Raw genomic sequence first — 138,115 nt, 5'->3', positions numbered from 1 at the left:
TTAAAAAACCCTTATTCATTAAAAGCATCATTCTCTTGCAAACTGGTCCTAAGCACCCTTATTTTGAAATACATATCACTAAATTCTGTGAGCTTGAGGACCAAACCAGATGTGCACAAGGCAAAGTGACTGCAGATTGTAGTTTCCTGATTTGGACATACTGATCCAGACTGCTCCTCTGCAACGTCATTAGAACTTTAAAGAGGAAAAGATGGGTCCTTATTTATTTGTTTGTGGTAAGGGAATGGTTTCAGTTAGTGAAACTTTTCCCAGTGCCCCTCTGATCTGAATGAGGGCCAGTCACACTTGCAACTTGCTTTCCATGAAGAACAGAGATCCATAATCTGTTGTATTCATTTTGGTCCTGAGTCCCAAGAGGTTGCATTTCTAACTTGGTGGAAAGGATGCTCAATTCAAAGAACTAATGTCAAACTATATACAATTTGCAAAACAGGAAAAAAGTTATTAGGATCCTCCTTGTTAAGTTTGGAGGCTAATTAGTAGCTTTAGGCAATTTCTCTGAAGATTAGGGAAGGATTTCAATAGCCTCTTTGATGTGGGTAATTCTGCCCGAGAAAGGTGTAAGTGTTTGAATTATTCTCACTAACAGAGCTAAGCTTTAGAGGTGCTCTAAACTGTGGAGGAACAAAAGTTAGATAATGCTTTTCCTTTCCCCAGTCACCCATTCTCTGCACAGGTTAGATACTGCATTTTCAATGCACTTGTTTTCACTGAAGTCAGCACGCTGACCCTTTTTAAATTGTCATTTTTTTAAATGGTCACATTTATGCATGTGATCTGATACTGCACTGAGTTTTTCTGCATATGATTATGCATTTGCAAGACTTACGATGGCAAATCCTTAAGTGGGGGAGCACTTCCTCCATTATGTTAGACACTAATTGCCAGGCCATGGTCAGCTGCAATGTCACCTAACTGCTATTCTGTCACATGTTGCTGGCAGGGCCTCATGGGAATTGTAGTTCACAGACATGGAGACCTCAACAAGAACATAGCCTTTGCAATGCCAACATTACAACCTTTTCCCCTCAGAGGTAAGCTGTTCCTCATAGAGAGTGGATTGAAACGCACTTGATGGAATTAATACATTAATTTATGTGGGTGTAATGTTGTGATAGAAGAGCCTCTTGTGGCGCAGAGTGTTAACGCAGCAGACATGCAGTCTGAAGCTCTGCCCATGAATCTGGGAGTTCAATCCCAGCAGCTGGCTCAAGGTTGACTCAGCCTTCCATCCTTCTGAGGTCAGTAAAATGAGTACCCAGCTCGCTGGAGGATAAACAGTAATGACTGGGGAAGGCACTGGCAAACCACCCCGTATTGAGTCTGCCATGAAAACGCTAGAGGGTGTCACCCCAAGGGTCAGACATGACCCGGTGCTTGCACAGGGGATACCTTTACCTTTTACCTTTAATGTTGTGATAGCAGAGGTAGGCGAGTCTGTGATGAACAAAGGGTGCCTCAAGCTTCCATTGGTGAACAAAGGACTAGGGGCTGTCTGTTCCCCCATCAGTGTACAGTGGCACCAGGGAGGAGACCAAAACACACTAAAGTTTCTGTATGCAAAAACAGGCATCTTCAGCACCATCGTAAAAGAAAAGTCATAAAGCTAGTTTCAAATACTGTGCTGAAAAGACACAGTCACCACTATGAGTGGGAAGAATGATGCATATCCAAAAATACTATGGTGGGTTTTCCAAGATTTTTTGGATGTTTCCTGCGATGCATAATAGCCCCTTCTCTCTCTCTCTCTCTCTCTCTCTCTCTCTCTCTCTCTCTCTCTCTCTCTCTCTCTCTGTAGGCCAGAAGAACTCAGCTAGGGGAAACGGTTTTCATTCATATCTTTAATTACAAAAAACATTTCTTAAAGCAGCCCCTGAAGGAAATTCTAAAATAGAATTCCTTCCCATTTCACACCAACAAATAAATCAACAGTCTCTCTTTGGGGGGGCGGGCGGTATTGATGCGGCTGCAAGTTTACCAATTGCCCATGCTTCATTACCTTTCGCACCTTAGGCCAAAATTCTGTTTAGTAGAAATCAAACATAAATGATAATGACATGGATTACATTAGCATACAGGCAAAACAAAAACAAAACTAACCTTACAGCAAGTATATGCCTATTATTAAAAAGGGGACAACACTGATGTTTTTATTTATTAAAATGAGGGGACAGTTAGGAAATGTGAAGAAAGGGTATGTATGGTCAGCCTTTCAAAAGGGTATGTATGGTCAGCCTGCCTAAAGGGAACTGATCTTTGTACCTGGGAGATGAACTGTGATTCCTCTAGATCTCCTGATTGGTAACCCTGGAAAGAGAGAAGAAAGAAGGAAAAGGGAAGAGGCTATGGAGACTTTCAGGAAAGGAAAAGAAGCGATATTGGGGGAAGAAAATGAAATGCCTCCCACAAGTCCTTGTAGGTTCTCACTTAGGCCCATTATGTACGGCCATCGAAACAGTGATTTCAAGTTGCATGGAAAACATGGAGGAGGAAGACGCGAAGCACACCGGTTATGCACGGGACGGGGCGCAATGGTGGCAAAACCCAGAGTAACCGATTATGCACGCGGCGATCCCAGCACCGCTTCTGGTTGCACCCTGGTTACCCGGAAGCTGCGCTTTCTTCCGCGTTTCGCTAACACCGAAGCTGCGACCGGTTGCAGCCGGCACCGTGCATTATCGGTGATTTTAGTCGCCGCCATTCCACCCCGAATGTGCGTTATTCCCCCCGTGCATAATAGGTCTTATGCATGCATTTATCTGTATGTATAAATATATATATATATCAACATGTATATCAATATATATATCTATATATCTCTCACAATGAAAAGATTTGGCTTCTAACTGGACTTCATTGATTAAATACTGCTATGAAAAAGTGAGCTTTTAGAATTAAAGAATTTTTTATGGCTCTTGTGGATCCAGACTCCATATATAATTATCATTAACAGGCCTGCTGGAAGACAGCATTGTTTCCATAACTCAGTTCAGCTAACGTGATACAGAGCCTGATCTTCGGCAGATGGGAAAATGTAGCTTGCCTATTTCTACATTATTATTTATTTAAAAGGGTAGCTGAGCACATAGAGTGGCTAATCAGCCATTCATTCCCAGTGACATTTTAAGGACGCCCAAAGAGGCAACAATTTCTGTTAGCTAACATTTTTGCTTCATTAGCCTTTCGCCATAGCAAGCAACTAATACACCCACCAGTTTTTCCTCCCACTAATGTGATTAGCAGCAAACTCGTATGTACAAAAAACAGAACAAAGCTGCCTAAAAAAAAAAGGAAATGATTCAGCTTAGTCAGACTTAGCCCTTTCCCTACAGCAAATGCAGTCTGCCATTCACCCCATAAAATTAGTTATTATTATTACTTGTAAACAGTTCTACCCTGCCCTTCATTAAAAAAAAAAGTTCCTGTCATAGCAGCTGACATTGGAGGTAAAAATAATTAAAATCATAATAGTAAAAACATTTTAAAAGAAAACTATGCATACACAAATAAAACATTAAGAGAAGCTTGACTTACAAAATAATAAAAACAGCTGACCAAAAGCAGGCATCATAAGAGGAGAAAGAAAAAACAATTACCAAATAGTTAGTAAGGATAAATGTTTATTTAATACTGGGAGTGCATTAATTTATGTCCCAGGTAAGCAGTAGTCACAGGGAGAGCTAGGTAAAGTAAGGTCCTATACTGCAATCCACTTGCAACTCCCACTCCAACTTCATGGAACAATAGTAAAAAAGGCGATGGGAATTGGCATTGCATCAATACCACAACATCACTCCTGCTGCAACATCACGTCCTGCTGACATCATTGAGTTGGCAGAGTTTAATTTTGCAAAGAGCATAGTACTAGCCTGCTTAAAGGAATAAAAGTTTTATTAAAAAGAAAAACTATATAGAAAGAGAGAGGAGAGAGACCTAACTCACTGTTCTGTTATTCATTCATTCGATCTGTTGTGGAGGCAAGCAAGGAGGAACTATGCTCAAAGGAGCAGAGTCAATCCAAAGAGTCAATCAGGACATAGGAGGAAACTATTTCAAAAAATATCAGCAAGTTCCTAATCTAACTATGCTAAATACACATCTCCTCCGATGCCCCCTGTAAGACATTCTTCATATGTTTTTGAATCGTGCACACTACAGATCTTGCATATTCCAACAACTGCACCAAGGCAACACTCTATAACTCATCTGAAACTCCATGGTACAGTAGTCCCATAGCAGCATTTAAGGGAGCTTGATGGACAGCAGTGGAAGGGGAAAAAAGGGGGGGAAGTGCCTTCCATTAATGGAAAAATTAAAACTGGATCCAATACTTAAACTTAGATGCCCAAATAAGAGGCCAGGTACATATCTGTCTCTCTTTAAAATCATTCACAGTCACACCTAAATATAAATACTGGATTAATAAGTGGGCTAAACTGCCTTTGGATAGTTATGAACCTTTAGAACAATCTTCTTAAACAAATAGCTAAAGCCTAACAACATTTTTTCTCTTCAAGAGCACAAAGAAACTGAATAGAAAAGTTTCCCATTTGCATTAGAGAGCCAGTTTGGTGTAGTGGTTAGGAGTATTGACTTCTAATCTGGCATGCCAGGTTCCATTCTGCACTCCCCCATATGCAGCCAGCTGGGTGACCTTGGGCTCGCCATGGCACTGATAAAGCTGTTCTGACCGGGCAGTGATATCAGGGCTCTCTCAGCTTCACCTACCCCACAGGGTGTCTGTTGTGAGAAGAGGAATGGGAAGGCGACTGTAAACCGCTTTGAGCCTCCTTTGGGTAGGGAAAAGCGGCATATAAGAACCAACTCTTCTTCTTCTTTAAAAGTATAGGGATAGTTAAAAGGGAAGCATCTAAATTGGTTAATTAATAAAATCACAAATCACATGTAATCACAGATAAGGGAAAATGTGAATGAACCAAGCTTCTTGCCAGGATCATGATTACAAGCATTTTTGTACTGAGGATCACAGGTAAAAGTGTATGAATGCGGGTCACACACATTAATCCAAGGAGATAGATTCTGGGGGAGAGCAGTAGAACAAAGTTTGAGTCCAGAATAAGGTGACCAGATATCTGGCCCTGCAATGTGGCCGTCCCCCCCTCCCTCTTCCTCCCCCCCTCCCCCCGACCTTTAGAAGGGTGGCGGCGGAGCGGTGGCGGTGAAGGCGGCGGGGGGGCCCTCCCTCCTCCCTCTTCCCTCTTCCTCCCTCTCCCCGACCCTTAGAAGGGTGGTGGCAGTGCAGTGGTGGCGGTGGGGGGCAGCCAGACACATTCCACCCCCCAGGCTGTTTCACAGATATATAGATTTGATATGTCTGGGTGTGAAGATGATCACTGCATGGCAATTAGATCATTCATAGATCTGTTCAATAGGGCTTACTCCCTCAAAAGCAACCCTGCAAACTTAAAGGAATATCCATGTGCGGAAATAAAATTCCTTGGAATGCCTGATCCTAGGAACAAACAACAAGTGCGGGATGTTGTCCTTGGTTTGAGCCCTTTAAACGAGCAATCCTAACCTGGTCTATTCAGAATCCTGCTCAAGTCCTTTACAGGGAGCAAAGAAGGGCTCTGTCTATCAAAATACTGAAACCAGTCTTCTGATACATATAAAGTAGAATAATCACTTCAGAAACTAGGAAAATACATTATGTGGAAAAATCCTGTAAACCTGTGAAAGCAGCTTGCCAGATCTGCAGGTGAGTTTTGATCAACTGTAGAGAAATTTCCAGCAATAAGAATATAACAGCTCTTATTCCATTGGAGCAAACTGCAGCTCTCGTTCCTTTAAAAAATGCATTTTTATCTATATCCAGTGGCCACACCAACTCTATTCCTGCAAGAGCACAAGGTACAGAAAACTGTGGGATCAGATGCGTAAGGCACTCCTCGGCTTACACTAAAGTGGCTCTCACCCCATAGCCTCCCCACTAAAGTGGCTCTCACCGCATAGTGAAGGAGAGGGGCCTGTGACGCTTACTGGAATGACATGGCATACAGATCAAATTCTTTCTTCTGAACTTTCTGTCAGAATTCATGCTTGTTATGGATCATATGTACAAGAATCCATTTAAGAAACATCTCTTGTGCCAAAAGAATGATTACATGATTGTTCTCTGGAAACAGGGAAGCCATATGTCAAAAGTGGGGAGGGGGGAATTTCTTTTCCCTTTAAGAAAGTCAAACTCGGAAAGTTATTTTTTAAAATGTTACTGCTTTACTTGGATATTTGCCCTGTTCTCCATTCTCCCTTGGATGCCCATAGCTCTAAGGAACTGGGCTCTAGACCAGTGGTCCCCAACCAGCAGGCCGCAGCCCGGCACCGGGCCGCGAAGGCCTTGGCGCCGGGCCGAAGCTCCTTCTTCCCTCCCCCCCGAAGCGAGAAGCTCGCCAGGCCGCGAACAAATCGGCTGCCAAAGCGGCAGATTAGCTCGCGGCCCGGTAAGCTTCTTGTTTCGGGAGGGGAGGGAAGAGAAGCTTGCCGAGCCGCAAGCTAATCGGCCACTTTAGCGGCGAATTTGCTGGCGGCCCAGAGGGGCCGGGAGGGGGAGCCGCGGCCACCGGCATGGTGGTGGTGCAAACACGCATGCGCGGACTGCCACGCACGCGTGTTTGCGCCCCTACTGGGCACAAACGCACATGCGCGGCAGTCCGCGCATGGGCGTTTGCACTGGGGCTGCCGCGCGTGCGCGGGGCCCCAGGCCGCCCTCTCCCCCCACTCCACCGCAGTGGTCCGCAGCGGCCATAAAAGCTTAGCCACAAGACTATTGGTGTGCAGCAAAAGACCTCAACAATTTTAAAGTTTCCAGTCACAGAGGAAGCCAAGATTTCTCCAGTCAGCGTTTCTGCTGTAATGACATTTCCTTTCCAAACAACTCTTGCAGGTAAACACTCCTCTCAGGGCCTGGATACAACAACCTTCTTTTCTATTAGAAAAAAGGTAAGTTACAGAAAAAATATGTAACTATTTGAAGGTATAAACGTTTATCAAAGACATTCACACTTTTTAAACAGTCGACTAGTGACTGCATTTAACAGGATATTTAACAGTATTTCCTCTCACAGAAATCATATATTTATATCAAGAAAATACAAGTCAGAATGGAAAAAGGGTCTCTTTATCTTTTAAAAAAGCCACTATAGTGCCTCTAGAAGAGAATTTTAGTGAGATGTGGGGACAATTATCTCCTTGATACAGATCACTTCAATACTGCCTGTATAACCATCTACAACATTCCATTTTCTTTGGGAAGACTTTAGGCAATTCCGCACATCTGCCAATGTTGCTGGATGTCCGCAGCAGCTTGAACAGCTACAATTTGTAGTGGAATTTTAACATTTCACACAGTGCAGTTTATAGTGCAATATTCATGCACCCATAGCACTTTTTTTGGTAATGCATATGTTTCCAGTCTTGCAGGAATTGCAAACAAGGCGCTCTGAATTTGTGGCACTTCTGCCTGCCTCTGCCCATCAGTCAAAATGAAGAGCCAATGAAACGGCTCTTTCATGGCTCCGAAATGCCCCTTTATTTTATTTTTTAAAAATCCAAAAAAAAAAAAAAAAACATGGCAATGAATATGTGTTAATTCATTTCTTCTGTGCTACACGTGGAACTGTATTTCGTGGTAATTCCCCCCCACCCAATGGCTTTTTACACAAGGCTAAACCAGGGGTAGGTATTTAAATTTTGAAAGTTGAAAGTATAAAGTTAAATACCTTTGGCCGAATGAAAATCATGCTCATTTGTTCATTGCTTTATATGGTTTGTGTGGAGGGCGGGGAGGCATTCCTGTCTCCCGGAAGCTTGGGGATGGAAGTGGAGGAGGGACCTTCTTTCTAACGCTATTTTGAGAATGCATATGTCTTTTGCTGATGTATTGCAGGTTGTTCTTAGAAAAGCGCTTTTTTAAGGGGGAATCCAGTTTTTACCATTCTCCTCAAAGCGCTATAAAAAAGTGAATGTTGCAGGAGTGTTGCTGGAGTGCTGCGGTTTGTGTACGATGTCGTGCATGTCAAAAATGTAGCATTTACAAAGTGTTATAATACAGCTACATTTAAGTTTTGCGGAATGAACCTTTATTTAAATTTACTCACAAATTGTGTTTTGTTGCTAAGGGAATATGAATTCAGAACGAGGGAAAATTATAAGGGTGCTTTTCTCAAACAGAAGACAATGCATAGACTTCACATTGGGGATCTCTGATTTAGTAGCTGGCCACTGTTGTTTTTTGGCAGGGCTTCTGTACCTTTAACAGCTGCACAGCCAGCAGAAATTCAGCAGCTGAACCTATTCCAGGCATAAGGATATCAAAGAAGTTGGCAACCACCTCTATTTAACATACTTAATCTAATTCTTAATGTATCCCTGCAAAAATGCCTGATACTTTAAGTCAGAGAGCTACTAGCTCAGCATTTCATAGAGATCAGATCCTTCAGATGCTTCATCCAGATTTGCCACCATCTTCCCCCATTTAAAAAGCTCAACCTGGATGTTAGGTTGAACATTGCCATTTAGTTACTTGCAAACTTTGGTCTAAAAATTCTGGCAGTCCTTCCAGATCCCTTCATTCTTTTAAGAAATTCACTCACATGAATGGACAGTTATACACATACTTTATTCACAAAACATCTGTAATCGCAGAAAACCTCTCCATTTCCTTCTTAATTCTTGCATGAACACATGTGACACCACCTGTATTCCCCCAATATTGTTACCTTTTCACAACAAACTTCCTTCATTCTAGTACGTCCAATGTACCCAAGAACCATTCTTGAGCTTCATTATGATGGGAATGAGGGAACTGATAATGAGTAATGCCGCTCTGCATGTAGAGGGCACAGAGATGCCTTTTCTCCATCATGGTGCTTCTCCAGAGTGTGGGTTCTCACCGGCTCTAAGCAAGCAACGTAAGGAAAAATATTTGCCTTGTAAATGATGACACTGTCATATCTGGACAATCCCTGTCAACAAACAGAAAAAGTGCCTCTGAATTAATACCACCCAAACCCAGTTTGTATCATATAAAAACAAATTACATGACTGTCTTCTTCTATGGGAACTCAAAGTGACCAGACCCCTGCTGGAATTTGTCATCAGAGATGTTATCTATTTTATTTCTGAAATGACATAAATAAATGATATAATGATACTAACACATGCAAATGAGGTCAGGCACACCTGACCCCTCAGGCACAACCCCCCTACTCCTCATGCTTGTGATTTTGGAGTAGATGGTGCCTGGAAATAATCCTTGGAAATAAGATGAGCACATCCAGAGGAATGAAAGAAGTTGTGTTCTCCTTCTGAAAACCATTTTTCCAAAATGTCAAATTAACAAGCCATCAGCTAGGTAGCAATGCTGAATGAACTGGTACATGGCCAGAATGCACAACAGTACATGTCAGAATTTTTTTTTTTTTTTGCTGATGGCTCAATACTAAGAAACTAAGCTGACGAGAAAACACTGAGAAAAATAATTCCTCCAATATGTCAATAATTGCATCAAACATTTAAAGTAATTGTTAGCCTATCTATAATAGTCTGACAGCCACCAAAGGCTTGGATATAAACACTAATCAAATTAGCATTTATCTATTTGTGCCTGCAAATTTAACTTTAACCCTCAGTGCAAAACACCCATGTGCACAGCCATCACATTTAATGGCATTTCACACTTTACTGAACAAACTCATCAGCAACAGAAGGTTTGGCTTTTAGAAAACTGCCTGTACACTAATTTGTTTATAGTGTATTGTGCATCTGACAAAAAATCATAAAAGCATAAGTAGATGGTCATATCCCTTTTCTGTAAAATCTTAGTGAATTTTACATTTTATCATGTTGCAATTTCTTCCTTGATAAACTTTGATCTATTGGTTGCAAATTCTTCCTGCAAGGAGAGCAGGGAATACACAGCAGAAATACAAATATCCGGGGTAATCTCAGATAATTACTTGTTCTATGGATGACTTTAGTGCTTGAATTTTTGTTTTCCCTTAGGCCAACCCAAGTTATTACATGGTCTTTGTCTTGATGGAACAATGCTTATTTACAGAAGCAGGAGACAGGGTTGCCAGCTCTAGGCTGGGAAATACATGGAGATTTGGGGGATAGAGCATGAGGAGGGCAGAGTTTGGAGAGGGGAGGGACTTCAGTAGAATATAATTGCATAGAGTCCATCTTCCAGAGCAGCCATTTTCTCTAGGTGACCTGATCTAAATTGCCCAGATATCAGTTGTAATCCCAGGAAATCTTCATCTACCACCTGAGAGCTGGCAGTGCTAGCAGGAAATTCCCCAAGGGTTTATGGGTCGGTGAATGAAAACAACTGTATATGACCAAAGGCTGTTAAAATGAGAACAGTAAATGAGAACAACTATCAGTGCTGTGATGAGCCCAAGCTCACCCATTGGCTGTATGTAGAGGAGCTGGGAGTCAAACCCGGCTCGCTAGCTTAGAAGCCACCTCTCTTAACCACTACAACCAAGCTGGCTTTTAAAGCAAAAACTTTAAAGCAAAAATTTGCTTAGCTGCTGGTACATACAAAGACATCATAAGTTCCTGTTGCTTTATAGCCTTGTCAGAAGGCAGAAAGCTGCAATGGGGCAGAGGGAAAACACGGGAGGGGTCTCCCCATGAGGAGGACTGCAAATGTGATATTTACCATCCCCTATTTGCCAGCAGGAAGCCATTCACATTTTACCCCTCTGTCCAGAAATGGCAGTAAAGAACTCTGGTGTGGAACTGCTTGAGCAGTTTAAAACAAGTAGAAAACCTGGATCTGATAATTATTTGTTTGTCAGCAGTAGTATCTGCTTTGAATCTCCATGAGTTTCAGGGCCATCCAGAGTGAAACCCTGGGAGTTGACTGATATCTGGTAGTGACAACAAATCCTATGATAACCAGCAAACCAGGGGTTTCTGCAACTGGGTAAAGCACAGCTTTGATAGATGGACTAGATAGAAAATTCTTCAACTTTTCTCCCAAAAACTATCTTCTTAGTCTTAGAGTAGTTGATACATAACAATTATCTTTTATAGAAATTGCTAAACCTATGCAACATACTCATGCAGCTGACTAGAGTAAGAGACCATGTCATCAGCATACAGGAGAACGGATATTTATTTTTTACCAAGTCAGAATGGGTAATTTGTGACTAACCATTAGGGTGGATCCTTGGAGGAATTTCCACTAATGGAAGGAAAGTCATTATAGCAGATTCATCCTTCATGCTGCTTCTGGGGGTCCCTTGTTCTTCAGAAGCCGAATTCTGTGTTGGTAGGCAATCCTGCACCAGTGCAGGGGACGAGCAATGAAAACAGCAAGTAAGAATGGGGCTTCAGGACACCACCCCCATTTTCCTCCCCCATGCTTGTTCCTGAAAAGTGATTTTTCTTGCTTGCATAGAAGCAGCCTCTGATTAGCCATGCATACAAATTTGAAACCGTAACCAAAGGGATTGTTATTTATTTTAGAGTCCTCTCTTGGGTTGAAATTCCGTCTGCACTGCACAGTCACAGGCCTCATGCAATAGCGACAGGCCTCATCTGCTACTTGTACATCATACAGCAGATAGACAGAAGTTATATCAAGGGACTCATTCCAAGAAATCTCATCAGAAATTAAAGGTCATGTAACCAGCAAGGACTATTGTGTTCATTAAAACTGCAGCTATATTTATTCCTGCTGCTCTGCCACAGCATTAGGTCTTTATTTTACAATTTTATTTAAGGTTACAGATGATGTATTTACACAGACAGAGGCTACAACACCAAACAGCTAGAGAGGGAATAATAGGAAACAGCATCTGTTGCCAGAGATGTTCTGAAATGTTTAATGTTGCCAAATATACAGCAGAACAAACTAGCTAGCTCTGATCTGGATAACCCAGGCAAGCCCAATCCTATCAGATCTCAGACACTAAGCAGGGCTGACCCTGGCCAGTATGTGGATGGGAGACCTCCAAGAATCTGGGGGATAGGAGTCATGATGTGGAGCCAGGAAAGGGCAAACCCACCTCCAAACGTCACTTGCCTGACTGCCAGACAATCCTCGGATTTTCTGGCTATATTACACAAACCATAAGATAGATCATACAGACTAGCATGTTTTCCTTTTAAATTTGTCTTTCCTGTTTACCAACTAGATTCAAGTCTAGTAAAAATATCTGTGGCTAAGCCAGGCTTTCTCAACCAAGATTTCATAAAACCCTAAGGTTTCTTGACAGCCCTGGAAATGTTTCTCGCACAGGTGGGAGTTAATTATTTTTTTTATATTTTTAAGTTTGTTAAACATTTATCAGGTGACTGCCCTCCCTAAATGGCCAGTGATGGGCCTAGAGGGGTGGGAAAGGGAGGGTCCCTGGCTGGGCGCATGCACAGCTATGCTTCCCAACTATATTCTGCATGATTGCACCACACCTGGGGTTACTTGGAGCCTGAAGAATGTTTCAGGGGTTTCTCAATGATTAAAAATTTGAGAAAGTCTAGGCATGCTATGGCTGGCTACAGTCTGCAGTCAGAATTGTCCAAAGTATGGAAATCTGAGGTGTGTTTTTTTATGAAACTAAGAAGCTATATTAATGTTTTTTCTCATAGCTTTCTTGTATAACAAATATGTGGCTTAGTTCCCACTAATGCATTTTTGCATAAATGCATAAAGTGTTCTTTAAAAGTCTTTAAATATGCACGTGAATCCGAATTGTTTTCCTCATTTTAGATCATTTAAATTTTCAATACTGAAATATTTATTTATAACCTTCAAATAAGTATGGGAATTGTATCCTGAGAAGCTAATAGATAGTGTATATTACTTCTTTTGTCACTCTCTGGATAAAACATGTGATGCATTCTCATTTAAAAAATTGTCTCAAATTTAGGAACATGGGAAACTCTCTTATTTATACACAAGTCTTGATGAATATCTCAGTCTGAAGGTTTCCAAGACTGCTGCCATTTTGAATATTACCCGTGATGACATGCTTATTTGTGGTCCATCCTATTTTAGGTGTTGGTATACCCCTAGTGTCCCTATAGAATAAAGCAAATTTGAAAGTACTATGTTTTCATTGGATATCAGATAAAAAAGCTACTGATTTCATTTTAACCAACCATTCTTTATGTGTTGGACCAAGGTCATTACAGTTCAATGAAACAATATGCTGAAGGATCAGAAAAACAGATCATGAGTATTATACAAGATTTCTGTCCCACTTAAGTGCAGAATCTTCCTCTGGTAGAACAAAGGTTCTTCCAACAAGAACCAATGTGGTGCAGTGGTTAAAGCGTGGAAGACTCTCATCTGGAGAACCATGTTTTTGATTCTCCATTCCTCCACATGCAGCCAACTGGGCTCGTCACAGTCTTCTCAGAGCTCTGTAGGCCCCACCTACCTCACAGAGTGTCTATTGTGGAGAGAGGAACAAAGTTGTTTATAAGCTGCTTTGGGACTCCTTCGGGAAGTGAAAAGCAGGGTGTAAAAACCAACTTCTTCTTCTGGAGGAAAACAGTTACCAGTTTCCACCAAAGGAAAGCTCTTCATTTAGTTCATCAGTGTATATCCCACAAATGAATAATGAGTATATCCCAAACCAAATCTCACAAAGATTAATGGAAAACAGGATTCTGTGCTGGCAAATTTTTAAGAACGTAAACAGGCTCAAAGCACCAAGCTGCTTAAAAGAGTAAAATCATTTTATTAAAAGGAGAAACAAACTTTGTATAGAAAAAGGAGAGGGAGGTCTAACTGTTCTGTCCTGCATTCATTCAGTCTGTTCTGCAAGCAAGCATGGAGGAAGTGTGCTCAAAAGAGAAGGAAGTCTCTGATGAGACAATCAAGACATAGGAGGAGACTATTTGAAAAATATCAGGAATTTCCAGGCCTAATTATGCTAAATACAAATTTCCTCCAATGCCCCCATATGACATTCTTCATATGGAGAATCATAGAATGTTGGAAGGGACGTCATCTAGTCCAACCCCTGCACAATTCAGGAAATTTACAACTACCTGCCCATCCACAATTTCATGCCCAGATGATGGTCCTCCCAAGAAAATCAGAATCCCTGCCCAGACTGGCCTGGGGGAAATTTGCCTCCCAACCCCAAAGTGGTAATCACCATTTCCCTGGGCATGCAAGGAAAGGCCACAAGAGCCAAGCACAGACTCAGTGCTTTCTGCCCACCCACACGCAAACTGCCTATGTTTACAGTCACATTCACAATCCGCTTAAATTGACAGAAGTTTTGAATCAGTCACACTATAGATCTTGGATATCCTAACATTCTGAATTAGCAAGTCCTTGGTATCTGCAATATGCCTTTGAATCTTTGAATCTTGAATGAAAGTCTGAAATCTGGGGAGGTTTCTTAGCTTTCAAGATTAAATATACATGTGAACTTGAAGGATAGAATGGAGAGGGAAGCTGCTCTGCAGGGAATGAGAAATGTCTAGAGATGTTAGTTTTAACACTTAACTTCTCACTTCTTTAATAACAGTGGGAGGAACAACTGAATTTCACAACCAACCAGCCACATTTGCTAATGACCAGCTCCTGTTGTGTGGAGCTTGTTCTTCTTGTTTGTCACTTAAAACTTGTTATATTGTATTAGCCTAATGTTGCTGAACACTAACTCAATAGTGATTTTTAAAATTGATATCCTGAATTTGTTTATTATATTTCCTGCTATTAGAAGAATTAACCTTTGGTTGATGCATTCAGCAATCCAAACTAAATGCTATTGAAGAAAAACATTGTCAGTGCTATTTTGTGATGGAAAATGTCTTTATGCCATAGCTAAATTACAGAGCTACTGTTACTGGGCAATATGTGATTTCCTGTGTAGGAGATCCTGTCTTTTACTTTATAAAGTAATTAATGATGGATATACTGAAATGACTGGGGAAGGCACTGGCAAACCACCCCATATTGAGTCTGCTATGAAAACGCTAGAGGGTGTCACCCCAAAGGTCAGAAATGACCCGGTGCTTGCACAGAGGATACCTTTACCTTTACACTGAAATGCATTTAGCATGCACATAAGTAATATACCACTTCTAGCTAAACTTTTTCCTCAGAACTTCTACTTATGGCAGCACTGGAAGAATTAAGCAGAATGGAAAGGGTGTCCTTCAGGGTTCATTGGAGGAGATGCATAGTTAGCATAGTTAGGATAGAATTTTCCACATGATTTTAAGATTATCTTCCTCAGTGTCCTGATTGGCTCAAAGAAGACTTCCTGCTTTTTGAAGTCTTTGAAGGGAGGAGTGTACTTCCTCCCTGCCTGTCTTCAGAACAGTTGAACTATAGAAGAATGACTGCAGACAATATTTAGTTAGTTAGGTCTCTTCTCTCCTCTTTCTATTCATAATTCCTAATAAAGCTATTTTATTTTTAGGTGACCTGGTGCATAGCTACTTCACATATTTAAACTTTGACAACAAAGAGTGTTTGAAAGAAGTAAGAACAGGGCCGGTTTATCCGTGTAGTACTTGTAGCATGTACTACGGGTCCCACGCTTCCAGGGCTGCCATGCTCTGCCTTCTCCCCCCATGGATCAGGGCCATAGCTCTCCCTCCCTTTCCCCTCTCTAAGGACATTTGGAGTGGCACCCCTTTCCACTGTGGGGGGTCCTTCTACCCCACAGTCTGGCTGCTCCTGCCACAATTGTACTCTGCTAGGACCCTGCGAATCCTTAAACTGACTCTGGTGCTACAGACCCCATGAAACCTTGAACCACTCCTGAATATGAACTCTCACCAGGTATGGGCTAATATATAGAACATGACCCACATTCAGATCACTACTAAGCTTTGCCCTAGGGCAAATCACTGTTCTTTCATACTAACTGGCCTCACAGATCAATGGAAATAAACATGAAATATAAGCAATGTGGTGGTAATCCAATATCACTTACTTGGGAATAAGTACTATTTGAATCTAGGGAAGTTTACCTGCAGGTAACTATGCAGAGGAGATCAGGGAAGTTTATACAATGTAGAAATTATAGATAAAAGTTTTCATATAAACCCCTACATTCACAAGATGAAAGCGGTAAACAAAATGTAATTGGATTCTAAGTGCTAGCTATAGGCCTTTTATCTGATAGGTATGGATACTCACAACTGGACAATGCCTTTCTTCTTCATGGTTGCTAGGATTTGAAGGAGAGACAAGAATTCTCCAGGTTGGAACATGGCAGTAAATCTACAAGCAGGAGCATTTAGGAAACTGTTATTCCCTTTGAGAGTTAATCGTATCTTCCAATTAGGCCTCTCACTTTCAAGTTTAAGTCTGACTCCCTCCCAGCTCTCTTGAGATACAGCATAATGATAGTCTTCTCTCTATACCAATCCCAGAAGACTGCAGGGACTGAGAAAGGGTATTCAAAGGGCATCCTGGTCTCTCCTGGTTTGGTGTCTGGTTTCCTTATGTCACTCTCTCCCTCCCAGCTCTCTTCTGATATGGCTTAATGATGGTTTCTTTTGATGCCTCATTGCAGGAGACCACAATGAGTGGCTGATTTTTCATTCAGTCTCTCTTGGTTAGTGCTTGTTTGGATGTTCACATTTTCTCAAGACTAGCAGTGCCATCCAGAGAACATTTTCCTGGGAGTAAGCTTGATTTCATAAACTTCAGCAGGATTATGAGCAGACATGTTTAAGCTTGCTGTCTAGAAACATGAAAAACAGATGTCCAGTCTCTTTAGTAGAGACTCAACATATGGAAATGAAGTTTTTCATGGCATTGACATAAATAACATCACTCGGTAAATAATATCCCATTAAACCTCCATTAAAAGAGCAGGACATCTTCTTTTCCAACAATCAGCAACCCTATTTCTTCAAACAGAAGTGGCTGCTTTTTTATTTTCCTTCCCACCCCCACCCCCCACAGCTGCCTGTGACTCTGGAACAGGCATTGTTGGAAGAAGGGGGGACCATCAACAGACAAAAAACCAGGAAGCTTTGTGGTCTGCAGAGAGGAAAAGTGGGAGAGATAGGAGGTAAAGAGTAGTAGGATATAGGTAATAGTAGTAGGCTATGACACAGTGTGTGTGCTTCTTAAGAATATCAGCTAAAAATTATGTTACAACAAAGTAACAATGAGTAAACAGCTAGTATAATTCACAAATCTGGGTGCTTCTCTGATTTCCACATGCTGTGATTCTGTGTATTTGAAATTCATTTAGATTTAAAATAACCAATGAATCTCTTATATAAAGAATTAAGGACAATTATGAACTTTATTATATTTTGCCTCATTTGGGTGATTCTAAAAAATAATAGTGGTTTCCAACTCATAATAATAGTGGTTTCCTGGCTAAATACAACATACTAGCTATGTAAGGAACCAATAAGCAATATATATTTAAACAGATTTTCTCTCCAATTTTGTTCTGAGCAGTTCTTCTGAAATGCTTTTTCCCTCTTGGGAATGGATTTTCCAGGGCTTTATCTTGGAAGAGTTCTTTGCATATTTTTAACTATTCCCTTGACTACCAGCTGATACTATACTCACCTTTTACTGTGATGGGGATTTGTTGATTATTTTCTTCTAGGCAGAATCATCATCAGATTGGGTGGGAGAGTAACAGTTGGTAGGACAATCTTGATCAGCACCAGCCATCCAAAGTACAGGATTAATTCCTCTATCAAGTCTTGTGAGGCTTGTTCTTTTTATTCAATCATCCCTTACATAAAAACGTATTCAGAGTATGCTTGCACTCCACAGGAGGGGTTGTGTACTGAACACACTTTTGTGCTTGTTTTTTTTAATTGATATTTATTTTTTAGAAGAACAGATATCGTAATTAGAGCAGAGAACAAGATAACTGAGGAGGCTAGAGCAAGTTCCATAGGACACAAATACAGAAGGTAACAAAACTGCAAATAAATACAGAATAACAGTGTCTTTGCATAGATCAAAACTGAACACCATGTGGCACCAGCGTATTGTGTGAATTGGCACACAGCATACACACAGATCCACATGTTAGACCCAAAGGTTGCAGCTGAAAAAATATATCCAAAAATTTCAAAAGGGGAACTTTAGAAGCAGATGTTAGCAAGAACAGCAACTAGCTATTTTTCCCCAGTCAAGCCATGCTGTAGAGTGAGTGAGTGAGTGAGTGAGTGAGTGAGTGAGTGAGTGAGTGAGTGAGTGTGTGTGTGTGTTTTAAAGGGGAAGGCTGAGTTATATGATCTGTCTTGGCATGCCATATCCTGTCATCCCAGACTGGGAGGCACCCTTGTTGCTCCCCATTTGCAGGCCAATGACATTCTGTCCTTGACGAAGTTGCTCCTCTGAAAATCCTCTCCGGTTCTTTTGTGCTTTCCTGTAAAGATGGGTTGTACAGGTAACACATACATAATTACTTATCGTTTTTGTGCATTGCTTTGAGTGCTTAGGTAAGTTGTGCAAGCAACTACAATGATATAAAAATTAAATAAAGAAAAGGACCTCTTTTAGGCACAAAAAATTGCTGACCATTTACATATTATGTACTTCCTCACCCTGACCATCTTGTTCAAATATGGGGAAAGTAGGCTGTTATATAATTGCATAAGTACTGCGCTCTAGCTTGAGCATTTATAGTTCTGTAGTCATGGTTATTTCTACTGTACCCAAACGTAAGGGCGAAGAACTTCACAGACATTAGAATAACATTCTGATCTCTTTCAGGAATAGTTCCCACCCATCCTAGAGATCAGAATACCAGATCTCTTTGGAATGCTATTGTGGATACATTAGACAGACCCACAAAATAGGTAGTCAAATCAATAGAAAGCATTTTTAGTGGCCAAAGTCTTAAGTAATTGGCTACCATCCAGCAAAACACTTAAGTGGCTGCCCAAATGATCTGCTAGATTAAGACAAGAATGTACAAGACTGAACACCATTGTTCTAGAAACTGATCTTTTACAACAATCATAAAGTAACCAGCACAGTCAAGAATTCTTCAGGAAAAAAATAGAGCTATATTCAATTTATTCTGGGGTTGGTATTCTTTACTGGCATTGCATTCCAGTCAGGTAACGAAGTGTCCCATTGTGGAAAGACTCCACTTTGAAAATCACCTCATACAAGAACTGTTGGATATAAGGCTTCTTTGAAGAACCCTAGATGGGTGTAAATAGCTTGCTGGATTTTGCCTAGGAAAATGATTTCTTTTACCTGCCATCATTGGAATTTCTACTCATGTCTATAGACCGAAAAGCCTGCATTCTGCATCTCTTCACATTTTCAATCAATGTGAATAGAGAGAATATTTCCTTAGGTTTCAAAATTTGTAGTCCCTGTAAAGAGATGGCTCTGAATCCAAAGGATTATAGCATAAGTCATCAGATGGTAGTGACTGTTGCTTTATTTTGAGCCAAAGGCACAAGCCTGAGGGTACCATTTACTTTTCAATTTCTAGATTTCCCCCCATCCTTTGAAAAACTTTGCTTTGTCACTTGGTTCCTGATCCTCTTTGAAATCATAGTTTCCCCTGTAGTATATTTATATACATTTGTTCTTCTTATCGAACTTTAAGTCTGTTGTATGATTGATTTTAATCTGTACTTTTATACTTTTTTAGTGGACAGTCCATGACCACAAATAAAACTGATGAGATCATAGTGGAATATGGGACAAAGCAGGCAAGATTTCCAGCACACTTTCCTTAATAAACAGTGGCCACAATAGCCTGCTGCTTTCCTGAATGGCAAAAAGAAAAAAGGTGCAAGGAAGGTAAATTTGGAACCAATGCATGATGTTATGTACTCTGTCACATCCTTTCTTCTAATTCCTTGTTTTCCCCTCAAAAGAAACTGCTATTATTATGTGAAAACTATATTATTATTATTATTATTATTATTATTATTATTATTATTATTATTATTATTATTAGATTTAGATTTAGATTTAGATTTAGATTTAGATTTAGATTTAGATTTAGATTTAATTTAGATTTATAACCCGCCGCTCCCCTGAGGCTCGCGGCAGGTGACAACATGTAAAACCCCCATAAAACCCCTAATACATAAAAACACCTAAAACAATCCCCAATTCCCCAACCCACCCCACCCGATGGTGGCGGAACTATCTGGAAACCAGGAGTCACTGCTGATGTAGAAGGGGGGGGCGATCTAAAAAGGGGAGGCACCAACTTCAGCCATAAGCCTGGCGGAAGAGCTCCATTTTGCAGACCCTGCGGAAGGATGGCAAATCCCGCAGGGCCCACAGCTTCTCCGGGAGCTCATTCAACCAGGCGGGGGCCAGGACCGAAAAGGCCCTTGCCCTGGTCAAGGCCAGACGTGCTTCCTGGGGGCTAGGAACCACCAGTAAATTAGTCCCCACCGAGCGTAACGCCCGGCAGGGGGCATAAGGCGCCAGGCAGTCCCTCAAGTATGTGGGTCCCAGACTGTGGAGGGCCTTAAAGGTTAAAACCAAAACCTTGAACCTGATCTGGCTAGCAATCGGTAGCCAATGCAGCTGCCTCAGCACAGGATGGACATGGGCTTAGAAAGGCCCTTTAAAACAAGGCTAGGAAACATTCATGCCCACATCTGTAAAAAACTTCACTCATATTAATAGATTCAGTTGGGTAGCTGGGTTGGTCTGAAGCAGCAGAACAAAGTATGAGTCCAATGGCACCTACCTTTAAGACCAGCAAAGTTTTATTCAAGGCATAAGCTTGATCTTAAGTGTGCCACTGGACTCAAATTTTGTTTCACTCATATTAAAACATTTAAAGAATAAAATCACAAAGCTTCCCATTGCCTTGAATTTCATTTTCACATGAAATACAGAATACGTAATTCTATATGCTCTATGTAGCTAGCTAAGTTGTTTTGAGTCATAATCATTCTCTGCCAGCTCAGGCAACTGACTTATGCTTCTCACTCGGTATGATAAAGGAACACATTAGTTGGTATTAAGAGCCTAGTCACAAAGGCATTCAGCACTGAGGAAAAAATCAGAGTGATAGTAGGCATGCCAACCTTTCACTGGCAAATGAAGGCAGGTATGAAGGGCAGGGCTTATTTTATGTATTTACTTATTTTTAAATGTATACCCTGCCCTTCTCCAGAGGCTCAGGACAGCTTACAGAACATTTAAATACATCAATGAGGAACTTCGATGGTTGCTGAACTGAGGAAAGTCATATGAGCTCGTAGAGAATTTGTTTTCCGGGTGGACTTTCAAACAGAGAAGCCAGCATCTCAATGTTATTTCTAGGCTTCAACCGTAGGCCTGGCAGAACTAGAGATGCCAATCCCACAATGGGATATGGGGGTCTCCTAGAATTACAGGTCCACACTAAATAGATCAGTTCCCCTGAAGAAAAGGACTGCTTTGGAGACTGGACTCCCTAGCATTATACAACACTGAGGCCCCTCCCTGTCCCAAATCCTACCCACTCCCAGCTCTATCCCAAAAGTCTCCAGATATTTCCTAACCCAGAGATGGCAACCCTAGTGGAACTGCTCCATTTTATAGGCCTCCTGTAGAACTGGTTAAGGTCCCACAGGGAACTGGTTAAGGTCAACTTAATCACATTGGGGTCACTTTGGGTCTCTGAACAAGTTCTAGCAGCTAGATCTTGATGGTCTTTTTTGGGGGGGGGGTACTAGAAGAGACTGCCCCATAGTTATGAGGGTGCTAGACCATTTAGGGCTTTAAAGGATAACGCCAAAATCTTGAACCTTATCCAGTCTCCAATATGGAGCCAGTGCAGGTGCTTTCTGGACCATCTGGAGTTTCCAGAGAAACTTCAATGGCAGTCCTGTATAGAGTGAGTTATCTAGTCTCAGGGGAATGTGATTTCTGGTGATGTTCAGAAATTCCCCCAATCACTATGGACTTTGTAACAGAGATTAGAGGAATTCCTAGAGTAACATGGATAATGTGACCACTTCTGGATGGATGGTCAAGGGATTGGTTTGTGATTTCTCCCCATTTTAATCTTTAAAATATCTAAGAACAAACCTTTAATTCTGGTTTAAATAGAGCAACTAGGGTGTAAACTGCACGTAACTTTTATTCCAACCCCAGGTCGATTCAGTCCCTGCCCTCTACACAGAATGCGATTTCCGTATTGATTTGGGGCAATTTAAATTTTCCTTCTGCAGGAAGAAGGATTGATCCGGAGTGACCCTACCTGTATTGTGCAATATCTTAGAGTGCTTTTAATGCTCAATATATTTTTAAATCACATTGTTTTGAAGCTGGGATCTCCTCCGTGGTAGAGAACCCATGATTGGCCACAGATGGTCATGTGACAAACTTGCCTTAAAGGAGAAGCCCCTAATTTCTCTCAACTTCTGTTGGTCTTGGATATTTTTCTGCCTTCTTCGATCCTCTCCCCCCCCCTTCAAGAAAACAAAGAAAGAGTCTCCATTTGCCCCCCCCCTCTTCTGAGCCTCCCTAACCACGTGCAGAACACTTTCCTGTTTCAATGGGGAGGGGGAGAGGAAGACCCGAGTTCAAATCGATCTGAATTCAACAGGATTGACAATGGAATAAACAAAGTAAGTGCAGATTGCCTAGGATGCCAAGAAAATATTTGAAAGTATTCCTGAAAAAATGCCCTAAATCCACATGTCCCATAAGGTTGAAAATGGGTTTCTTGAAAATAACACCTTTAACATGTATCTTAAAATTATTATCATGGTAATACCATCCTTACCTGTGAAACCAGGATGGATCCCCTCTATAACATCCATCATCCCTTGTGACAGCCTCACTGCCCAAAGCCAATAAAGTTCTTTGCACAGCTGCCATATCTTTTCCTACAAAAGCAGAAAAACACATTAATGTATTTGAAATCATTCAGTTATATATTCAGCAGAACCATGGATACCAATTTCATCTCAGAACTAATTACTTCATTGTTTTCTTTGTCTTGAGGTACATTTTTCAACTCCACTTGGCAAAATGCTCCATTGTTTACATGGAGTCACATAGTGCTCTTGAAGCTGGCAAAGTGGACAGTGATAGGGCATTTGGGAAACAGCCATTTGCCACCTCTCCTTGCTCATGGCTCTGTTACAGCCATACTTATTTTGTTGTAAATGGTATATTCTGTTGTGAGGACCTGGGGCCTTAGCTCAGAATCTGAGCTAGCATACCCTACAGCACCCTGGGATTTCTTGACAGCCAGGGCAACAATCTCAAAATCAAAATACTCTGTTAATACAATCCCAATTAGAACTATGCTTATCTTCAATGGGTGAAAGCTTACCCTGTAAAAGTACTAGAGAAATGCTAAATATTATTGTTAAATGTAATTCTTATTTATCTGCTTGGGGTCCTTATGGATGCCCTGGCCTTCTCCCGAATATTGACAAAACCATCACCTTTCAGGTCATGCTATCTAATATATGAATTTTCCCAATACTGGGTAAATTGGGCCCAGAGCTGCTCGTCAAGGTCACAGGCAAAGATAATTGTTACCTGCCCTCTTGTTACCTACCTCTTGTATAGCAGACAGCACAGCACAACCATCTCTGACAGTTGAAAATGGCTAGCAATGCTGTTAGATTCATTCTAATCTACAAACTCAAATTTCCTGATCAAATGAAGATAAAGCAGTATATGAAACAACCTCCACTTCTGTTTATATTAAAAATACCATTTCATAAGTGTGATGATTTTAAACAAAAATCATTGAAACATTTCCTCCATGCAGCAGCTATTGATCAACGTTTCTTGTTTCCCTGATGACTACTGATTCATTTCCTGCCTCAACTAATCCATGAGGGCAAAGCAGAAATTGTTTTTGTGAGGACACAGAGGCTGTTTCCTACCTCCTGAGGCACTGCCTTTGGCTACAGGTCTCTCACTTCTCCTTGCCCATCATAATTTCATATCTACCAAAGTGACTACCTTGTACAAGTCATTTTAGATAAGTGAGCAGACAAGCCCACAGGCTGACAGTATATAAATTAAAACACAAACTAGACAGGAAGAGTGAAGAAAATGCTAAACTGAACTGTAGGCAGAGATGAGAAATAGAAAATAATCTCAAATAAGGAAGAAAGCTTGCATTGGCTATAAGAAATTGGTTTTGTTGTTTTGTTTTCGGGTGAGGTACAAGAATTTATCCTGACTCAAGCACACATCTTAGACAGCTGTTGCACACATCCTTTCCCTCAACATGGAGATTAACTCCATGTGAGAAAAATGTCATGCGTGAAGTAGGCCTTAATGCGGCTACTTTTCTGGAAGATGTTCATAACTATTTAGTAAACGGCATTTGAAACAATTCACCATGCAGTGGATTAGAATGATTATGTAATTTGACCCTACATGGTGGTGAAGGGAGAGGAAAGGCCCGCGGAGGAAATCAAATTAAGGATGAAGTGAGAGGCAGTATTATCTGGCTGATTATCCAAATGAAAATGAAAGATGCAAACAGACCTGAATTCAAAAAAACAAACAAGAAGGAATGCCAGAATGTTTAGTCTTCCTTCAGTTCAGCATTTCATCATACCCATAAACCTGCCTTATACTAAGTCAAACTACTAGTCTATCAAAAGGCAGCATTGTCGGCTCTGTTTGGCAGCAGATTTCCAAACTCTGAAGCAGAGGCCTTTCACATCACTCACTACCTAATCCTTTCGACTGCAGACGCTGGGGACTGAATCTTGTGAAGCAGATGCTCTTTCTTCAGTCCCTCTTCCACGGTGCCATAGCTCCACAGAGAAGCCAGTCCCCAGGTGCGATCTGGGATTCTCCAGGGATTTCCCAACCCAGAGCTGGCAACCCTACACTCAACCCAAATGGTTGACATGCATAAGAATCTGTATTTGGCCATCCTTATGTTTTCTTTAACATTGAAAAGCAGTCACTAGGAGGGAGGCTAGTTTACATGGGGTCAGGAAGCTGACATCACTTACTCAATAGAAGTAGCATCTTCTGGGTAGTGGCTTCTTAGAGCTTACAGCAGTTAGTTGTGTCTATCTTTTCTAATTGTTCCAAGAAGTAAGTCTACCAGTGAAAAATAGAGTTACCAACTTTGGGTTGGAGATCTGGGGGTGAAGCCTGAGGAGGGTGAGGTTTGAGGAGGGGAGGGAAGTTAGCAGGGTATAATGCCATAGAGACCACCCTCAAAAGCAACCATTTTATCAAGAGGAACTGATCTTGGTCACCTCAAGATCAAATTAAATAGTGAGAGATCTCCAGATAGTGAAAAGCTACATGTGAGGGAGGGTTTAACTGCCTTAAAGTAGTGGCATGACTTTAAGCCAAGTCTATTTTGGAGGCGCTTTTTAATGTTTAACAGGTTGAGATATTTGATCAGAGTACTCCCACATAATTTCTTTTCCGACAGCTAAACTGCTGTTAAAGAATGATCCCTAAACTAGTATAGAATAAGGCCACATACAAGTTCTATGTGTTACTATTAACTGCCAAGCTAAATGTGGCAGGGGGGTATATATTTATTACATGGCTTTCCTTTCCTTTCCTTTCCTTTCCTTTCTTTTCTTTTTTTTTTTACAGAAAATGGAGCATACAGGGCCTATTCTGCAAACAACAGATAATGCACTTTCAATGCACGTTCATAGATTTTCCTGTTCTGCACAGGAAAATCCAGCTGCCAAAGCACATTGGAAGTGCATTATCCTATGTGTACGGAATGGGCCCAAGTGAGAGAAATAAATTCTTTCTTCAGTCCCTCCTTAGTTGCTTGCACTCTCTTGCATTAGGCATTTCTTAATACTCAAACTTCACTCACAGTGGTGGAGACAGGCTGGGAGAAAAATGCTTCAAATAAAAACATTAATGCGATGTTAAGTAGAGTTACACCCAAGTTCATTGAAGTCAATGGGCATACAAGGGTTAACTCTGCTTATGTTTCCACTGAGAGTAAAGAGAGTAAAGAGAAATTGCACTGAGTTCAATTTAGGCTTGTGGACACTGGCAGATAGGGTTGTCAGTTCTGAGTTTGGAAAAATCTGGAAACTTTGGGGGTGGAGCCTGCAGAGAGCAGGGCTTGGGAAGGGGAGTGACTTCAATGGGGTATAATGCTATATAGTCTGCCTTCTAAGAGGCTATTTTTTCCAGGGGAACAGATCTCTGTTCCCTAGGGATGAGCGTAAATCTGGGGGCTCCCCAGGTTCCACCTGGAGGCTGGCATCCCTACTGGCAGACGGTTAGAAAAAAATGTTTTCTAAAAACACAAAATGTTATATAGGTGTTGGAATTAATACACAGATGGAAGCCACTATTTGAAAAGGGCCACCTGTTCTTAAATTGACATAACATTTTGGTTCCCACTTTGGAAATGGTGGACAAAATAATGGAGCCCACCCAGAGAACTGTGTAAATAAGCAGGTCATATTGACCATATTTCCAGTTGGTATGTTGTACAATAGCTGGAGTTTAGACCTGCTGAATCCACCCAGCAGCTGCAGGGCAGCTTGCATATCGCCTCAGTTCATTTGTTGTATAAGTGTAGGAGGAATAATTGGCAACAGAAGCATGACACAGGTGGGTCTCTACCCAAAGCAAAGCATCAGTTGTGACAGCAAACAGTAACATAAAGCAGTGTAGAAACAACATGAGCACAAACCTCAGACCTCTTGTTAAAACCCAAGGTGGGCCAAGGCTATATCCCCACTCCAACAAGGAAATCCTGTAACCAACAAACTATGATGCAGGCCCCAAAGCTGGAATAAGGCCAAGAAGAGTTGACTCTAAACCCAGAAGAAATGTAAACATTGGAGCGTGGATTCCCCCTTTTACTTCTCTAATTATGGGTGGAAACTGGCCCCACTTGAGCATAGGCAAAGTTTTAGCCTTGGAAGTCAGCTTTTTATATTACCACATTTTGGGTTTTATGCCAAAACGACTATTTTTGCTATAGCAGCCATCTTCTTGATTTTTGTGTATTCCTGCCAGAGTGATTTAATTTAATCATGACTTAGCACAAAAGATTCCATTAACTACTGGGGGGAAAAGAAATACCTCAGAGAAGATAACAAATCACTTAGAAAAACATGGTAGAGAGTCAACGCAAACAAGAGAGACAGATAATGCCATTAGGGATTTTTCCCCCTGAGAGAAATGCACGATTAACACTCATCTGTGTAGCATAAGACAAAGAATGCAACTGCCACATCATTGACAGCTCATGTATACAAAGAAATGTACCTTCCCATAAATCCACCGTCTGGAAAATATCTGTTGTTCTTACTCCATAAATTTCTGCAGCTTTCAAGAACTGAGAAATTTGCTCCATTTGTTTGAAAGCCATCTTTGATTCTGAGATCTTGGGAATGGGTTCTTTCCCCCTTGGATGTAAACTGTTTATTAACTTGCACAGCAGCTGGGACATTGAAGACCGAAGGAGAATTGAAAGGGGAAAACAATCAATTAGTTCCAGTTGACAGAACACCCAATGTATATGTTCTTTAATTTATGCTAAATGGGCACTCTGATGCCACTAGGAGCAGAACATTTTTAATTAAAATAATTTAAAAACTCCAGAAATGTATACCACTGACAACAATTCCAGTAAGTACGTTAAAAACTCCCAGCTCATATCCACAGCTGGACAAACCATGTCTGGATGTACTTGAGCGTACAAAATCAAATCATTTGCTAAAGATTACATAACAATTGACAGTTGCATGGGAGAGCAAAAATTAGCCTGAGCCCAATTTAAGTAAAACCAATAGGTTTGCTGTTAGTAAACACAATAATTTTTTGTGTAAATCTTGGTATCTTTGTATTTAGTTGGCAAATAGATTAGCTATCATTTAACACCTTTATAACAGTTATCTCCAAAACTGGATCTGAACTATGCTACACATACATTTTTCTAACCTTTTCTTTATTACTTTTTTCTTTTTAGACATATTGCATTAATTGGTTTCTAAAGAAGATAAGCCTAGTATTAAAGAGCTTGTTTTTTAAAAAAAGAATCTGCCCTAATTGTCAGAGAAATGGTAATCTGTAGTTCCCATATTACATAATCATCCATCCCTCTGTCTCTGCAAGCATATGTTCAGCACTCTTGTGAAGACCTCCAGATCATGGCAATCATAGCGTGAAATGTTTTAATTGTTATCTGCCTGGAGTCCCCATAAGAGAAACAAGATTACAAAACAGAATCACTGAATTTATAATAATACAGCACAATGTGAGTTTATATCCTATTTCTAAAAACATTATTTACAGTGCAATCTGAATAGGGTTCCCCATTCTAAATCAATTAAAATGAATGGGCTTAGAATGGTGTAGCTCTTTTTAAAGATTGCACTGTTAATTTCCAAGCACCAAGCACTTATTTCCAGGCACTGTTAGGAGCACAGTACCTGAGGTAATCGATTAGCTTCACCCAGTGCAAATAAAGTCAGGAAAAGTTAAGGATCATGTATTATTGCATGCAATGATTTGAAGCAATTGTAACAGACTGTTACTTACTGTTCCATCCATTAGCCATTTCTGAAAATGTTGCCTTCCAGGAGGGGGCTGCTCTATATTTTCACCACACTGTACAATAATCCAGTCTACTAACCGACTTTCCAGTTCTGGGTCATATTTCTGTTCAATCTTCTCCTGGACTTCTCGGCTTAAGCCATAGCTTGGTCCCCTGTTGGCCATCTCTAGAAAGAAAAAAAACCATTTGGTTTAATTTGCAAGGAGCAGGTTATGCAGCATCAGTTCAGAACACTCTGGAAAAGATTGTAAAGGTGCCCTCCCCATGTCAAAAATGTAAAAAAAAAATTCAGATTGTTTCTAATGTGATATTAAATATTCTTAAGATTATATATAAAATCCAGAGGTTGCAAGTAATATTCTTTCAGTTGCTAGGAGGAGACATAAGCATTTCAGGTAAACATTCTTCTGGCAAAATCCAGAAGTATAATTTGGGGGAGGGGGGCTTAAAAAACCAAAAAAGAGAGAAAAACCTATACAGGAGAACGTGAGCAATCCTTTCAATGACGCAGTGAGCTTCTCTCAGCAGTGATCTAGGTCTGGAGACGCAGGGACCATCGAAGCAAGAGATGTTGGTTAAAATTTAAGACAAGATCGAAGCTGCTGCTCTTGGTACTGCTGCTGTAGAAGCATCGTGATTTGAAGGAGGGTGTATTGATTTGATTTTCCTCACAGATGAGGAGGGTCAAAGCAGGGGCGTTGCTAAGAGCTATTAAAGAGGCCCTCCTACTCTGTCACAGCCGGCAAGGGAGTCCTATTCATCTCGCTCTGCTGCAGCCTGCTCCTCTGCACACGCTTCCATTGCTGTCAATTCTGGACTTCCAGGCTGTGCTTCTGTGCTGATGCTGCAGCCGTTGTCATAGCGCCCAAGAAGATGGCAGTTTAAAACACTCTCAGGATGAAAAGCTGTGGTCTGTTTTTCTCTAAATTCAAGAAAGTGTGTGTCTGTGTGTGGTTAACCTGAATCTGGGCAAACTGTAAGCAATGCTGTTTCAAGGGCTTTGCAAACTGTTTTGAAATGAGATGATGAGAATTTTAATAGAATGGAAATACAGATTTTTTTAAAGAAACTTCATGAGGATTGAATAGGATTTCTTCCACCAAATTTCCAAGCACTAGACCAGAATGAGAGTGCCAAATGGCTTATTTCAAATTCTTAGTAGAGGCCTCAGTTGCTGAAGTGAGCAAAACATCTAAATCATTATTGACTGCATTTGTACACAATTTTTCTCCCCAGGGGGGACCCAGAGCAACTTAGATCATTCTCCCTTTGTCTATTTTATCCTTCTGACAACTCTTGAGAGCTAGGTTCAGCCGACTGGGTGGGTGGCTGGGTGGCCCAAGCTCACTTAGCTAGCTTTAATGGCAGAATGGGGATTTGAACCTGGTTCTCCCAGATCCTAGCCTGATACACCAACCACTATACTACACTGCCTTGGGACAGGAGGGAGGCCACTTTTTAAGTGAACTTTCTCTCTCCATGGAGAATTACATAGGGCTCTCCTTTGCCGCTGGCTGCATTAATGGCACATCCTGGGGCAGACAAAGGACTTTTCATTACAAGTTCTATCAAACACAGATATCGAGCATGAGGGAGCCCTACTTTTAAAATGTAATTAAACATTCCCTGCCTGCACTCTGAAATGGTATGGTCCAAGAGCATAGTCCTCACACAAACATGGTGATCCTGTTTCCTTTCCCCAGAGGAATGCTCCCCAGTGACAAAGCCAAAAGCCCAGCCACAAAAATGTTCATACAATTTTCTGCACTAAGTAGCATTGAAATGCTTTTCACATCAAATATCTTTAGCTTTGTACAACCAAACCTAATCACTGCAGATTCCCTTGTCTGCCAAATTCTGGAGTCACAAATAACAGAACTTATATAATTCCCAGCATCCTCTGGATACATAAAATATTCAATAGGTAACCTCATTTGACTGCAAGCTCTAGGTATTACACACTGATATCTTTTTTTTAAGGCTAAAATACTTTGTTCTATAATCCAGCTTTCCCAGAACTCATCCCATTGTATACAGATGCAGCTAGATAAATGAAGTACCTGAACAAGCCCATTTATTCACAGCCTTAAACATGTTGTATGTAAGGGAGAGTACTGCACATTTGTGTCATTCTTGAATATGCATACCAAAAACAAAACAGAATTTTAATTTGTAGTGTTTTGTTTATTGGATGCTATAGTACTGAAACAGAAGAGTATTAGATCCCTGTCAATACTAGTAGGATCTTTTTCAAACTGCAGATACTAGGGATTGAAATGGTGATTTCCTGTACACAAAGCAGATGTTCCACGGATGAGCCAGATATGTTGTATGTTGTAAATCAAAAATATTAACATATATTTTCCGGTGCTGATTTAGAAATACACCTAAACCCCACCAACAGGTACCATTTGAGTTAAAGTTAAAGGTATCCCCTGTGCAAGCACCGAGTCATGTCTGACCCTTGGGGTGACGCTCTCCAGCGTTTTCATGGCAGACTCAGTACAGGGTGGCCTTGCCAGTACCTTCCCCAATCATTACCGTTTTAACCCCCAGCAGCAAGCTGGGTACTCATTTTACCGACCTCGGAAGGATGGACGGCTGAGTCAACCTTGAGCCGGCTGCTGGGATTGATCGCCCAGCCTTATGGACAGCTTTCAGACAACATTTCAGCTGCTTAACACTCTGCGCCACAAGAGGCTCTTGAGTTAAAGGTAAAGGTAAAGGTATCTCCTGTGCAAGCACCGAGTTATGTCTGACCCTTGGGGTGACGCTTTCCAGCATTTTCATGGTAGACTTTGAGTTAGATGTATACTGTTCTTTAAAAAATCAAATCTAATATTTCTATTAATGAAGGTGTATGGATAAGGATAAAAGAGAGAATGAACTAGTATAGAATTATCATACAGGGAGTGTAAGGAAGGACATCGATCGGGGGCAGCCCAACCAGGAAGGCCAGTTCATAGGGAACCAAAAGTAAAAGGATTCAGATGCCTTTATACTAACGCCCGAAGCATGGGCAATAAGAAGAAAGAGCTGGAACTTCTCATGCTGATGGAAAGGTATGATCTACTAGGCAACACAAAAACTTGGTGGAATGATTCTCATGACTGGAATGTAATAGTGGATGGATATGAACTGTTCAGAAAAAAACAGAATAGATCGAAGAGGTGGAGGAGTAGCACTGTATATGAGGAAAGGGCTTACCTGTCAGGAAATTCTAGTGAAGGAGAATATATCTACAGTGGAAAGCATGTCCTGGATGTCCTGGAGGACTGGAAGAGAACAAACGTTATTCCAATCTTCAAAGGATGACCCGGGAAACGACAGACCAGTGAGTCTGACCTCTGTTGTGGGTAAGATAATGGAGAAGATATTAAAGGCAGCAATCTGCAAACATCTGGAGGACAATTTGGTGATCCAAGGAAGTCAGCATGGATTTGTCTCCAACAGGTCCAACCTGGTTTCTTTTTTTGACCGAGTAACAGGTTTGCTGGATCATGGAAATTCGGTTGATGTCGTTTACTTGGATTTTAGTAAAGCTTTTGATAAGGTTCCCCATGATGTTCTGGTGGATAAATTGAAGGACTGCAATCTGGATTTTCAGATAGTTAGGTGGATAGGGAATTGGTTAGAGAACCACACTCAAAGAGTTGTTGTCAATGGTGTTTCATCAGACCGGAGGGAGGTGAGTAGTGGGGTACCTCAAGACAAGACAAGACGTCATAGTCCCATTGTATACGGCACTGGTCAGACCACACCTGGAGTACTGTGTGCAATTCTGGAGGCCTCACTTCAAGAAGGACGTGGATAAAATTGAAGGGGTACAGAGGAGAGCGACGAGGATGATCTGGGGCCAAGGGACCAAGCCCTATAAAGATAGGTTGAGGGACTTGGGAATGTTCAGCCTGGAGAAAAGGAGGTTGAGAGGGGACATGATAGCCCTCTTTAAGTATTTGAAAGGTTGTCACTTGGAGGAGGGCAGGATGCTGTTTCCGTTGGCTGCAGAGAAAAGGACGCGCAGTAATGGGTTTAAACTACAAGTACAACGATATAGGCTAGATATCAGGAAAAAATTTTCACAGTCAGAGTAATTCAGCAGTGGAATAGGCTGCCTAAGGAAGTGGTGAGCTCCCCCTCACTGGCAGTCTTCAAACAAAGGTTGGATACACACTTTTCTTGGATGCTTCAGGATGCTTTGGGCTGATCCTGCATTGAGCAGGGGGTTGGACTACATGGCCTGTATGGCCCCTTCCAACTCTATGATTCTGTGATTCTATGATTCTGAGATGACTATTCTTTCTACATCTGTGAATCCATAATAGTATTGCCAGTCTTCAAGTTTGGTTTCTGTCAGGGAGAGAGTCAGAGCCTTTCCCTGGGCAGTTTTGGCATTTGAGGAAAGACACATTGGGGTAAGCCCCGTGTGATTTACTTCATGAACTGCTCCATGAAAAAGTTCCATATAAATTATGGCTAAATGCTGTGTAATAGATTATGCGAAAGATGAGCCGATGGATATTATGAAATATCTATTGCAGCTCAGTCAACCATCAGCCACTTCACTGTTTGTATCCAGCGCTTATTTCAGCCTTGACCGTTGAGACTATTTTATTTCCCATTTATTTCCTTCTGTAGGAGGAAACTAATGAAGAGTTTAGCACTGTAAACCTAATAAAGCCCACCACAGGCTAGAGGCATTCAAATTAATTGAAAACCTGAAAATCCAAACAGCTCTGTCTTAGTTACAAAGAAGTTGCAATGCAAAAGACACAGCTGTCCACCTTTATTAGTACTTAGATTTGGAAAAGGTTTTTTTTTAAATCAAGTATTCTATTGAACCAAATCCGTATTTCATAAAACAAATTGCAAGGTGCAGACTTGCAGATCAGGCAACTGGACTGGACATATGCAAGAGAAACATTATCCCTCCCTAGATAATTATGTTTTTTCATCACTGAAATAGAGGAGGCTGGAGGCACAAAACATCCTTTCCCTTGGATTCTGTTGTCCAAAGAAACTGCATCATCTGGCTTCATACTAAATTTGAGACCGTAATAATGAAGTTTATAGAGCACTTCAAGTCCTTCATATGTATTACTTTAAAACATACTGGTAAAGCAGGGTTTTTTATCCCTGTAGAATCATAGAGTTGGAAGGTACCTCCAGGGTCATCTAGTACAACCCCCTGCACAAAACAGGAACTCACAACTACCTGCCGACTCACAGTGACTCCAATTTCATGTCCAAATGACTCCCTATGCCAAAAGTCTCCAGAATCCAGCCTGGCCTGGAGGAAATTCACCATCCCAGCCTGGCCTGGAGGAAATTCACCAGCAATTAGCAATTCCCTGGGTATTAAGGAAGGGCCACAAGAGACAAACACTGGCACATCCCTTCCTGCCCACCCACTAACAATCTATTCATAAAATCAGCATTTCTATCAGATGACTATCTAGCCTCTGCTTAAAAACTTCCAAAGAAGGAGAACTCACCACCTCCTGAGGAAGCCTGTTCCACTCTGGAACTGCTCTGCCAGGAACTTCTTCCGGATACTTAGCCAAAAATTCTTTTGAATTAAATTAAACTCATTTGTTCTGGTCCAATCCTTTGGGGCAACAGAAAACTACTCTGTTCCATCTTCTGTATGACAGCCCTTCAAGTACTTGAAGATATACTTAATCATCTTATCTCCAGCCTAACCAGACCAAGCTCCCTCAACCTTTCCTCATACGACTTGGTCTCCAAGCCCCTCACCATCTTTGTAGCTCTTTTCTGGACATGCTCCGGTTTCTCTACATCTTCAGTTGTGGAGCCCAAAACTGAACAATGCACGCCAGGTGAGGTCTAACCAGAGCAAAGTGGTAACATCACCATACATAATCTAGACACTATTTTTCTTTTAATGCAGCCCAAAATCCTGTTTACCTTTTTAGCTACTGAGTCACACTGCTGACTCATGTTCAGTGTCTGGTGTACTAAGAACTCCAGATCCTTTTCACGTGTGCTACTGTCAAGACAAGTCTCATCAATCCCGTACATCTGATTTTTCCTAACTAAATCCAGAACTTTACATTTTTGACTATTAAAATTCATTTTATTCATTTGAGCCCAGTCTTCTAGCCTGTCAAGATCATCCTGTACCCTGATTCTGTCTTCTGATGTGTTTGCTTCCTCTCCCAGTTTAGTATCATCTGCAAATGTAATAAGCACCCCCTCTATTCCTTCATCCAAATAATTTAATTTATGAATATGTTGAATAACACAGGACCCAGGACAGATCCCTGAGGCACTCCACTCGTCACTCCTCTCCAAGATGATGAACCATTTAGTTGCCTGCCTCCAATCTTCTGGCACTTCACCTATTCTCCATGAATTGTCAAAAATTATGCACAGATGCTCAGAAATTACATTTGAAAGTTCTTTTAGTACTCTTGGATGCAATTCATCTGGCCCAGATTTGGTTTCATTTAAAGAAACTAGGTGTTTATGGACTACCCCTACATTGATCCTAGGCCACAACTCTCATCCCTCATCACATGAAATGTATTAGTCTTCAACACTGGTCCCCAATCTGGGGGGTTACAAAGCCACGCTGACAAAGAGAGGAACCTCAGAGAGGAACAATGAAATTGCAGGTCTGCTTAGCCCAATAGTGAGAAAAGGCAGCAGAGTTGACACACTCACTGTATCATTCCTGTTTATTCCCTCAGCAAGGATGAGTCTTCCACCCAAGCAGAGTGGTAATAGGATCAGTCCTTAATATGTAACAGAAGACCATGTACCATATTGCCTCCCAGATTCATAGAATTGGTAGATAGAGCCAAGCTAGGCACCTAGGAATGATCTCTGTCACTCTTTCAGCCTGCCCGGCCTACCTTATGGTCATAAAATGGTGCAAGATAGAAAGGAGAGGGAAGAACCACTATTGGAAGATGAAATGAAAACCCCGTATCCAATAGTGGACAAGTGTGGGGCAGAGGGAAAAACAAGTTCTAGATTCTTGCAGGTTTCAGTTAGGTAGTTACATAGTTACTCTAGAAGTGGGTCCTGCAAAATATAGTAAGCTTAGAAACAAGTCCACCCAAGTCTCCAATAAGATTTTTTTGTTTTTTCACGCTCCTCTGCAAAAGATATGAAGTACTGATTCTGCTCGTGATTTCATTTAGTAACAGCTGAACATTCTTAACTGTCACCAATGGGTTTAACCTCCTTTTGAAGCCACCCAAGCTGTTTGCCACCAGTGCATTATGTTGCAGAGAATTTCCTTAGTTTAATTATTTAATTATACATCGTACAGATTACTTCTTCTTAGTATGGAATTTTACCACCAGCAACTTCATTGTGCAACTCTGCAATCTAGGATTATGAAAAAGAAAACAATCTGTTTCTCAAAACTCCACATTATTTTAGAAGCAATTCAACAGTGCCCCCCCAAGTCATCTTTTTCTAACATTAAAAAGCAATGAGGTCACTGCTTTCTAAAATGATGTTGTACAGTTGTCATTTTTCTGCAGATTGATGAACTTTTACATTTTTACATTTGGATAGTGCTAGAATAACTGCATAGTAATACATACATACTTTGGAACCTTTTTAATGAGTACAGAATATTTAACATGGTTACATAAGAAAAAACGTGATGTGTTATCTTTGCTTTATGTTCAAATCATTACTATTTCAAGGCATTCTTATTTCTTTCAGAACACAGGCCATGACTCTGCAAATACCTGTAATACTTTTAAAACTTTATTACCACAACTGGTACATCTCAGAAAGCATCTCAATTGTACAAACAAGTTAGGAAGGAGAAATGAGAAAAAGTACAAAGCTAGCTTTAGCCCTCAAACTCCTAAGCATAATTTAGTTCAAGGAGCCTCATTTCATATGTTCCTTTTCTGTATAGATACAATACAATGTGATCATCCAGTGGAAGACAGTATGACTAAAACAAAGGGTACGGATGGACAAGAAATATATTTGTCCCAATACATTCCTTGGTATCCATGTTATAGTCTATTACTGTACAGAAAACAGATCACAAATTCTGCCAAGAACACTGGAGCCGCATTAACACAAGGTATTTATCAAGGTGTTTTTGTAATACAAACATGAGTTCTGGCTTCAAGAACGTAACAATCTGGCAGGTCTTCCTAGGAAAGGGGCAGAATTCTTTTTTCATGCAACAACAGGAACAAGACTTATTATTGCTTCTGGCTGGAAGCAACAAGAGCCACACATGGATGCATGGTGTGAAAAACTTAAGAGAACTAGCAGTGATGGCCAAACAGACTTGGTTAATCAAAGACTGCCAGAAGAATTCCAAAAACATTGGGACAAGTATTTAAAATGTCTGTGAAATGTCTATTCTAAAACTTGCTGTAACATCTGTAATACTGTTAAAATTTAAAAAAATAAAGATTGTAACAGTCTGCTTTTAAGAGGACAGCACATATCTATGCTTATGTCATACTTGTAATAGCAAGCTTGTTAAATAGTAAATGCTGAGAATCGATAAGGTATTTCACTAGACTCCAAGTGCTGAAGAGTCTCTGAGGGAACAACACTTTTCTGCACTCACAGCTGATGGTATTAATCATAATAAAAATACATCCTCAAGTTGCATAGTAACATGGCCCATAATTCTGAATTTTTACATAAGCAATCTTGCATTTCACACAGGGGTAAGAATAATATGTCCTCTGAAAAAATTCCTTTGTTCAGAAAAGAGAACAGCAGCCCCTCCAAAAAAGGAGGCTTTAGGTCAGTAGCTCCGAAGTATAGCGGAATAAGCCACACAACTGTGAATCTTTAGTTTCATGATCTATCTAATATCATTCCTACAGGAGAATTAGACACAGGATTTCGCTTTAAGCTTATAACATATTGTACATTAGCAACATATTCCTTAACATTTTTGGTTAAAACATCCTATTCCATATAGGTACTATCTCCTCACCCAAACATGCCTATATCCTAAGAAAAAGTGGAAAAACTGACTAGCCTTAAAGTGCCATGCTGTCGCTGTTTCTGCAAGACTTAATGCAAAAGAAAATGCTCTAGGAACCATGGTAAACCTAAAGTAGTATCACTTAGCTGGCTAGCAATTCCAGAAGATATGTTTTCCCTAAATGGTGTCTGCTCATTGGAAACCCTAGGGGACTCAGTTCCTCTAAATATCTGTGAAATGGCCATCTGGGCCGCGCTGTCCGGGACACAGGAACTGGCTGTCTGTTTGGCACTTCCGATCAAGCAGCTGAAGCTGGGTGCATCTGGATTAGGCCACCTCCTCAAGCCGCGTGCAAGCCGCTCGCCCAGCCTTGCCACCAGAAGCTTCCTGGCTGGTGAGGAGGGTGCATCCACGGCTCGCAGGTTCCAGAGACCGCGCATGCCAGCCTGGAGGGGGGGGGACTTTTCCTGGCTTCTTCCCCTGTGAAGGCCTCTTGACAGGTTGATGACGCGGCGAGAGGCCTTCACGGGGTGAGTGGCTGCTCCCATGCACACTGTCCCGGGGGGGGGACTTTCCCTGGCCGCTTGATCTGCTAAGGCCTCTCGACGCGTCACAAGCATGGCGAGAGGCTTTCACGGGGCGAGCGGCTGCTCCCGAGCATGCTTGCCCAGGGGCGCAGGGACGCCTTTTCCAGACCCTTCCAGGACCCATTTTTAAAACGGACTTTCCTACTAGTGTACAAATAAAATATTTACAATCACAAGATGGCTGAACTGGGCAAACCTGCAGAACTTTAAGTATTCTCTAGCACAGTGGTCCCCAACCTGCGGGCCGCGGCTCGGTGCCGGGCCGTGAAGGCCATGGTGCCGGGCCGCGGCTCCCTCTCGCCGCCCCCCCGCAGTAAAAAACTTCCCGGGCCGCAAGCTTGAGGCCCGGGAAGCTTCTTACTGCGGGAGGGCGGGGAGAGGGAATCAGGGCCGGGCCGCGCATCGTGCGGGCGCGGCCCGCGGCCCGATGCGCGGGTGCGGCCCGCGGGCGCGGCGCGATGCATGGGCACAGCCCGCAGGTGCGGCCCGATGCACGGGCGCGGCCCGCCGGCTCGGCCAGTCCGTGCGGGCGCGGCCCGATGCCCTGTCGGTCCCCAGCCTCGGAATGGTTGGGGACCACTGCTCTAGCAAACAAACAAGGAAAGGTTTATTAAAAATATCAATATTATGTACTAATACCTACAGACAAGCAAAACATGCTCATGATCTCGTTGTACCCTCTATTTAACTCCCTTTATACCCTCTGTATAATTCCCATGCACACACTATTTGGAAATAACTCACAAGGACCGGATTTCATGTAATGTATTTAGGCTTCAGGTAAGCAAATTCCTTCCTTCGTGCATAGATGCATATTAAGCAATTGGCTTGTATGTGATTTTACTGTGGTGAAGGATGCGTTAGAAAATTACAAGAAACAGTTCCAGAAACCTACAACTTTGTTGTAAGTAGAACAGAAGTAATTCAAATTAATTTTAAATATGAAAAATGTTTATTTTCCCCATTCATTTTCCCCCAACATGAAGCCGTATTTGTATGAACCAAAAATAGTATGCAAGTCTGTGCAGGCAGATTTCTTCTAAGTTGCATTTTACAGCTCAAGTGGAAGAACATTAGAATGCATATTTATTTTAAGGTTTAAAAAGGATAAAAAATCCACAATATATTATAAGAAAGTGGAAATTGTTGGCACAAATATATCCAGGTACAAAAGTTAGGAAATAGGTATCGGAAAAAAGATGATTTGGTTGTGGTAGAAAGGATTTAGACAGCAAGCAGCATTTTCTTCACATTTTCTGCCATTTGTGCAAATGTCATATTAAAATACAGCTTTACCAAGGAAATGGTGATGACCAAACAACCCTAAAGCTCTGAGTCCTTCCAGATGACCAGTCACAGTTTGAAAATCTCCCCCAGCTGAGCCACAGCTAAATGCAAACCTCTTCTGTTATTGCCTGTTCTACAATTCATGTTAGTGTGGTCAGCTTGTCAATTAAGTCTTCAACAGTGTACACAAGAAGTTTGATATCATCTTGTTCTTTCATTCGATGTTGTCCAGCTTTGCGGAGAATAATATCCACATCTGTGCTGACCACCCGATCAGCAATTTTCAAGGAAATCTGCCATGGAACATTTTCATCTTTTATGCCATGGAGAAGTCGCACAGGACACTTTATGGGAAGAGGAGTACCCAACACACAGTGATTTTCTGCCTCCTGAATGACCTCATATGGTATACTGTAAAAGCCTTCTTCATTGTGCTTGGTTGGCAATTTCCATTCACCTTTTTCTTCTATTTCTTTCTTCACCTATGAAATTAACCATATGTGACAGACTCCATTAAAGAGGCCTAAAAAACATTTTAATCCAACTCAGCCCAAGGCAAGTTTACACACATCTGCACATCACTGTAATGCCCTTAAGGACTGACTTGCATCACTCTAATGTGCCATCAGGAGGAGCTAACAACTGAATTAAACCACACATTTCAGTTTAAGGCAAATTCCTAGACTACTAGCCATTCCAACCAGGCAGTAAAGCTCTTCATCAACTTCAAGTAACAATGCCAAATGCAGAGCATGAAGCAAAAATCAGGGGCTTAAAATCAATACTGTGAGTAGATTACATTTAAATAGCATAACATGCATCTGCCCTGTAGGAGGGGCCAACACATGGCTAATATTTTGACACTGTTCTGGTCACAAGGTTGTATGAATAATAGTTTGAACTGTGTGTCCACTGTGAACGTTCTAGGTCTTTCTTCTCTTCAGTGGGGCAAGCTCCTCCCAAACTGGTTAGCTCACACCCCCACTTGCTTCAAGCAGGGCTATGCAAATTAGTATGTCTCTCCAGGAGTGACTGTCCCTTCCAGGCACTGAATAGCTCCCCAGTACAACAAGTATGGTATAACTTTAATCACCTTAGTAACAGTAAACTAAATTGTAACCATGTTTTCAACATCCACTGCATAAACATCAATTGATGAATAAAACCTGCCATAATACACAGAAAAATAATGCAGTGGGATAACTGGAGGACTTCGCTCCACTGAAGAGAAGAAACCTTCAGGTAAAGTCCAATGTTTTGTCTCCTTCAGTGGGGGAAGTATTCCAAAACTGATTATATAACCAAGCTAAATACAGGGTAGTCAAACAAACGACCCCTGCACTATGTTCATCCCAGCTCTTGCTGGAGAATTCATCTCCCAAAAGCAATCTCAATGGAATTCTGCTGAACTATTATGAAATGTTTAACCAATAAAAGGAAACCAGGTTGCTGCTGTACCCATGTCCTTGGTAGGTTTCTTGTTTCCTGTAGGCACTAGTGCTCTAGTAAGATGGGCTACAACCATTATAGACTGTCTCAAACACAAGTACCATATGCTTTATTTGGTACAAATAACATATGTGATAGTTTAAATGTTTTGTCATTGTTAAGTATCTATGGAGAACCCTCCAAAACAACCAACATAATCCATTCCCTCTCTCTGCTGTGAAGGAATTGGGGTAACCCCCCCCCCAACCATTGGTTAAATTGCAAAATAGTCTTTTACCTTTGGAGTAACGTAAGTATCCATGGTAACTACTACTATAACTTTGTTGAAAGTGCAGAGTTCCTTATATACTGATAAAGTCCCTAATTCTCAGACCCTCCTAATCAGAATCATGCCCATGACAGATATCTTAATTCCAACTAAAACAAGGACTTAAGGGGAATGGTTTTACTAAGGCCAACAGCCTCCTGGAAAAAAACTATATTTAGGAACCATATACTGCACTTTGATTGCTTGAAGCTTTATACCTTTGACGTATTTCCAAATGAACTTGTCACAAGATAACTTGTTTGTGCCAAAACTCCTCCCATGTAATATCAACATCAACAATTTTTGCCCCCAGGAATGCAGGTCAAAAATGGATCTGTAGCTCAGCAAATTCCTGGTCAAATAGCATCCCTGTTTCTAACACTGTGAGCTGAATTGGGTCCAAATCCCTGTGCCAAAAAAGGTGCCTGACCAACACTTAGCTTAGTTTGTTGGTGGAAAAAATTACAGGGGTCCTGATGCAAAGTGTTTGATCCATCAGCAGCCTTGCCCTCATATCTAGACATGAACCTCTTCAATGTCCAGCTCAAGCCATATATAGGTCTTCCAGTGATCCTTACAATTTCATTGATCCCTATAATAAAGGCCATCCCTCAACATATCAACCTGATGAGATCGCTGACATTTAGCTAGTGTTTGAATAGAAGTTAAAAAGCCAAAGTTAGATTCAGCAAACAGGATTTAATGTAAAACATTTTTTCTTTGCAAAAGTCTGCAACATAGGAAAGCTCTCTGTCGTGTTACTTTGCAGAAATGATATCCTCCTTAGGGCACAGCAACTTCACAATACAACACAGATAGGACTGACCAAAAGACAGTGTTTCTACTTACTTCTATGGGAAGTTGTTGAAAAGTTGCTACAAGATTGTCTGCAGCTGCAGCTATTCCAACCAGAGCAGCCACCTTTTCCGGCCGGACAATTGCTGCATGAAGCATCAGCCATCCACCCAAACTGGAACCAACTAAAATCTTAAACCAACCAACTAGCATTAGTGTTTTTGCATTACAGAAAGACAATGTAGGGATTCATGTGGTGTGTTCATCATAAACATGGAGATTAAGCAGCATGAGGACTGACTGAGAATATGAATGCGAATTAATTCTGGAAATAAGAGTTTTAATCAGTCTAATCTCAAGAGAAAACCAGAGGCTTATTATTGCCTTTTTGTAGTATTACCAATTCACATTGTTGCTAGACAATTTATATTCTTGAACTCCTACTTATATTATTCATCTTCTGCTTCCAAACTATGATCTCAAGGTAGCCTTCCCCCACCTGCCATTTTACACCATTGCCTAATGAACATTTACATACTACATAATCATACCAGCTGTCTTTCCTGCTAAATATTCTTCAGGTCAATATAAATTTTGCTTTTTCAGAGAAACATCCAGTGTGGTAGGGCTGTAGTAAAACTAGAACTGCTCTGGAAGACACTTTGCGATGCAACAAGGGCTGTGCTTTATGGCACTGTTTATTGTATGCATTGTATGACCCAGTTTTTGTATTTCTTTCAGCATAGGTTATACTATTCCTGATGTATTCCTAAATTTTGCAATCCACCTTACGTTTCAGCTAGAGTCTATAAAGTATATAAATAAATAAATACCCAACCATTTTGACTCACAATAAAGTATTGCAACAACTGTTTTAAAAATAATCTTCACAACCTGTGGTCCATCTGTGAGTTCATCTAGTACCGAAAGAACATCCTTCCGCCACTTTCCCACTGTTGATTCTTTAACACTGCCTTCTGAACTTCCACAACCCGTGTAATCAAACCTATGAAGTCAAGTAAAAATATTAATTTATGTAAATATGCAGATTTCTTTGAGTCTCAAGGATCCCCAACAAAATTAACGGCGATATAATAAGAATTGGTACTTGGTAGGCAAATGATAATTGAGACAGCAAATGTCTTTTTTCTGTGTCCTATCTCCGGTGCCATCAGCAATTCTTGCAACACCATACCAATTTAGTACAGGAAATACAAAAGTACATAAAAGCAGACTGCACAGTCCCATGTTTTATGTGGAAAATGCCAAGCAATCTGAATCTATGCACATTCCATTTTCCCTATTCAAATATTACGCTTCTGCATAAACAACCAGTGACATCTGAGGTGAGGAAGGTATACCAGCTCGATGGGAAGATTTACTCCCTCTCTCAGTCTATAAAAGCTAGACTTCTTCAAGGGACCCACCTGCCTGGGAAATTAAACACTGCTTTTAATGTCATAGCCACAGGAACAAAGTCCAAATCATTTTTTTTCAATTTTTTTCATGCTGAAATGGTACTCGGCTGCTTTTTCCTTTAGCCTCTGACCAAAAGCAGCTGACAGATGACTAAACTCCTAGTAGAAGTTATGGCTGGCCAGATGGGTGCCTAACAATACCTGAGGAAGACACTGACCGTTTACGCACTGGAGGTTTCATGCCGGGCTGCAAAGCTGGAGTTTTAATCATGGTAGGTTTGACCCAGTGCACCCCTTTTCCCCCCATCTGTGCTCCTGCATATCTGGGGCAGTGAAATTCCCAGTGCATAAACGGTCACTGCCTAACAACCTCTACAGGCATGAATGTAGAATAAAGTGGTACCAGGATCCAAACTAGCCTATACCTTACCAGAATCACCTTGACATACTACAGTCTTGGTTCAACAGCACAAGGGTTCATATTTTCAGACTTCTGCATGCTGAGGTCAGGAGGAGCTACGCAATTAAAAGCAAGCTTTTTCCCCCTCTCTGACCTAAAAGCCTCTTATTTCCCTCAGGTTCTCCTTTCTTAAATGGGCAGTCTTTTTAGCTATATGCAGAACAAAAGACCCCCAATAGAGTACCATATTTACTCAACAGGAAGACAACCATGAATGTTCAGATGACCACACCCTAAAAATGCTATGCAAAAAAAGTTTATTACTGGACATAACTGTGATTTTGTATGCAAATTTAGGATAACTAACATATGTATCTTTTAACAAATGAAATCAACACTATTGATTTTAGAGTCAGCATAAGTCAATCTACTACATGAAATACATTTTTTCAGCAAAGAAGGGATGGCAGAATATGGACAGCGATCCTTCTTACCCAACACAAAAGCGTCTCAAATGTCTTCTGTCATCCATGATGTTTTGAAGTATATTTCATTTCAAAACAGTTCAACCAATTTTGTGTTACTGAGACTCTTTAATGTGGATCCTCATTTTGACCCAATTTATCCAGTCTTGTTCCTTATCACAAGGAGGACTGAATTATTAGGAAGAATCAGTCATTTGCAACAGTAACTTCATAGGTATGATTAACCTCTCAAGACATACCTTACAAAAGCATGACCAATAGACTTGCAGAAATCTTCCAGTGCCAGTGCCTTCTGACCATTCATATTTGAATAAAGCCCTGGGAGGAAGACAACACCAGGATTCTTGCCTTTCAGCTTACGATAAGCTAGTTTTGGACGATCTGGCCAGCTAAGGAAACTCACTGCTGATTTGTGTCTGCAACCTAAACAGAAAGCATATCCTTTGTAAAAGCTATCTTGCTTAATACCCCAAATATTTGCTTCAGTGTCACAATACTTGGCTTTATTTGCCCTAGGTGCAACTCTGGTGATGGAAATATGTTTGCTGATTTGCTTAGTCCCTTTTCCAAATTATACAAATTCAACTATTAGAACAAGATTCTTTGCTTCTTTTTAATTAAATTCATTTATACCCCACTGGTGTCCCCAAATGTCAACTCAAAAAGGGTTTCAACAGTATGTTTGCTAACTTTTTATTCTAACAACCCTGAGGCAGATTAGACCAAGACTGTGCATCTGGCCCAAGGTCATTCATCAACCTTCCATGGCAGTGAGGGGATTTGAACCTGGGATTCCCAAATCCTAGTCTAATACTCTATCCCTACACTATGCTGGGTCTCACCTTGTTGATACTTCATATTTTGGCAGGGTGTTTTTTGGAGGGGGACAACTATTTTACTTGAAAGATATTACCAAGATCTTGTCTGATAGCATGTAACATTCAGAACATCTTAAAGAGAGTTTAATCTCGCCATTCTGAATTTTCTCTGGGCTCAGCATTCCAGAATACATAACTAAAATAATATTTAGAGGAAAGCAGCCTGTATTCTTGACCCCACTGTTCTACTTTTCATTTTGAGACAGTTTTCTTAACTTGCAGTGCTCAAATATGTGGAAAAATGAAAAGAGCAAATGCACTTTAGCCACAATATTTAAATATTATTCTCTCAGCAAAAGGCATTTTTCCTATTGTGGCCATTTTTTTTTACCCCAAATGCTTCAGTGTAATAGCTCAAAAGCCCTACAGATAAGACAAGAAAGTGAAGCACCCCAAGGCACTATGAGATTGCCAGCATAATTAGAACTCATTTTTTTAAAGCAAGCAACTCTGAAAAGGAAAAAGCTGAAGCCACAGGAAACCCTTCAAAAGTAATGCCAAAATTGCTATACAGCAGCTCTAATGTCAGACACATCCTTTTACTTAGACTATAATAGGATCAGGCATGGTTTGAATTGCTGCTACATTTTTCATATTCATGTGTACATTTTTCATATTTGCATGTAAATAGGCCCCCACCTACCACATGGCTACCATCTATCACTGACTGCAGAAAACTCGAGATACAACACTGCTGGTGCTGATTATTTTTAACTAGAAATTATTACTGTTGTTTTTAACTGTTTTAATCTAATTAAAAAAGTTTATGTATATGCATAGATCATATTGTACATCACACAGAACTGGTCTACTGAGATAGGCAGTATAAATTTTGTACTCATATGTAGTGCACACTAACATTATGTATAGATTCAAATAGGCAGCCATGTTTGAAGTAGCACAATAAAATCAGAGTCCAGTAGTACCTTTAAGACCAACAAAGATTTATTCAGGGTATGAGGTTTCGAGTGCAAGCTGAGGAAGAGTGCTCATGCCCTGAATATATCTTTGTTGGCCTTAAAGGTGCTACTGGACTCTGATTTTATAACATTATGCATGTGATACATTTATATGCTAAGAAGCTGTGTCTCCCAGACCCTTCTTGCATCCGAGAAAGAAGTCATTTGCTTGTAATGTCTGCAGCCCTGCTGATGTTACTGGCAAACCGCTGAGATTGCTCCCTTCCCCTTCCCCACTGCAGCCTCCCAACCAACATGACTATTACTCTATGTGGGTCCCACATCTCCAAGGAATAAGTTTACCTGGCGTAAATTTGTTTTGTGGTTTTCTTTCTGTAATAAATCGTGTGTAGATATGGGAAAGTGCAATAACAAACAGCCCTGTGAAACCATAAAGGCTGACAGATTTATTTAAGTGCTGTCAGCAACGTAGAAAGGCGCTTGAGCTGAAGACTGCACTGGCATGAAAGGCTGGGCCATCTCATGCAATGGTCAGTGTATTATGAAGCATTTGCTATTATGTGAGCTGCTCAATTGTAGAGAATTCATGTATTCATAAACTGATACTCTCAGGTCTCATAAAATGCAATGAATTATTAAGCAAACACACACAAACATCTCTTTAGTTCCATATCCAACTTTCTTATAGAATAACACAACAATTTTTCTTTTTCTTTCTAAATGCGGCGCCTTCATCTCTTACAGCTTTCTCTTGGGCCAGGTGGGCTCAGGCCCCGGGGAATAACGCGGCCCCGGAGCGGCTTCACGTCGGCCGTACCTACCTAACCAGTGAGGGAAACCTATGGCTGGGTCCCGGGTGAGGTGGTTGCCCCGCCACAGCATCCTCCTCACGGCTCTCCCCGCCGCCGCCATGTCTCTCCAGGGTGGGTGTGGCATTCAGCGCCACAACACACCCCAACCCTTCGTTGGCGCCGCAAGGAAGGGCGCATGCGTAATAGGAAAGAGAGGCGCAGCGACGACAGAGGCTCGCTCGAATATCTCACGGAGTTCGAACACCCCCCCTCCTCCTCCCCCTTTGGCGATGCCCAATCAGAATTCCGGTGACATTTAAAGCCGTCAGTGTCACGTGAGCATAATATGTATCTCCAGCCGAGCAATCAATGCCTCGACTACAATGCCTCGCAGGGGGGCCATTTCAAGCAGGGGCGCATGGGGATTGTAGTCCGTGGAGATCTGTAGAGCTACAGTTTGGCCACCCCTTGGATTTTGATCTGGAAGTCGCAGTAAAGGCTGTGAAGCCGTGAGAGTGTAACCTCTTTTAGCTCTGTGGTGCTGAAAGACAAAGCTATGTCGGGAAATGTTATTAGACTGGAGGTTGCCTAGGGTTTCCTAGTAGAGGGCATGATGGCCATTGGCTCATAGGAAACGATGGACACTGCCGTTACAATAATGGAAAAAAAATCTCTAGAAGCAAAGGCTGCAAATGCTTCCTGCTTGTGTTTGGTGGGGAGAAGGAAGAAGCTGACCAATAGTACAAGGAAGAGTTTTGAGTGACACCTTAGGGATCTAAGTCCTCAGGTGGGACCTGGGGATCCTCTGGAATTATAACATCTCCAGGCAACAGCGATCAGTTTGCCTGGATAAAATGGCTGCTTTGGAGGGAGGGCTCCATAGCACTGTACTCCACTGAAGTCTCCCTGCTCTAAATTCCACTAATTCCTGTCTCCACCTCCAAAGTGTTCAGGTATTTCCCAGCCCAGAGTTGGCAACCCTGTTTCTAAAGTTTTTAGGAGGTACTGTAGGGCTGTTTCATTCCCCAGAATTTTTAGTGGGCTGTATGTTACAAGCATATTGAATGGGTATTATTTGGGGTTTTAGTGCCTTTCCGTTCATTTTAAACTTGTCCTTGTTAAGCTGCTTTGAATCACAAAGGAGAGATGGGGTATAAATGTTTTTAAATAAATATCAAGTTTTTAAAATACAGCAGGTTGGATTTTAGGAAGGGGTGAATAAGAGACACCGAAAACCATGCAATTTGTGTTTAGCTAAAAGTATTAATGTTGTGCATTTTTGTGGAAATGACAGAGCTACCAACTACAGAAGCAAAACACTAAAATATACATATGATGATTCTCATCAGTAAGAAGCCCCAAAGCAGCCCAAACTAACATTGCTACATAAAACAGCATCGTTTGTAATGTCAAATGTCCCTGAAGTTCATTCCTTGAAACCATTTTCACAGTCATGCTGTTTTCTTAGTAAATGTATAACTTATTTCTGATCTGCTTGACTTCTTATCATGCAGATAACTCTACAGACAGGAGAGACTGATAATCCAGGGTTCTGGTTTCTGCTAATAAGCTCAAAGTTGCTGCATCTTAGTTAGGCTCATATACAAGTACTCTTGCTGCATCTGGACTGAGGTCCAGGCTACTTGTAGACAAATATAGGCAACTGTAGTTCATAGTACCATAAAAGTGAAAGGAGCTATGTCGACTAGCGATCCCCAACCTGTGGGCAGCGGACCACATGTGGTCCGCCGACTAATTGGAGGTGGGCTGCGAAGGACGCCTTCTCCCCCCCCCCCCCCCGGCCTTTTACTTCATCCCCCCCCCCCCCCCGGCCCTTTACAACACACTTCTGGTGTCATTGTCTCCCATCACTCCCAGATGGGACTATCTCATTGCAGAGAAACAAGCCCAGGGTTCCCATTGATTTGTCATTGTCATGAGTTAAAATTTCCATGAAAAGAAAATGTTCATTATGTTCATTGTTGTGGTATGTCTGTATCTTATTTTGAAGGGATGTTTAAACATTACCATAGCGATCAGAGAGCGTTAGGGCAGTGGTTGAGAGTAGAGGAGTAAACTACCCCCCCCCCACCGGGCCTCAGTAAAATTGTCAAGCGTTGAGTGGTCCCCGGTGATAAAAAGGTTGGGGGCCACTAATGTAGACCATTTAGTCTAACCCCCCTGCTCTATGCAGGATCAGCCTGAATAGTCCATTACTCTTCAAGAGAAAACCCACAGAGGAATAGGGAAATTTGGTAAGAAATGCAGAAAGCAGGGAATTCATTCTCCAAGTCCTTTATCGCTTACATTCTCTTAATGTAACTATGCAATCCTATGAACACTGTCAGGCCCAAGTAGTAATAATGGATCATATGAACACTAATTACTTTTAAGGCCCCTCAAAGAGCTCTACGCTGCTCCACCACCACTAAGTGGCTAATGATCCCTGGCCCTAAAGAAGCCCACCTGGCCTCAATGGGGGCCAGAGCATTCTCTGTCCTGGTCCCCACCTGGAGGAATGAGCTCCCAGAAGAGATCAGGGCCCTGACAGAGCTAAAACAGTTCTGCAGGGACTGCAAAAGGGAGCTCTCCCGCCAGGCATTTGGTTGAGACCAGGCGTAATCAACAACATCTGCAGGGCCCCTGCTCCCTCCTTCCCAGAAATCCATCAATGTGTTCTACCCCTGTATCTGTTTGCACTGTTGTAACTACCATTGTTACAATTATCAGTGCTAATACTATTAATGTTATAGTTATCTGTTATGAAAACTAAGTTCCTTGTGTTGTTTTCTACATTTTATATAAACCACCCTGAGCCTCCGGGGAGGGCAGTATATAAAAATAATACATACATACATACAATAAGATCTAAAAGAAACATTGTTCGAAAATAAAGATATTTTTGAACATTTATTTAAATGTTATTACAACATGCAAGACACAATTATTTTTTTTACAAAATTTGTAAAATTATATAGAGAAGAAAAATCACAATATCTGATAGAAATTTTATAAATCAATGCAATTTGTTTCTGGAATTTATCTTCAAAACACTGAAAATACTGTTAATCAGATCTGCTTTTAAGAATACAAGTTAGGCCTTGTGGTAGCAGTTCCTGCCCTCCTTGTGTTAGTATTCACAATCCTTTTCTGTCTGGGGTATATATATAGTAATTCCTCACGCTATTTACTCCAAAGTCTCAATGAAATGAAGGGAATGTTTCCCTAAGCAATAATAAAGCACTATTCTCTTGGATGTAAATTTCAGCACTATTTACCTTCAAGTAAATGTGTTTAGGTTTGTGGCATTTTAGCTGCTGTAATCATATTACTTGGATATACCATATCTTACACAATTAATTGCTTCATGCAGGATATATTTTTAAATGACAACAATTTCACCGTGTTTTATATATATATTATTCATAATTTGCTAAAACAAGTAACAGTTTTAACTGATTGCATTGAAAACATGGCACTTGAAGTCAAATTACTAAAAAAGAGCATCAAACACATACTTGAAGTTCAGAATTCAACCAATCCTTTCAAGACTGAATGTGTATTTTTAAATAGAAAAGATCTCTACAAGTACATCATTGTAGTCCCTTGACTTTATGGAAATTATAGATTTAAGATTGTCCTGGGCTCATGCTAGAAAACCACTATAGCTGATCCCCTGGGTCAAAGTCAACCATTGGTCACATAATTTCAGTACTAATATGTTTTATGCCTCAGACTTGGCTCCAGGGAAATTGTTTTTTAAGTTCATATATTTCTTTGAGCAGAAAGCTTTTTTATGAACACGTATGGAAAATGCATTTATTTTCATTGAAGATATATATGATATAAATGCAGGTGGCAACAGGGGACAATGTTAGATAGTGGCCCCGAGGATAGAATCAAGAGTGAAAAATAGCAAAGACTGGGAGCCAGCAGCAATTATTTAGTTTACAACACAGAATAAGCCTACATATCTAACATTCCGGCATTTGTCAGATGGCCATAGGAAGGTGAAGGCACTAAAAAGTCAGTGTGCTGTAATTGATGACTTGTCATTTCTGCACCCACAGAAATAATCCCAATTTGTGTCAGGTAACTCTGGAAGAGTATGTAAGGATACCTAACATTTCTCATGGCCCTTGTGTGGAAAGCTTGAATTTGTAAATATTCTTATTGGATTACGGGGAATTATTCTCTGACCACAACTACAAATATTACACAAAATGTATTTTGTGGCACTGTCAGTATATAGGAATGGTGAAATTGCCAAAATTTAAAACACAATTGTGGCTTTGAAAATGGCAATTTGCCAATTTTAACTTGGATATTTCAGAATTTGTTAGAGATGTGAAGCAAATGGGAGGTAAAGGTAAAGGTATCCCCTGTGCAAGCACCGAGTCATGTCTGACCCTTGGGGTGACGCCCTCTAGCGTTTTCATGGCAGACTCAATATGGGGTGGTTTGCCAGTGCCTTCCCCAGTCATGACCGTTTACCCCCCAGCAAGCTGGGTACTCATTTTACCAACCTCGGAAGGATGGAAGGCTGAGTCAACCTTGAGCCGGCTGCTGGGATTGAAGTCCCAGCCTTATGGGCAAAGCTTTCAGACGGCTGCCTTACCACTCTGCGCCACAAGAGGCCCTTAAAGCAAATGGGAGACCTGTGCGTATATGACTGTTCATTTTGATAGTGTTCTTCAAACTCCTTAAAATGAAGAAATTACTACATTTTGTGTGTTTACATTTGAAATTAGCATCCTACTTGCAGTATTTGTCCAGAGCTTTCAAAAGAACAGTTTTCAATACTTGTTAACAGTTATGAACAGTTTTATACATTTCTATTACATAAATCTAAGTTTCATTATACACTGTGAATCTTTGGATCTGTAATGAACCAAGACAAAAATTTCATGCACTCTAGTTAAAAAATTTGTTACACTACACCTGTAAGTAAAATAGATTTATAATTGTACAGCAACTCAGTACAATAAAAACAGGCATTGTCACCTTTGCTTTCCATTTCTTATTGGCACACAGTATCATTTTTTAAACTATAAAGTTTACTTTTATCAGATAAATCCTGCATGACAGAATTGGTAAGAAATTACCATACAATCTGTATGCCAGGCACATGATGATCTGATCATTCATTCAAGAGATCTATAGTGTTTTAAGCATCTTTTCTTCTGCTAAACAGTGAATAACAAATTAAGAATTAATGCTTTCAAACACAGCATATGTTTTATTTTGGAAAATAAAGGGAATGACTTGGGGGTTCTTGTTATTATATGTGGGCTTTGTCAAATGTGATTAAATATGGCTCTTCTTTTCCAGATGTGAAGCTATTATTGCATTATGCCCTGTCAATGAACCTTTACACAATTTTACTATAACATGAAGTGAGTGTAGCCTTCTGCTCCTGTAACTATTACATCCATCCATATCCGCATAGCTTCTGGTGTTGGAGCCACCATGTAATATATTCTGTCATGTGTTTTAACACTGAAAGTCAACAATGGATTAGGACTCTGAAAAAAAAAGAGAACATGAAACCAATAGTCTGAATATGAATTATCTAGAAATAAGTTGCAGTCTCATGACTATTGCAACAATTCCTACTATATGTGCCAAAACTTGAATCTGTCAAAACATCTACACAATTATGAAACAGATCTGGCTGTCCTTTAGGGAAACAACAGGCATGCACGTTTCTTTTGCATTACAATCTGTGTGTTGAATTAGTTATTATTGCCTTACAAGACGTTAAATACATTTCTGAAACAGCATTTTGCTCCACTTTTTAAAAATTCTGTAATGTTTGTATATTTTCATTTCCCACTTTGGATGGAGATATTAATCTGTCTCACCCACCCCATCTCAAGATGGCATGGATAATACCATATAAATATTACTGAACAAGAAATCAGTAGCACTATAAAATTTGTTGTAGGGCATGACCTTTAATGAGTAATTGCTCACTTCGTCACATCAGAAGAGGTAAACAGTGACTCACGAAAGCTCATACCATACCACAATTTCTTTTTAGTCTTTAAGGTGCTACTGGATCCTTCCTCTTTTGCTACCCATCTTGAAATATTACTGAACATTTAAAAAGTAATTTCTCATAAGCTCAGATCTGCTTTCTCTCTGTATCAGGAGCACTGTTACATTTGTACAACTGTTTCAACCTTTCCTCCCCCCCAAAAATCACTCTTTTTTTAACTACCTAAACCAGGCTTTTGTATCTCAGTGGCTTGTCATGAAATATATGCTGACAAGAAATAATGAGAAGCAGCAACAATTAAATTCAAGCATTTGTATTATCTAGCTCTTTTATCTCTCCCAAGGAGGTTCCTATTTTCTTTATTTCTGTCCTAGTATTGTTTTATTCAGTATGTCTTCCTTTTGTTTTTTAATGGGCATTCTGACCTGAAAGAACCTGTATATTAATAATGATTTCTAGGGCTATCATCTAGCCTTATTTGGTATGACCTCCATTTAATCATTTATTTATTTACTTCATTTATTTATAGTCTGCCTTTCTTGCTGAAACTCAAGGTAAATTACTGAGTGTAAAACTATTAAAAAAACAAGCCATGAGTACTGGATGAACAAGTCTGGATTTATTGCTGAAGCTGTTTACCTTGTAAGCATTCTTTAGATGATCATAATAGACTTCTTCAATGGCTTGGAAATAAATTACCCCTTTTAATTTAGTTTCATGTTTGTCTGCAATAAGAGAAAAGAACTGAGATGAAAATACACACACGAATTAAAGGATAGGTTTAAACAATGCATTTATCCTGCAATAATCAAACAGCAAATAAAATGCATATTTACGTACACATTTATTATTATTACGTACAGATTTTTATACAACGCACTCATTCCATGTGTGAATGCATACTAGCAGCAAAAGTGAAAATCAGTATTTTATATTGGAATTTCTGAAGAGACATAAAGGCTACGACTCCAAACTACACTCTTTCTTATATCCCAGTATTTAGGTTGTTCCTCAGGCCAATTGTAATGTTGGTGTTTTCTGTGGTCTTTAGTTAAGGGCCATGATAGCCATCTGAAATGGCTGACCCTACATCAAAGAAAAGGAGGCTGATTCTACATCTAATCTCAATAGAAGGAGGATGGTGGAGAATTGGTGTACAGAATGGGAACAACAAATGAAAATTTTAAAAATGCATGTTTTTTTTTTTAATCACAGGGCTATTTAAAATGCCCACGGCTGCAGATGAGGAAGTTAATGTCTCCCCCAATCATTCTTCTCTGGTCTGTTTCCTTTCTGGAACTGGTTATCTGACTGTATTGCAATACAGGAAATAGTGGAAATTTGCCCTCCATGTAAGAATTGTCTAAATTGCAGAATCTGATTCTAACCCTAGTCATTTTTCTGGAAATGAAATAGCACTGGACTCAGTGAGAAGTTATTATGAGCAAGCATGTTTAGGATTAGGCTGGATTTGCTAACTAGTCATTTATCCCTGTATGCCTCACAGGGATCATAACCACTACAATGCAAGTTATGACTTCAGAAGCATCAGGCCAAGGAAACAAATTTCAAAATGCAGAGCCCATAGAATTTAATAGAGAAGCCCCCAAGGACTCCATATTAGACAGAAGATACAACCTACCTGCATAGTAAGAAAATGTTCTCTTGTTTCTGTCAAAGACAAACCATCGCTTTTTCCATGTTTTAATTTTCCCACCCATCTTAATAAGAAATCCTCGGCAGGTCTTCTCAGTAAGTGAAACATGATAACAAGTCTCTATGTTGTGACCAGCTGTCTCAATATGGCCTCGTAGATCAAAATCTTCTTTTCTGACTGGCAAATAACGAGTCAAAGGGCGAGACTAATAAGAAAAACAAGCTGTGTTATATTGGTTGGTTTGTCTGAATACAAAAATAATATAAAATACATTCATAATATTTAAAATCTGAAGCAATGTTTTTTATGCTGCTTAAGATAATATTTCCAAGACCATCATAAAACTTGTCATGATGATTTCACCATCCCTCCCAGGATTTCCCTTTATTTTATTCTCAGCTGAGCAGCCCCTTCCTTCTTCTTTGTTTTTATTTATTACATTTAATTTATATACTTCCCATCCTTGCAAGAGCTCTGGCTGTCTCATACAGTCGTTTGAATGTATAACTGATAAATGCTGACCCAGACCAGGAACTGAGGAGAGAGGCTTAAATCCTTCTTTTATGCATAATAGCACACAACAGGCTGATGGTAAATCAAAACTGACAAACTTTTATTTCACTTTGAAGAAAGATGGTCAGGTAGGAATCATGTTTAGGCAACAGGAATGAGGTGACTTTGTATAAAAAGTAATACCAGATAATTTGTCACAAATAAGTAACTATATCTGTTAACTATCAACCTTCAGCTCCTAACTGACATTCCCAACAGAAGAGGACCATTTGGATTCTCTGTCACTCAAGGTTCTCAGATCAAGTCACAGGTTACCCATTTACTGCTAACATTTGTATATAACCTAACCACCGAATAAACATACACTCCTAATTGTAAACACAAGAAATTGCCTAACACTTAATCAGATCATTGGTCCATCAGGGACAGTATTGTCTAATCAGACTAGTAGTGGCTCTCCAGTCTCAGTCTTTCATGTCACCAACTATCTGTTCTTTTTAACTGGAGCTGCTAGGAATTGATCCTGGGACCTTGGTACTGGTGCTGCTGGGCTCCTCCCTAAGGCCCATTATGCACAGTCCATAAGGCCCGCACTGGTGGCAGCAGCGCTTCGGTTAAAATCACCAAGAACGCATGCTGCCGCCGTGAGTGCGGACACCTCCCGGCCCAGGGCTCTGGAGGACCTGTGTTAAGCGAACGCGGGATCTTCCGGAGCTTCCCGGGTAAGCCGGGGCTGCGGCGGCCCGGCGCTGTGCATAATCGGCAGCACCGGGCTTGTCGGGCCGCCCAGACTCGACCTGCAATGTCCCTTAAGGGACACCGCTCGCCCCTGCGGGCTCTATGGTAGCACAGAGCTGGCAGGGGCAACCCCCCTGCCCCCCCGGCCCTTCCCCAACTCCCCCGCCCGCGCTACTGCACTTACCTCAGCCGGGCCTCCTAGCCCCGGCGTAAAGTGCGAGTGCTACACTGGGGCAACCCAGCATGCCCCGCTCCCGCACGTTCACGGGAAACAGCGGGGCATTGTGCCTCACCGCAACGGCACGGTGCCAGCGCGCGAAATCTGGTGCCGTGCATAAAGGGCCATAGTAACATCTTGGCAAATGATGTACAAAGCACAGAGATGCTCATATATGGAACAGTACAGTATCAATAACAAGATTACTTACTTGTGACCTTTGCTTCTCACGTATCTTGACTTCTTTTTCAATTAGTTTTTGTCGCTGGCTGGTTTCTTCTTGCAACCTTTTCTCTAGTTGCTCTCTGCGACGTTTTTCTTCTTCTAATGCTCTTTTCTTAGCTTCCATTTCTCGTTCCTAAAAGCCATATCATGCAAGTAATTATAAAATGAACTTTGGGCTAATTTTAAAATTCCAATACACTTAAAAATCAGTGCCTTACAAACTCACTCATCATCGTTGCAGACTGATCTTAAAAACCTGCACTGTCTGATGTCTCTGTATATTCTATTTTTGTATTAATGTTTTACTGCTGCACCTTTAGAATAATGCTAACAAAGCTCAGAAATAATGTAATGGTACTCCAGTCAATACTTATGTGGTACTGCTGCTGTTCTCTTATATGTATCATGGATATATTTAAAAGGGATTAGAAATGGTATTGGGATTAGAAGTGGTATTGTAATTGTATTACAAGCATCAACAATGAAGCTTTTTCATGGACTATTGCATTTGGGAGGGGGGTTACTAGGGTTTGTGGCAACACATTATTTCATTTTCAGTGACATCACAACATTGCATGATGCTGGGCTCTAGTCCTAAAAGATTTATTTAGACAAAAAAGTAAGCAGTCATTTTGGTTCTTAGCAAAATTGCAAGCCAAAAGCCTTAGAAATGGCTCAACCTATATATATATATATATATATATATTTGCAAATAGTAGCTATTAATATTTTAGAATTACCCTTGATTCAAGCAATCGTGTTTTTTCAGCATGAGCTTGTTTCAGAAGTCTTTCCATTTCTTCTATTCTTGCAACATTTGAAGTACTGGCACTGTAAGAAAAATATTTATTTTAGTAAGCAGTTCAACAGAAAATACAATGTTCACAGCCTTTTAAGACTGACAATTTAGGATGTAAAAGAAGGATACACGCTAGTCCCCTTAATGTTCACGGGTGAGAAATGGTCTTGTTTCCCAAAGGAGAGAGGGAGTATCTGCCCATCCAGTCCCATGCAGGAAGTGCCTGAGATAGGTGGACAGACAGGTGGAGGCTGGGCTGGGTGATGGTAGACTGGTAGGGTGCATTCCTTGTCACAGTGAACACTTCTTCTCCACATCTCCAGCTTGTACCCTCCTCTCTCTTTGAACTGCAGTGGCCCTGCCAAGGGGAGGATGGGCATCAGGGGAGGGGAAAACACCCTCAAGCCATCAGGCCACTGGAACAGTTTCTGGTGATCTCAATAGCTAATCCTGCATGTTTAGGTAGCTACACACCAATAAAGACAGCAAAACTCTGCCTGCACAGTTTACTGAAACCATATATGACGCCCATATGTACATGTGCTCGACAAGTAATTGTTTAACACTACCAGTAATTATTAAACATACACTATGGTGCAATACAAAGCAGAGTCCCACTCTGCTTAGAACTGCACTGAAAAGCTTATTTTATAAACAGAATAAGCCTAACATTAAAAGGTAATAAAATTAATAATTTTGTACATTGAATATTTTAAAAGCAGCACTAGCATCTTGTATTTCTAACTAAGTTTACTGCAGTTATTGAATATTGCCACAATGTACCTGGAAACGTTATCAGGGGAGCAGGCAGATATACTGGTTTCCATGCTGTCAGAGCTGTCTAAGCTTAGCGTATCAAAGGCATGGTCCTTGTAACTATGATCAGGATAATGGAACGTGTTTAGATACACATTCGACTCTGAGGCAGTTCTGTTGTAGAACTCTGGACATTTCTGGCTTTCATCTTCACATATAAGCTGGTGGTTATATCCTAGAAAGAGAAACAGATGTTGGTTTGTCTTTTTCTTTTGTATTTCCAATCGTCTGGAATGAAAATGGGTCAGAAACAGTGTAACCATTTCCTAGTAAGAATTGGGATAATGACAGATGATTGGAATTTCAAGTATCTTCACGAATTTTTGATTCATATATTCTTATGTCACTTAAGTAGCTCATTGTCTGCCTTGATCTCTTTCTGTAAAATGGGATTTTGCATGCAATATCCTAACTGACGGTTTTAATTCATGGATGTAAGCATGAGAGTTATACAAGTCAAGTTTGGTATTTTTTCTTTTCTTTTTTGCTTCCTTCACTATTGAACGTGAAAAAGTCCCAGGAACATGCAATTGCACAGCACCTAACCACAGAATCTCATCTCTATAATCCAGAATCTCCAATTCTTCAACCACTTTGCTGGTGCAACTAAATGTGGCCATTTTCTCCTGACAAGAACTGAAGACTACATTTATATGATTTTCAAACAACAGATGGGGCAAAAAACACTAGCTACTGTTCAGGAGTATGGCAAAAAAGAAATTTGTGAAATCATTTTAAAATAAATTTATTTTGAATGGTATAGTACTTGAATATCCTGCATATGGGGAAGTGACCCAGCAGCAAGGCGATTAAGTGGAAGAAAGCTTGCCAGTGCCTCTTGCAGGCTGGCATTATTAAGGAAAAGCAGCAGAAGATTCTCGGCTTCTAAAGTGTGTTTGCTTACAAATTACTTAAAAGGACTCTGCAGGTTTTGTTCTTACCACAGCCGACTATTGTGTGAAATATGATTGTTTGCAGTAAATGGGCTTTCCATTCAAAATCTGATTTGCTTTTGCCTGACCAGGAAAGCCATATGAAATACGGATTAAAAACACCTACAAAAATGAAAGTAAGATTGTCATGAAAGATTCTAATGGAAATGTTTTCTTGCTGATAGTTCAGTGGATTGCTTTTCTCCTGATTTGTGTTGTATTAAATAAAATATCTCTTATCTTTAAAAAGAGAGAAAAGCTTCCCACCTTTTACCTAGCCATGGCAGACTAACTTCAGGAAGTTTATGGTTATTATAGATAGATGTTCTGTGCTATAATAATCCCATTGTATCCTACATTTTTATCATGCCTGCAGCAGATTTGTTGGGGGAAAAGTGGATATCTCTTACATATTTTGCCTCACCTATCGTACAAATTTTGGTAGCGTGTATTGTATGCTCCTATCAGAAACAGATTGCAAACACTGATTATTCCTCCTCTACTGACCAGATGTGTATTCAATATACTGTCCAAAAAGTTATTATAATTCAGATGATTGTTTTATTTATCTAGTTTCTGGTTCACATAGTTTGATACAAAGCATTTTGATAAGACAAACTAGAACATAAAAAATACAGAAACTTTATGGAAAATATCAAGTTGAAAGGGGTGAAAGTTACCTTTGATACTTGCACTTTTGGAATGACTAATAGCTCCTTTTTTAAAGGATTTGTTTTGTAAGAGAAAAGAAAAAAAATACTGTAAATGTAGCCTTTTGCATATGTGAAATACAAATGCAAGAAGAAAGCACTTTTTATGTATGCTATACTTTCTGGTTGTCATTCAGTTCTCCCCTTAACATGCAATCAGAATTAATTTACCATAGGACATCTTAGGGAATTAAAAAAAACCCAAGCAGTAAAAAAGAAACACTGCACACTTCCACCTACTAGTTATGAGTAAAGTGGGAGAAAATCAGAGTCAAATTATTCAGGGCAGAAAACAGATTTAACTATCTTGCAAACTACAGATTTTCATGTACAAAATGCAGAACTTCCTCACTCATGTATTTTCATGCACAAATATCACTTAATTCTCATGCACATTATTAATTATACTTCATATTGTTATACTATAGCAGGGGTAGTCAAACTGCGGCCCTCCAGATGTCCGTGGACTACAATTCCCAGGCGCCCCTGCCAGCATTTGCTGGCAGGGGCTCCTGGGAATTGTAGTCCACGGACATCTGGAGGGCCGCAGTTTGACTACCCCTGTACTATAGGTTGCATAGAAAGGGGGAAATGACTGATGGGTACAAAGATTGAGTGGAGTGAAAAAATGCAGTGCTGCTGCTTTTATTATGGGGGACAGTTCATTTTAGGAGGATCTAGGAGGATGATAAAGAAGTAGGGATTTGGGGTACTGACATGCCTTTGAAAGCTTACAAGAAGGAATGGACATGAACCGGAAAATTTCAGTTTGGTTCGGGGTGCTCCATTTCGCTTCTGCCCTCTTAGAAGTGAAGGAAAGCAAAATGGAGGGTTGAAATGGCTTGCAGTCCTTTCAGGCTGATATAGCAGGGCACATGTGCCTCACAACTGTTAGGCCAAAAGGGCTGCAAGCCATTTCAGAGAAGAAGAGCTGGGGGTTTTATATCCTGCTTTTCACTATGCAAAGAAGTGTCAAAGCAGCTTACAAAAACCTTTTCCCGTGAGGTCGGTAGGGATGAGAGCTCTAGAAGTACTCTTCTGTAAGAGCACTAAGAGAACAGTAAATATTCAAAGATCACCCAGCTGGCTTCATTCTCTAGGTTAGAGTCCACCACACTTAACCACTACACCATGCTGGCTCACCATGCGGGAAGAGGGAGAAGCGATCCAGCATAATGAAAAGGCGTCTCAAAGTGACTTACAACCACCTTCCCTTTCATCTCCCCAAAGCAGACACCCTGTATGGTAGGTGAGGCTGAGACAGTCCTGATATTACTCCTCGGTCAGAACAGCTTTATCAGTGCTGTGATGAGCCCAAGGTCACACAGGTGGAGTAATGGGTAATTAAACCCAGTTTGCCAGATTAGAAGCCACCACTCTTAACCACTACACTAAGTTGATTGGCTCATGGGTCCTGCTGTCAGGTCAAAGGGAAGGAAGCAATCTGGTGCACTGAAACTGATTGCAGCCCTTTTGGCCTGACAGCAGGGCAGACACACCCATCTCTTGTCAAACTAAAATGGCAACTAGTCAAACCTGTAAACTAGACAGAGATCCATGAAATGTTTGTGGGAGGCACTTCCATTGAACCTTGGTTTGGGAGGTCTGAACCACGATATTTTGTGGGAAAATTTGGTTTGTGCCTTTGTTCGTGCCCATCCCTACTTATAAGTCTCTCTCATTAACTCTAGTGCTTGGAATTCTGAAGTTTTCTGGACAGCATTGTTTCATTTAAACCTCATTAACAGCAAAAACAAAAAACAAACAGAAAAACAAGGTAAGGTAAAAGCAGAGGTTTGGTTTCTGCAGCACAGCCTCATACTTTATTTGTCAGTTTAGGCAAGTAAGTTTTTATCTACTATTTCCCAACTGTGACCAGCCAATTACAAGCAGGGCATTTACTTTGGCCTCTTTTCCACAGTTCTGCTCTTGATGGAAAAACAATCATAAAAACAATTTAATGTATTAAACTGAATTTGGCGCTAACATCCTGTCTAAGAGAGAAGATACTTAATTTCTAAGAGTATTCTACTACATTAGGAGGAATTGTGGTGGAACCAACCCAGACTTTTATGGGATGGATAATAATGTTTTTTGTGTATTCTGCTCAGTTTACCATTAAACCATACAGCCATGCAAACCCACATATAATATAGAAACAAATATAATTAAATCATTTTTAGGGGTAAACAGAAAGCTATTACCAGAAGCAAGCAAAAATTAAAACACTGAATTAAAGCAGAAAAATCAGCACTAAAATTTCCCCCGCATTGCAATCTGATAACATGGAACAATACTGAAATCAAAACTATGTTTTAAATACAATTTCAGGGTGTGTGTGTGGATTTGAAGGAACACAGTCAAGTATATTTTATATTTAAAATATCTTTTTTGTCTTCTTAAAAATAACAGCAGCCATATTTTCTCTGTAACACAAGTATCACTTGGATTGGAGTTACATGGAAGACTGTCTAAATCTCTTGGTATGTTAATATCAGTTAATTACATTTTACTACAAGTGTCCCTACAACAGTAACAGCTTGTGAGGCAGGGGAAAGCAAGAGAAATCCCAGAACAAGCCACTGAATGTTACGGAAGAGGAGGGGGAAGATGGATATTGGGAGGTGGCGAAAACAGCTTGAGCGGGTTGCACAGCCACTCAATGTCTAGTGGAATCCAGTGCCAGCAAGTGATGCTGTTATTCCCATGCTTACACAGGATTCCACCAGCCACTTAAAAGCTGAGCACCTGCACAGTGCTGCAACAGGGACCACAGCAGCTCTGTTCCCTCCTCTTCCTGCCTCTTCCTCTCTGTTCCCTCCTCTTCCTGTCTTTCCTTTTTTGTCACCAGTGCTCAGTAGTGGGCCTGGAATACTCCTGACAAGCCACACTTCTGCACGTAGAAAGCACGGAGAGTGTGCCCAGCGAAAATATTTGTTATAGTGTGTTAACACTGCTACTTCTATACATGTGACTGTCTCGGCCTTTTAACTTTGTCCACTCCCAACAGATGCAGGCATGCAAAGAATACATACATCTCTTGGTAGGCTGGGTGACCCAGAATCTCCTTCAGGTGATTAAGCAAGGTGGGTTTGTATATTGGATTACTCTTATTTCTCTATCAGGTTGCTGATGCACCCCAAAGAATTAGCACAATTATGAAGCCATTTTATCATGAATTAGAGAGTTTGGTCGATCTACGTGACTGGCAGTGCCTATCCAGAGACTCAGGCAGAACAAGGTCTTTCCTAGCACCTGCTACCTGAGGTTTGGAACTTCCTGAATGCTGTGCATGTGTTCTGCTGTTGCAAGCCTTTCCCCACTAAAATGGGCCCATGTGACCAGAATGGACCACTTTGTTGCAGACTTATAATTTTTGTAGGCTTATTTTCAAGGCTGCACTTTCAGATATCTGGACTCTGCTCCTTCTATTCTCACAGGAGACAAGTGCAAAGGGGGAGGGGGTTCAGTGAAAACAAATGTATGAAGTCAAGTGCCTTCCACCACTAGAGGAATTTGGTGGTAAAACTGGATGTTTGTCGCTGCTGATTATTATCAATCAGCAGCAACGAGCATTATCCGAACCAGTGTGCTTTCTCACACACCAAATAACACACTTTCAGTCTACTTTGCAACTGGATATTACTGTGTGAAATTGCAAAACGGACTTGCAAGTGGTCACTGACGTGGATTGAAATTGCATTATTTAGCATGTGTGAAAGCAGCCAGAAGTTTTACAATATGGAAAGATGTTTAAAATTTCAACACATTTTCACTCTAAACTTGATGGTGTTCCTTTTGCCAGTGATGTCTGCCACAGCAAACATATACATTCACACAAAGAATGTTTCTCATACCTTTTTTGCCTTTTCCTGATATTAAAAAGACAAAAACAGTTTTGTTTTGTTTTTAAAGAAATTCTTTACACTGTAAGCACTTAGAAAGGGGATACACCCTTTCTAAAATAAATAGTTTAGACTCTACAAAATATATTGAAGACAGGCTACAGTTAAGTAAATCATTTTCCATTTTTACTCAAGAGACCTATGTGTTAATATTTCACAACAAATATTATAAAAATTAATAATAAAATTAATTCCATTAAAATGTTTGGCTGAAACACTGTACCTTTATATTTATAAATTACTAAGAGAAACCAATGCCCAAGTCCCAATTCTAGTGATTAACATCAAGTTGCATTTGTCCAATCATGTTTTATTGTATACTAAAATATATAATATATGAAGATAGTTGTTGAAGGGCCTTACCTTTATGCATCCTCCTTGACTCAGACTCTTTGGTCAAACAATGGGGAAGAACACTTCCACAACTGTTACTTTGCCCAAGTGGCAAGTGACCCTGTATAAAAATAATGCAAATATTGTTCATTAAATGTTATTCAAATAATAGAATCATACAGTTGGAAATATCTTCAAGGTCATCTAGTCCAATGCACATCTACCTGCCTACCCACAGTGACCCAAATTTCATGCCCAAGTGATCCATCCATCAAAAATCTCCAGAATTCAGCCAGGCCTGGAAGAAATTCACCTATCATCCCACAGCGGCAACCAGCAATTCTTTGGGTATGCAGGGTAGGGTCACAAGAGACCAGCACTGGCACATCCCTTCCTGCCCACCCACTCACAATCTGACCAAGTTCACAGAATCAGCAGTTCTGACAGATGGCTATCCAGACCCTGCTTTAAAACTTCCAAAGAAGGAGAACTCAGCGCCTCCCGAGGAAGCCTGTTCCACTGAGGAACCGCTCCAACTATCAGGAATCATTAACACTTTCATGAGTGGCCCATGCTTCCTGCTCTACATGCTTTGCAACACCTGAAGTGGTGCTGCTGTATCTCCTGGCTTCTGGTTGTAAAACTTGCAAGCTGTTTCTGAAACTGGTAGATTCATTTCAGGCTTCAGTTGTGGACATTGCAGAGAAGCACAGGAAGCTGAAGCCATTCCCATGTTCTGCCTTCCCCCATTTAGCGACATCTGAAGCTGCTCAAAAATATTTACAGAGTGGGACATTCCACAAAAGTACAGAAGGAACGCTATCAGTACCAGTAACTAGGAGGGAATCTAGTAGCTTTATGTTTAAAAGGGCAGCAGGAGCTTTGGTGGTATACCTTTGGTAATTAATTTCAATGGTTGGGACTAGTGTGAAGACAGCATTCCTAAAAGTTTGTTTTCCCCCTATCCCTGATGTATTTTGGCTGATTATAGTTATTCATGAAGAGGGGGAAGCACCCTTCAGAAATATTCACTTCTTCAGTATGGTGTCACATTTTCCCTGGTTGAGACTTTGTATCAGCAACAGATTCCAAGACTGAATCCAGGACACATTCCACTGAAATATATGGGAGTTGTGTAGTGAATTAAACAGAGGATTATGCATCACTGTCTGTAGTAGAAATAATATTTAAAATTACATTACCCCAAGAGTGAGAAGAAAGGGAAAATAAAATCATTCAAACTGAGAGTGCCAACAGGGCGTAATGCGGCACTAAAATTTGTATAGGAAAGCCAGACTCAATCCCTGATGAGGTATAGAACTCCTGAACTTAATGTGGCCTATCAGCTTCTCTCATCCTAACTGGCATTATAGGAACTCAGAAGAGTCAAAATTAGTTTTGTAGGTAGCAAGCCAGACTAATTTTTCCCCCTTGATTTCTTGATGTGTCTGCTAACAAAGGGAAGGCTGTTATAAATCTCGACTTTTGCTTCACTTTTGGTAGATAATGGCAAATTCTGCAGCTAAGCTAGGCACGTCTTGCCAAGTAAGGTTCTGCTTCAGCAACTGTGCAGAATATTGTAAGCAATCTTTGAAACATGACTGCAAGCAATTCAGTAGGGATTGCTTAGTGCATTAGAATGGTAAAAGATCACATTCCCTGGTGCTACAATTGCACTCCCACTGTGTTGAACATGGCATCATGGGAGTCTTTGGAGGATGGTCCCAGGAGTTTTTAGAAGATAGGGATAGAAGACCAGGATAATGCCATGTAATCAAAGATGCTATACACTGTATCTTGTCTGAAGCCTGTTGCCTAGTTCAGCTTTCCTTAAGAAGTTAACAAGAATAACCTAATAACAAAATGGAGTCACTGAGACTACATGTAGTCATACCATTGGCTCAACATGGTGACATAAAAACAAGTGAAAGTGATTCCTGTCCTGCCTTTGATGTGCTTCATTCTGATGCAATGAACATTTTAATGCCATAACTAAACAACTGACTTATGTCATCCTGCTGCTTACCTTAACACTTCGTCCAAGAGTAGAACTGCTGAAATGGGGTGATACAGAGGAAGCAGTTTTCTTGCGAGGCAAAGTGTCACTCATGTACATGGCTTCTTTGTGCTGCTTCTTTCTCTCTTCCAGATTTCGGAATTGCTTGAAATGCAATGAATTAAATCTTGTCAAATTTAAGTTTTTCTAAACCAACAGATTAAAAACCACAGCATAACTGTAAGGGAACTTGTATACTGAAGAAGAAGAAGAAGAAGAATTGGTTCTTATATGCCGCTTTTCTCAACCTGAAGGAGGCTCAAAGCGGCTTACAGTCACCTTCCCTTTCCTTTCCCCACACACACATACACACATACAAATCACTGTGCAGTTCTACAAATCCTGAATGCTGTATTTTAGCCCAAGAAGGGCGGGGAGCAGGTAAATATTGATATTTGTAACCTTTACTTTGCACAGACACTGCAGTGTGTGAGTGGTGAGGAGAGTTTAAAATTATTTTCACAATTTCCTGATTTTACACAAAGTACATGAAAAATGGTAATACTAATTTTTAATTTCTGTTATTGTTATTATTATATTTATTTCCCACCACTTCCGAAGCCAGCTCATGGCGGGTTGCAATGTCCAATAAAACCCATTAACACCCCCCCCCATTAAAAGACATAAAATCAGGAACATGGAATAGCAGGATAATTCCATAAATAAATTTAAGGAGAAAAGGTTTTGAATAGAATAGCTCTTGGTTCATATCATGAAATATCCCAGTTTATTATTTCTACATATAACCAAAGAAACGGCAAAGTTTCCACAATGACAAAAGAGATTTCCAAATGAGAAAAGAATTGAAAAGCAGTTTTTACACAATGGTTTGAACAAACAAACAAACAAATGGCAGTGATATTGGCATTGTATTAATGATAGGTTTTGTTGTTAAATGAAAGGAGAATTATTTATAAAATCAACACATTTCCATAAAATGAGTTTAATTATATCTGCGTGGGAAAGCAAATGTGAGTACAAATGCATGCTGGGATGTTTATGTTCCACTAGTTCAGTATTGTATCTGGCTTTTGTAATATTGTTTGAGGCCTGCACTTAGTTCTTGTTAGTATCTTAGCTCATACAGAATATTAAGGGGCAGGAGGATAGCTATGGAGAATCGACTGAAGGTATGTTTAAACCTAACACATCTTTGATACTTCTATTATTTTAAAGTTATACATCACACCTAATGTGCTTTAATAGTATTTTTTTTTGCAAATGTATAGTTTTTCAAGCCATTCTAGATTGTTGTTTGAAATGTTTCTCTATTAATATCTGTTACTAGGCTTAAATATTTAGATAAATGCATACATACTTCAGAAAATATTCAACTGATATTCACAAACAAGGAATAAATTTCAAAAACATTGTCTCTCACATGCCAAGTTCTACATAGAAATCTCTAGATTCCCATGAGTAGATCTGCTGCAGGGACCTAATTTTTAATTTGAATCAGGAACATGGAACAGGGAGCGTAGAGTGGTGTTGCATCCTTAAGGCATTTTCCTGAGCTAAAATAATTCTGGTGGCCATAATTTACCTGACTTTGGGGTGACCATGAACATCATATGCAGCTCCCAAATGGAACAATTGCCCACTCCCCATGGAACCATTCAGCTAGAGATGGTGAGATAAACATTCTGATCCAGGTAGGAACATAGTGTGTAGGGAAAGCAAGTTTCTGTATACATATTCCTAACAAGGTAGGAAGCATCGTGTGGTTTCTCTTTGTGATCTAGTATTTGATCTAGCACATGCAAAACTCCTTTAAAATGACAGAATTCTACAGTAATTTGGAGAAAGACAGCAAGGGACTGTCTCCCTTTCTCACTAAATAGCTAACTGGGTAGGATGAAATCCTGAATGTTCTGCACACACTCCATAGGAATGAGTAGAAAAGTCCATGCAAACATAATCTCATTGCCACTGAGGCTGCCTGTCTACAAGCATGTTACCTGTGGTTGCCTTCGGTGTTTCTTAGCAGGAAGAGGTGGTGGTGTGTCAGGTAAAGGACAAGGTTCTACATTTGGAGCCCTGACCTCAGACCAGTGGACTGGTGAAAGTTGTGCAAGAGAGCGAGGAGAAAGGGAATGAGGAAAGACAAATCCAGGACAGAGAGACGATCTTAGCTTTATAGGAAAGAGAGAAATTATATTAAGAGTTTTCTATATGGAATGACACACAAACTGCATTTTCTCTCTTCCAGATTTCGGAATTGCTTGAAATGCAATGAATTAAATCTTGTCAAATTTAAGTTTTTCTAAACCAACAGATTAAAAACCACAGCATAACTGTAAGGGAACTTGTATACTGAAGAAGAAGAAGAAGAGTTGGTTCTTATATGCCGCTTTTCTCTACCCGAAGGCGGCTCAAAGCAGCTTACATGAAGGTGTAAAGCCCCGATTTGGGCTTGTGATATTCTCATGGGGGACAGAGGCAACAACAACTACACATACACCAGTTTCAATGATGAAATGAACACCACACATGTTCACAAAGCTACAGGTCTCTGAGTATAATCCTAAGAAAACTTGCCAAGAAATAAGCTCCATTGAATAGACCTGGTCAGGATTACTTTCTCTGTCTTACGTTTGTGACTGAGGCATTTGGATAAAAATAAAACACCCCATGTTTGTCTTTTTTGGCTGCTGTACTGTTTGTAGCAGCACATTGTTCCTAGCCATATGTTTATTTAAGTACATACCATCCTTCCATTCACACTCTTGGGTGTGGCAACAAGGGAGAAAAAGGTGATATGGCCAAAGAACCATTAAGAAATACTTTTGTATATAAATCATGCATAATGATTTGGAAATATCTGATGAAGTGTGCATGCACAAGAAAGCTTATCCCTTGAATAAAACTTCGTTGGCTTTAAAGGTGCCAGTGGACTCAAACACTGTTTCTTTGGAAATCATGTCAGAATTTATTCTACAGATCAAACCTTATGCATTTGATTCAAACTCATCCCATATAAAACAATCTGGTTATGCCCTCAGAAGGACACATTATTTTTAACTAGACTTCTCCTTGAGGGCTTTATTACCAATCTTTGTTGCCATCACAGTGGTGAGACACTAATAAAAGAAATGGCTTGTGCCACATTTTCTCTCAATGTAGTATTTTTCTGAACTTCCAGTCACTCCATGAAAAGAAAGGAAAGCTTGAATTGGGTGGTAAAAGGCAGACTACATGTTACAATCCTGTGGCAAGAATAAAAAGGAGTGGCTGTTCATATGTCCAAGACTTCTACCAGCTGAAATTTTGCTCTGGAATGGACTCTCAAGCATACATGTCATTTGGCTGTCCAACCAAAAATGAAGTTTTGCAGCTATCCTACATACACTGAAGGAACACAAAATTAAAAGCACAAAGTACACAAATGTGAAATGTCTCTCAAACAAACCTCTTTGTTTTGTGGCTGGCTCGCCAGGCCAGCTGTGGAAGGTTCAGTGGGAACAGCATCAGCAGCAGTGGGGGGTTGAATGGAAGGGGGTCTATTCGTGGAATTGCCATACGGCTCATTAATGTCATTTACACTCATATAACCCTAAAAGGAGGAATTCAGAAGTTAAACATGTAAAAGAGGCAAAAGCTTTGGCATGCAAGAGTATTAAGTACCCAATGTGTGGTGAAGGGTTAGTTCAGAGTGATACAGCCAATTGTTCATTAAGCTATCAGGTCACCAGAACTACAAAACATTTGAGGAGTGAATTAAGACATTCTAATTATTACCACATATATAATCAGGTTATTAGATTTGAAGTGGCTTTCTATAGCAAGACACTGTCGTTATAATTGAAGGGGCTGAGTCCAAGTACCCAAAGAATGGATATTTCCTACTTTCCTCTTCCCACTGTAGTCCCTGATGCTGCCCCAAAAGCAGCTTGGCTCAGTAACGGTGTGTGGTGTGATTTGGAAAGTGCAGTGAGAAGGGGAAATCAACAATTAATGCAGGGGGAAGTAAAATTGTCCTGATTTAGGAAACTTAATTATTATTTTCTAGAATTCTTTAATAATTGAGTGTTTGTTGATTAAGGTTATAAGACCAAAGGCAATTTTCAGTTTACAATGTGCAATCTTAGGACTATAAGCAATTGCGGCAGCAGTAGAAGCAGAGAGACTTTAGGCAAAGGCAAGCATCAGAAAGATACACTGGAAGTGTGTGTGTGTTTCAGTTCTAATTGAGAGAAACTTCAATTAGAACCTCAACAACAATTCTAGGAACATTGATTACAACAATGTGCTTTATACAGGGCTGCCACTGAAAAAAACATTCAGGAGCTTCAACTGGTTCAGAATGCTGATAGCTAGAGAGGGTCGTAAGGACCATAGGCCTCTAGTCTTTGCTCATCTTCAATGGCTCCCAATTTGTTTATGAGTCCAATTCAAGGTACTGATGTTGATCATTAAAGCCTTTTGTGGTCTGGGGGCAGCATACATAAGGGCCATCCACCTCATTGATTGCAGTCTACCTTATTCATTGCAGTCATCTTTTGAGACTCTGCTTCAGTGCCTCCACCTTCTGGGGTTAGGAGGGTGATAATCCAAGACAAGGCCTTTTTTGGTTATAGTACCAAGAACTGCTTCCTTAGAGATATTGATGTTTCCCCTTTCATCACGGTCTTCCACCAGTGGGTGGAGACTTTTTTCGGTTTATCTGGTCATTTTATGTTGTGTTTTTATACTTTTCTGTTTTTTGCTGTTAGTTGCTTTGATAGCCATGACAGGGCTGAAAGGCAGGATATCCTTTACTAGCTTATACAGGTGCAGTTTTGGGACATAATGCCACTACAGGAAGATATGCTTATAGGCATGCTAGCAGGGATAAAATGCATACAAAAACACAGAAAGTGATGGATAGTTATGTCAAATCTTGCGAAAGTCTTGCTAAGATAAATTGGCAAAATTCCACATTGTTAACAGCTAGCTCTTTTACAACTACAGAAGACATTGTCATATATTTTCCTGAGAATTATAAACTACATCATTATAAATCACCATTGAACATTATAAATCACCATTGAACATAAAGAACACATCAGTAACAAGTTATTTCATTCCCTTTTCCCAATTTTCTTTTTTTTTACCTCTTTTAAACTGCTTGGACTTACAGGAAATCCCTTTCCTCCTGAAACTGATGAATATTTCTTCTCTAGATTGCAAAGGTTTTCTTTTTCCTGTTGGGATACATATTTTGAAAGTAACTAGTACAAAGATTTAAACTTAGAAAATCACACACAGACCAATTATGCACAGCGGCAGCTACTCCGCGCTGCTGCTGTGCCGTTGTGGTGGGGCAAAAAGCCCTGCTGTCCCCCGTGTATACCTAGGGGCAGAGCTCCGCCAGCTGTTCCGGCGCAATGGCCCCGTGCAGGCAACGCTGGGCTGGAAGCGCCGGGAGCGTAGGTAAATGGCAGCAGTGGCTGGGGGAAAAATTGGGGGCAGGGGGGCTCCTACTGCAGGATGGTGTGGAGCAGCATGCTGTGCTCTCACCATGGCGGGGACGGAGGGTCGCCTTTGTCGGCTCCGCGGATCTGGCAGAGGCGAGAGGCGTCCCTGCTGTAGGTTGGGGGAGGAACCAGGCCAAAAGCCGGACCAAAAGTCCGACTCCTCCAATTATGCACAGGGCTCGGGCAGCTTGGCCCTCGCCTGTGCCGCCAGGAGTCCTGAGACTCCATAAGAACCCACATTTCATTAATGCGTATCTTCCAAGGGCCTGGGCTGGGACACGGCCACGCAGACGGCTGCAACGTCCATTATCGGGGATTTCCCCCAAAGCCCTGCCACCACCAGCATGGGTGTTCCGGCCCATGCATAATGGATCACAGTCAGGCTTTGTCTGCACATTCCTTGTAAATTTGTGGAATTCATTTTCCCATGTAAGCTGCTCTAGTTTTGTTGTATGGTGCTCACATCATTGTCTTTCTGTATTGCTTTTTCCCAAGACGAGATCACAACCTAAACTAAAGTTATCTTTCCAGAGGAACTGCACATTTTGTGCAATATGTTTGTTTGCTGTATGTTTGCTGGAATTACACTAGCATTTTCTGAAGCCACACATATAGTGTGGATGATTCCTGTATACTGTTGGCAAGCTGGATTCACACAGAGTTGTCAGGTGGGTCAGATTCCCCAAACATGTCTGCATGGGAAATGTATGTGCATACATTTGTATGCATGCATGTGCATGCATATATGTTATCCACACTTTATGTGTCTGCTATGGAAAATTCTGATGTGAGGTCACCCAGTACAAATTGGAAGACTGGGCTATTCTTACTATTATATACCTGTTAGAATCATAGAGTTGGAAGGGACATCCAGGGTTATCTAGTCCAACCTCCTGCAGAATGCAGGAACTCACAACTACCTGCCCACCCATAGTGACCTTACTTCCAATTTTTCTCCCAATTCCAGCTATAAAGATTCCATATATACATATACATCAAAAGCTACTTGGCACATAACTAAAATAAATATCTCAGTAACCTAATTGTGATGAAAGCCAGAGTAAATTAGATAAATATAATTTATAGATACATATTTTCAAGTCAGAGAAAATATCCATTGTTTATCATAGAACCCTGAATAAAAAGAAATATACTACCTACAGGTCAGAAACAAATGGAATATTTGAGGCACAAGAGCAGGGAAATGTAAATAGATAATAAATGTTTACAATTTGGGTTTGCTATGCAAGTGTTTACACTACAACTGACAATTAAGCTTAGTAAACCTGTAAAATGCCATTATTTGAAGTAAAGAACACCTCAACAAGATAAAGTCCCCAAGACTTCTCTAAAGGGGCCATTGCCACTGCGGGGAAGGAACACCGACAAGGGCCTGGCTAGTGGGAGAGAACTCCCAGCCCTGGCATTCACTGGGCAGCGTGTACACTGGCATGGCAACAGGGGGCATGGCCAAACCAGGCATCTGTTAAACAGATGGCCTCTTTTCCCCTTACACAACTGACTGGATTATTTTTTGAGAGGATCAGGAAAATGCTTACCCTTTGAAGCATCATCAATAGGTTATTTTTCTCTTTGACAAAATGATCTTGTTCCCGTTGGGCTTGCTGGACAATATGATTGGCTTGCTTTTTGAGAGCAGAAATTTTCTCCTGTGATAAAGTTAGCATAAATACTTTGGGATGAACTTCAGAAAAAAAATATATAAGCAGCACAAATGCCAATCTGGAGGGCTCTTGTGTGGAAGAGATCTGTACCAGCAACACTTAGTTTAGTTCTGATATGATCTTACTACGTTTTGTTCTAGACATAAATTATCCCACCGGGGAATATTTACAGTTTTGTGAGGCATTAACTTTTACGCTAAGGAAACTAGAAGTGAACATAATAATTGTAATGAAGTGTGGGTTGTCCAAACTACAAAGCTACATGATGCTAGTGTATCTTATCAAGGAAGAACATCAGGTAATGATGGCACATTTCCTTGCTGAGGGTAAAGTGAACCCAAATAGAAAACTACCTCAAACCCCTCCTTTTTCTGAAGTGTTACAAAATTATCAATTCAGAAGATGTGTTAGAGGGGAAAAATCAAAACTACGTAATATATTTTACTAGAATACAGTAATAATACATACAACAAACAGCTAAAGCATTAATGTTTCCATGAGATTTTTTTTTCAAGGAAGGTCAATATGCCTGCTGGATCCCATATATTGTGGAAGGCAGTAATCTTATAGCATCTAGGACTTGAGACACTAGAATTAACTTGTTCTAGCTTATGTTTGTGAACCAGTTGTGTAACATTGTTAGTAGCCAGATACCCCTCACTCTTCCGGGACAGCCCTTTCAGAACACCTTCACATGCTGTCTGGCAAAAAATGGACATTGGAATTAGATGACAACTGCATCTAAATACAAAAGGTACATGGTCTGCTTCCAAGCAGCCATTAACGGATGCCAGCCTGATACCAGATTTCCAGGCCTTTCCTGAATTCTTTAAGTTAATTAGTGAGATTACGTGTATTGATAAATGGCTAGCTTCTCTTCCCACCTAAAATAGGTATACATATATTTGGAATAACAGGACTTCCAGTAAGGCGCTACTAATCCCATCAACTCTTAATTGCTCACACTAGCAGAACTCAATTAGGTATGACTATCAACACTTTAATCTAGGGCAGTAATCTAGGGCAGTGGTCCCCAACCCGCGGCCCGGTGCCGGGCCACGAAGGCCTTGGCGCCGGGCCGCGGCTCCCTCTCCCCGCCCCCCCCTGCAGTAAAAAACTTCCCAGGCCGCAAGCTTGCGGGAGAGGGAATCAGGGCCACACCCAGCTCAGTGGCGGTGGCGGGTGTAGTGCTTGCGCGCCCGGCTGAAGAGGGTGACCTGCGGGTGCACATCGATGTGCATGCTCCACTTCTTGGCTGGCGAGATGGCCTGCGCGAAGTACGAGAGGCGGTTCTCGGTGCCGCCAAAGCGCCGGTGCGCCTCGGACTGCAGCGACCAGCGGCCGTCGTTGTGCGTCACGATGGCGAAGCGGCAGTCGGCGCCGGGCACCTCGGCCTTGTAGCGCACGTGGCCGTCCTTGTCGGCCGCCAGGTAGCAGCCCAGGTGGCTCCTGAGGAAGACCACGCTCGAGTCGTCGCCGTCCTGCTCCAGCGTCCAGATCTGCTTCTTCTTCAGGCTCGGCGCTGACGCATTGAACTTGAAGCCAAACACCTCAGACGTCAGGAACTTCTTGCCACAGCTGATCAGGCTGAATTGGATCTGGAGGGGCCGGGAGGGGGAGCCGCAGCCGCCGGTATGGCGGCGGCGCAAACGCGTGTGCGCAGACTGCCGCGCATGCGCGTTTGCGCTGGGGCTGCCGCCCCCGGGCCGCCCTCTCCCCCCATGCCGGAGCAGCGGTTCACGGCAGCCAAAAGGTTGCGGACCGCTGATCTAGGGGTCAGCAAGTTGCATTAATATCTCTGCCTTTACCCCACTAGAGTAATCATGGTTATTGTTTGGTTCCCAAGAAACTGTCTGGGTATTATCTACACTCCAAAGAGACCCATTGCATGATTCCTAGTTTCTTTATTATACACAGAAATCCCATCAAGTATATTGTTCTTGTCCTGTAAATCATAACCAAAGGATATAATTTTTCTATACCCCAACCTTTTCATCACCGGGGACTGGTCAATGCTTGACCATTTTACTGAGACCCGGGGGAGGTAGTCTTTTACCGAGGGACATCGCTGCCGCCTGAGCTCCTGCTCCACTTGCTTCCCTGCTGGCGCCCCTGACTTCCTGCCGCCTGCTGGGGGGCACTGCCAGCAGCAGCTGCGCAGTGCCACGCTGAGGGGGAGCCCCAGCCATGGTGGTCACTGGGGAGCACCAAAGATGAGCTGGTGGCAGAGTGGCAGGGCAGCCCCCGAGGCAGCAGCCGGGGAGGAGGACAAGGAGGAGCCGCAGCCCGGTGCCAACTGATCCATGGATTGGTACTGATCCCCGGACCGGGGGTTGGGGACCACTGCTTTTGAACACGCAGAACCTGTGTGTGTGCGTGACCCATCTGTGTGGGTCTGCATCTCGGTCATTTTGCTGCTGTCTCCTTGGCCATCTCCATATCGTAATTGGTAATTATAGCTTCCCTATTACTGCCTCTCTTCATTCATGTTCAACCTTGCTTTACTTAGTCTAAATTCTTGTGTGTGTGTGTGTGTGTTCCATTTGTTCTGGTGTGTAAGTCCACTTCCATTTATTTCAGACTGGTTCATTCTGAGAGTTAACCGTGGTATACTCTGGTGGAGATCCGCTGTTACCCTTCTTACTAGCCAAATTCCCCATTCCAATATCTAATTTGGGTAAAAAGCATGAATTAGACTCTTTCCCATATAAAATGGAAAGTGACTTGGCTAGTGATCCCTTCCTGGATTGATCCAGGATAAAAAAAAAAAAAAAAACAGAACTTCATTCTCTCCTGATCTTGTCTTGAACTAAAATCAATCCACAAAATAATATAATGTGCTGTGTAATACTAAGAAGAGTAACACCCTTCTAAGCCTAATGATGCCGGTGGGTTTAGAAGGGTGCACATCTGTTTAGGATTATATCATGGGCCAGTGGATTAAATTCTCTTACCTTTCTATTGACGATGCTACGTTGATATTCAGCTACTTCACGCAGCAGCTGCTGTGTTAGATTCTCTTTCTCCTCATCTAGCCTGCTTTCATGTTCTAGCTGCTGAAACTCCAGATCTTCAAAGTGTTTGCTTTCTACGTCCAACAGATCAGCATCCTTTAATGACAAAACATCACTATAGTAAACAAATGACAAACGTACTAATTTACAAGTTGGTGTCCTTGGCAGCCCGTATTAGAAATACTCCAACACAGTTAAGTGCTGAGGTTGGGAAAAACTAAAGCAAAGCAGGCAGGAAAAGGTTCACCAAACTTGATATTTACTGTGTTCTCCCTAATGATAACCTAAAAGTACAATTTAAATAGACAATTTATTAAACAAGATACAATTTAAATAAGCTAACAGAACAAAAGGTATGCCAAAGGATATCCTGGACTGGGCTGGCACCTCCAAGGCTTCCTCTACCTCTGCTTTACAGTCTCTAAGGCATTTGCCCTGGGCCTCTTCTTGTAAGGAACAGCAGCAAGATGGATAAAAGGAAACTGGTTGGTGATATCCTGGAATTTAGACTACAGCTGATGTTGCACAATGTAGGACAGGAGTAGTCTTGAAGTCTCTAGGTCCCATTATTTGCTCATATGAAGGGATGACAAGGAGGGGGGGGGGAGAGAAGGAGATTACAGCCTGCCTCCAAAGACACGTCCTCCAAACTATTCCTTTGTAATGGGAATGAAGGACAAGCTTAGCTGTCCATGCTCTGACTTACTCCTTATTTGTACCAGAGTAGAAATAGTAGGTAGAGAGCTACTTGGACAATTCACCACTGCTATCAGTGTTTATTCATTGACTGGCTTCTCACACAAACATGAAAACATGTCCAGAATCAAAACTGTGTATTCCCATATGTACAGAGAACAACCAATCCTTTGCAATGGAGATGAGATTGATCTATAAAGGAATTCAGAAGTGCTGGTGCAGAAAGGGTGAAAGGAAAAGGACATCTGTCTTCTGTGGATCAAAATGTTATTGTGCTACTTTCTAACTAGAAATTATTCATTTAGTTGCCTTATGTCCTAAAGCCTGAGGTCAGACTTTTTATTGTCCAACTGGTCTCGGAATTCCCTTTCATTGTAAAAAAAAAAAAAAGGAGGAGGAAGACCTACTGGAAGTTAAAAGAAGGAGTGGAGGAAGGGCAGACGGAAAATGGCTATTTTATCCTTTCATGCACGGCAACTGTTTTTATATAAATGTTCATAATTAATCTGAAGGAAAAGGTAAAAAGACCTGTATTTTTTCCCCTGCGAGAGGCAAAACACCTGGGGGCATGATTTCAAGGGAGAAAATTGGCTCATGGGGGAAGAATTTAGTCTGTCTTTCTCTTTGTGTTTCAGTCCCTGACACCCAAATGGGGAAAATATGCAGAACTGTGTTAAAATAGAATATTTATGTTACTTTCTATTTATTATGTTACTTTCTGTTCATTGTGATTTCTGTATGCCCAACCACTGTTCTGCTTTCCAACACTCACACTGTACAATTTTACCTTACATAAAAGCAGAAATCTCACACTAGTTAACACTGAATAAGTTTATGTACTATGTTTAGTGTTTGTAAATATGCAGCATGACAGAGTAACGAGGTTAGATGAGGCAAATCCAGATTTGCCACAGACCTTCCCAGAGCCTCCCTCTCTCAGCTCAACCTGTTCTTTCTCCTGGCTTCACAGTCTATCAAGAGAAAGCTGACTTATTTTTGGGTCCCGGCCCACCATATGAGAGACACTACTTTAAGGAGAACAAATGTTTGCATCTCTTTAAGTATTCAATCTATTCTCACCCCAATTATCCCAAATACCAATCTACAAGAAACAACAGACATAAACAATGATCACAGAATCTGTCATCTGTGGGATGAGGCATGGATTATACTAGCTCTTTACATGTTTATTAGTGTGAAATTGTATGAAAAGCAAGTCCGCTCCACACAAGTTTTTTTTAGATATGTCATACCACATTTAATCTTTCATCATGTAACCAATGTAAAGCCACAGAAGGCTGTAAAAAGTTAAAATATTTCATTAGTAATGAAAACACTATTCAAATACTGAAATGGGTAAGAAACCACTTATTTTTGGGGGAAAGGCATTTCGTTGGCATATATAAAATCAAGATAATGCTTTGTCATTCTATCATTCTGCAACAGAGAAATTAATGCTTTTTAAGTGCAACCACTTACTGAAGGAACAGTTATTGGAGGGTAAAGAATTTTCTACTTCTTCTACAGCAGGACAGCCTAAAGCCCAACTCAACATCACATTTACAGAAAGCTCTACTAGCCAGAAGCCAAGAGGTGTTAAGCATTAGATAGTTGACAGCTTTCAAAGTATGTGCCACAAACCAATTCATAATCTAGTTCTTTGCATTCTGTATTTTTGTCACCGTGCAGCACTCTGATTAGCAATATACAAAAACAATATGTAAAAATTTCAAAGCTATGGGCTGGTTATGAAGAAGTCCTTTGCACACTTGTAGTTGATCATGTTTCATGTAACTAAAAAAATCCAAACCAAACGGAACAAAAAAGAATCCATGCTACTGACCCTGTTGAGTTGCTGTTGCAATTGTTCCCTCATGGACTCAGGGCAATTATCAAGCTGGGTCTTCTGCTCGGAGTAAAGCTCCTGAAGCTTTTCTAGTTTTTCCCTTTCAGCATCAAGCTTTATTTTTTCCTGGAGTTTCAACCAGAAAAATAAAGAACAGAATTACCTTCAAACCCAAGCAGTTGTTAGTGATCCTGATGGTGCCATAAAGCAGAGCAAAGGAAAAGGGGAGTCAGGGAGTGGGTCTGGATCAGGACTGAAAAATGGTAGAGGGTTGCAGTTAATTTGAAATAATCCGCATGTTAGTACATCACCTGTCAGGTACTGAATTATGTTGGGGGGGATGAAGGGCAAACAATTCCCTTATACCATAGAATTTTTATTCTGCAATTCTACGAGTTAAATCAGGTTTTAAAGATGGTTTCAGAAGACTGGGGACCAAATGATCATTGCTTAGGTTCCTTGCAGGGGTGATGTTCCTGAGTCAAACCACATAGCTGAAGGTTACAGGTAACATATAGTATGTCTTAAGGCGCTAACACGTGGTTTCAGATAATGTATATTATGGCATTCTTTTCTTTTTATTTGTTTCTCTTTGGTTCTCATTCTTTCAAAATTATTTCTTCAGCCATTAGGTTATTTTTTATATCCTTACATCATTATTTGCCATCTTGCTCCCTAATAGGGACCCAAAGCAGCTTGTATCATTCCTCTCTCTTCCGTTTTATCTTCATAACAACCCTTGAAGGTAGGCGAGGCTCAGAGAGAGTGTGACTGCCCAGGGTGTCACCCAGCAGGGATTTAAACCAGAACCTAGTCCTTGCAATCTAATCCTTTACAATGGGAAAGCTGGCAGTGATAATTTTCAAATGAAAGAAGGGCAACTCAAGAGCATAATAGACCTCATTGGGCTGTACAGTGGTGACATGGGTAGACATGGCATATGCCACACACCTCCAGTAGAATTCACTAAGTTCTATTAATTATTTAATAGGCTCACAGCTTTGATCAGAAGAAATTTAAATTATGAGTTTGTCAGAATTCTGTTTTTTGAAAATGATTATACTGTCCTTGATTGCTTTTAAGAATAACTGGATGATCCTATTCTTTGCTTTGTTTATATGATGGTATATTAGCTACTTGGAAGACAAAGTAGTGGTAAATTAGTTTTAAAATGATGGAAGAAATGGTAAATGATAAGTTTTTATGAAGTAAACTAAATGGTATATTATCCAGCACAGTACAGAAGTAGACAGTGTAGAAACACAAGTGTGATGGTAAGTCACAGAGGAACATTTTTATAAACAGTGAAAGGAAGGACTGCATAAGCATAGCGCAGGAAAGTAATTGGTTTGGAGCAGGAAATTCTGTTGCAGTAATCCAGCATGCTGAATAAATAGAATTGGTTTAATTCACTCTGAAAGGAAGTCTATTCTAATATCTAGGATAACCCTGGAACTCAGATATACAATCTCAATAAAGCATAGTTATATATTTTATAGCCAAAGCAAAATAGACTGAATATATGCTTTAGCCAATTACTGTTTCTCACAAACATATTACCTCAAGACTCTTTCAAAACAAAATGCTTGTATACACAAATCTGCAGAAGCAGCAAATTAAGTTTAGTTAAATATATGCTAAATTATCTCTTCAAAAAAACAGATGGCATAGCCTATTTTGAAACCAGCATTGTACAAACAAGGTAACTGTACAGTCAGTCACACTGATGGAAAAGGATAATATCTGCCAACTCCCTGCCACTAATGTCAGCAGGAGACAAAGAATGTATAAAAACTGCATAGGCTCAAAGCTATATATGCACATCAGCTTGATGTGGATGTGATTCCCCTATCTATGTATACATTACCTGCACATGGGTATGTTGTATGTACAGGGATTAAGTCTCAGTTTTTAAGAAAACATTTCCCACAGAAGAACTGTGGAAATTGAGACCCTTTAAAAATCTACAATATGATGTCTGACTTCAATACCCAATATTTCATCATACAAAATGATATACAAACGTGAAAGAACTTCAGATATACTGGATCTGAGGGGGGGGGGGGTTTAAGCCAATTGTCAAAAAAATATATAGTTCTTCCTGTCCTTCTAAAAAATCACCTTAACATCCACTGGTGCCAAATATTTTCTACTTCATTAACCCATTAATTAATACATTAATTCATTAATTCATTCATATTCTGCCGTTCCCAGCACAGCTGACTCATAGTGGATCACAACAACCATATAAAAACAACAATCTAAAAACATACAACATACATTTCTACAACCATGCTAAAATCATAATATAAAACAGTAACAATTAATAATAAAACTCTATCCTGATGTTCCATCTCAGTATATCTGGGTGGCATAGGGTATTCTGGGTATCCTGACAAACAATGACCCTTTGGACAGCTATGCAAAAGTATAATGTACCACATCCATCCTGACAAGAACAAAGGAAGATCAACCTGGCCTCAACAGGATGTAAATTCCTGTTAACTGACCTCCTTTGTTCTGACATTATCAAACAAAACTTCCTTTACTACTTTCCCCCTCCATTTCTTTCCCCTCATCTGTATTTTAGACTATTTTCTGTTCTTTATGGCATCCATCAACAGTATTGTGCATTCTGTTTAACTGCTGTAAGCTGATTTGGGAAGCAACTTATTGCTAAAAACTGTTTAAAAAAAATCAAAACCAATGTTTCCATTCACTTTTAGTTGAAATGTTGACTAGTGTGCCATAAATTCTGTGCTTTATATGAACTTATTCAGTTTTATAGGACATCAGATTCTTGCTAGACTTTACTTCTTCATCCATTCCCTGAACTTAACACATCATACACATCAAGCTGCCTCATACTGAATCAAATAATTAGTGCATTAGAGTCAGTCTTTTCCATTTCAGACTGGCAGCAGCTTTCCAGAGTCTCATGATCTTTCACATCACCTCCTTCTTGATTGTGGCAGGGACTGAAGCTGGGACCTTTTGCATGCCAAGCAGATGGTCTACTAATGAACCACAGGAATCTAGCTAACAACTACAGCACTGTTTTCTCTCATCATTCACCTAGAAAGTAACAGTTCCTATTACCCATGGCCTGCAGCAGAATAACAAGATTTGAGTCCAGGAGTACCTTGCATCCCAACAAAGTACTCAGGGTATAAGCTTTCAAGAATCAAAACTCCCATCACACAGGATTCTTATCTCACCAAAGGTGCCAATTTTTTGCCCCCAATGTATCCCCTTTGCTCAAATCAAGTTGTTTACAATATGCATCACACTTTGCATTCTTTACAACACCCCTCCTATCTTCTGATCAGGTAAAAAGACTCTGAGATCTCCATTCCTACTTGTGTCTAATAAAGGGAACTTTGACTCTTGAAAGCTTACACCCTTAAAAACTTGTTGGTTTCCAAGATGCTCCTGGACTCAAATCTTAATATTAAATAATGACAGCTGTGTAATCCTAGTGTATTACACTTGTGGAAAGAAATCCTATTCCCCAAACATGATGAAGAAGAGTTGGTTTTCATACCATTTCACTATCCGAAGGAGTCTCAAAGTGGCTTACAATCTCTACACAGTTTCCAATAGCTTACAACAGATGCCCTGTGAGTAGGTGGGGCTAAAAGAGCTCTGAGAGGAACTGTGCCTATCCAACCTAGCTGGCTGCATGAGGAGGAGAAGTGGAGAATAAAATCTGGTTCCCTAGATTAGAAGCCACCACTCTTAACCACTATACCAAACTGATCATTTCTATACTTACTTCTTGCCACTACAATGAATGTGGACTAATGAAGCATCAAGTTACTGTGCATGTGAAGGGATTTTGTAAAGAAGCCTCTGTTTTGTTTGTCTCCATTGTAATTCTCAATACCAGTTACTTCCAATTATGGCAATCAGGGCAATGAGGAAATGAAGATATTCCAAGTAGCTTTTTGATCCAGTGAATTCCAAGCTCAAAGTCTCCCCCACCCCCACCCCCAAAAAAATCCTGTGATGGTAAAGCATTTCTGTAGGACAGTGTTTACCATTTACTAAAAAAAAAACATTATTATATGGCATGAGGGTATGGGCATTATCTACTACATTCTCACATCTGTTGTAATAGTGCTGGCCATGCTGTTGTTACTGGCTGGGAACGTTGGTTTGACTGGGGCAGCTAAAATAAACAACTAACCATACAAGCCATGGCAGTTCTAAATCCTGCCTCTGACTCTAAAAACTACTGTAGGTACACTAATACTTTTCTGGACTCTTAGAACTTCTGTGTCAAACACATTTTTTGGCCAGGGTAACATGGCAGCTATAGAGGAAAACAAACATGGTTTAGTAGTCCCTCATGTTTAAGTACAAGGCTGTCATTGAACTCATCTTACAAGGGAAGCCATTAATTTGGAAGACTAACAGCTGCATGCTAGGAATGGAAAAGGGAATCTGACACCAAGTGGAAGAGCCACTTCCTTTTTTTCCCCACTGTCTTAATAAGCAAATGCATTCTTTTTGTTGTGTAAAAATCAGAATTTCTGAGGGGAACATGCTCAAAAATAGCACGAAATAACAGAAACATGTAATTTGAAGCCCAGCCATTAAAATAATTTATTTTTGCTCAATTTTCTCACTCACAATAGTGTTTAGATATATTGATCTAGTTCCAAAGAACTACAAGCATAATGTAAACAGCTGCTAGTACTTTTCTACACAGGTACACACAATTGTCCCCAAAAATTCACATAACACAGGTAAGATTTACAGGGATCCTTATAAACCTGTAAGTACAAGAAGTAAAAACAACAACAACAACAATTCTTGCCAACTTACATTATCTGAATTTAAATTTCTTTTCCATGCAAAGCACTAGCACAATATATAAAATAACTCATCCCAGAACAAAAGCCATCTTCTGCATGTGGAAAATGTCTCCGTATCCATCTCATTTTGCTTATACTAAAATAAGGATAAAACTCACAGAACTATGGAGAACAAAGAAGTACAGGTGAAAAACAGTAAAGTTGAATAACTGACGGCTGGCTGTGCTGACTGTGTCCTTCCTTGCTCCAGTAACTAATTAAGACAAAGAATATTACATCTAGTTTCATGAGGGCTCACATTCTGCCATTGCCAACCGTGCTCATCAAACAAATGTGAAACGTCTCTCAAACAAACCGTGCTCATCAAACATATTAAATTAGATCTTTTGATATTACTTTGCCAATTATTTAAATTTAACACCAGGCAAAATCTTATCTGATTCCCTGCTCACATCTTCTTAGGCAGTCACTGAGGTGTACAAAGCTGCCATTAAGCTCATCTCACTCACCCAATGCCTCAAGCTAATATCTGGAGTATCTTTGACACAATTTACATATTCTGTTATCTGAAAGATAAGGATAAAAGAAGCTGCAGCGGATCATCTATAAGCAACCAACATTGAAAACTGTAAAATGAAGGGGGGGGGAAGTCCCAAACCACTGAACAAGTATTTGTGACACTAGCTGGGAATCATTTTTTTCCATTTAGCAGCTAGGAAATTGTGTGTTGCTTATACATGCGCAGTTTGTTGGGTATCACAGAACAGCCAATCCCAGTCTGACTACATACCCTTTGATGCCTGGAACGAACCCACAAACTTAGCCAAGAATCCAGCTGGGAACTGGCCCAGATCAAGCTTCTGCTTCTCAGTGCTGCTGCCACCATTCTCCATTTCTTCCCCCTGTTCACAACAGGGCTTTTCCCACCCAGGTGAACATGCATGACAGAGGTTTCAGCTCACTGTTTTCCTTTCCAATTGATCTTTGTTGGTGGGAAGATCTGGGCAGCACAGATAGGAGATAGGCAGCAAGAGAAGTCTGACATGGAAGCTGCAGAGATCCTGTGGCAGGGGAAAGCTAAGAACCACAACCCATCCTGAATACACTTTCCTTCCTTTCTGGCAGCTGTGGCCGTGTCGAATATCAGTGCTAAGAGTCTCTGATGGATTCCCAGCTGCGGTCGAAGGCTCTGAATCCAATCTATTCCTCATACATGCACATACAAAGTATTGCAAGGAACTTCATCCCAGGGGAAATTCCACTGAAAACACCTGTTTTCTTCTGGTCACATTTAACATCAAAGCTTTTTTTCCACTGGGAAAATTGTCTGATAGCACCATCTGAAGCTGCACTATAGAAAAGAGCATTCTCTATATCTACAGGATAAACAAATTATATCATTCCAAAGGGCCAAATAGAAATTGAAGTAACTTTTACAAAGGTCAGTCTCTTCTGAACTCCAAATGATTTTAAGAAATTAAAGAAATTATTAAATGTACCAAGGAACTGAGTTTATACGGTTAAGCAATACATAAAATCACCTTCCTTAGTAAAACTATTAAACCACCTGAAATTCCAACTAGTTTTGAGCATACCTGACTCTTCTAGATAAATGATTCTAACAACTAATCAAAAAATTAAAATAAAGCAAAATAGTAAAAAGGCTTAAAAGAAAAAACCTGGAGCAAATATTGAAAGATTAGAAGAAGTTGGTTCTTATATGCCACTTTTCTCTACCTGAAGGAGTTTCAAAGCAGTTTAAAATTGCCTTCCCTTTCCTCTCCCCACAACAGTAAGGTGACCAGATTTTAACATTGGTAAAGTGGGACACCACTGGCCGGTGGGGTTCTTGATTAAAAATTTGATCTATATAGAGCAATAAAAAGTTTCATAGAACGCATAGAACACAAAAAAGTATTGTAATATATATTTTTAATTTTCAACATAAGTACAATTTGCCAGGTACCCCCAGATGTCCCTCCAAAAGTGGGACAATCTGGTGACCTTACACAACAGACACCCGGTGAGGCTGAGAGAGCCCTGATATTACTTTTCGGTCCGAACAGCTTTATCAGTGCTGTGGCGAGCCCAAGGTCACCCAGCTGGCTGCATGTGGGTTTCCTTCCTCAGGCTCTCTATACTATTCTTTATCCCTACTTCCTACTCAAATCCATTTGCACCCCACTGATCATTCTCTTCACATATGACTTATTGGCAAATGGTGCAGAATATGCAGGCTAGTATAAGACCCATTATGCACGGGGGTTTTAGCGCACATTCAGGGTGGAATGGCGGCGACTAAAATCACGGATAACGCACGGAGCCGGCTGCAACCGGCTGCAGCTTCGGTGCATGTCGCCGAAAAAGCCGCGTCAGTGAAACGCGGAAGAAAGCGCAGCTTCCGGGTGAGCGGGGCGCAACCAGAAGCGGCGCCCGGATCGGCGCGTGCATAATCGGTTACTCTGGGTTTTGCCGCCGTCGCGCCCCGCCCCGTGTATAACCGGTATGCGTCGCGTCTTCCCCCTCCACGTTTTCCATGTGACCCGAAATCGCCGTTTCGGCGGCCGTGCATAATGGGCCTAAATGGAGTTCTTTTAATGTTGCCGTTTTACTAATTGTGAATGCGGCTTGTGACTACTGTTGAATTACACAAATAAACTGGATTTGTTATTTGCATGATGGTTAGTATTAATTAATTGAGTTAAATAATGTTCACCTCATGTTGTAGTAAACCAGTATGGGAAGTAATCATATCATGCTTAACATCTTTAGAGATTATGAATAAAATTACAAGTAATATGAAAATTCTCCCTTTAGTCTATTTTAAGCACCCAGATGGTAAATCATAGATCTCCCTTTTATGATACTTTAAAAAAGAATTTCGCAAGCTCCTGAAACAGATGCCCCTAAACTGATCAGATAAACTTGTGCAAGACTTTGCAAGACTTCCTGTCCAACAGGTGCCCAGATCAACAATTAATTCCAGCACTTAACTCTTTCCATAAACATCAAGCTATCACCACCCCAAACAGAAGTGTCATCATTTACACTATACTTCTGTGAATGAAGTTGGTTTTATCTTTCATAAGTTGTATGGAGATATTATTTCACTATTTGCAAAAATCCATTCACTTGTAGACATTACAGCTGTCAAGAAGCAAACAGTAATGCCTGAAAATGGAATGTGACTGTGGAAATGATATGGCATGTGATTTTACACTGCGAGCCAACATTTAAATGAGTAAAAAAGGATATCTGGCAAATATTCAGGTGCAAACAGTACAACTTCTCCAAACCATTAATGAATTACTATTGATAGCTCTGAATTAATTTATCCAACAGCACTTTCCACTGTCTCAAGGGGGGAGAGAGGTGTCCTTAAATGCTTTTTAATACTGACACTAATTTAACTTTAAATAAATCAGCATTACAAAAAAATCTTTGATATGACAAATTAGTCTTTTATCTTTAGATTGTCATCATCAACCATCAACCAATATTATTAAACATGAGCTTTCTGCATTTATCAAATGTTCTAGCATTATAAAGACATCCTTATCCATGGTTCCTCTATATATTTGTGAAATAGCCTGGGGGGTGGAATGAGTCCGGCTGTCCAAGTTGGAATAGGAAAAATCAGGGTGCAGCCAGCAATGCTTGCTGCACCCTGATTGGCCCTGCCCTTACAGCTCCCACCCTCCCTCCCTGGATGCTAGAGACAGAGACACACAAAGCCTTGCCAGACTGAACACAGGTCCTCATTCCCTCATATCACTCCTGCTGCGAGGAAGGCAGAGAGAGAGAGAGAGCCGCCCCAAGCTGCTGACAGAGACACAGAGAGAGCCATCCCTGCTTCGACAGAGGGAGAGAGAGACAGAGAGAGCTGCCCCAAACTGCACACCAGCCCTCCTACAAAACCAGTCCCAATTACTTGCTATGCTTCCTGCTGTGAGGCACACCTCAGCGAGAAGGGGAGAGAGACAGAGAGAGATCTGCACTTCCCAGTGTCCCCTGGGTCTTAGCGCCTATTGCATTCCTGCTTGCAATGAGCTTTCTTGTTAGTTTTTAAATAAAAGACAAATTTGGAAACTTTGCAGAATAGGAAACCTGAAAGCTTAAAAAAAATTACAAGTCAAACCTTAGCTGCCTAGACTGAACACTATGATCATTTTGAAGCATTTTTGGCTAGATGACACTAACTAATCCTCTTTAGGTTTTGTATTTTTTTAAATCACAAGCAGTTTGAAGAGTGGACAAAGTGTGACAGAAAAATGGAAGTAGAGCCACTTCTTTCTCTGCCTGCAGTTTCTCTGTCCCCCAGTTGCCCAAATCCCTTTCCTACACAGCTGCTGGCATTTGTGCCTAATGTGGATGGTTCCAATGGGGCAGGAGTGGCTTGGGTGCACAAGAATGTGGGGAAGAAGAAAATGACAAACAGTTACATAATCTTGAGATTCCAAGATCTGGGCAGCATCCTAAAACTGAAGTGTCTTCATATTTGACAAAGTCATTCACAAGACTACTGTGTAAAATTCCAGCTATGATACCATGTATTTAATTTTCTGCTTGAACTGTATTCTCTGCAATAGGAAATCAAAATTATGTTTAGAGAAAGTATATATTATATAGTTATAAATGCTATGTAAATGATAAGTGAAATTACTCATCCAAGATGAATATGTTGCAGGTTATACCATGTCATAAACTAGTAAAATAGGGGGAAATTACTGTCAGCATAGCATTAATGTGCAAAATCTCCCAGACCCTAATCCCTGTAAATACTATTCCTTAAAAAAATCAGTTTCTTCAAAAAACAAATTTCAATTTAAAAATACATTAGTGTGTTACAAATCTTGATTTCTGTGAACTGTAGGGAGGAGTCAGTAAATTAGAAGACAAGATTATTAGTAAATTAGAAGACAAGATTATTTTAAATTAAAGCATTGCATCCCCAGAGTATTATTTTTTAAGTAATTGATGTAACTCCAATTCTATGCAAAAAGTGTAGACATGTCATTATTTACCTTGGTCTTCTCACCAATAACATTTCTCTCGAGTTCTGCTATCTTCCTGTTTAAATGATCCAGTATTTCCTTTTCCTTGAGAAGTTCAGCTGATTCAGATTTCTGCTCCCCATCCAATAAGGCACATTCCATATCCATCTAAGAACACAAAGTATTCTTAGCTTCAGTTCTGCTCACAAAGAAATTCTGCAGCATAATTTTGGAAGCTTTATTCATGCATGATGGTTTTTTTTTAAAACCCACTGATGCAAGCTGTATTTGAAAGTTCTTGAAATCTTTTTATACAGATATGTGAAATGAAACCTGAGAAATACAGAACATTGAAGTCAGTCCAAAACTGAGTATTTCCCTAAGTCTTTCCAGTTCTCAAGTCCTTCCTTGGAATTCTGTAACTTGTGATTAATTTCTGTATTGGACACATTTGGAACAGCCCCCCTCCCTGCTTAACATTAGTAATTATACTCAATAGAACAGTGGTCCCCAACCTTTTTATCACCAGGGACCGGTCAATGCTTGACAATTTTACTGAGGCCCGGGAGGGGGTAGTCTTTTGATGAGGGACGCTGCCGCTGCCTGAGCCCCTGCTCAGCTTGCTTTCCTACCACCGCCCCTGACTGCCCGCTGGGGGGTGCTGCCAGCAGCAGCTGCACAGTGCCACGCTGAGGGGGAGCCCCAGCCATGCGACCACCAGAGAGCACCAAAGGTGAGCTGGCAGCAGAGTGGCAGGGCAGCCCCCGAGGCAGCAGCTGGGGAGAAGTGCGAGGAGGAGCAACAGCCTGGTACCGACTGATCCACAGACCGGTCCCGGTCCCCGGACCGGGGGTTGGGGACCACTGCAATAGAAGACCAAAATCATGCATGCATAATAGAAAGTTTGAAATGCAGTTCTCAATTAATGTTCCTACATCTATTGGTAAAAGCACTTACATAACTTTTTGCTTTTCACACATGCACAACAAGCAGAGGTAAGGGCTGGAGTGGGGGACTGGCTTGAGCGGCGCAAATGACCCCGGAAGTTTGTAGCTTAGTGTTGCAAATGCCTGATCTGGTGGTGCCTTCCAGGAGGGGCCTGGACATCTTCTGGAATGACAACAGATCTCCAAACTACACAGTTCTCTTAGAAGAAACTGTCCATCTAGTATGACTGATTTGCAGCACAACAGCACTGCCAGCTATAAATGAACAGACTATCATATGCTACATGAAAGGGAACTTGTGATCAGGGATGGCTTCCCAGTTAACTAGCATGCTCTGTGGTCTGAGGGACCTGCTCAGCAAACACTGATGAAACCAGACTGGCTTTCCCCTATTGGTGGGATACCCCCCTTGGGGCCAAATGCCACTCTTGCTAAGGATTCTGCACCTCCATTTCCCTTCAGGCCTTCTGTGGGGAAACCTCTTAACAGCAACTGCCTGAAGCAAGGAACATGGTTCTCTGCCTGTCAATTTTTCTATCTGTCTGGGTCATGCTGAGGGGCAGCCTGAGCAATGCAGAAGTGTCTGTGGGCTACTTACAATCTTGCTGCAGCTGGGCATGCAGCTGGAGGAAAGATGCAGTCAAGCCTTGCGTGTCTCTTCTCTCTCCCCGACCCCCCCCCCCCCCGCAGGCTCCCACCAGCCCTCATTGCCACAGCTTCTTTCCTTATAAACATCCCCACCCAGAGGTTACCAACCCCAGGGTTGGAGATATTTCTTGAGAGCTGGAGGTGGGGCCTCAAAAGGGCACAATGCCTCTATTTACCATTACAGCAATGCCAGAGTAGAGCAAGCCTGGATTTCAAACTATAACACCTTCTCTCAACAGGGTAACTAAATAGGTATAAATACTCCCAAAGCATTGTTTATACAAGCATATTAAATTATCCCATTTTCATTATCAGATCTGAATGAAGTATAAGTACACAATTGTACCATCTTACAGCATTCATTCAAATATCAGCTCCAAGGCTGTTACATGACAACCCAATCAAATATCAGCTCCAAATAGCTACAAATAACTATGTATGCTATTTGATACATAGTAGTTACTACTTGGGATGTGGACAGAGCTTTCAATTTTTCCTCAAGGGCACATACATTTTTGTCAGATTTGAATCTTCTGTCTGAAATGGATGCCTCCTAAGTGACCTATGAACTAATCACATGGTCTCAAATCTACCTCACAAGGTTGTTGGGGAGAATGATGTAAGTTGCTTTGCATTTTCAATGGGAAGAAAGGTAGTCCATAAACAAAGTACATATGTAAGTAACTAAATAAGTCTGCTGTTCATAGAAAACAAATCCAAAAATTCCACTGAGCTAGGTCAGCCTTCAGCAGCTGTCTGGATCTTGGTGCAGTGCCAAGAATTTTCCAAAAGCAAGTGCTAGAAGAATTTTTCCTAGGATACAGAAATATCCATGGAAATTGGTTAGCAGACATAAAAATCATAATTTGTCTCCGTAAGAAATGCATACTAGACATGTTTTGTTATATCAGAAGAAATGCAAATACATTACAGAAATTAGTAAAAATAAATATGTAGCATAAATATGTAGCATATGTAACATTGATTCTGACATTTCATCAAAAAGTCCAATCATTTTCACAGAAAACTAATCCTTGAACGTGTTTCAATGAAAGCAAATCAGTTTTCAGAGATTACAGCCACAATCAGAAGTCAAAATAATCCACTGTTAGTTTAAACAGTGGTTTGTGTAACAGACTTTAACTGGTTGATTTACCCGTAACAAATACCAATTTTCAGGTAAATTATTATTTGTCTTTCTCTTGCATCCCCTACCCCCAGCATCTCACAATTGGGACCAGTATAATTGGGACCAGTAATAAGCCATTTAGAAACTAGTTCAAAATCTTTGCTTGGTGTTATCCAGACCACTTCCCCATGAGGGACTTGGCGGCAATCACCACTTTTTTGGGTGTGGGGCGGCTATTTCCCATTTCCAGACAGAATTGGGCCTAGTCCTGGGTGGTCCCAGGCCTAGCCCAACTCAGGCCCTCAGTTGGCCTGCAGCAAGGGAATGTGAAGAAATCTTTTTGCCACGGATCCAACTATGTGTATGTTGGGGCAGGGCTGTGTATAAGGGGGGAAAATCAGGGCATTGCTCCAACCTTCCCCCCAGCACCACTTCCATCATCCTCCCTTGCAACCTCCCCTACCCTTTTATTTTTTAAAAACATGTGGAGCTGTGGTTTGAAGCTCAGATAAGAGTGGGGAAGTCAGGCATCTCAGGTGTCTGGCTTCCCCAATGCCTTCTCAGCTCTGTACTACCTTGGAGCAGCTGCAAAACCTGTGGGAAAATTTAATTTCCTGTTGGGGGCAAATGGGGGAGCGAGCCCAAGGCTCCCCATGCATTTGTGTGAAAAATCAGGACAACTAGCCCCAGACCAAAAATCAGGCATAATGGCTCCCATGCAGTAGACGTCCTAGAAAAACATATTCTGCATTTATTTCTTCCCCTCAAGAGTTAATGGGAGTAACTGGTTCTATCTTGCAGATGTTCATAATTTGGCTCAATAACCTACAGAGTCCTTTTCATGCTCAAGGTCAAAGTATGGGGAGGGTTAATGGGTTCTAAGTAAGAATTTGTGAGCATGGATGGAATTGGGGTGAGATAATCTTCTAGAACAGTGGTCCCCAACCCGTGGGCCGCGGCTCCTTCTTCCCTCCCCCCGAAGCGAGAAGCTCGCCAGGCCGCGAGCAAATCGGCCGCCAAAGCGGCCGATTAGCTCGCGGCCCGGCAAGCTTCTCGCTTCCGGAGGGGAGGGAAGAGAAGCTTGCTGAGCCGCAAGCTAATTGGCCGCTTTAGCTTTAGCGGCCGATTTACTTGCAGCCCGGAGTGGCCGGGAGGGGAAGCATGCGCGTTTGCGCTGGGGCTGCCGTGCGTGCGCGGGCCCCCAGGCCACCCTCTTCCCCCACTACGCCGCAGCGGTCCGCGGCAAGCGGAAGCTTGCGGACCGCTGTTCTAGAAGGTTCTGGCCCGAATGTAGGCTGATTGGTTCTTTATCAGCTGAACCAAGAGGGCCAGAAACTATAACTGGCCTAGGAATTGGGGAGTTCAACCAACCAGCTTGGATTTGGTGGTTCCCAAGCAGTGGTCCCCAACCCCCGGTCTGGAGACCGAGACCGGTCCCAGTCCGTGGATCAGTTGGTACCGGGCCGCAGCTCCTCCCTGGCTGCTGGCTTAGGGGCTGCCCTGCCACTCTGCCACCGGCTCACCTTTGGTGCTCTCCAGCGGCCGCCATGGCAGGGGCTCCCCCTCGGCGTGGCACTGTGCGGCTGCTGCTGGCAGCGCCCCCAGTGGGTGGCAGGAAGTCAGGGGCACTGGCAGGAAAGCAAGCAGAGCAGGGGCTCAGGTGGCAGCGACGTCTCTTGGCAAAAGACTACCCCCCCCCCAGGCCTCACTAAAATTGCCAAGCATTGATCGGTCCCCGGTGATAAAAAGGTTGGGGACCACTGATCTAAAGCAATCTTTCCTTGGTTAGGTAGTTAAGCTAGCGTTTTCTGAACCTGACTAATTTTAGAGATTTGTGTTGCCTATTAATAAGCTGATATTCTTTGATTTATTTAAATAACTACATATATTTTTATAAGACTTAGTTTCTTGTACACACTTGCCCTGTCTTGGATTCCTTGACAGGAAGTTACATGACAACACAATCAGATACACACAATGAGGGTTTATTTTTCTATTGCTGCCACTCAGAGTTGTGGCAAGCAACAGGAGGAGAAGCAGGATGTTGACCACCCCTACCAGGGGCCTGGTAGTCCTAGAGCTGTCTGACGAGTGTACAATAAACTAAGAAGACAATTTCTTATCTTGCCTTGTTGTAGTACACAAAATACTCTTGTCTTTGATAAGTTTCTCTATATAACTGTCCTTTAGTCTCCATAAACGTCTTAATTATATATGCACTTTCATGTAGCAAACCAGATTTATTAATGAGATAAAATAATATTAAAACAGCAAACTATGTTGCTATACCTCTCTAGAGGATTCATCCATTTGATCATTTAAATCTTTGATCTTTTGTTCAAGTTCTTCCAAGTTATTCAGTATCATAATGCGCTGTTCTTCCATCTGATTAAGCTCCAGTGCTCGTTGTTCATCATTTATGCATTCTGTTGTCTACAATAAAATCAATATTATGTTATTTTTAATACAGTGTTCAAATTGTGTACTCCTTATTTTTATTTTTATTGAATATTAACTAGAAGATGCTAAAATAAAATTTTGCTTATATAAGTGGGGTTTTAGCAATGTCAACAATCATGTTGTAAAGGTTTTTAACTCCCCTATTAATATTGCTTTGACAAACAGTTCAAGAATGCTTCAACTTTCTTGCCCCTTGTCTTCCATAACTGTTTAGTTATTGGGCAATATTTGCAAGATAAAAAATAAACTAGCATCAGGGGTGCTTTCACGCAGCAACCTTTTCCTGCATTAAACAGTCTGAAACTCTCTTTAGGATTACACTGCAAGTCATGAAACTGATTTTTCTTTTCATGGGGACCCTAATTGTATTTAGAGGTTAAGTTACTTGCATAATATCGCTGCATCTGAAAATTAAACCCAGGCCCTGGATTCCATTTCCAGTTCTTCACTTTATTATTTCTCTACTCTCAGATTAAGCAATGCTATTTTGTATATGGAATCTTAGAATTTTAGAAGAAATTTTATTTTTTGTAGGTAATTGATTACTATTCTAACAGATGACCCAGTCTAACAAATTGTTTTCTTTATTAGCTCTAGTAATCCTAGCAGGAAAGCCTGCTTTTCATTGGTATCCTACTTGGGTAACACTGACACTGAGTCTTAAATTTCATCTTCCTAAAGGAGGATTATAAACAGGAACTCTAAGTTATGGGCCGTAAAGGATGATCACAAGGATATCCTACAGGCTTCAGTCCTTGAATTCCTTACTCTATAGAGGTGCCAGCAAAGAGAAATGGGTTACTCTTTATTAAAACATATTGGGCTCTAAGCATTTTAGAAGAGAAAAATCAGAGAACATCAGACTATTATTTCTTACAAGACCCAGAATTAAATTGTAGAACTTATAAAATTCTTAACCTGTAAATCATAACCATTGGCTATATAAATAAAAGTACTGAGCCCTCCTGGGTGGAGTGCCTGTCCAGGCTAATTGGCCCGGCCCCACTACTGCCCGCTCCCACTAGCCCTGGCCAGATGCGCTCTGGCGGACTTGCCACCACTGTGTTCCTGGCCACCGCACAAACAGCCCGCTGGAGGGCTGGTGACTGCAGGAGGGGTGAGGGCTGGCTGCACTCTGCCCTGGGCTGGGAAGCCCTTCTGCGGCCTTGCAGAGGACCAACGCTGAGTATACCCAGGAGGGCTGTCTGCTACCGCCTCTCCCAGGACTGCCAGCCATGAAAAGCATAACAGAGGAATGATTCACTTGATATCATTCAATGTAATTTTGAAAGTGTATTAGAAGAAATAAGTTGCATTATGCCTTGAGCAAGGGAGAAATACAAAATCACTTTCACATAATACAAGCAGATAGTGAAGAGTAATTTTTGCATTTCTGCTTAATGAAGTACTGGAAATCTTCTGTTGGATCCAACCCATGATCATTATGTTATTTACTTAAAAGTATCTATCTATGAACATGCTTATAGCTCATTCAAGGACTGGCTATCACACTTAAGAACGGAAAACACCAAAGAGGAACAGGGCAAGCAGCACTTACTTTCTATGTAAGTAAGATAACAGGGAGGAGAACATGAATTGTTCCTTCATCTGCCTTGCATCTTCCTCTCATTACAGGGGAAGTATCCCTGACCTAGACAGCCTATACATGTCTGATCTCATCAGATCTCAGAAGCTAAGCGGGGGCAGCCATAGAGAACTCCAAAGAACACCAGGGTCATAATGTGGAGGTAGGTAATGGCAAACCATCTCCAAATGTCTCTTGCATGGCTGCCAGACAATCCTAGAGTCTACTGGCTACACCACACATATGCCATACAATAAATAAATACAGGGCAGGACAGAGGGAATTTCCCCCCAGTTTTTTTCAGAGAATAAGGATGCAGAAACTTTGGAGACACCAGGTAAGAGCAAAATGCTTGCACGGGTATCTGTTCAAGTACTCTGGTCAGTTCCAACCATAGTCTCGAACAAAATATGGAGGAGTGTGATAGGAGCAAGGGTTACAAATGGCCTTAAAAGGTAACCAGCAATTACTTTAAAGGTAGTTTAACTCAATTTAGAAAACGAGAGTTCAATTAAATAGAAAAATTAAATATAAACACACATTATTTTGAAGTCAAATTTATTCATAATCTATTTAAAAAAAATGTCTGCCTTCACCTGTAAAACTAAGCTGAGAACATTATGGCCAATACGTTAATTTAAAATGCTAAAATTCAGAGTTTGGAATAATTTCACTTGTGGATGAACAGACTAATCAGAGAACCCCATAGGTATGACACAATTTCAGGGAATTACTTTCCTCCTCTATACATAATAACTAGGAGAGTGCAAGTGATCAAATTCAAAATTATTGTCAACCTTCCATGAACCAAATGGCTTCACTGAGGAAAAAGCTGGCCATGGTGTCTCCTCCTCCCCACCTTAATTTTTGGCTATTGTCCTCATGATAGGGAAAATTTTGTTCTTCCTATCTGGCATTTCAGATGGGGCTGAGGGCCATCTAGATCCTGGACACCTCCATAGTGTTAAAGCCAAGATAAAGCCTAGTTCCCACCTGTCTTGTCCAGAGCCTGCACTACATGAAATTGAACTTCATTCTGATTATTATTTAGTAGTGACAGCTGGAAAGCTCATCTGTTTGCAGCCAATCACAGATGGCTGGCTTTGGAACCTCCCTCTCTACAGGAATTGAGGGAAGAGGAAATGGTGCAACTGAGCACTTTTCTGAAATGTGTCTACAAAACTGATACCTAAGAAAAAAAACACAGCTATACACTAGCAATCTGAATTGAATATTTTAACTATATCCTTTAAGATTTACGATCTTGTTATTCCCTGTAGAATATTTTGCTATTACCTTTGGCATGATGCTTAAATATGAAGATTCACTGACATTCTTCAGGAAGGCACAAGGTGGTAATGGTGAAGATGTCCTGATTTCATTTAAATGTGTATTTGTTCGGATTCCTCTAGAGGAAAGGAACCCCATAACTTCTGAGAAATCAGAATCATCAGCTGGCACTTGCAAATGGTTTCTGATTCTTGTTTCTGGAGTCATCTGTGAATCTTCAAATACAGAATCTTCATCAGAAAACTGAAGCTTTTCAAGTTCTTTATTAATTTTTTGAACATCAGCAACTGTTGTTACAGCTACAGAGTCACTGTCCGGTTTGGAATATTCCGCACACAGGTTAAGAATGGTCTCCAATCGTTGCCGTTCCTAATGTTGAGACAAGGGATGAAAAATTATAAAATTGAAGGGCAGAGTGCATACAGAAGTCAACAGTGATACCAGAAAAGAGGTATGCACAGGATCTGATGATAAACATACTAAAACTAGTGCACTAATAATAAATAGAATGTACAACATAACTTAATTAAAAATGTGCAAGATAGAAAAGGTGTACATAGTGTCATATGATATAAACAGATTGATACTTGGATTCCAAATTATTTTCTGATACAAATATGAATATTAAAATGCCACATATGTTTTTAATGTGGCCTGAAACTTTATAGAATGCAGTATATGTGAAACCATTAAACTATATTATTAAGGTTTAAAATCAAGAATGTGCCCAATTTACTGAGTTGTTGTACAGAAGATACCAGCTACATGAAGCATTGTCAGCCACTGTAAGCTCACCATTTTTGTTAAGAACACTAACACATAACATAAATAAAATCTGAAATGTAAAATATGTATTATTTAGGATTCTACAGGTCATCTTAATAATAGAATCCTATACAAAACCTGGATAATTCCACTAAGGCCAAGTGAATATAAATGTATATTTCTCTGGCCTTACATTTTCAAATATGAATACCTACTCTGAACTTGAGCAATATACATAACTGCAACACTGAAACCAAGACTGAATTACAACACTTTATGATGGAAGAAACAAACAAACAAAAGGCTTTATGCACCTTCAAATATCGTATGCATTACCTTTCAAAGGTGGGACCAAAATAAAGCATATTACATCTTTATCTTTTTTATTAAAAAGCAGCTAGAATGAATACATCCTGTGCTAACTTGTTTAACTGAAAGTAAGAAATAGCTGTACCTGTCAGCTGCCTGTTATAGTTTCCCTCCAACACAGTATTCATCATGGCAATCACCACAGCTCTATTCCTCAGCAAATCCCAAATTAAAAAGTAAACATATGAAAAAAAACATGGAACTATTGCACAGCTTTGCTCAGATGTAAGGCCCAATGTGACTTAGTCCCTAAGAAACGCATAGACCAAAAGATCCAATTTCAGTAGAAACAGCCCTGGATATTTAGGAAAGTTCTAGAAAGAATACGAACACTTTATTCTGCTGTGGGCCGGGGAAGGGCCTTTCAGTATGAACAAACTAATTATGCTATGTGTTCATGAAAAATATGCCCAAATGTACTTAGTAAGAGTTTGGTTCTCCCAACGTAAAAATCATTAGCATTATCACCAGATCTGAACCTTCTGCCTGTTTGTCATAAATGTTAATCTAGTTAAACTGCATCTGTGGTACCACCAGTCACAGTACATTCTTCAAAAAACTATCTCCTAACCTAACTTTACCACCCTTCTCTTTGGTCTCCCCACAAATTAGGCAGGACAGTAAACTACAGAGACAGCAGGACAATGAAACAGTTGCACCTCAGGACTCCTTTGATCCCTCCAAGCACATTCTCCACAAGCCTCCAGCTCCCTCTTCATGGGGTTAGCCTGGATTTCCTTTCTTCCTCTTAAGCCTTTATCCTTTGTGCAGGACACCCATTTCTGAAAACACCACCTGACTGCTGGCCAGGAACTCCACCGTCTATCCATCTGTTGCCGCTGCAACAAAGCCCTTTGCTGGCACTTTTGCTACCTTCACTAGAATATCCACGACTGGCACAAACAATGCTAGATTGCTCAGCCCACCCCCACAGCCAGCAACAGGATGTGTTCCGTTTCGGCATCTCTCCTCACCCACTCTTTGGAACACTCAGGACATATCAAATTGTAGCTCACACAACTACAGTTTACCTTCGAGCCCAGCTCCAGACCAGGACTGGAAGTCCCATTTATTTAAAAGCTCTGATAACAAAGTCTACAATACATACCAGCCTATTGTGCCCGAAGTTTTAAAGATGATCAACATCATTAGAAAATCTTGAGGAGGTCAGTGTTTTAAGAATTCATTTCCATCCATTCATGTGGAGGAAGCATTCTAAACATAACTGCAGACTATTTACATCCAAAATGCTAGTATACTAATTTAAGACAAATGTATGATCTTTAATTTGAGACTGGCAAATGTGAACACATAAAGAATCACAAGTTCTTAAACGTCCATATGTTCAAAAATGTCTCTGTGTCTAACAACAAATATAACTGCCTTTGCTATAGTGTTCCTGCACTAGTAATAGGAGAATATGTTGCCTCATTTCTATTTCAATATGCGCACCACGGCATTAGGGAGCTTATGCACAGGAAGTTCTGCCGGCTGCTATTTTGTGCTGTCTCTTTTCATCATTCTTCTGGCAGCCAGCTAGTCCCAGTTTCACTGCACCTGCATTCCTTAGTTCAGCCCATAAATTTAAACACTGCTTTGTAAGTTAGGAAAATACTGCAGAAACTGCAAGCAGGATCTGAGATATTTTCTGGGAATAGTAGTGCACGCAAAATCAAAACCTAACTTTTAATTTTTGTATCCATATGTATTCAAATATAAATCAGGTCAAATTATGGAACAGTTTGCATGGGGATTTAGATAGGTAAGTGTTTACTGTTACTACCAGCGACCAGTATAGTTAAGCAACAAATGATTTACAAAATGGATAAAAATAAAAAAGAAACATACATTTTCAAAAAGTTAAAGCCTGAGTGGGTGTTAAGTGCTGAGTGGCACTTAAGCCATGAGACCAGCTCTTCCTCCAACTCCTCACTAGAAATATTAAGTAGAACAGGTCTTTCCATCAGCCCCAATCAAAAGCGTGATGAAAGAGCTCAGTTTTGGAGGCCCTACAGAACTGTGCTAGCTCTGGCACAGCCCAGATGCGCTCTGGGAGTTCATTCCACCAGGTTTTTCACTATATACAGGCCTTTTCCTTAAAATATGCTCCAGCTCTGGTGCTCAGAAGATGTTCCCTACCAAGTCATCATTTTTTCTTTCATTGCATATTCTACCAGCTGTCCTTTCTTTAGCCCATTATGCATGGGGGGAATAATGAACATTCGGGGTGGAATGGCGGCGACTAAAATCACCAATAACGCATGGTGCCGGCTGCAACCGGCCGCAGCTTCGGTGCATGCTGCTGAAAAAGCCGCATTAGCGAAACGCGGAAGAAAGCGCAGCTTGCGGGTGACCGGGGTGCAACCAGAAGCGGCACTGGGATCGCCGCGTGCATAATCGGTTACTCTGGGTTTTGCTGCCGTCACGCCCCATCCCGTGCATAACCGGTGTGCTTCGCGTTTTCCATGTGACCCAAAATCGCCGTTTTGGCGGCCATGCATAATGGGCCTTACTGGTGCCACCCAATGATCTCCAAATCCAGTTATGTTGTCCAGAGGATCCCCAAGTTTTCCTTTTCTTGTGCAACATGTGAGTGGCACAATGGCCTATTATGCACGGCCACTGAAACGGAAGCATGGAGAACGAGGAGGAGGAAGAAGCGAAGCAAACCGATTATGCACAGGACGGAACGGAAAACCCAGAGTATCCGATTATGCACGTGAATACTCTGGAGCCACTTCTGGTTGCACCCTGGTCCCGGGAAGCTCCACTTTCTTCCGCATCTCGCTAATGTGGCTTTTTCAGCGGCATACATTGACTCTGCACCCGGTTGCTGCCTGCAGCGTGCATAATTGGTGATTTTAGCCGCCGCCATTCCACCCCGAATGCAGACTTTCCACCCCGTGCATAATGGGCCAATGGGAGATTTGGTGTTTTTATTCTGTACATAGTCTTAAAAGTAGTAGTCAGTAATACAAAGTTCCCTTTGGATTTTTAAAAATCTCTACCTCTAGTGCTGTAAAAATGTACCATTGCTTTTGCTTGGCTGTCAGCTTCTGCTTCAGAACTCCCAAAATATGCTTTATAATCTTTAAACCGCCCGTGGCGCCACGGACTATATAATTCGCTAAGAGGGGTAGAGGTGGGATTAGTCCGTGATGAGGAAGGGTCCGGATTGGACCCTTCCTCACGACAATCGGAGGGACCAATCGGCAGGCGATTGGTCCCTCCGATTCCCAGCTCCAGGAACTGCGAGCCGCACGCAGCGCGGCTCGCAGTTCCTCCCGGCCTGACGTGGCGAGAGGCGCGAAGCGCCTCTCGCCGTGTCAGGCCGCCGACCCAGGGAGCCCTCGATTCCCAGCTCCAGGAACTGTCCTCCCGGCCTGACGCGGCGAGAGGCGCGAAGCGCCTCTCACCGCATCAGGGTGCCGACCCAGGGAGCCGACCCAGGGAGCCCCCGGCAGTCGCGCGAAGCGCGGCTGCCGGGGGTTCCCTGCCTGGGGTTCCCTGCAAACCGCCTCTCGCTGCGTCAGCCCGCCGCCCGAGGGAGCTCCTGGCCGTCGCGCAAAGCGCGGCTGCCGGGGGTTCCCTGCCTGGTGGGCTGCCGCGGCGAGAGGCGCAAACCGCCTCTCGCCACGTCAGCCCGCCGCCCGAGGGAGCCCCCGGCAGTCGCACGAAGCGCAGCTGCCGGGGGTTCCCTGCCTGGCGGGCTGACGCGGCGAGAGGCGCAAACCGCCTCTCGCCGCGTCAGCCCGCCGCCCGAGGAAGCCCCCGGCAGTCGCACGAAGCGCGGCTGCCGGGGGTTCCCTGCCTGGCGGGCTGATGCGGCGAGAGTCGCGAAGCGCCTCTCGCCGCGTCAGCCCGCCGCAAACCAAACAAGCTCGCAGCCGCCAACCAGCCTGCCGCCGACCAGCCCGCCGCCGCCGCCTTAGGTAGGACCTAGCGCCCGCTGCATTCCCCTGCAGCGGGCTTGATTACTAGTAATTATTATAATGCTTCTTTTTGTATCAACCATCATTAGTTTTTCATGTGACACAGATGTCTTACAAGAAAAATAAATGAAATGTGGACAATCTAGAGGACATGCCTATATGCATAGTGAACTTTTAGAAAAAGTGCATACGCTTTGTGTGCAGAGGCACATTGTACAGGACTTTGCAGAATGATTTCCCATTTGAACTGTACCACCACAATAATCCTTATGCTCTCATTTTTTACTGTTACAAATGAGCAGGTATCAGAACATAAATCCATACAATCCAGTGCTGTCATAAGTCTTGGTTATTTGGAATGCAAGCATTCTGAATAATGTTATCTACAGGTATGAGATGTGAAAAACCTGAGACCCACCATATTTTAGTTTCTCCAGATTCAACTGCACATTTTTAATTATATACCACCATCTACAGGTAAAACTGTGCATCTCTTTTCACTCTTAAATATTACGTGATTTTACCCATCTTCAACACTGGAGGCAGAGTTGTTGATTTCTCCTTGTTGCTCTTTTCACCAACAGTAAATGGGGAAATGTCAAACTGACAAAATCTAACACAAACTAAAGCATTTTTCATTACTTCAGAACAGGCTCCATAGGCTAGATTGGCCAAATTTCCCAAAAAGTAACATAATATAGACACACATGGAAATGTACTATTGATGTAAAGTTAATCAAAAGCTGAGAGTGGTGGCCTGAGATAATACATATTTTAGAAGGTGGTCTCCAAACCAGATACTTTAGAAACACTAGTTGAAGCTACACCAAACAGATTTTTCTTTGCCACCCAGCAAGCCTTTAGATTTTGATCTTATAAAAGAGAGCATTTCACACAATGAAGAAAACCCCTGTGGGTCGAAACGCATTTGGTCTGTTCTGTCATGTGAAGTTAGATATGTGTTGTTTTTACTTTGTTTTTAATATATTATTGGTTCACTTGGTTTAATAAATATTTGTAATGATTTTTAGTATAGCTTTGCAGCTCAACTTTTGGGTTCCTGAAGCCTGTTACTCCATCAAAGAAGAAAACCAAGTTAGTCTGGCAAGACTTGTTGGTGACAAATCTATGCTGACTTCTCTGAATCACTAAATTGTCCTTCTAATATTAACAGATTTTCCCCTTCACTGCCCCAGCTCCCATGCAGGAGCACAAATCGGGTGTAGATGGGGTGCACAGGGCCAAATGCTCCCCCGTGTGGGTGCAGGAAGAGGTGGGGCAACCTGCCACGACTAAAACTCCAGCCTGCAGCTCGGCATGAAACCTCCAGTGCATAAACAGTCGGGGGCCCGTTATGCATGGCCACCGAAACGGCGATTTTGGGTAACATGGAAAATGCGGAGGGGGAAGACACGACGCATACCGGTTATGTACGGGGCGGGGCGCGACGGCGGCAAAACCCAGAGTAACCGATTATGCACGCGGCGATCCGGGCGCCGCTTCTGGTTGCGCCCCGGTCACCTGGAAGCTGCGCTTTCTTCCGCGTTTCATTGACGTGGCTTTTTCAGTGGCATGCACCGAAGCTGCGGCCAGTTGCAGCCGGCTCCGTGTGTTATCGGTGATTTTAGTCGCCGCCATTCCACCCCGAATGTGCGCTAAAACCCCCGTGCATAATGGGTCATAGTGAGCTTATCCTATCTTCTCTTTTACTTTGAGTTTGCACCTCACATACCTAAAGAAGCATTTCTTTTTGTATCAAGCCTTCCTGGCCAGCCTCAGCTTATTCTGAGTTTTGGCTGCTCCGATGGCTGACATACAATACCTAGTAACACAGAAATAATCTTCTTTAGACGTATGTCCTTCCCTCTACCTTTTTCTTTCTTAGCTAATCATGGAGTTCTCTATTCATTCACATTGGCTTTTTGGATACCCTATCAAGTTTCAATCTTGCTGAAATAGTAATGGTTTGAGCTTGCAAGAGCACTTGTTTTAGAAGAGCCAATCCCTAACTTGCTCCTTTCTCTTCTAGCATTCTTGCCCTTGAATGACTGTCATTCCTCAATCTCCAGTCCTTAAAGTCTGACCTACCAAAATCTAACATACACATCTGGCTAAGAACTTCCTTGCCCCCTCCCAGAGCAAAAAAATGACTTGGAAATCATTCTGCATTGCCATTTCCTTTGATATATTTGTATTCGGAAAACAGTGTGAGTAATACATCATAGCCTGCACTTCAGCCGGAGATCAAAATGAAGAGTCTTTGTTGAATAACAGTAGAATTACATTTGCAGAAGTTTGACCTTTTGGTGCGGGGGGGGGAGCATCAGCAGTCTCTCTTATAAACCCGCCCTTCCTTCCAGGGCTGGGCTATCCAGTTATTTTGGTTCATAATTACTTCAAATAATCTGAACAGAGCTTTCAACTCCCACACTTTGACGAAATAGTTTGAAAGACAATTACCCTTACAGACAGCTAAAAATGGAAAATTAAATCAAGGGAGGAAATCCCTTCACATGTAAACATCCAGTTGCTCCAACATACCAGCTGGTCAATCCCTCCTGTTACAAGATTAAGATGGTCTTTAAAGAGTGGTGGTGCAAGGGAAACAAATAAGTCAGGAAAAAAATTTGTCTTAAATTTATGACAAAATAATTCATCAGATTTATACTCCTAAGGCTATAATTACTGGTTTCTCCAACTCCTTCATTACAGACATCCTTTTTCTGCTATGTACACATATCAGCAGTTTTCCAGTGTGTGCCACCATTTTGGGGAAGCGGATCATGTGATGCTAGATGCTCCACTCTTCATCAGACCCTCCTACTAGCAAACTGGTATAATAATGGACATAGTATAGTGCTTGTTCAGAGAACATGGAAGTCAAAGCAAAAAGTATAAAATTCACTCATATATGCCCATTGTATGATTTCTCACCACTTTAGTACTCATTCATTGATACATCAGAGCAGAATATAAGAGATACTAGAAAATTTCTATTTGTTCACGTCTGGACCTTTGGATATTTGAGGCCTAAAACATGTAAATATGACTCTTGCTTTCCTGATTAATTAAATTTGCCTGATGTGGGGAGGAAGGGTGGATGGCTGGGTTCAAAAGGCAGTTAATGCCTCCTAGAGCGTGGGGTTGGTTTCCCCAGCCTTGAAACAGGCAATGTTGCACCCACAATTAAACAAACCTACTCTAGATCAAGGAGATAATTACCAGCCAGATTCAAACATACTGTTCTGGAGTAACTCCTGGTAGATGACCTGTGCCAGGAGACACTATTGCTTATAAGCAAATGCCCAGGAGTAATATTTACCACTTTTTACTATCTATCAACCGTGGCCTTTCCTGGGCACCCACTGTACTGCATGCCCTGGTAACATCTAAATTAATTACTGTAATGCAGTGTATACAGAGCTGCCCTTGAATAGTGTTTGAAAACTTCAACTGGTGCAGACCTCTACAACTAGGATGTTGACTGGAGTTGGTTGTAGGGAGCATATGATCCTAGTTTTGGTCCATCTACACTAGCTCTCATTTTATTTCCAGTCACAATTCAGGGTTCTGGTGCTGACCAGTAAAATCTCTATATGGTTTGGGACTAGCATGCTCGAAGGAATGCCTACTCTTATAAAAAACTGACCATTACAGTAATCTTCTGAGGCTCTCTTTCAGGTGCCTTGCCTTCTGAAGTGAGAAGGCTACTCAAGAGGGCCTTCCTGGCCATGGTACCACTACTGTAAAACTTCCGTCCCAGGGATACTCATCCATATCTCTTGTCTCTGTTTTCCACCTATGGGTGAACACATATTTCTTCTATCTGGCACTCCCTCAGACCTTTTCCACATGGGGGAAAAGGCCAGGCCTACTATTCCCTGCTTCCACATGGCATCAGTGCCAGCCCAGCCCTGGCCCAAATCAGGCCCTCTGTGGCCCCACAACATGGGCATAGATATTTTCATGTTCCCTTTTGCCATCCCAGGTGTCAACGGGGCCTTATAGCAAGCCAGATTCGTGTGGAAGGGGAAGAGTCAGGCCTTCCAGGTCTGGCTCTTCTCCTGCCTATGGTGCCCCAGAGGTGACAAAAACTGGTCTGCTTAGTTCTGCGGTGCTTCACAGTGGTGTGGAGCTGACTGGGGCATTATTTATTATTTTTTTTACAAAGGTGGGATTGCATTGTAATGCAACATAATGCTTCTTCCTGCTTGCTCTGTTTTAATTGTTGAATCTGTATTTTTATATATTTATTTTATTCTTGGCTTTCTTGGTTTTCTTGTTGATTTACAATGTTCTGCTTTTACTTGTTAGTGATTTTGGTAGCTGTGGTAGGGCACTAATAATACAAATTCTGTTAAGTAAACAAATAATAAAATCCATGTCATTATGATCTTCAATTATGGAGCAGAGCCTATATCTTATTTTTAAAGAATATCTCATGAAAGTTCTGTGGTTCAAGCTGCCTTATTCCACAGACTACCATGTCACTCTTAAAGCAGTCGTATTTGTCTATCTAGTCCACAGATGTAAAACCTATAGCCTGGCTTATTCAGGTCTGTTATCCAATCCACAAGCAAATCTGGTGGTGGTGGTAGCAAGAGCAGCAAAAAAACCCACATCAGGTTGGCTGGTAGGAGAGTCTATCCCTCCCCTTCCCCTCTGTCTCTCTCGTTTGGGGCAAGCTGTGCACACACAACTGCCATCCCCTCTCTGTAGGAGAGCACTCAGTACATCACAGAACATTCAATGGGGAACTTCAATGTAGCTGCTTTATTGCAAAACAATTTCAGAAACAGACTAGTGATTGATGAACCCCTGTCACCTGCCGCAGCCTAACAGAGATACTGGTTTCTTATCTCAATATACATGCGAATGTCATTCAGTTCTTGCATCAGTCTTTTATTATGATGTATGCTAATCTGCTCCTATTCACAGGTCTTACCAATTGTCTTAATCCAATTTTAGTTCTAATTGGTCTTGCCTGGCAATATCTTCCTCACCCCTACCTGTTTGTAATAGTTGGTGAATTCCATTTCCTTGTATTTGAAGAAGTATGCAAGTACACAAAAGCTTATATCCAGAATAAAACTTTGCTGGTCTTAATTTAAGACTATGGCATCATTACCCTGAGATCACAGATACTGAACCCAATGAGGTACCCTTCAAAATTGTATATATATTGAGATAGAAGGCATCTTTTCCAGTAGAACTGTTGTGCTTTCCTAAGGAATTTTGCAGTTTACATATTACTTTTTTACCCCTTTATCTTCCTCAGCTATGAATAATAATTTGCTGAATATTTAATGCTCATACTTGCTGCCACAATTTATTGATGTCACATTACAAGGTTCTGTTTCTCCATTCGCAGAAAACGTCCACAGGAGCTTGATGAAGAGGTAGAAACTTAACCAAAAAGGGAAAGATTCCCTGATTCATCTGTCTAATATGTAAACAGAGTTTTCGGCTTGGTTTTCTTCAGCAAAACAAACACAAATATGTCCCCAAAGAGCTTAGCATGGAGACAGGGGCAAGTTATTCAGTTACCACAAAACAATGACATCAACTCATTTCTTTAAGTGCTGGATCCCTGCATTACACCATTTGTGGTTTGTATGTATGCAATCATTTTGGCAGAATGTACAGGATAAATGATTATAATTTCAATCAGTTTCCCATCTCCTACAGATAATTTTATGGCATTAGCAATTTCTTAAAGCAGCAATTTGTGCAGTCAAAGAATGGCTTAATGAATGTTCTTTCTGTTTTGTATAAGATTCAAACACTCAAATTTGAAAACATGGCCGCAGCATATTTACTCACTGCATATAAAGTTAACAATTTCTAGTTTAGCAAAGTCAGCTTTCAAAACCACAAAGAGTACTAAAAAGTCACAAGAAAACAGAATTACCAGTCGCTCCATCTCCTGCTCCTTGAGCCTTTCTTCCCTCTGTCTTCTGTGGTAGTCCATTAGATCATCCCTTCCTGAAAGAGAGCTAATGCTATTCTTCCTCTCCCTTATGGGCAGAGTTTGTCTGAAGCTTTCCAGCTCTGTTTCATCAAACTCCACTGAACTGTTGGACACTTTCCTTCTGCGAGGGAATGCTCTCTCAGCATCCACAGGAGAGAAAGAATTACTGGGGGTCATCCCTGAGAGTCCAGCTCTATCAAAGTCATCAGACACACATGAGGAAGAAGAGGCCAGAAGCATTTTCCGAGCTATACGGGGACTTGCAGGAACACTAAGAGTGGAATTCACATAAAAGTTTGTGTCAGTTGCAAAGTTTGTAAATGGCAAAGCTCCTGAGGCATGAGAAGAAAAATCAAGGTAATTGTCAACATCCAGTACACTTTGAGGTAGAAGATCTTTCTCCACAACCTTTTTTCTTTTGGAATTCCCAAGAGAGCTTCTTGGTGGTAAGCTCAGTGGAACAAGCTGGCTTTCTGATGATTTGTACAGCCTGGGCAATGAGCGGCTGTAAATTCCCATATGACTCAGTGAGCCACCAGAATACTTCCTGCTTCTAGATCCCAGCGTTTCCACGGTTGCTTCCTTCTGTTTAGCTTGCCTGGGCCGAAAGGATGGGATATCCTGAATGTTCATCCTCCTGCCTTGCTTTGGACTAGAGGGCATACTGGCAGCTCCAGAATTGCCAACTGGTGAAAGGATTATCTCACTCCCTGAGTTTCCATTCCAAATTGCAACAAGAGATCCAGAGTTTTTCCGCCCATCCAGTGTCCCTGGGAAGTAGACGTTATCATGAGATTTATTTTTCTGGCTGTACTTTGAATAGAGAAATTTCTCCAGATGTCCAAAGTGTTTTTCATTTTCTCTGTTGTAATAAATATCAAAGTCTCTCTTTCCTGGACTGTACCCACTTAAGGATGGAGACGTGCCTGATACAGAGCCCATATGCTTTGCAGAGACTGTCTTGTCTAAAAGATAGGAGCCCTCACAAGCCAATGGTTTGCTTACTTGAATTTTGGCCACGGCTGGTAAACTTTTTACACTGGATGCAGGGCTGGATTTAGGAGGAAGAGACTGTGAAAGAGTTAAATAAGAACCAGGACTGTCACAATTTGTTTTGAATTTCAGGCTTGATGAATATTTTTTCTGGTTAAGCCTGTCCATTAGATCCTGAAGATCATTTTCAAGAGATTTCACTACTGAATCCTTGCCTAAATTACTATTTTGTATTTCCACTGGGCTTTGCTTGAAGTCTTCCATCATCGTATTTGAATCTGAGAGAAGAAGAAAATATTTGACAGATGAACTATCGAAGTAATTCATGTTCAGTATCTCGTATGATACGAAAACCATAACAGAATGCTTTTCTCACAACAGTGATTACATTCTTGTAAGGTAGGGACCTAAAAGGTTAAGCAGCAGAATATATTAAACTAGAGGCAAAACCCATCACACCCAGGGAAACAATGGGTGCTAAGATGCACTGTGGCCTTCCAGGAGGCTGACTACATGGCAAGAAAGATTTAAAATATCTGGCGTAATCTAACCAGAGTTACAAATATGGATAAGTTGTTACCCAAACCAATATACCTGTAGGGCCTGTAGTGTTCAGAGTGTCCTCCTCACCTGTTGGTGTCAAACACTTGATAGCAGAGTACTTAGTTTATCAGGGCCAAACTATCCAATGTATACCAGACTCCCAACTTGGGGCAACACTCCCAAGAAGGAACAACAAAGCAGTTCTTAAATGAGAAGAGACTACTGTAATGCGTTGTGCATTGGTCCCCCCACAAAATCTATTCAGAAACTCCAGCAGGTCCAGAATGCCATCACTCAGAACTAGATGGAGCTTACATATTACTTTTGTTCCACACTCAATTGGCTGCCCAACTGTTACCGGGCTCAGTTTAAGATACTGGCTATCATGTACAAAGTCCTTTATGACTTTGGCCCTCTTATTTGCAGGACCGCTTCTCTTCCTATGCTCCAAAATGACAACTTCACTCAAGGCAGAAGGGACTTCTGAAGGTGCCAGTGGGCAAAATCAACAACTGCCTATAGAGGTAGATCAAGATGGGTAGCTGTGTTAGCATGTCTGTAGCAGCAGAAAAGAGCAAGTCCAGTAGCACTTCAAAGACTAACATTTGCGGCAAGATATGAGCTTTCATGAGTCACGGATCACTTTTTCAGATCTTCAGAAGTAAGCAGTGACTCAAGAAAGCTCATACCCTGCCACAAATTTGGTTAATTTTTCAGGTGTGACTAGACTCTTGATCTTTTCTATTACTTGGTTAGTTTTAAATGTGACTAAATTTCTGGCTTCTGCCCTGTGGAATGGCTTGACCCTGGAGGTCAAGAAAACTCCCAGTCTTCAGGTCTTCCGCAAACTATGCAAAACTGAACTATCCAAGAGTGCAACATAGTTGCACTAAAAAAATGTTTTTACAAGCTTACTGTGGTCTATACTACTTTGTTTAGCTTATTGTATCTAGGATCCCATGTATGTAATTTTTGTACTGTTTAATGCACTGGTTAAACGGCTGGGAAAAGTCTCAGGAAATCAGTGAGGTAAAGTCATCCAAATTGGTTAGGTCACACCTCCATTTGCTCCAGGCAGGGCTATGCAGATTTGTGTGATGCCTCTTGTTGGAAAGATTGAGGTTAACCCTCCAGTTGTGTTCTAGCCCAGCTCCATGTCATCTTCTATAATTTTTGTGGTGGGGGGGGGGTAGATTACTTTGCCTTACTGAAGGGAAGAAATCTTCAGGTAAGTTAAAATGTTTCATTCTCCTTCAGTGGGGGAAATCATCCAAATTGGTTATCAATACCCAAACTATGCCAAAGTGATGGATTTGATGTACAGTTTACAGTTCCACCACCTGTTGCAACACCAATATGCCAAAAATTGTCTCCACAGATTCTACCTGGTTATATAATTCGACAAAGGTCAAAAAGGTGGACCAAGTGGCAGCTCTGCAAACATCCACTACAGAAGCCCTGGTATAGAATGCTGCTGTAGTTGCTGCTGCTTTGGTTGAATGGCCTGCCATGTTTCTAGGTGAAGCAAGCCTTGCAACTTGTATGCCTTTTGGATGCATTGTTTTACCCAGAAGGCTGTAGATTAGCGATCCCCAACCTGTGGTCTGTGGACCACATGTGGTCCATCGACTAATTGGAGGTGGGCCATGAAGGACGCCTTCTCCCCCCCCCCCGGCCCTTTACTTCATCCTCCCCCCCGGCCCTTTACAATAGCGATCCCCAACCTGTGGGCCGTGGACCACTTGTGGTCCTTCGACTAATTGGAGGTGGGCCCCGAAGTATGCCTTCCCCCCCCCCGGCCCTTTACTTCACACACCCCCGGCCCTTTACAACACACTTTGTCTCCCATCACTCCCAGATGGGACTATCTTGTTGCAGAGAAACAAGCTCAGGGTTCCCATTGATTTGTTATTGTCATGAGTTAAAATTTCCATAAAAATAAAATGTTCCTTATGTTCATTGTTGTGGCATGTCTGTATCTTATTTTGAAGGGATGTTTAAACATTACCATAGTGGTCAGAGAGTGTTAGGGCAGTGGTTGAGAGTAGAGGAGTAAACTACCCCACCCCACCGGGCCTCAGTAAAAGGTGTTGAGTGGTCCCCGGTGAGTGGTCCCGGCGTTGAGTGGTCCCCAGTGATAAAAAGGTTGGGGAACACTCCTTTACAACACACTTTGGGTGTCATTGTCTCCCATCACTCCCAGATGGGACTATCTCGTTGCAGAGAAACAAGCTCAGGGTTCCCATTGATTTGTCATTGTCATGAGTTAAAATTTCCATGAAAATAAAATGTTCCTTATGTTCATTGTTGTGGCATGTCTGTATCTTATTTTGAAGGGATGTTTAAACATTACCATAGCGATCAGAGAGCGTTAGGGCAGTGGTTGAGAGTAGAGGAGTAAACTACCCCACCCCACCGGGCCTCAGTAAAAGGTGTTGAGTGGTCCCCGGTGAGTGGTCCCGGCGTTGAGTGGTCCCCAGTGATAAAAAGGTTGGGGAACACTCCTTTACAACACACTTTGGGTGTCATTGTCTCCCATCACTCCCAGATGGGACTATCTCGTTGCAGAGAAACAAGCTCAGGGTTCCCATTGATTTGTCATTGTCATGAGTTAAAATTTCCATGAAAATAAAATGTTCCTTATGTTCATTGTTGTGGCATGTCTGTATCTTATTTTGAAGGGATGTTTAAACATTACCATAGCGATCAGAGAGCGTTAGGGCAGTGGTTGAGAGTAGAGGAGTAAACTACCCCCCCACCAGGCCTCAGTAAAATTGTCAAGCGTTGAGTGGTCCCCAGTGATAAAAAGGTTGGGGACCACTGCTGTAGATGACTTCCAACACTCTCTTGCCCAAATTTTGACAACTGTAAGAAACAAAGGCTCAGTGTGTCTGAAAGTAGCTGTTCTGCTCAACTAAGTGACTACAGTTCTATGCACATCCAGTTTATGACACATCTTTTCCTTAGGGTAAGTCGATTTGGAGCAGAAAGAAGGTAATTTCACTCATTGGTTGATTTGAAAGACAGTATTGACCTTAGGCACAAAGAAAGGGTTTATTCTCAAAACAATTGAGTCCTTATGAACTATACAAGTTCTGTCAATGTTAAGGGCTCAAAAGGAGCCTTTGGTCCATAGTACTATGGAGATGTTCCAAGTTGGAAATCCATGTCTCACAGGTGGAGCTAGTTGTCTAAGTTCTCTTTAGAAAGCATTTGACATGTCTATTTGTTGACAAGTTCCTTCTTTGATCCTAAGGCTGCATTAAATGGTACAACCTATCACCTTAAACTGTTTGGTTTAAGACCCTGTTTTCAAGGCTTCAAATAGTCCAGCTTATTATTATCTGCTCATTTTTTAAAGTTACAAACATGTGATTATAGCCATGCCTAGTGGCAGGCCTTCTAGACCAGGGGTAGTCAAAGTGCGGCCCTCCAGATGTCCATGGACTACAATTCCCAGGAGCCCCTGCCAGCATTCGCTGGCAGGGGCTCCTGGGAATTGTAGTCCATGGACATCTGGAGGGCCGCACTTTGACTACCCCTGTTCTAGACAATAAAATGAACTCTACTATTTCTCTGATATTCTGGAAAATGATGTGATAATATCTACCACCTAATTGGCTGGCCAGCATCTCTTTCTAATCCATGGCTGTTTCTTGCCTTGCTGTTGTGTGAGGAGAGGCCAACTTGAAGCTTTGAGTTCTTACTCTCCACAGGGGGTTCTCTCAAGCCTCATCTCCACTGTCTGACGTTTTGGGTGGGAGGGGGGACTTTCCCTTGCTTAGTCTTTTTTTTCTTGGCAGACAAAACTATTGTATTTTTAATGCCTAGGGTGACTTGTCCTCCTCCATTACTTCCATAAAGGGCAAGTTCCATCCACTATTTTGGCATGGATCAGAGCTCAAGCATTCTGCCAGAACAGAACTATTCAAACTGAAGAGTCAGCTTTGATCTTTCCAACAGGGGTTCTTGCACAAATCTGCATAGCCTATCTGGCGTGAATGAGACACAACCCAACCAATGTGAATAACTTCCCCCACCAAAGAAGAAAGGTGGACCATAGATGTAAATAAAATTTAATATTATAGATAGACTAGGGGCAAAGCCCGTTGTATCCAAGAATACAACGGGCACTAGAGCTTGGCAGTGGGAAGAGGAAGGGGAAGAGTTGTCCAGTCTGTAAGGGCATGGGGGTTGAATGTTGAGGCCTACTGCACAGGGTTGTGCAGATGAAACAGGAGACAAAAAAACAGTATCATCTGCAGAATAACGCTGTGCAGTGGACTCAAACCTCCAGAGAGTTGCAAAGAAGAAAGACACATGGCTTGGCTGTGTCTAACCCCTGGCCAGAGCAGTATTTTAAGTGAGAAGGGGCTTTTCTGTGGCCTCCCTGTCAGGCAACTGTTTGGCAGAAGGGGAAAGTCCCCCCCCCTCAAAAGGAAGGCCCTCAGTCTCCCCTGCGTTGCTCTTGGAAAGGCCTCCTTCCCTCAGTCAGGGCCTGTCAGAGGTTCCTTCGCAGCAGGCCTGAAGGGGGGGGGAGGGGGAGCACTCTGCAGCCTCCTGCCAGCTCTTTCAGGTTTCTGAGGCAATTTGCAGTTGGACATGGCAGTTAGGACAGCCTTGGGGCAAAAAGGGCTGGCACAGCCTGTCCAAGCCTCTGTTCTCATCCCCCTTCGCAGCCCTACTGACCTCCTCTCCCTGCGGTGGTCAGGAGCAGACTGGCAGCCATTTCTCCAGATCGCCCCTGGCTGGATGGAATTTTGATCTGTCCTGGTGAGGGGCAAATCGGAAGGCGCTTTGCGCCTTCCGATTGGCCCCTCCGTTTGTCAGTCCAGGGCCATGGGACCAATTGTTGCCCTTCCTCATCACGGACTGAGCCCACACCAACACCCCTTACTGTTTTATTAAGAGGGAAAAGATACTTTTGCAATTACTTCATATTGTGATCCGCCTCAACTGGTTGGGTGAGGTGGGATATAAATCAAATTATAAATAAATAAATATTACTCTTATAATCAGTTTCCAGTTAATAAAAAGTTCAAAATTATTACCAATATAACAATAATTTATCTTATTGAATACCTGTTCAAATCCATAATTCAGTAGTTCTAAAAGGATCAGATTTATCTGAAAGAAAAGTAAGTTTCTATGTTGATAAAACTAGGCTTGTTTTTAACTTAAGGTGTTGTTTAGGCTGTTTTTGGTATTAATTTCTCTAGCTATGATTTAGAAATGGTTTTGTTGGAACTTTTTTACTTAGCATAGTCAAAACGGTTAATTTTTATAGGTGTCAGAGGAATTTATTCCGCTTGGAGGTTAGCTAGAATTTCAATTGATTGACTTTCATTATGGAATGTATGCCTCATTTGGAAGGAAGTATTTGCAACTTAAAGTTATAATGAAACATTGTCTTTTCTTTCTTGCCTGGTTTCTTAAAACAGAAAACAGAACCTATCCCGGGCTATACTAAACAATTTCACAATCAATACAAATAAACGTTTCTTATAAGAGATAAGAAACGTTTATTTGTATTTATTGTGAAATTGTTTAGTATAGCCCGGGGATAGGTTCTGTTTTCTGTTACAATAATTTTGAACCGTCCCTTTTTTTTTTTCATGGTGGTTTCTTAAAATAAGCAATTCATTGTAGATTCAGCATTATTGGATTGACAGAGCCAACAGTGCATCTTTTCTTAAGTAAAATTCATTCAGGTAGCATAGTTGTATACTAAATTACTGAAGTAACTGTGGATTACAGCCTAAATTTATACCCAGAATATTTAAAAACATCAATACATTATAAGAGAAGATCATAGTTCTATATGTAAATAATGCAACTCATACCTGTCCCAACACTCTGGTAGGCAAAGGTATTTCTATTTGACATCATTTTTCTTTTTGCCAAAAGGACCAAGTCTGACTCAAAATTATGAATTCTGACTCCTGAAAATAAACAGAAATATTACTTTAATACATAGTCAGGTGGGTAGACATGTTGGTCTGAAGCTGCAGAATGAAGTTTGAATCGTGGCTCCTTTTAAGATCAATTAATTTGTAATCATGGTATAAGCCTGCACACTTCTTCAGATAAATATGTTTGAAGACACAAACATAGCCTTGACTCAGATTCTGGGCATAAAGTAACATCAATATGATTTATGACATCCTTGTAACAAGACTCCCTAAAGAAAAAATTGTCAATGAAAGTTGAGAACTGTGTTTTTAAAGTTCTCGTGTACTCTAATGTTCACACATACATGTACTGTTGCCATTCATTTGGATGGAAGGGACTGTTCCATGTGTCATATGCTATTTTGGTCTATCAAAATAAATTAGGACACAGTTAAAGGTAGCAGAACTCTGTCTGCATATTGTGGTTTCCATGTTTAGAACAGGTATTTGGCTTAGAGTATATATTGCTCTACTATTTACCCCTTTTGGAATGAAGCCATATATAGCTACTGAACAAGCACCTTCTTTATAAAAATGTCATTAATTAATCCATTGTTAAATTCATTTAGATTTGTATTGGAAATATGCTCCAAGGATCCAGAATGGATGACAATATTTTAAAACATATATAAATATTTTTAATACAAATATTAAGAACTCCACTAAATATATGCCTTATACAGATTATTCCAGCCTACCATTAGTGATCTTGAAAAAATATATACTATTCCAAAAGATGCTTCAGTAGAGCTTGGAAAAGTGGGAGGAATACGTAACACAGTTAGACAGGATCATAATTAGGGAGAGAGAACCCTTTATTTTCATTGCTACATTTTGTTGGCATGCTATATAATCTCAGTACATTCATTCTTCAAAATATTTTTATCCCAGCATGGAATCTTGTGTGCAGGATTTAAGACATGAATGTTTGAAGAACATTTAATAAAGATCAAAGGTGCTATGTAAATGTTATGAATATAAGAAAACTGGAACAAACTTTCATTTCTTCCGATTTGTCTGCCCAAACATCTTTTACCAACATGATACATGAGCAAAGCTGTAAAAAACACAATGATCAAACATATCTATTATTTGAAGTTTCTAAGGGAGTTGTACTAATGGAGAAACTTGCAGGGTTTTTTCCATTTTGCATAATACTGAAGCAAACATTAAAATCTACAAATAGGAATGTAAATTATTTAGAAACAAACATGACAAACAAAAACCTATCCTTATCCATGGTTCCTCTATATATTTTTGAAACAGACTGGGGGGGTAGAACGTGTCTGGCTGTCCAAGTTGGAATAGGGCCAATCAGGGTGTCCCTGCAGCTCCCGCCCTCTTTCCCTGGACTCTAGCCTCTTTGCTCTCAGACGTGCCCTAAGTGCCTGGAGCCAGCAGCAGGTAAGGGGAGAGGGCCCTGGGCAAAGGGTCATGGTGGAGGACCTGCTAGCGAGGGCCTCTTGGCCTGCTAGGCTGAGCCTGCTAACGAGGACCTCCCAGCCTAAGCAGGGCCTGCTAACGAGCCCCTTCCAGACTGCTGACTGCCTGCTAAGGCGCTCCATCCTGGGCCCACTAACAAGCTGGCCAGCCCCGCCCACCCCACTTGATCCAGCTGCAAGATGCGGTCCAAAGCCACCTTAAGCTGCCTGGCTGCAGGCCCGGGGAGGGGACCCTTTCAAGGCCCGTTCTTAGGAACAGGCTTTGAAGCTAGTCTAAAGAATAACATTAAAATCTGTTTTATACTTGCCTGGAAATATTGGAAGCAGAGCTGGTAAACAGCTAAATGAAACACCATATGACTACATGAAACCAGCCACATCCCTCCCCCAAAGGGCCACTTGGCACTGGTTAGTTGTTTGTTAAATATAAATTTAATATTATCAAGAGGTGGAAAGGAACTTAATAGTGACCAAAAGTCATTTGATGGAACTAATAAATACCACTTGTTTCCACATAATTAAGGTTCACTTTACAGCCAACCTTTGCATTATACATTACTCAAAGTACCTGTGATTATTATTCCTTGATTCCTGCTCAAATTCCCAAGGAATCAGCCAGGATTCTGTCAAGCGCACAGGAAACTCACAACAAAACTTATTCAAAAGAAAAATAGTTTTATTGATTAGCACTACACGCAATGGACTGAAAAGTCAAATCTGACTAGAAGCCAGATTTGCCTCAGCTTATCAATACATTTCTCCCGCCCAAAACTTGACAGTTCCCAAGGGGGGGAGGTGAGTGAGAAAAGACATATGTGAAACCAAAACAGGATTCCAAACTCCCATCCTTGAAAGAGGTGACAAACAGCCCTTTCTGCCCATAACAAGATAAGGTTAACATAACATCACTATTCTATTTTATTGCTTACAAACTACAAGGCCGGGACTAGCAGGCGCCGGGCCCCAACTAGTAATATAACTGACATGGAGGAACTCAGGCTAATTTATGACAGAGATTCTACAATCCTGACATCCCTCCACATTAAAACTAACTTCACTCCCCCACCTAGCCGGCATCAACCGGGCGAGGACAATCAGGAAATGCTCGATGGAAAGCCCGGAGAAGGCGGGGTGCCTTCACGTTCCCAGCCTCAACCCACTCTTTATCCCCAGAGGGGAAATCCTTCCAATCGACCAAATATTGAAGGCGACCCTTATGCAATCGAGAGTCTAAGATTTGGTTGACTTCATAGTGGGTGTCCTTATCGATGTAAATTGGAACAGGCATAGATGGAGGAGGGTGCCACTCGTCCGGGGCTGGAGCTCTTCGCAGCAGGCTGGAATGAAAAACCGGATGCACATTCCTGTAAGTTTTTGGCAGAGCTAGCTCCACAGTCACAGCATTTATCAGTTTCACCACTTTAAATGGTCCCACATACTTTGGACCAAGTTTCTTGGATTTCTGCTGGCACCTTAAGTTTTTTGTAGACAGGTAGGCTAAATCACCCACTTTCCAATCAGGTGCAGGTACTCTCTTCTTATCAGCTTGAGCCTTATAGGCATGTTTGGCTTCCTTGAGACTAGCAACGATCTCTGGCCAGCCCATACTGATGGAGGCTGCCCATTTGTTTATGTCAGGAACCTCCGCGGAGCTAAGTCCCCAGGTGGGGGCTGACACCAAATCAGTTCCGTACACCACCTTGAAGGGCGATACCCCAGTTGAGGAGTGGACCCCATTGTTATAGGCGAATTCAGCAAGTGGCAATAAAGAAACCCAATCATCCTGCTGGTGATTGATGAAACAGCGTAAGTACTGTTCTAGGATTTGGTTTACTCTTTCGGTCTGGCCATTTGACTCTGGGTGATAGCCTGAGGTGAGGGCTTGCTCCACACCTAATAGCTTAAGAAGCTCCCTCCAAAACTTGGAAACGAACTGGGGGCCCCGATCCGTCAGGACACGTGTCGGGATCCCGTGCAGACGTACCACGTGTTTAATAAAAAGAGAGGCCAGTTTTGGTGCTGAGGGCACTCCCGTGCAGGGGATGAAATGAGCCTGTTTGGAAAAAGCATCCACTACTACCCAGATAACAGTGTTCCCTTGGCTGGGGGGCAGGTCTGTGATAAAGTCCATAGTCACATCAGTCCATGGACGTGAGGGGGTGGGCTGTGGTTGCAAAAGCCCCTTCCTCTTGCCCCCAATTGGTTTTGAGGCAATACAAATGGGGCACCCCTGCACATATTTTTCCACATCTTTACGCAAGGATGGCCACCAGTACTGTCTCCTAACCAGGTGCAGAGTTTTTACAAAACCAAAATGTCCAGCGGTTTTTGCATCGTGGCAAAGTTTTAAAACTTTTCCCCGGGCCGCGGCAGGCACAAAGAGTCTTTCGCCTTTGAAAAAGAGCCCCCCCTTTTCAGACAGATCAGGGCGGAGGGAACAAAACTCTGGGTCAGTTGACAACTCCTTTTGGACCCAGCCCCCTGGGATGGGCGTATCAGTTTTTTTGTGGCTGCGCGTCACAGCGGCCATCCCCAGTTGGGCGGGGGTAAAGACGGTATCCACCAATGGGTCTCGTTTGCTGTTGTACTGAGGCAGGCGCGATAGTGCATCAGCCAAAAAATTCAGTTTGCCAGGGAGATGCTTTAGGGAGAAGTTGAAACGAGCAAAAAACTCCGCCCATCTCATTTGCTTGGCGGAAAGCGAGCGGGGCTGCTTGAGTGCCTGAAGGTTTTTATGATCTGTCCAGACTACAAACGGGATCGTGGACCCCTCCAGCCAATGCCGCCAGGTGGAAAGGGCCAATTTCACTGCAGCCGCCTCTTTTTCCCAAATTGCCCAATTTCTTTCCGCAGCTGAAAATTTCTTTGATAAATAGGCCAGGGGGTGCAATTTCCCGTCCCCCCCTTCTTGGAGGATCACGGCCCCCATTGCTACGTCCGAGGAATCTACTTGTACTGTAAATTGCTTAGAGGGGTCGGCATGGGCCAACACAGGTTCAGACGTGAATAACAGTTTTAATTTATCAAACGCCTCCTGACAGGCGGGAGTCCAAAGGAGAGGCGCCCCAGGTCGGCTTGCCGTCTTCCCCCCTTTGGTTTTTAACAAGTCAGTGAGGGGCAGCGCAACCTTGGCAAAGTTGGGAATGAAGGTCCTGTAAAAATTTGCGAATCCTAAGAAACTTTGTAATTGCCTCCTGGTGCGGGGAGGCTCCCACACCAGCAAATCGCGCACTTTGCCAGGGTCCATTTCGATCCCAGCCTGGGAGACCCGGAAACCCAAAAACTCCACTGCATCGCGGTGGAACTCACATTTTGACAGTTTAGCAAACAATTGGTGCTTCCGCAAGCGGCGGAGCACTTCGCGGACCAGCTTAGTATGACTCTCAACATTTTCTGAATACACAAGAATATCATCAATGTAAACCAACACCCCTTGGTACAATAAATCATGCATAATTTCATTTATCATATTCATGAACACGCCCGGAGCGCCGGCGAGGCCGAACGGCATTACGGTGTATTCAAACTGCCCCAGGGGCGTATTAAAAGCCGTTAAATATTCATGCCCCTTCTTGATCCGAACTCGATAGTAGGCTTCCCTTAAGTCCAGTTTCGTGAAAATGCTCGCCTTCCCCAAGTGGCCCAACAAGTCTTTTATCAGGGGAAGCGGGTAGGCGTTGCAGGTGGAGACCGCGTTCAACCCGCGGTAGTCGGTGCACAACCGCAGCGAACCGTCCTTCTTTTTTACGAAAAGGACCGGGGCTGCCAAGGAAGATGTGGCTGGTCTAATAAAACCCCTTGCTAGGTTTTTATCCAAAAATTCCCTAAGCTCCGCCATCTCCCGCGGGCTCATGGAATAAAGTTTGGCTTTGGGGAGAGGCTCTCCTTTCTTTAATTCGATGGCACAGTCAGTTTTGCGGTGGGGGGGAAGCTGGTTGCACTCCACCTCCGCGAACACATCACCAAAGTCCCGGTATTCAGGAGGGAGCGCGTCCACCCCCACCCCCAAAGCAGCCACCACCCCGGACCTCGGAGGACCCTGCTGCCGCGTGTGCTGCTCGCAGGCGGCGGAGGTAAATTCCACAGTCCCTTCCTTCCACTTCACAAGGGGATCATGTTCCCTCAGCCAATCCAACCCCAACACGCATGGGAAGGCAGAGTGAGGGGCCACCAAAGGTTGGATTTGCTCCCAATGTTTTTTTATGTCCAAGTCCATGGGGCGAGTCTTTGCCGTAGCTTCCCCTCCGGGAGCGCATTTCCCATCTAACTGGGTGATTGGCAAGGGTTCCTTCAGTGCCACTTTCCCCACCCCCAAAGTCTCGGCCAGTGCTGGGCTCACTAGGGATTGGGTGCACCCCGAGTCCACGATACATCGGATTCCCACCGTTTTTCCCGACTTGGGGTTAGAGAGGTTGGCCGGTAGGAGTAGCAAGGGGGAATCACTCACCACGCGTTTGCCCCTGTTGGCGGCCTGCTGGCGGGGCGCCTTTACAGCAGACCGTCCTCGTTTCCCGACTGCTCCTCAGCTTGATCCTCGTCCTCCAGCCCGCTTCCCTCCTCCGAGTCGTCTACCGCTGGCACGGCAGTCACTGGAACCAGGAGAGATTTGGTGCTTTTCTTCGTGGTGGTTTTCTTGGCAGGCGCGGCTTTCGATGGGGCGCTGCTCGCAGCTTTCGGGGTCGAAGCCGCTTTCGTTGGGCAGTGTGCGAGGAAGTGCCCGGCTTGGCCACATCCCAAGCACAGCCCTTTCTCCATGCGCCGAGTGCGCTCCGCCGGTTCCAATTTGGTTCTGGGCTTGGTCTTCACCGGGGTGGAAGTCTTCGCCATGGTTTTCCCGGCCAGGGCTTGCACCATTGAGGCCCGTTCCAAGCGGTTTTCCATTTCTCCAGCCAGCTGGACCCACCCTTCGACGGTGAGGGGGTCTTCCAGGAGGAGGCACTTGTCAGCCAGAGTGGGATTGAGACCCCCCACAAACGCCAGCACACGTTGGGGCTCCGTCCAGTCCGGCACAGAGGAAGCCAGCTCCTTAAATTCCCTGGCGTACTCAACCACTGACAATTTTCCTTGCCGGTGAGCCCGGAGTTTCTTCTCCGCAGTCTCCCGTTCAAACGGTTCCACGTACATCTGGCGCAGGGCCCTCATGAAATGGTTGTAGTCGCGGGTGGCTTGGGGGTGGTAACGGTACAAATCCACAAACCATTTGGCGGCTTTGCCTTCCAGGGCTTGCCCCACGAAACGCACCCGTTCGGCGTCGTCTTGGAAAGTGAACCCCATGTCCATCATGTAGGCTTGGAGGTGCACCAGGAACGTGGGGAAATCGGAGGGGTCCCCAGAAAACTTTGCCTTGAACTTATAGGTGTTCCGCATTTCCACCCCACGGAGGTGGGCAGGTAGGCGCCCGGGGCCCCAGTCCGCCGGTGCTGGGGCCGGGGCCGGGGGTCTTGCACCCCGGCCAATGCCTCTCCCTCTCCCAGCCGCCGCTCTCGCTCGTTCCGCTGCCTGCGCCGCTGCTGCTGCTCGCGCGGCCGCTCGCGCTGCTTCACGCGCCGCCGCTGCTGCCGCCGCCTCGGCTCCCGCGACATCCGCCGCTGCCCGTGCCGCCGCCGCCGCTGCTGCGTCCTCGCCTCCGTCCGCGCCGTCTCCGCCAGCACCGTCGCCGCCCGCGCCGCCTTCGTCCTCTCGTTCCTCGCCTTCGTCTTCTCTCTCCCTCTGCGCTCTTGCGCGTGCTTCCGCCTCTGCTTCGATTTCTAGCTGAGCCCGGGCTCTGGCCAACGCCTCAGCCGCCTCTGCCGTTGCTTGTGCGGCCGCCATGCCGTGTTCCTGCAGTGCAAACCCACCGCTCTCTCTCCGTGCACTGGTATCGTGTGCACCCCCACCGAGCACGTCCTTAAGCAGGCGTTGTGTTCGGCGTCTCTCCTCCGGATCCAGCCGACCCGAGAGGTCCTGCAGCCAGTTAGTCACCCTGTCCAGCTTGTACTGCAAGTCCTGTGTCTCACCCACAGGCTCCAGCGCGTAGCTAGGCAGTCCCAGGTGCTCCGGCCAGCGTTCATCCCCAGTAGGGCGGTCGTACTTTGACAATCGCCTGCGCTGGGTGATGTGACGTTCCAAAAATTCCTCGGGCCCCGGGGTTGCCCCCGAGACAGCCCGCATCATGGCCGAGCTGTGCGGCCCCGCACCAGCGCCTTCGGCCTGGGAGAGGTCCCAATCCAGGCCCTCTCCCTGATCAGAAAAAGTATGTCCCTCGCCCTGCATTTTGCAGGTGAAAGGAGTGGTGAGATTTGACTTGATGTCAAGCGCACAGGAAACTCACAACAAAACTTATTCAAAAGAAAAATAGTTTTATTGATTAGCACTACACGCAATGGACTGAAAAGTCAAATCTGACTAGAAGCCAGATTTGCCTCAGCTTATCAATACATTTCTCCCGCCCAAAACTTGACAGTTCCCAAGGGGGGGAGGTGAGTGAGAAAAGACATATGTGAAACCAAAACAGGATTCCAAACTCCCATCCTTGAAAGAGGTGACAAACAGCCCTTTCTGCCCATAACAAGATAAGGTTAACATAACATCACTATTCTATTTTATTGCTTACAAACTACAAGGCCGGGACTAGCAGGCGCCGGGCCCCAACTAGTAATATAACTGACATGGAGGAACTCAGGCTAATTTATGACAGAGATTCTACAATCCTGACAGATTCCAGAATTTCAGTTCTCACCTAATTGTTCCACTAAATTATCCACCAATACTAATCAGAGGCAGTATTTGTAGCATTTACCCTTAAATGAGTTAGGCTGAGGACCAAGTTTGTGCTACTAAGCACACTTGTTGCCAGTTGAACTGGTGAGCTTATAAATGGAGGAATAGCTAATATATATATTTTTAAATGTATACATTTGTACGTGAGACAGCAAAGACAGAATATAAATAGTTGGTTGGGAAGCCACCCTCATTCCTCCTAAGATGTCAACATAATTCCTTACTTTTTATTTCAGTTCCTGTATTCTGAGATTCCAAACAGAAATCTTCAAACAAAGAGACAAAACACGTCAGTACATGGAACTTAAGGGAAATCATATTAACTAACAGCATAGTTGCGGCCATGCACAACCAATTGTGCATGGGCTAAGACTTGCTTGGCAGTATATTAAAGAAAAAAAGGTTATTTCATCACAGTTTTTGTTCTTATTTATAAGGAGCCTTGTCATCCCATAGCAAGTGATATATATCTGTACTGTGTATCAGAAGGGAAAATCCTTTATCTAAAGTGCCACGAACATATAAAAGAAAGGGTCATGTTAGAGAAAGATGACAGTGATGCAAAGATCAAATATTCCCCATATGGCACATGTGTGAAAGTTTCACAAGCATCGGACCAAAGTGTGTGTGCACCTCCTAATATGCATTTAATCATCATGGAACAGTCACACAGTTTCATTTTATATAGTTACCGTACAAAAAAAATTCTAGAATAATTTAAAAAATCAAAGACATAGATTCTAAATGTGATAAGGAAGGATCAATCGTGACTAGAGTCTTACACCAGGAAATCCAGTTCCTCTACAAAGCCACATCAAGGCTTAGAAAACACACTTGTAATATGTATTCAATCAATTAGTTGTTACGACATATTGGACAGCTACTGTAAAGGACATTCCTTAATATAGGAGAACTTACAATTCACTTAGGGAATCAGTGTTGTGCATTGTTGGACTAATACCTGGGAGACACAGGTTCAGATTCCCATTCAGAAATGAAACTGACTGGGTGACTTTGAGGCTACTGCACAGGGATATTTTAAGGCTAGAATGGGGAGGGAGAACCATGCTTGTCCCCCTGAAGTCCGTGAAGGAATGTGGGGTTTTAACACATGCTAGAAAGAGAGATTTCAGCACACACAAAAATCAGTTTCAGACAAAACAGGCTTAGCAAAAAATAAGGTGAAATTAAAATTATCAGACCCTTTTGAAAATGTACATTTATAGATATATTAAGTCATTAATTATATTGATGTACTTCTCTACAAAGGTTTTATTTATGATCATATAATGGATAATTAAAATTCTGGATTTATTGTGATGCGATGGTATATTTATTCTTTACAAAGTTACAAGCTTACAAGGTTACAAGAATAAATTGTATGTTGTGCAAATCACCTTCAAATAGAAAATGAACAATAAGAAAAGCCAAGGACAGGGCTTTTTTTGGGGGGGGGGGATACTCACAGGCACCTAGTTCTGGCACCTTTGGGGGGGGGGGTCTCTCAAGTCCTGAAGGAGAAACTGGTCGAAATCAGTGAGACTTCATATATGAGTACTGAACCTCATCTTTTTAAAGCCAAAAACCTCCCACTGGCCAAGGATATTTGCTGTTATATGTATGCATACACTTGGAATCCACTATAATCATGATAATCCTTTCTGTTGGATGCTGCTTTCCTCAGTCAGCAAAAAGGAAAGGGTGATGTGCCTCCCAAGGAACACTTTGCTGCCCCCTGTTGGCTAGCTGTGGCCAGCAAAAAGGTGGAGGTGAAATGTACCCAGGAACAAATGTTGCCCTTTCCTTTCTGCTGGCCACGGTAAGCCCCACCCAGCAGAAAGTGTGTGCGTCTTTCGGGGGGGGGGGACATCCCTTAGGAAGGGACAATAGAAAGGTGGGGGTGAATTGTCCCCAGGAAGGCACCTCATCCCTTCCATTTAAACCTTCCTTTCCGCTCTCTGTGGCTTTTTGCAGGAAGAAGAAAACAAGGCCACAAACCATTTAAATGTATGGTTGGTGGGTAACAGATACTGGCAGAAATTAAATCTTTAACCCACTGTAGTAGAGGGCAATTTACATTTAAAATATATGGATCTATTAACAAAAATGATACAAGCATGTTTGGACTATTGCAGGTTTAAACTGTTGTCAGGCTAGGAATTTTGCAGGTACGGTAACTTTGAGTCTCCAAAACAAGCAATTTAATACTAAAAACAATTATTCTGTTTTTAAAAACAAAGTATCAATATATATAAGTAATTTACCATGGCAAGTTCTTTTAACACTGCAAAATTCCTGGTGTGGAGGGGAAAAACAGCAGAGGAGGCACGTATGACTTCATCTTTTCCTCAAAGGAAATCACAAAGAGCTCTGGGAGAACAGCACCTTTTAACAGAAAGAGTAACATTATTCATTTCATTAAATAAACTTCCTAACACATTTGTAGGATATATTTCTTAGAACCTGCAACAAGGAAACAATTTTCTTTCATAAAGATATCTTTAAACTTTTCTATGTTATCTTCAGTTTTTAAAAAAGTAAAAACTTTAGACACACTGCATTGAGTTGCTGGATATAGAAGCAACTTAAACTACCTTTTAAAAATGACACCATAACTGCTCATGCTTCTGAATACACATATTTTGAAGTTCATTTAAAATCTATTATAGGGCCAATGGAGTTCTCATAAAGTCAGAAATCTATATACGTTGACCACCCATCTGTGGAGATCTTAAATCAGCAAACTGGGTCCACATGGAAGCCACACAGATCTTTCTTCAAACTTGGGACACTCTCCAGGTTTGCAGAAAAATCTGAACATTAAAACAATACATACAGGGAGGTTAAACACCGTGAAAATTAAAGTAGCATTCTTTGTGCAAACACAGAGAAAGCACTTGCTGGTTCAGCTGGCAGCAGGGCAGAGAACCACTTCAGGCTGGCCCCTGTAGGTGAGAGGACCAGCTCCTTGCCTGGCAGTGGTAGATGCTGAAAACAGCTCCTTGCCCAGTCACAATGGCAGTAGATGCCAGGAGAGACTTTAGGCCTGGGCACCATGATATAACACTCCAGGAGCTGCTCCCAATCCAGATGCCCTGGTAGAGCACTTTGGAAAAGACTTTGGGCCACAGCAGCAGAAGATACTGGGAGCTGCTCCGGGCTCAGAGTGGCTCTCAGGCTCAGTTGCTGGCTGGCTAAAAGTGAGTGGAAGAGCCTGGGACTGCTACTGGGGAAAGACGGGATTTCCCCCCTCCCCTGCAAGTCTCCTGCCTCCCCCAGGTCTGATGGGGAATCATCAGAAATGGGGGGAAGAATGTCCCCCTGCTGACAGAAGAGCTTTCTGTCCTGAAAGGCCCAATGTGTGTGAAGCACTTAGAACTTCCGAGGACACTGTTTGATGCTAAGAGCCCCCAGTTTATTGCCACGGGGGACTGGGAGCTGGGAAGGACCTGCAGGCAGGAGCATGGACTCCTGCCCTCAGCATCTCTCAGGTGGTGCACAAAGCAGAGTGACAGCAGGGGGAGGGGTCAAGCCTCGGATCCTTTTAAAGGACAGATGGTTGAGCTTGGCCTCTTTCCCCCTTTTCCAGTGTCAAGACACATCCCACCCTCCTTCCCTATGCAGATGTTTGAGTTTATTCGTGTTTAACATTTGGTTTATATGTTAATTGTCACAGCCTTTGGGTTGGAGCATGGTCGGATAGTGCATGCTGGCCTCCACAGGTTTGGGGGCCCCCCATAAAGCACTGTGCTGATGCAAAGACAGAAGGTAGGCTCGCATTTCTTGGTGGCAGGAGAGCGCACCAGAGGCAGATGCCCAATGGGTTCACCCAGTTGCCACCTCCCATGTATCATCAGGCTGCTATATCTAGGGATCCAGGCTGGCTAGCCAGTGGGACCCACTGACTGGACTGCCTTGTGGTCCAGTGGCCATAATAGGGCAAGGACTCTTGCCCATGCTAAGCCACGCTCAATTATATTAAAGGCCGTAGCCAGTTCATGCCAAAAAGATTTGTGGTGGTCCAGTGTCATTATTAAGGCAACCAGTATCTCCCTGCAAAGCAAGTGGAATATTTTGTCTTTTTTTCAAATAGAGAAAGAAAATTTGTTATCTAAATAATACTTTTTAGCTTCAGAAGAGTCAAATGAGGTACATGGCTATCTAATACAGCTTATATCTCACCTATTGGGGGAAATTAAAAATCTTTAAGTCTCCGAGTCCTGCTAGCATATACCCAAGAGTTCTCAAAGAAATCAGATGTGAGATAGTTGATCTACTAACCCATATATGTAAACTCTCACTAAATTCACCTGCTGTACCAGAAGACTGCAGATTAGCAAACATACCAATTTTTTAAAAGGGATTCACAGTACAACCAGGAAATTACAGGCCAGACAGCCTACCATCTGTCCTAGCAAATATAGACAAGTGGGACGGTTTGTAGTGAATACAATAAGAGAAAGAAAAAACCTATCCCAAGGCTACTATAGATGTTACTAAAATTATTACAGAATAATGGAAATAAAGGGTTCTTCGTTCTTGTTTGTTTATTCTCATACTAGTAATCAAGCCCGCTGTAATCAAAATACAGCGGGCGCTAGGCAAGGGAGCCTCCAGCAGTCGCGCACAGCCCGGCTGCTGGGGGCTCCCCGGCCGGTGGCCTGACGCGGCGAGAGGCGCTTCGCGCCTCTCACTGCGTCAGGCGCTTTGCGCCTCTCACCGCGTCAGGCCGCCAGGCGGGAATTGGCCCCGCCGATGGTCTGTCCAGAGGAAGGGGCCAACCACCCTTCCTCATCCCGGACAGAGCCCACCCTAACTCCTCCCCCTAAGCCCTGTGTTAAGATAGGATCCAACCAGAACGATTTCTAGATAAGTCTCGTTTTAAATGAAAATTTTCCTCTATGGTTGTCCTTTGAATGTAAATGTCATGAATATCCAAATTGTGAAATTCAACCTCTACTGAATAATATAGCATATATATATCAGCCTTTGGCTCTTCAATATGGTAATACCAAAGCATTTTGCTTTATATTCCCACTGTCATGTTGGTAGTTCATAGTCTGAGAAAGAATGCTTGCACTCGAAAGCTCGCACCTTGAATAAATCTTTGTTGGTCTTAAAGGTGCTACTGGACTCTGATTTTATTGTGCCTGTGTTATTGTCACCCTTTCCCTTAGACATGGACTGCTGTCCAACACTGCACTTGCTGAAGCTTCCAAATAGAGCAGGTCTGTCCTGAACCTACTGAAGTAGCAACTCTAAAAATTGGAAAGGGTTTGTTCTGAATAAGCTTCAACCTGTAATCAAGCAAAGGTTTCATTATGCACAAGAAGGATAATTGAGAATGCTTTTGGACACAGATGCCCTGAGTCTCCAGGTCGTCACAATGCTTATGTGATGAATATGATCATTCTGGGGTTAATATCAGAGGTAGTTTTACATCCATTTACTCAGGATCCTGTTTCAATCAGTGGTTTACTAGATGCTGGACAGCAACAAGCACTGCGTGAATTCAAGAGGATGCTGAATCTGAACACAGATATTTATCAAATGTGGCTAACAGTCATAGGTACTCTGATCATCCATAAATCTGTGTAACTATTATTTTGAGCCATTTAGGCTACTGGGTACTATAGCATATTGTTTATTTATTGGTTTTACACAATGTGGCAGGGCATCATATAGGTTAATTCTGTTATGTCCTGAATCTACTACCTGTAATTTTCATTATGAGACAGGGACAAAATGATGGTCTGTATCAAGCCACACCTTCCAAACACTAAAAGGTAATTTCCTTTAAAAGGGACAGTGATTTTTGTCAATTCTGCCCCCCCCCCACTGCACTTTCCTTTGCCCCCATACTGTTCCTGCAGAGGCAGTGATTCCCCCAGGAATGAATTGGGGGAGTGGGGCTCAAGGGGCTGCAACAGAGAGCAGAAAAAAACAGAAATCATTGTTCTCTCTCAAGAAATTTCAAATGCTTTTAAAACTAATTGGTTAGATCTAGTATAGAGTTTCTGTAGGCAATGACTTCTACCCACAGAGCTACTTGTGCAGGGCAATGACTTCTATCCACACTACTTTCTCACCTATCTTTTTCACAGCTGACTCCACAGGGTTTTCAAGGCAAGAGAGACTCAGAGGTGGTTAGCCTCTGCATAGTAACACTGGTATCCCTTTTTGGTGTCTCATCAGAATACTAACTGAGGCTAACCATGCTTAGCTTGATATCTGGCTATCTAAATTAGGGCTATCCAGGTCAGGGCCTTTGCCCAAAATACCACCAATATTATGTTCCTGAAAGAAACTCCCAAGAATAGGATTGGGGGTAGTATTTGGGGTTGCAATAGAAGCCAAGTTTGTTATACTCTTCAGCGAGATGTTAGGGTACTCACAGAAATGCCATACTGGGATCCAACCTAAGATCTCTATCTTCTTGTCAGCTTTCTAAATTTACCCCTTAGCCCCAGTCTTTATATTCCTAATGATTTACCCCTTAGCCCTGATCAGTTTAGCCCTTCCTGATATGTTCCAACTGTTACCTGATAAATCCTGACATGAATGTTGAATTATTTTAACCACTGCTGCATATTGAACTGATATTTACAGTGAGCTACCCACCACAACCCAAGCACTTATTCCTGGAGAGTCACAGCTAATAAGAGTCCCATTCTGAGTTAACATGAAATGTCCCCTTCCAATGTGCATCACTGTGCACTTACACCAAAACCTCATTTTGCAATTTCTTTCCAGTTCAACTAATTTGGCTTGGTCCAACTCCATAATCTGTGCTTTGCCTATTCTGAACACTTAGGTGATATGCTCACTCTGGACTTGAGACCATTTTAATAACTTAAGTACCATCCATTTCCAATATTATCATCCTCATAAGAACTTTGTGCCAACCTATACATTGTACTTTATGCACAGTCAAAGGGGATTTGCAGCCATATTGCAACTGCAAGTTCCCAGTAGCAACTACAGTATAAATCACATGCAGCTCCCCAGTGGGGCAATCAACAGTCCCTGAGGCCCCAGGGCTATTTCAGCTCCTGAGAATGGTGCAATAGAAAGGAAGGTAGGAGCCCTCCCCCCCCACACAGACACACACAGTCCCAAGCCAACTCAAGTCCCTTCTGTGTTTTTATACCACAGATTTACACCTGCAATGTGGCTGCCAATCCATAATGGCAACTCTTATAAATCATAATGTTTCGTCTGGGCCTTATATGAACTCAGTTAACCTTCACCCACTTGATCATGACCACCAGTCACCAGAAAAAGGCTTATTCCCTGTGGGGCTATATACTAAACATAGCATTTAGTTCTGTTACCATAACAATATCCTACTCCAAACCTTTGGAAGGGGGACAAATGTTTAAACTAGAGAGAAAAAATCACTTTTGAAATACCATGGGATATCTACTAAGAAATCTGCAGGTGCTCTCTTAAATACTTCTTTCCATATGAAGTCTCCAACAATCATTCAAGGGACACCACTTAAAGTCCACTGAATATCAAAATTAATTCATCATCCCTAGAGACTTCGAGTCAAATGCTCCTGTAGGATTTAACAAGACCAATATGTCTGCTCAGATTAAGCAGCAAGTGGGCAAGAGAGTGCCTGAAACACTAAAAAAAACAATCCCAGTCTCTCTGTCTCTGATTCCCTAAAAAGGCTACAAGCACAAAGCACTGATGCTTTGAGCTGAACAGCTACAAAAGGATGGAACCAATTGCAACAGTGATTCCTGAATCTTCAAGCAAGATCATGTTATACTTAGTATCGGCTAACTGGCACAATCTTCCTGCTTGTATGCACACTAGTTTCCTGCAACAAGGACCAAATGATACACTCAAGGCTGAAGCATCCCCTGTCCTGGGAAAGTGTAGAAAGGAAGTAACTATGCCTGCCATCTTCTCATTTTAAACATCTCTTCCTGTAAGTGCGATTTCTCCTTCCCAAGTTCATTCTAGCAAATACTCATCATTTAACCCAGTAGCTCCTTAGTCTCAAGAGACATAAGCATAGTTCTTCATGTTACTCCATAACAATCAATGTATATGCTCTCAGTAATATTCAGTTTACTGCAAAATCTGCCAATCCTATAAATGCAAAAACACCAATATGTATTATATTAAGAAAAGCAGGGGGCCCACAAGGATATGTGGGGGTGCATCTTATTTCCCCTTTCCCACTATTCCCTCTATCCCTTCCCTGAAAGCCACCACAGATACTTTCCCTGCTTCCATCTTTCCTTTCCACCTACCAATCTCATTCTCCCTCTCCCTCTCTTCCTCTCTTTGTGAGCTTCCAAGACAGAGTGATGATTTGAATCCGGCTATCTCAGATCCTAGCCTGAAACTGTAATCACTACTTTATACTAGCTTTTATGGAATGATTATAAGCAATCAGGCCTGAGTAAAATATTATAGTCACATGGGAGCAAGTTGCTTGGTGGATGCTGCAGAGCCTTAAAAGCCAAAACAATTTTGAAAAGGGCCCTGCCCTCTGTTCTGACTGACATGGATTAAAAATGGCTAAAATCATCTTGGGACATGTACTTCGTATCACTAACAAACTGGTAGAAAATGGAACAGGGACAAAAAAACATTGGACTGAACAAAAACCCATTGTGCTTCTTTTGGTAGCAAACACGTTTTTAAATATATATATTTCTCTGGTTTCAGAATGGATATAATTAAATCTTAGCTCTTATTGTGGCAGAGGAGGGAAGTAGATTGTTCTACAAGAAGAGAGGTCAGCAATTAATGTGTCAGTGGTCTGGGGACTCAGGAAGTCAGAACAAGGGCACTCAGATTGAACTTTACAGTAACCTATATTCTAGGGCAAATGAATTGTCTGGTGAAATGCAAGACACATTCCTGTCAGCAAATTGGAACTGATGATGTCCCACAATTATCAACAAAGAAAGCACACAAATAAGCATGGACTGAAACCATGCAAATACACCTTTCTTTTACCAGACTGCTGTTACTTACAGGGACAGGGATTCCCATGTTTAATCATAAGCCACAAACCATTTTATTCACACACAAATTACCTTCCCCTCATTCTGAAACTGCCTCTTATTTAGTCACCATTTTAAAGCAAATATATGTTTTTCCTCAATGGAGGAAAGTTCTTTTGATTTCTTACTTTGTGATAAAGCTACTATCTTCTGAACTCCAGGGTACTTAAAGCAGTTCACTTTAAGCAGTTGGCACTCTTTCAGCTTCCCACATACTGCAACAGAAAAGGAGCCCAAACTCTAGTTATGGCAGAACTCTATAGCTTCTTTGCATAATAGTTAACCCAGTTCTGCAAGACTATCAATGATTACATTTAAAATCCAGGCTCTGTTCTTGGAGGTAACATGCTTCACTAAACTAATGAGCTCTCACAGGTCAGCCACAGTGTAGCAAACTTGAAGAAAGTTATTGCTTATACCACTGCAACCTATTTATAAAGTACTACAACTGGGTAAATCACTTCATGTCTTCATTGTGTGTAATGCTGTGAAACTGTTCAACTTTATTAGAGTTGGTGGGAAACGTTCACATACTATCTTGGCTGATACAAAAAGCACAGATAAACAAAAGCATGAGTGCTTAAACTTTTTGCCTGTCTAGAGAGAAATGAACACACAGTGCAAGCATCTCAATAGTGCACACCTAACCTGCAAGAGATTTCCTTCAGACATTGCAGTGGAAAAGACAAAGCAGAGGCAACACACATTCATATATCTGCAGATGTATGTATACAGATGCATCCCAAAGCCATTCCAAGTTTAGTAGCATAACACTTGAATTCCACTTTCCCAGGTCAGGGGGGAGCTTTCTGTCTCCTGGACCAAAATGGCTTTCACATGACATGCAAGCTAGGACATCTTTATTCAGAATCTGAAATAATTACAATTCCCTTTTTCTGAATGCTACTAGCATGGACTGAAGTCCAGGTTCAATCTCCAGAACACTTTCTTGGGAATAACCCCTCCCTATGAAACTGGGACTCAGACCTGCTCAGGATTACACTTCCTAACTATGCAACAAGAGGTGAGGAAGCAGGCCTCTCTACTACCCTGGTTTTGACTTTATTGTCAAGATGATGATCCTCCTTCTCAGAGATAACTTATGTGCATTACAGGATCCAGAATGTGGTTGTTTAACTCCTGCAGCATTTATTCGTGGCGACAGCCACTGCGCTTGGGCCACAAAGAGCAATAAATCAATACATCGAGCACATCTTCGTTGGCTTGGGCTTCCTGCTGTTCCAACGAGGAGAGCATCACCGGCCAGTTCCTTCCTCTTTGACAACGCACAGAGGCAGCCTTGGCGCTTCCCAGGGGGAGAAACAATAGACCGCAACAAGCTTTATCTGGCAGCCCTTTTAAAAAAAAACAACCAACCAAACCACTAATAATAATGTGGGACGACGTCGAAAAGAGAGAGACCATATATGAAGAAGCTCTCCAAGTGTGTGTGTGGGGGGGGGGGGGGGAGAACAGCCCAGTGTGTGAGACGAGGTTGCTCCGGTGTGTTTTCCAAAGACCTTTTTCCCCTCAAGGGAGATTCAAGAGGTCGCCGCCTTGGCCTGAAGTAGCACAACGACCCTTGAGTCCAACGTTGATCTTAACGGTGCCCCCGCTGGACCCCAGTTTGGTTGTGCGGGTTCCTAAGCCAAGCACCGAGGACCCGGTCGCGGCGGCAAGAAACCGTTTCGTGAAGCGATAACAGCCCTCAGGCTTGGGGGGGGGGGGGGGGTCGAGACATCCGTCTCCCGCAGCGCCTCCCGGAGGCTTTCCCTGCCCTCTAGTAAGCTCCTGTCTCAGAAACGTTGCCCAGCACATGGTCGCTTCAATTGCTAAATGAAGCGTGCGGGAGAGAGAGAGAAGGAAGCGGCAGCCGTGAAAGGACCGCAAAGTTTGCCAGCAGAGGGGATTTAAAAAGCCACAGGAAACGGAGGAGGAGCGGCGTATTGTCCAGAGATTGCCTCCCTCCTTCCCTCTCTTAAAACTTCGGGGGCAAAGTTGAGAGCCATTCCTAATGCTGTGCGGCTCCCGAGGGCTCCATTCCTTTCTTCGGCAGCAGGACGGTCGCCCGCATTGCCCCTCGAGCCCGCTTCGGCCCGCCTGCCCCTGTCCCCGCGAGCCCTCGCTCCCTGTTGCGCGCGCGCGCGCGCCCGCCCGCCGAAGCCAGCCAGCCAGCCAGCCCCAAGGTCCGAGCACGCAGCGCCCCACTCACCTCTCCCCTTTTGTGCATCCTGCTTCTGCTTCTCCTCCTCCAGTCTCTCCAGACTCACTTTCGGGCACTTGCTAGGCACGCCCCTCCCTCCTCCTCCTCTTGTTCCCCGCTCGGTGGAGGCAACAATGAGTCCCGCCCATTCCAAAGACCGGCCTCTCCAGGGTATCCAGCCTCCGTTCTGCTAGAGAAGCGAGCCGTCACCAACACCCTCCCCCCTTCTTGTTTTACAATGGTTTGTTCCCCCCTAAGAATCAGGCTAAGGGGGGGGGGGGCAGGATCACAGACGCGAAAGCGGGGTGATTCGGGGAAAGAAAGAAACTGGCTGTCTGGGGAAGGGCGGGGAACAAGTCAAAAATCTTTCCGTCGAGGACAGCACTTATTAGGAAATGTCACCGACAACAGATCGCCAAAAAATCAGTGCCCGGAGGACCGTATAATTTCTTGCCCGCTACTCCCTAGCTCCGATTGGCTCGGTTACTTGCCAGCTGAAGTCCCGCGCTGCAAGAAAGTTCCATCCCCGCAGGACTTTCGGTGACGTCAGGCAGTTCCTCGCTCGAACAACGTATCCCGAGGCCTTTTAAAGAGTTTGCGAAATTCCAGTCTGAGGGACCTGGTAAACTTTCCATACGTGCAGATAAAGGCTGTCGGGGCTTGGCAACTCTGCAACGTGAGTCAGCTTCCTATCAGTGGCGTTAGCAGCAGCAACAACAATAATAAAATCACTAGGCTTTGAAGGAAAGAGAGCTCCTTAACAGAGCCTGAGAGGGACTGTTCTCTCCCCTCCCTCTCCCCTTCTCTAGAACTTGGCCCGGAGTCAGACTCAGGAAAAGGATGCCTGTGTCTTGCAAGCCAAGCTTTCTCCAGATTCCAGCTGTGTTTATTTGCACCCTTTTCACAGTGACTTAGGGACACTGGGGGGTGAGGACTCCGCAGTACAAATGGTGGGGGTGGGGGTGGGGGGTGGGGGGTGGGGGGAGAGAACCTGTTTAAAATTCTGTGTCAGAGGCAAACCTCAATATAGCTGGTTGGCAGAAGTTAATTGTGAAGTTCTTGCTCTCTACAGAATCACAAGAGATCCAGTTCAAATGTCCTACAAAGTTATAGGGCACACAAAAAAAAATGAGTAGTTACTGTAAAAGAAAACTGTTAAGATCCCCCCTCCCCCATGTTTTTGTTTCCTGGGAGCCGAATAGACAACTGCAGTCTCCCCCAGATAATAATATGGTTGCCAGTGCCTCAAAAGCATATATATATGCTATATATATGACAACTGCAGTCTCCCCCAGATAATAATATGGTTGCCAGTGCCTCAGAATTAAGTACCATTGATTAACTTTCAGCTGACAAAAGTTGTGTCCTTTCCTAGGTATACATTTTAAGGCAAGAGAAGAGTCTGACAGATTTCCTGCTATTTGTAGAAAAGAGCAAGAGTCCAGTATCACCTAAAGACTAAGAAAATTTGAGGCAGGATATGAGCTTTCCTGAGTGACTGCTCACTTCATCAGAACTTCTTCAGGTTGAAAAATTCCTGGAGATTTGGGGATTGAGCCTTCTGAAGAAGTGAGCAGTGACTCACAAAAGTTTATACCCTGCCAAACATTTTGTTAGGCTTTTTCTGCTACCGGAGTCTTGCTCTTTTCTGCTGCTAGAAACAGACTAAGCTACCCAACTTAATTTATTTTCTGCTATTTGGTACCCAGCTGTCATTTCAGTACATAAAAGCATTAAATAAGGATCAGGGTATATATAGGTAAAAAGAGCCTCTTGTGGCGCAGAGTGGTAAGGCAGCCGTCTGAAAGCTTTGCCCATGAGGCTGGGAGTTCAATCCCAGCAGCCGGCTCAAGGTTGACTCAGCCTTCCATCCTTCCGAGGTCGGTAAAATGAGTACCCAGCTTGCTGGGGGGTAAACGGTAATGACTGGGGAAGGCACTGGCAAACCACCCCGTATTGAGTCTGCCATGAAAACGCTAGAGGGCGTCACCCCAAGGGTCAGACATGACTCGGTGCTTGCACAGGGGATACCTTTACCTTTTTATATATAGGTAGTATTTGCTGAGGTGCTGCTTCCACGTAATAATGTTAGAGTATCTATACCCCATATATAATCCAGTTTCCTAGTAAACCCTTGGAAGAAGTAAACACTATAAATTAGTTCATGTACCTCACTATCCAAATCTTGCTAAAGATAGGCATGATTAATTCTCAAATGAGAGGGAAAGGTTAGTTCCCCTTATTTTGCTTTCAATGCAAATGAGTCAGAGAGGATTTTAGCTAGGCTGGATTAATGGCATTTGTGTACAATGGTGGTGCTTTGGATCAATGGGGGTGGGAGCAGCGGCTGGAGCTAAAGTTGCTAACCTCCAGTTGGGGCCTGCAGATCTCCTGAAAATACAATTGATTTCCAGACTACAGAGCTAATTTTCCCTGGAGAAAATGACTGGTTGAAGGATAGATTCTGTGGCATTATCCCTCACTAAGATCCCCCTCAATTGCATTCCACAGGCTTCACCCCCAAACCGATAGGAACTTCCTACTTTGGAGCTTGCAACCCTAGCTGGAGGCCCAGTTAGTCTGGGGCTTTGCTTTAAATACTTGTGAGTTTTTGCATCCAGTAAGTGTTAAACTATTTTTATTTGTATCGCTATTGGAACAAAATATGACACGTGATCTTGACTTACATCTACAAATTTAAACAAATATGTGATTGACAAAGGCATCACTTTTTGTTAACTGATACAGGATTTTTTTTTTGGAAGGGTGCCTTATTTTCTTTTCCTGTGTTCTGTTTGTATGTATACTTTTTATGCCTAGGGACTTCATAAACTGAAGTGGCTTGGACTCTCTGGACTTATGAGAGAACCTGATGACATTTGATTTTTTTGACCACAGACAGACACACTAGTGACAAATTCAAATGGGTAGCCATGTTGGTCTGAAGTAGCACAATGAAACCAGAGTCCAGTAGCACCTTTAAGACCAACAAAGATTAATTCAGGGTGTGAGCTTTTGAGTGCAAGAGTGCATGCACTCGAAAGCTCACTCCCTGAATAAATCTTTGTTGGTCTTAAAGGTGCTACTTGACTCTGATTTTATTGTGACAAATGTTTAATTCCATGCCTACAATAAGAATTTATTGTATGTTTATTTGAGGTTGGGAATGGAGGCTGTGTGATTTCCAGCTGATCACCTGCAGTGCACCTCAGGAACATTTAAGATGTGAATACCAACAAAATAACTTATCTTCCTTTCTTCAGGGACTTATTTATGAATGTTGTATGGGTGGTACACAGTTAATTAGGTTTGTCCTAAAAACTGTATAAAGAGGATTATCAACCTCAAATAGAATTTGGGCTGATTCTGCACTAACGTTGTTTTTTCCATTGTGGATCCTGCTGAATTCAGATCGATTTGAACTCATGTCTTCCTCTATCTCCCCCCTATTGAAACAGAAAAGTGTTCTGCATGTAATTAGGGAAGCTCAGAAGGCATAAGGGAGCCAAGTGCAGCAGAAGCCTCTTTCTTTTATTGAAGGGGAGGGGGGAAATAATTGGAGACAGCAGAGGAGGAAAACCTCTGCCGAGAGAAGTTAGGGCTTCTGGAAGCTTTGCTGAGAGAAGTTTGGGCTTCCCCTTTAAGGGAAGCCTTGCAACCTGGGAATGAGGAAGCATTTGAACTGATGCCCTGGACAATCAGGGCTTTTCTACAGTGTTGGAGGCTTGAGGCAGCAAGTTAGTTAGGGAAAAGCAGAGAACTGCACCTTTATTCATGTCAATTTTTCAAATATCTAGGGTTATATCCACTCCAGGATATCACGAGGGAAAGGTATGGTCACTCTGGATCAATGATGCCTGTTGCAGAGGCAAAATTTAAATCACTCAAAATCAAAATGGAAATCGCATTCAGTGTAGACAGAAGGGACTGAATCGACC

General features: G+C 42.0%; 3 protein-coding genes across 17 annotated transcripts; all 3 read right to left on the bottom strand.

Moving 5' to 3' along the window:
* Window positions 1-17,309: 17,309 nt before the first annotated feature.
* Window positions 17,310-29,352, bottom strand: TAGLN3 (transgelin 3). Of its 3 annotated transcripts, none has more exons than XM_077342183.1 (5): window positions 29,208-29,352; window positions 28,463-28,644; window positions 27,188-27,362; window positions 22,719-22,821; window positions 17,310-18,380 (listed from the first exon to the last, which is right to left on the bottom strand). In XM_077342183.1, exons 2-5 carry the CDS (start codon window positions 28,640-28,642, stop codon window positions 18,239-18,241), a joined length of 600 nt encoding a protein of 199 aa, XP_077198298.1. In that variant the 5' UTR covers window positions 28,643-28,644; window positions 29,208-29,352; the 3' UTR covers window positions 17,310-18,238. The 3 variants fall into 3 exon arrangements, with proteins under 3 accessions (XP_077198298.1, XP_077198296.1, XP_077198297.1); XM_077342181.1 differs by lacking the exon at window positions 29,208-29,352 and adding an exon at window positions 28,951-29,168 and having other exon boundaries at window positions 17,311-18,380; XM_077342182.1 differs by lacking the exon at window positions 29,208-29,352 and adding an exon at window positions 28,957-29,167 and having other exon boundaries at window positions 17,312-18,380.
* Window positions 29,353-36,059: 6,707 nt separating this feature from the next.
* On the bottom strand, window positions 36,060-46,982 carry ABHD10 (abhydrolase domain containing 10, depalmitoylase). The gene is made up of 5 exons (XM_077342179.1): window positions 46,776-46,982; window positions 44,396-44,579; window positions 42,748-42,859; window positions 41,908-42,045; window positions 36,060-39,784 (listed from the first exon to the last, which is right to left on the bottom strand). Exons 1-5 carry the CDS (start codon window positions 46,888-46,890, stop codon window positions 39,443-39,445), a joined length of 891 nt encoding a protein of 296 aa, XP_077198294.1. The 5' UTR covers window positions 46,891-46,982; the 3' UTR covers window positions 36,060-39,442.
* A 2,660-nt stretch (window positions 46,983-49,642) lies between these two features.
* PHLDB2 (pleckstrin homology like domain family B member 2) lies at window positions 49,643-134,867 on the bottom strand. 13 transcript variants are annotated; one of them, XM_077342167.1, is made up of 23 exons: window positions 134,669-134,867; window positions 125,207-125,327; window positions 123,167-123,208; window positions 114,634-114,732; window positions 107,195-108,525; window positions 96,224-96,586; window positions 93,172-93,315; window positions 88,189-88,326; window positions 78,342-78,470; window positions 75,743-75,898; window positions 72,663-72,773; window positions 70,741-70,830; window positions 69,057-69,200; window positions 67,606-67,779; window positions 65,618-65,752; window positions 63,622-63,712; window positions 59,324-59,359; window positions 57,679-57,886; window positions 56,837-56,927; window positions 56,083-56,229; window positions 54,389-54,608; window positions 53,386-53,471; window positions 49,643-52,270 (listed from the first exon to the last, which is right to left on the bottom strand). In XM_077342167.1, the coding sequence occupies exons 4-23, from the start codon at window positions 114,677-114,679 to the stop codon at window positions 52,130-52,132; spliced, it is 3,981 nt and encodes a 1,326-aa protein (XP_077198282.1). In that variant the 5' UTR covers window positions 114,680-114,732; window positions 123,167-123,208; window positions 125,207-125,327; window positions 134,669-134,867; the 3' UTR covers window positions 49,643-52,129. The 13 variants fall into 13 exon arrangements, with proteins under 13 accessions (XP_077198282.1, XP_077198285.1, XP_077198281.1 ...); XM_077342170.1 differs by lacking the exon at window positions 134,669-134,867 and adding an exon at window positions 134,187-134,572 and having other exon boundaries at window positions 70,765-70,830; XM_077342166.1 differs by lacking the exon at window positions 134,669-134,867 and adding an exon at window positions 134,187-134,570.
* Between the last annotated feature and the right edge of the window lie 3,248 nt (window positions 134,868-138,115).

The sequence above is a fragment of the Paroedura picta genome, chromosome 6, assembly GCF_049243985.1.
Source record: "Paroedura picta isolate Pp20150507F chromosome 6, Ppicta_v3.0, whole genome shotgun sequence".
NCBI lineage: Eukaryota > Metazoa > Chordata > Lepidosauria > Squamata > Gekkonidae > Paroedura > Paroedura picta.
Note: the sequence above shows the minus strand (reverse complement) of the source record. Positions and strands in the feature narration are given on the sequence as shown.

Coding starts and splice junctions, on each gene's coding strand:
- TAGLN3 (XM_077342183.1), bottom strand. CDS start 28,642: ATGGCCAACAGGGGACCAAGCTATGGCTTAAGCCGAGAAGTCCAGGAG. Junction 27,363..28,462: donor AATGGCTAATGGATGGAACA/GTAAGTAACAGT, acceptor TCAATGTCCCAG/CTGCTGTGCAAGTTAATAAA. Junction 18,381..22,718: donor GATCCATCCTGGTTTCACAG/GTAAGGATGGTA, acceptor CCATCTTTACAG/GAAAGCACAAAAGAACCGGA.
- ABHD10 (XM_077342179.1), bottom strand. CDS start 46,890: ATGCCACACCCACCCTGGAGAGACATGGCGGCGGCGGGGAGAGCCGTG. Junction 42,860..44,395: donor ATTGGTCATGCTTTTGTAAG/GTATGTCTTGAG, acceptor TTGACTTCATAG/GTTTGATTACACGGGTTGTG. Junction 42,046..42,747: donor AACTCACAGATGGACCACAG/GTTGTGAAGATT, acceptor GGTTGGTTTAAG/ATTTTAGTTGGTTCCAGTTT.
- PHLDB2 (XM_077342167.1), bottom strand. CDS start 114,679: ATGATGTCAAATAGAAATACCTTTGCCTACCAGAGTGTTGGGACAG. Junction 53,472..54,388: donor AACATTTTCTTACTATGCAG/GTAGGTTGTATC, acceptor CTCTTATTGCAG/ACAAACATGAAACTAAATTA. Junction 52,271..53,385: donor ATCTAAAGAATGCTTACAAG/GTAAACAGCTTC, acceptor TTTTTTTTTCAG/AGTCCTAATCCATTGTTGAC.